A 144,179-nucleotide genomic window follows, 5' to 3' on the forward strand; every position below is an offset into this window, starting at 1 on the left:
CGGTGAATTATACGCCGGGTGGACTGGGCTGCGGTGAATTATACGCCGGGTGGACTGGGCTGTGGTGAATTATACGCCGGGTGGACTGGGCTGTGGTGAATTATACGCCGGGTGGACTGGGCTGTGGTGAATTATACGCCGGGCGGACTGGGCTGCGGTGAATTATACGCCGGGTGGACTGGGCTGCGGTGAATTATACGCCGGGTGGACTGGGCTGTGGAGAATTATACGTCGGGTGGACTGGGCTGTGGTGATTTATACGTCGGGTGGACTGGGCTGTGGTGATTTATACGTCGGGTGGACTGGGCTGCGGTGAATTATACGCCGGGTGGACTGGGCTGTGGAGAATTATACGTCGGGTGGACTGGGCTGTGGTGATTTATACGTCGGGTGGACTGGGCTGTGGTGATTTATACGTCGGGTGGACTGGGCTGTGGTGATTTATACGTCGGGTGGACTGGGCTGTGGTGACGTTTGTTCCACCGTTGGGGATGTCAGCTGGTGTTTGCGCGGTGACGTGTCTGTTTGGATGTAAAGATGGCCGCTGAGGCGGAGCAGCTGCTTCGGTTCCGGAGCCAGTTTCGGCAGCAGTCATTTCCAAAGGAAACCGTGCGGCCGGGGAAAGGAGGTGAGAGGCGGCCTGGATTTGACTCCCCCTTACCGCGCACAACCATGTCAGACACCACCGCGCGTCCTCTGCCCCCCTGCCGTCCCCTCGCCCCCCCCCCCGCCGTCCCCTCGCCCCCCCCCCGCCGTCCCCTCGCCCCCCCCCCCCGCCGTCCCCTCGCCCCCCCCCCCCGCCGTCCCCTCGCCCCCCCCCCCGCCGTCCCCTCGCCCCCCCCCCCCCGCCGTCCCCTCGCCCCCCCCCCCCCCGCCGTCCCCTCGCCCCCCCCCCCCGCCGTCCCCTCGCCCCCCCCCCCCCGCCGTCCCCTCGCCCCCCCCCCCGCCGTCCCCTCGCGCCCCCCCCCCGCCGTCCCCTCGCCCCCCCCCCCGCCGTCCCCTCGCCCCCCCCCTGCCGTCCCCTCGCCCCCCCCCCCCCGCCGTCCCCTCGCCCCCCCCCCCCGCCGTCCCCTCGCCCCCCCCCCCCGCCGTCCCCTCGCCCCCCCCCCCCGCCGTCCCCTCGCCCCCCCCCGCCGTCCCCTCGCCCCCCCCCCGCCGTCCCCTCGCCCCCCCCCCCCGCCGTCCCCTCGCCCCCCCCCCGCCGTCCCCTCGCGCCCCCCCCCGCCGTCCCCTCGCCCCCCCCCGCCGTCCCCTCGCCCCCCCCCGCCGTCCCCTCGCCCCCCCCCCGCCGTCCCCTCGCCCCCCCCCTGCCGTCCCCTCGCCCCCCCCCTGCCGTCCCCTCGCCCCCCCCCCGCCGTCCCCTCGCCCCCCCCCCGCCGTCCCCTCGCCCCCCCCCCGCCGTCCCCTCGCCCCCCCCCTGCCGTCCCCTCGCCCCCCCCCCCGCCGTCCCCTCGCCCGTCCCCTCGCCCCCCCCCTGCCGTCCCCTCGCCCCCCCCCCCCTGCCGTCCCCTCGCCCCCCCCCCCCTGCCGTCCCCTCGCCCCCCCCCCCTGCCGTCCCCTCGCCCCCCCCCCCTGCCGTCCCCTCGCCCCCCCCCCCTGCCGTCCCCTCGCCCCCCCCCCCTGCCGTCCCCTCGCCCCCCCCCCCTGCCGTCCCCTCGCCCCCCCCCCCTGCCGTCCCCTCGCCCCCCCCCCCTGCCGTCCCCTCGCCCCCCCCCCCCTGCCGTCCCCTCGCCCCCCCCCCCCTGCCGTCCCCTCGCCCCCCCCCCCTGCCGTCCCCTCGCCCCCCCCCCCCCTGCCGTCCCCTCGCCCCCCCCCCCCCTGCCGTCCCCTCGCCCCCCCCCCCTGCCGTCCCCTCGCCCCCCCCCCCTGCCGTCCCCTCGCCCCCCCCCCCTGCCGTCTCCTCGCCCCCCCCCCTGCCGTCCCCTCGCCCCCCCCCCCTGCCGTCCCCTCGCCCCCCCCCCCCTGCCGTCCCCTCGCCCCCCCCCCCTGCCGTCCCCTCGCCCCCCCCCCGCCGTCCCCTCGCCCCCCCCCGCCGTCCCCTCGCCCCCCCCCCGCCGTCCCCTCGCCCCCCCCCCGCCGTCCCCTCGCCCCCCTCCCCGCCGTCCCCTCGCCCCCCCCCCCCTGCCGTCCCCTCGCCCCCCCCCCCTGCCGTCCCCTCGCCCCCCCCCCCTGCCGTCCCCTCGCCCCCCCCCCCTGCCGTCCCCTCGCCCCCCCCCCCCTGCCGTCCCCTCGCCCCCCCCCCCTGCCGTCCCCTCGCCCCCCCCCTGCCGTCCCCTCGCCCCCCCCCCCTGCCGTCCCCTCGCCCCCCCCCCCTGCCGTCCCCTCGCCCCCCCCCCCCTGCCGTCCCCTCGCCCCCCCCCCCCTGCCGTCCCCTCGCCCCCCCCCCCTGCCGTCCCCTCGCCCCCCCCCCCTGCCGTCCCCTCGCCCCCCCCCCCTGCCGTCCCCTCGCCCCCCCCCCCTGCCGTCCCCTCGCCCCCCCCCCCTGCCGTCCCCTCGCCCCCCCCCCCTGCCGTCCCCTCGCCCCCCCCCCCTGCCGTCCCCTCGCCCCCCCCCCCTGCCGTCCCCTCGCCCCCCCCCCCTGCCGTCCCCTCGCCCCCCCCCCCTGCCGTCCCCTCGCCCCCCCCCCCTGCCGTCCCCTCGCCCCCCCCCCCTGCCGTCCCCTCGCCCCCCCCCCTGCCGTCCCCTCGCCCCCCCCCCCTGCCGTCCCCTCGCCCCCCCCCCCTGCCGTCCCCTCGCCCCCCCCCCCTGCCGTCCCCTCGCCCCCCCCCCCTGCCGTCCCCTCGCCCCCCCCCCCCTGCCGTCCCCTCGCCCCCCCCCCCTGCCGTCCCCTCGCCCCCCCCCCCTGCCGTCCCCTCGCCCCCCCCCCCTGCCGTCCCCTCGCCCCCCCCCCCGCCGTCCCCTCGCCCCCCCCCCGCCGTCCCCTCGCCCCCCCCCCCCCCCGCCGTCCCCTCGACCCCCCCCCTCCATTCGCCGGCCCTCCTCGCCCCCCGGCCCATCTGGCCCCCCCCCCCCCCCCCCCCCCCCCGGCTCTCCCCTGCCGCTCGCTCCTTCCCCCCTCCCCCATTTTGTATTGTGTGGGGATGGGACAAAAAGTGTACACTGTAAGATTAATGGTTATCTTGTTTATTTCTATGATTTAATTTATTTTACAGTTTGAACTAGTTCCATTCAGCAGGCTATCGGACTGTCTTCAGATACACGAAAGCTGCATTTAGACCTCATCAGGCTTTGCTGTATTTCGGTTGTTTGCTTATCTTCTGTGCTAGTATTGGGCGGTTTTAATAATTTCCTTTGTTTCTTGAGCAGATTTAGAAGATGAGGAAAAGGAGGAGGAAAAACCACTTCCTCGATTTAATATGCACTCTGTATTCTGGATTTTATCTTCTATCGCAGTGACGTATTACATTGAATTTTTTTCCACACTTAAAACAGACTACCGAATAGAAGGGTAAATATCTTTTACATTTGGTATCTCTTTATTTTGAAGCTTCAAAATGTAGGATTTTTCTTTTTGCCCAGTGGCATTGTAGAGGGCATTCTTGAGGTCTTCGCAGTAGGTTTGTGGCATTGTGGGTGAATGCTGGGGGCAGGTTGAGTGACATGAGATGTTGCTACAATCTGGCAATATCTGCTTGAGCAGGTCTGACACCTATGTGAGAATTTGGGCACTTTCCATACCATCAGGCCTTCACCACCCATATGTTCCCACTTCACAACTGGAAAGTCTTTGCATGAATTTATCACTTGTAAAATGATGGCGTTGAAAGTTCAAATGTTTTTCAAAGTATCTTGGAAAAGGGCAAATTCTCAAATCTTTCAACTCTGTTAGATGCACAGTTAGTAGGCCGAGAAATTCTATAACCTGCATATGGTCGGAGTACGCGTTGAAAACTCGCTGTTGTGGATAACATACTCAACAAAGCCCAACTTTTTAAGACAGGTAGAGGGCTTCAAGTAAAAACTTTGAAGGGATTAAAGAGAGAAAGGAGAATTTAATGGATTAATGTAATTGTTACTGTGTGATGTGATTTATTTTAATTTAAATCTTGGACATTTCAGTTACTGAAATAATAAATGGTAGCTACGTAAATCTTCAGAAAGTATTTTGTGATTTTTTTTTTTGCTACCTTAGTAATATACAAACTATAAAATTGTACCAATTGTGTGACATCTTTAAGACAGAAAACATTTTTTTATTCGTTCATGGGATATGGACGTCGCTGGTTAGGACAGCATTTATTGCCCATCCCTAATTGCCCTTCAGAAGGGGCATCACCACCTTACAGGAATGACATGTATGGCAGGTGCTTAAGTGTTTTTATGAAGAATATTAGGTATAGCTGCTATTTAGAACAAAGAACAGTACAGCACAGAAACAGGCCATTTGGCCCTCCAAGCCTGCGCCGATCTTGATGCCTTCTAAACTAAAACCTTCTGCACTTCCGGGGACCGTATCCCTCTATTCCCATCCCATTCATGTATTTGTCAAGATGCCTCTTAAACGTCGCTATCGTACCTGCTTCCACCACCTCCCCCGGCAGCAAGTTCCAGGCGCTCACCACCCTCTGTGTAAAGAACTTGCCTCGCACATCCCCTCTAAACTTTGCCCCTTGCACCTTAAACCTATGTCCCCTAGTAACTGACTCTTCCACCCTGGGAAAAAGCTTCTGACTATCCATATTTACTGATGAGTAAGCATACCTTTTACGCTCCCAACAGGCAGTTAATTTGTGGGAAAGTGGTTCTGAACATGGGGCAGGTGGGGAGATGCCAGGAGGTTTTCCTTGTATAGAAATTCTAATTTTCATATCCTGCTTGTTACATAAATATTTATCATATGGTATTACTAGCCATGTATTGCTCCTCTTTCCAGGATGTGTGTCTCCAACAATACTGAAACTGTGCTTATTCTATTCCGGTCTGTTTCTTGTCAGTAATCCTTTTTTCTCTCTCTAAATCAGTCGATGGTTCCTTTTAGGCACCTCGCTACTGATAATTAGCTTGCTGATTGCCATCTACTGCATATTCTACCTGGAATGGTACAAAGGGATCAGAGAATATGAACAGTATAACCCTACCCTGGTTCCTTCAGCTACAGCTTCTTTCATTGCTGCAGCAGTATGGTAAGTTTTTACAGTGACTATCCTAAAATCAGTCTGCTGATTTTTAACTTGGATTTCTGCTTGCAATAAATAAACATTTGCATAAATAAACTGAGTTGTTGCAATGTGCTGGCACTAAATGCAAATCTTAAACATGCTGTTCGGATCTAGTTTTATACTGGGAAGTAATGCAATGGAATTTTAGGAACATAGGAGCAGGAGTAGGCCATTCAGCCCATCGAGCTTCCCCTGCCATTCAATATGATCATGGCTGATCATCCACTTCAGTGCCTTTTTCCCACACTGTCCTCATATCCCTTTATGTCATTTGTTTTTAACGGAGGGGTCAATAACCAGGAGGCATAGATTTAAGGTAAGGGGTAGGGAGTTTAGAGAGGATTTGAGGAAAAATTGTTTCACCAGAGGGCGGTTGGAATCTGGAATACACTGCCTGAAGAGGTGGTGGAGGCAGGAACCATCACAACATTTAAGAAGTATTTAGATGAGCACTTGAAATGCCATAGCATACAAGGCCATGGGCCAAGTGCTGGAAAATGAGATTAGAATAGATAGGTGCTTGATAGCCAGCACAGACATGATGGGCTGAAGGGCCTGTTTCTGTGCTGTATGACTCTATGACTCTATGACTATGAAATCTGTCAATCTATGCTTTAAACATACTCAATGACTGACCTTCCACAGCCCTCTGGGGTAGAGAATTCCAAAGATTCACAACCCTCTGAGTCAAGAAATTTCTCCTAATTTCTGTCCCCCTTATTTTGAAATTGTGTCCCCTGGTTCTAGACTCCCCAACCAGGGGAAACATCGTTGATGCATCTACCCTGTCTATCCCTTTAATTATTTCGTAGGTTTCAATGAGATCACCCCTCATTTTTCAAAACTCTGGTCTGGTGAACCTTGGTTGCACTCCCTCTATGGCAATAATATCCTTCCTAAGGCAAGGGGTCCAAAACTGCACAGAGTACTCCAGGTACAGTCTAACCAAAATTCTATACAATTGAAGCAAGACTTCACTATTCCTGTACTCAAATCCTCTTGCAATAAAGGCTAACAGACTATTAGCCTTCCTAATTGCTTGCTGCATCTACATGTTAGCTTTCAGTGGCTTTTTGATGAGGACACCCAGGTCCCTTTGTGAATCTACACTTTCTAATCTATTGCCATTTAAGAAATACTCTGCACATCTGTTCCTCTTACCAAAGTGGATAACCTCACATTTTTCCACATTATATTCCATCTGCCATGTTCTTGCCCGCTCACTAAGTCTGTCCAAATCCCCTTGAAGCCAGTTTGCATCTTCCCCACAATCCACATTCCCACCTAGTTTTGTGTCATTTTGATTTAATCTTAGTGGGATAATTGAATGAATTACTGATGATTAAAGACAAATATAATAACCTTATCTATACTGTTTGATTAATATTCTCTCTCCTTAAGTGTCATTTTAGTTTAGGGGTGACAATTGCCTTCCAAGTCTTGTTGAAGCCTCGTTGCAGAACTGAAACGTGATCTAAGCAGACACTTCACTGCAATACTGAGGGAGAGCCACATTGTTGATGTCATTCAGATGTAATATTAAACTGAGGTTCCTTCAAATAGAAATAAAAGCTCGTATGCCAGAATTTGAAGAACAGCAAGTTCTCCCATTGTCCTTAATATTCCCCCCCCCCACTACCACCAACTGTGACACTAAAAATAGATTAATTGGCCATTCATCCTATTTGCTATTTGTGGAATATTGCTGTGCACAAATTCTTCTGCCTGCCTACATAATCGTGAATGCACTTGAAAGTAATTTATTGGTTGTGGAATGCCCTGAAGGTGCACTAAGGTGCAAAGTAATTGCAATTTTTTTTTACCTTAATTGTATAATATAAATTATGGACCACTGCTTTAAACTGATCACAATGTAAAAAGTTCTAATTCAGTGATCTAGAGTGAACATGTAGAATCTTCAAGTTAAAATATTAAATTGGCAATTGATCTTTGAAGCTACCATAATTGCTTTTAAATCTATATTTTGCAAAACTCTGTTTACCTTTGCTTCAGGGTTCATGGCTACCTTTTTAATTATTCTTCGAGGTAGTTTCTTGTAAAATGGGAAGGGAAATATCATTTTGCAGTTTCTAAAGTAGAATGTCAGCTATTCAAAAATTATTTTTGTAGTGTAAGACCCGACTTAGAAACTAATAGCAAAATGTGAATGAATTTAAAATCTCTTTAATTTGTATTTCCTGAAGAATTTCCGAATAATACGCATTTTATTGTGCAACTACTTTGTTTTTAATGTTTTTATTCTGTTTACTTCAGTTAATAAAGGGGGGGTGGGGGAAGGGTAGATGAGTACTTTTAACGTAAAACATCCATGCCCCATAAAAAATTGCAAAAAAATTCTATTTTTATGCTGGTTTTTGGATCGTTGGTTCTTTTCAGAGAACAACTCTACCAGAGTATTAGGGAGGAGTTCTTGAGGGAATCTGGCAGATCGGCATCTTGAAGCTGCTTGCAGAGTGTTGTCAGAGATCTTAAAAATCATCTCCATTAGGAAAAAATGAAAGAAAAATAGGAATATCTATCAAATAGATTTTTAAACCCTCTTTCATCAAAGTGCTCCAACCTTTTTGGCAAAGGGAGAAGGGAAAGAAAGGGGTTGAAAGGCATGAATGTGCTTTTTTCTTTGGAGTTCTGATCATCACACCAGTATTTTAAATGGTTTGTAGGTTGTATGTTCCTCACCCCTCCTGTGATCTCATGAGAATAATTATAGATCTACATAGAAACATAGAAAATAGGAGCAGGAGTAGGTCATTCGGCCCTTCGAGCCTGCTCCGCCATTCATTTTGATCATGGCTGTTCATCCATCTCAGTAACCTGTTCCCGCTTTCACCCCATACCCTTTGATCCCTTTAGACCCAAGAGCTATATCTAACTCCTCCTTGAAAATATACAATGTTTTGGCCTCAACTACTTTCTGTGGTAGCGAAGTCCACAGGCTCACCATTCTCTCTGGGTGAAGAAATTTCTCCTCATCTCAGTCCTGAAAGGTTTACCCCATATCCTTAGTCTATGACCCCTGGTTCTGGACTCCCCCACCATCGGGAACATCCTTCCTGCATCCACCCTGTCAAGTCCTGTTAGAATTTTATAGGTTTCTATGAGATTCTCCCCTCACTCTTCTGAACTCCAGCAAATATAATCCTAACCGACTCAATCTCTCCTCATACGTCAGTCCCACCATCCCAGGAATCAGTCTGGTAAACCTTCGCTGCACTCCCATAGCAAGAACATCCTTCCTCAGATAACGAGACCAAAACTGCACACAATATTCCCGGTGTGACCTCACCAAGGCCCTGTATAATTGCAGCAAGACATTCCTGCTGCTGGACTCTAATCCTCTCGCTATGAAGGCCAACATACCATTTGCATTTTTTACCGCCTGTTGGACCTGCATGCTTACCTTCAGCGACTGGTGTACGAGAACACCCAGGTCTTGCTGCATATTCCCCTCTTTTAGTTTAGTTTAGAGATACAGCACTGAAACAGGCCCTTCAGCCCACCGAGTCTGTGCCGACCATCAACCACCCATTTATACTAATCCTACACTAATTCCATATTCTTACCACATCCCCACCTGTCCCTATATTTCCCTACCACCTACCTATACTAGGGGCAATTGCTAATGGCCAATTTACCTATCAACCTGCAAGTCTTTGGCGTGTGGGAGGAAACCGGAGCACCCGGAGGAAACCCACGCAGACACAAGGAGAACTTACAAACTCCACACAGGCAGTACCCGGAATTGAACCCGGGTCGCTGGAGCTGTGAGGCTGCGGTGCTAACCACTGCGCCACTGTGCTCTCTCAGTTTATAGCCGTTCAGATAATCTGCCTTCCTGTTTTTGCTACCAAAGTGGATAACCTCACATTTATCCACATTATACTGCATCTGCCATGCATTAGCCCACTCACTCAACTTGTCCAAATCACCCTGAAGCCTCTCTGCATCCTCCTCACAACTCGCCCTCCCACCCAGTTTTGTGTCATCTGCAAATTTGGAGATATTACATTTAGTTCCCTCATCTAAATCATTAATGTATATTGTGAATAGCTGGGGTCCTAGCACCGATGCCTGCGGTACCCCACTAGTCACTGCTTGCCATTCAAAAAAAGACCCATTTATCCCTACTCTTTGTTTCCTGTCCGCCAACCAATTTTCTATCCATCGCAATACACTACCCCCAATCCCATACGCTTTAATTTTACACGCTGATCTCTTAAGTGGGACTTTGTCGAAAGCCTTCTGAAAGTCCAAATAAACCACATCCACTGGCTCCCCCACATCAACTCTACTAGTTACATCCTCGAAGAATTCTAGTAGATTTGTCAAGCATGATTTACCTTTCATAAATCCATGCCGACTCTGCCCGATTCTACCACTGTTCTCTAAGTGCTGTGCTATAAAATCTTTGATAATGGACTCTAGAATTTTCCCCACTACTGACGTCAAGCTAACTGGTTGATAATTCCCTGCTTTCTCTCTACCTCCCTTTTTAAATAGTGAGGTTACATTAGCTACCCTCCAATCTGTAGGAACTGTTCCAGAGTCTATAGAATCTTGGAAGATGACCACCAATGCATCCACTATTTCTAGGGTCACTTCCTTAAGTAGTCTGGGATGTAGATTATTGGGCCCTGGGGATTTACCGGCCTTCAATCCCATCAATTTCCCCAACACCATTTCTCTACTAATACTGATTTCCTTCAGTTCCTCTCTCTCTCTAAGCCCTGTGTTCCCAACATTTCTGGTATGATATTTGTGTCCTCCTTTGTGAAGACAGAACCAAAGTATGCATTTAGTTGGTCAGCCATTTCTTTGTTCCCCATAATAAATTCCCCTGTTTCTGACCGTAAGGGACCTACATTTGTCTTCACCAATCTTTTTCTCTTCACATACCTCTTGAAACTTTTACAGTCACTTTTTATGTTCCCTGCAAGCTTGCTCTCGTACTCCATTTTCCCCTTCTTAATCAATCCCTTGGTCCCCCTTTGCTGAATTCTAAACTGCTCCCAATCCTCAGGTCTGTTGTTTTTCCTGGCAAATTTATATGCCTCTTCCTTGGATCTAATGCTATCTCTGATTTACCTTGTAAGCCATAGTTTGGCTACTTTTCCTGTTTTACAGTGTATCCTAAGAGATTTTGCATATCAGATTCTTATTTTCTTATCTAATAATCATGGTACTGTCTACATCAGGTATCAATTTTGTGATTTTTGTCAATGAATGGGGTCTAAATGCTAGCGAACATTTATGTAATAGTTATTGTGTAGACTGAAGTTGGATTGTGACGTTTTCATCCAATCTGCATTTTAGAGAACAAATTTAATGAACCAGTTTCTTAAGTTATCTAAAATAACCTAATGCTCAGTTCTACATATATTTTATATGAAATGCATATAATGACTTGTCTTAAATATATCATAGTTTTTACGACCTGGATGTATCTTGGATATTTATGAAAGTTGACATATACATTATTAGTTTCATATATATTTTACCTGTACAGTTTAGATTGCTTATTGTCCTTAATTCACTCAGTAACACTGAATTATAAAATACTAAACCACCTTCTGTTCAGTCTGTCTATAACTTAGCATGTTTCCATAATCGATATTTGAGGTTAATTTTGTCAGTTAAAACTTCTAAAAGAACCAAGTGCACCTTAGATCAAAAGTTGTAAAAGAACCCAGATGATCTTGGTTCAAGCCCATGTTAATTGCAGCTGGTATATTGTAGATCAGTGAGTAGAAATTTTGTCATCCCTTGTATAAATCAGCATCTGCATAAGAGAGTGGTAAAGTTAATTTTTTGTAATTTATTTCTAAAAGGACACTGGTATTGAGACACAGCTGATTGTTATAGTAATACAGTAATCCAGTTCAATTGTTTGCTCAAAATATTAATCTAATTCAAATTAAGCAATTAAAATAAAACAATTTTTCTAAAGTTTTAATTTGAATTAACTATTTTAAATTGTTTAGACTGTAATAGTTTCAACCTTTACAATAAAATTTCTTGTTTGCCAGATATAGTGTGTCCTTCTGTTAATTTGCTCCATCTTCATTAGTCTGTTGTGTTTACCTTTCCTTCTAGTTGGTTATTTTTTCATTTGTTACTCAGCAATCCTATTGTGTAAAATCTTGGTTGCAAGTTGCAGCTTACCCCAAACACATTCCACCCAAAAATACTACCAAATCACTTTCTACTAAAATTATTCTCTAATAAAAATTACTAATGGGCGGCACAGTGGCGCAGTGGTTAGCACCGCAGCCTCACAGCTCCAGCGACCCGGGTTCAATTCTGGGTACTGCCTGTGTGGAGTTTGCAAGTTCTCCCTGTGTCTGCGTGGGTTTTCTCCGGGTGTTCCGGTTTCCTCCCACAAGCCAAAAAGACTTGCAGGTTGGTAGGTAAATTGGCCATTATAAATTGCCCCTAGTATAGGTAGGTGGTAGGGAAATACAGGGACAGGTGGGGATGTGGTAGGAATATGGGATTAGTGTAGGATTAGTATAAATGGGTGGTTGATGGTTGATGTTTGGCACAGACTCGGTGGGTCGAAGGGCCTGTTTCAGTGCTGTATCTCTAAACTAAACTAAACTAATGTTTTCCATAATAGAACCCCAAAAGTAAAATTTTTCATTTAACATACATGCAAAATAATCATGAATGTACCAATTAACTTGGCTCTAGCCATTGACTTCCCAAGTTCAAAATCTTTATTTTTATTTATTTATTTAGAGAGAAGCACTGAAACAGACCCTTCGGCCCACCGAGTCTGTGCCGACCAACAACCACCCATTTATACTAACCCTACAGTAATCCCATATTCCCTACCACCTACCTACACTAGGGGCAATTTACAATGGCCAATTTACCTATCACCTGCAAGTCTTTGGCTGTGGGAGGAAACCGGAGCACCCGGGAAAAACCCATGGGGTCAAGGGAGAACTTGCAAACTCTGCACATGCAGTACCCAGAATCGAACCCAGGTCCCTTTCTCAGGCATAAACCTGTGAATTTGCTAGACTAACCATTCAAAAGTTGAGGGTGCATAATAACTGGACATAAAATCATAGATTGGTTACAGCACAGAGGCCATTCAGCCCATCATATTTATGCTGGCCCTCTGCAAGAGCAACTGCTGGTCCGACACCCCTCCATTTCCCCATAGCCCTGCAATTTTTTTCTCTTTAGGTGCTTATCCAATCCAATTCCCATTTGAAAGCTACAATTTAATCTGCCTCCAGCATACTCTCAGACAATGCATTCCAGATCCTAACCATAAGCTGCATAATAAAAACCGTATTCTTCCTCATGTCACTGTGAAATCACAAATTGGTGTCCTCTAGTTCTCAACCCTTCTGCCAATAGGAATGGTTTCTCCCTATCTACTGTATCCAGACCCTCCTGATTTTGAACACCTCTATCAAATCTCCTCTCAACCTTCTCTGCCGTAAGGTGAATAACCCTGCTTCTCCAATCTATCCATGTCACTGAACTCCCTCATTCCTGGAACCATTTCTCCTAAATCTTTTCTGCACCCTTTCTAAATCCTTGACATCCTTCCTACGTGTGGTGACCGGATTTGGACACAATACTCCAGTTGAGGCCGAACTAGTGTTTTATAAAGGTTCATCATATCTTCCTTGCTTTTGTATTCTGTGCCTCTATTTATAAAGCCCAGGATCCCGTAAGCTTTTTTAACCACTTTCTCAACCTGTCCTGCCACCTTCAACGATTTCTGCACATATACCTGAGGTGTCTCCGTTCCTGCATCCTCTTGAGAATTGTACCCTTTATTTTATATTGCCTTTCCTCATTCTTCCTTCCAAAATGTATCACTTTGTATTTCTCTGCTTTAAAATTCATCTGCCATGTGTCATTTCACCAGCCTATGTCCTCTTGAAGTCCATCACTATCCTCACAGTTCACAATACTTCCAAGTTTTGTGTCATCTGCAAATTTTGAAATTGTCCTCTGCCATCCCAAGTCTAGGTCATTAAAATATATAAAGAAAAACAGTGATCTTAATACCCAGCCCTGGGGAACCCCCCTGTATATCTTCCTCCAGTCTGATTAACAACCACTCTGAGTAGAGCATGTGTTCTGATGAGTCAAATCCTATCTTTCTTGATTTGCAGCTGGGGTATGTGGTGCTTAGACCTACCCAGTTAGAACATAGACTGGTACAGCACAGAAGGATGCCATTCGGTCCATTGGGTCTGTGTCGGCTGTTTTGAAGAGGAATCCGGTTAGTCCCACTCCTCTGCTGTTTCCCCATATCTCTGCAATTTTTTCTCCTTCAAATATTTATCCAGCTCCCTTTGGAAAGCTATTATTGAATCTGTTTCCACCTATCAAGTGGGGTATTCCAAATCCTAACCATTCGTTGTGTTAAAAAAAAAGTTTTAGCTCACCTCGCCTCTAGTTCTTTTGCCAGTCACCTTAAATTTGTGCACCCTGGTTATTGACCCTTCAATTATTTGAAAGTTTTCTGTATTTACTCTGTCAAAACCCTTCATGATTTTAAACACCTCTCAAATCTCCTCTTTGCCTTCTCTGCTATAAGGAGAACAACCCCTGCTTCTCCAGTCTATCCACATAACTGTAGTCCCTCATCCCTGGAACCATTCTCGTAGTTTTCTTTTGTACCCCCCCCCCCCTCCCGAAAAGCGTTCACATCCTTTTGAAAGTTTGGTACCCAGAATTGAACACAATGTTCCAACTGGGGCTGAACTAGTGTTTGATATAGATTTAGCATAACTTCCTGGTTTTTGTACTCAATGCCTCTATTTATAAAGTCCAGGAGCCTATATGCTTTATTAGTTGCTTTGTTAACCTGTCCTGCCACCTTCAAAGATTTGTGCACAATATCCCCAATTCTCTCTGTTCTTGCTCCCCCTTTAAAATTGTACCATTGGCTTACATTTTGTATGAAGAATGAAAATTTAATGCATTACCTCACACATTTCTGCATTGAATTTCAAATAATTCATGATCATGTAGGCAGGCATAAGAATGTGTGCACAGCAAGATCCCAAAACAACAAATGCATTGAATGGCTTATTAATCTGTTTTTAGTGTCACTGCTGAGGGGGCTGCAGAATGTTAGATCAATGGGAGACTCGCTGTTTTTCATCAAATACTGGCATGGGATCTTTTACTGCTACCTGAGGAAGCCTCCGTTTAATAGTGCATCTGAATGACATCAATGCAGCACTCCCTTAGTATTGCACTGAAGTGTCTGCCTAGATTACGTGTTTCCGTTCTGTAGTGGGGCTTCAGCCTGACTTGAAGCAAGATGACACTTTTGTGACGGAATATTAATCAAACAGTATCGATAAGGTTATTATTGCCTTTAATCAGAAGTAATTCACCCATTCTACCAGCCCGTCAATGTCCTCAAGAAATCTATTACTATCATCCTCACTGCTTACTACACTTGCAAGTTTCATGTGATATGCAAATTTCAAAATTGTACCCTGTTCCCCTAAGTCCAAGTTGGTGTATATCAAAAAGCAGCAGTGGTCCTGGTAACGCCATTGTATGTCTCCCTCCAATACGTAAAATCAGTACAGTGCTGAAAGTAGAGCAGGCTTGGCATTCTTGATGATTTCAGGGGTAATGCCGTCCTTCGCAGGGGCTTTTCCGCTGGCTAGAGAATCAATGGCATCACTGAGTTCCGATTTTGTTGGCTGTACGTCCAGCTCATCCATGACTGGCAGAGACTGGGCTGCATTGAGGGTGGTCTCAGTGACAACATTTTCCCTGGAGTACAGTTCGAGGTAGTGTTCCACCCAGCAGTCCATTTGCTTGCATTGGTCAGTGATTGTGTCTCCTGATTTAGATTTGAGGGGGGCAATCTTCATGATGGGTGGCCCAAAAGCCCTCAATGCCATCATACATTCCTCTGATATTTCCGGTGTCAGAGGCCAGCTGAATATGACTGCATAGGTGTTGCCAGTAGTCATTTGCGCAGCGCCTGGCTGTTCTTTGTGCAGTGCTTCTGGCTGCTTTAAGCGCTACGGATGTTAACTCGCTGGGGGCTTTCTTGTAGTTCAGCAGTGCAATGCGCTTAGCGGCTATGACAGGTTCCAGCTCTTCAATGTGAGATTGAAACCAGTCTGCATTCCGCTTCACACGTTTGCCTGTGCTGGGACGAGGGAGCAGTACCACAGGACATGCGCGATGCCAATATCATCACCCTCTATAAGAACAAGGGTGACCGCAGTGACTTCAACAACTGCCGTGGAATCTCCCTGCTCAGCATAGTGGGGAAAGTCTTCGCTCGAGTCGCTTTAAACAGGCTCCAGAAGCTGGCTGAGCATGTCTACCCTGAGGCACAGTGTGGCTTTCGAGCAGAGAGATCCACCATTGACATGCTGTTCTCCCTTCGACAGCTACAGGAGAAATGCCGTGAACAGCAGATGCTCCTCTACGTTGCTTTCATTGATCTCACCAAAGCCTTTGACCTTGTCAGCAGACGTGGTCTCTTCAGACTACTAGAAAAGATTGGATGCCCACCAAAGCTGCTAAGTATCATCACCTCATTCCATGACAATATGAAAGGCACAATTCAGCGTAGCGGCACCTCATCAGACCCCTTTCCTATCCTGAGTGGCGTGAAACAGGGCTGTGTTCTCGTACCTACACTGTTTGGGATTTTCTTCTCCCTGCTGTGCGCTCATGCGTTCAAGTCTTCAGAAGAAGGAATTTTCCTCCACACAAGATCAGGTGGCAGGCTGTTCAACCTTGCCCGTCTAAGAGCGAAGACCAAATTACGGAAAGTCCTCATCAGGGAACTCCTCTTTGCTGATGCTGCATTAACATCTCACACTGAAGAGGGTCTGCAGAGTCTCATCGACAGGTTTGCGACTGCCTGCACCGAATTTGGCCTAACCATCAGCCTCAAGAAAATGAACATCATGGGACAGGACCTCAGAAATGTCCCATCCATAAATATCGATGACCACGCTCTGGAAGTGGTTCAAGAGTTCACCTACCTAGGCTCAACTATCACCAGTTACCTGTCTCTCGATGCAGAAATCAACAAGCGCATGGGAAAGGTTCCACTGCTATGTCCAGACTGGCCAAGAGAGTGTGGGAAAATGGCGCACTCACACAGAACACAAAAGTCCATGTGCATCAAGCCTGTGTCCTCAGTACCTTGCTCTACGGCAGCGAGGCCTGGACGACGTACGTCAGCCTAGAGCGACGTCTCAATTCATTCCATCTTCGCTGCCTCCGGAGAATCCTTGGCATCAGGTGGTAGGACCGTATCTCCAACACTGAAGTCCTCGAGGCGGCCAACATCCCCAGCATATACACCCTACTAAGCCAGCGGCGCTTGAGATGGCTTGGCCATGTGAGCCGCATGGAAGATGGTAGGATCCCCAAGAACACATTGTACAGCGAGCTTGTCACTGGTATCAGACCCACCGGCCGTCCTTGTCTCCGCTTTAAAGACGTCTGCAAACGCAACATGAATTCCTGTGACATTGATCTCAAGTCGTGGGAGTCAGTTGCCAGCGATCGCCAGAGCTGGCGGGCAACCATAAAGGTGGGGCTAAAGCGTGGCAAGTCGAAGAGACTTAGCAATTGGCAGGAAAAAAGTCAGAAGCGCAAGGAGAGAGCCAACTGTGTAACAGCCCTGTCAACCAATTTTATCTGCAGCACCTGTGGAAGAGTCTGTCACTCTAGAATTGCGCTTTATAGCCACTCCAGGCGCTGCTTCACAAACCACTGACTGCCTCCAGGCGCTTACCCATTGTCTCTCGAGACAAGGAGGCTAAAGAAGAGGAATACGAAAAATCGAATCTCAGTGTAGGCACATTTACCTGATTGTAAGTCTAAAGCCAGAGTTGTATGTTGTGCTAGTAAAAAGAGTTCTTCACTGCATTGGCCAAATTTAAAGTCAGCAAATTCATTCAAGTATGTGTGTGTGTACGGAGGCAATAAAACTTGCCTCAATATGGCATCAAACCAAGTGGCTCGTGGGTTGGCAGACTGCATTGCTACCAGCTAACGGGTACATGTCCCTGGCAAGAATTAAATTCATTCTACATGAGCAATTGTTTTCCACCTTTCCATTACAAGGTATTTCCAAGGAAATCATGTAGAGTGACCTTTGCACTTTTGTTAACTAGCTATGGTTAAAATGTTTGCTAGTCCTAGCAAGCCTATTGGTTCTGACTTTAAGAAGAGCTGTACTTTGTTAGAGGTTTGAATCATTGACCGTATGCTCTTAGCCAAGTGTGAAGTGAAAACTATTCAAACATTTGTATAAAATAATTTTTTTGAACTAATTTTATTTGTATTATTTGGTAATGGGCCTTGGGTCACAGCAAGTTTCTTTGTAACCCTGTTCATGTACTTGTGATTCAGGTAATACTTATTGCACTGGCTTTTCTATCACGTTATTTGAACCTAATTAGGAAAGCTCAGCTGGTATTGTCACTCAATTAAAAGTCAAATTTTTTTACGTGCATCATTATTGAGTTATATTGGTAACAGTCAGAAAATTCTAAAGATGCCATAAAGTAACCAAATATCGTTAGAGCTAGTTATTGTGTAACAGCATTTGTAGTTCACTCGTTGCAAGTTTTAGTTGTGACTGCTTTTTGCACATATAAAAGTTGACTCCTATTTATTATATGGATATGGGATCTGTTATTGAATTTGACTTATTTGCAACATTGAAATTAATTCAACCTGCTAGTACATACTGAAGTGTATGTATACTGTACAGATATTTCAAGGCCTGAAACCAGCCTGGTGTTAATCACATTTGAAATAGTGAGCACCCAGTATGTCTGTAAATAATTACTGATTTTAAACTTTCTTTTCACAGCTTTAACATTGCACTGTGGCCTGTGTGGTCTTTCTTTACTCCTTTTATCCTTTTCACTCAATTTATGGGTGTCGTAATGTTTGTATCATTGCTGGGATGATCTGCAGGTAAGTTTTGCATACTAGTTCTAACTGTTTTATCTTTAAATATATTTAATTTTTTTCCTGTGATATGGGAATTACTGCAGTTAGTGGTGCTAAACAATGTTGACAAGTAGTTGCCAGGCTCCACCCCCAATTTGTGCTGTTAACTGATCTCCGTTGGGGTGCAACACTTGTTCTCTGCACTCCTGGTCTTGGTAGCTGGGGATGGAGTGAAATCATCTAGGCTTCTTGATCCCGATTGTTATCCAGTAATCACTGCTGGAAAGTGTGTTTATGTGGATAATGCTGGCTGTGCTTTCAGATGACTTCACCGAGGGGCAGCATGTAGATGAGAAATAGGAGGGGGCCAAGGATAGATCCATGGGGGACACCAAAGGTAGTGGTGCAGGAGCTGGAAGAGAGGCCATTGCAAGTGTTTCTTTGGCTTCGATTAGATAAGAATGGAGCCAGGTGAGAGCAGTCCCACCCAGCTCGATGACAGTGGAGGGGTGTTGGAGGAGGTAGTGTGGCCAACGGTGTCAAAGGCTGCAGACAGGTTGAGAAGGATGAGGAGGGAAAGTTTACCTTTGTCACAAGTCCCATAGGATGTCATTTGTAACTTTGATAAGAGCTGTTGCGGTACTGTGGCAGGGGTGGAAACCTGATTTGGAGGGGTTTGTACATGGAGTTCTGGGAAAGATGGGAACAGGTTAGAGATGCGACAACACATTCAAGGACTTTGCAGAGGAAAGGGAAGTTGGTGAAAGGATGGCAGTTTGCAAGGACATTGGAGTCATATTTTTTTTTTGAGGAGAGGGATGATGGAAGATTTAAAAGGAGGGACAACACCTGAAAGAGAACCATTAATAATATCAGCCAACATGGGGACCAAGAAGGGAAGTTGGGTGGTCAGCAGTTTGTGGGGATAGGATCAGGGGAGCAGGAAGTGGGTATCGTGGACAAGATGAGCTCAGAGAGGGCATGAGCGGAGATAAACTGGAGAAAGTTGCGAGTTCAGGGCTAGGACGGGGGGATCTTTTAGAGGAAGTTTGGCCAAGTGCGCTAGTAGGAGGGAGGATGGAAGGGAGGGACGCAGCAGAGGCAGCTGATTGGTCTCACTCTTGGTGACACAGATTCCATGAGCTCTCCGCAATGTTGGATGACTAAACCAGTTGTCCACAATATTTATTCTAGTCTGTGTCCCATGAACTTAAGGGAATCGGTGGATACGTTGAGCGGGCGGGCAAGTGAAGTTGAATCCTAAGATCGGCCATGATCATTTTGAATGGTGGAGCAGGCTCGATGGGCCATGTGGTCATCTCCTCCTATTTCTTGTGTTCTTGTGAGTGGAGACGAGTGCCGTATCAGGGGGAAGAGCCAGGAGGAGAGAGAATAATGGCTTTATTGGGGACTAGGACTAGGCAGAGCTAAACAAAATACAACGAATAAAAGTCCTGAATTTCACAGTGTCATATACATGTTTTAAACTTAATTTTTAATTATTTAAAAGAGGAGTATACGCCTAAGTTTTCTTTTTCCTCTCCACCTCTCCCTTAGTTATGTTGATCTCCTTGAGTCAATTATTGTAACCTAGCATAAAGAGCAGGGAGGCAGACCACTTGCTCTCACTGTCGGTGTTTATATATAATCAGCTGCTTGGCAATGCAAGAGCAGGCCACCGGTCTTTTTCTCTGTGCTCTGTAAATTTTTGCTTTTCCTCCCTGGCTTCACCCATTGAGCGCCTCATCACAGCATTGGGAACTGGAAGTGTGAAGAATTTGGTCAAGGGGCAATGAGACATTTTACCAGTCTGTGGCTTAGCACTTAAGGATCCACCAGCTATACTTCTGATTGGAGTTGTTATATTTACATCTCCATTATTAACCTTTCATACAATAAACTGCAGGGTAATTTTTTGAAAATAATGATTCAATTAACTGTTTCAGATTGCCTCATTTTAAGTAGTAGATAAAATGAATTTAATTCTAACAATTGCTAGAGTTGTCCACTTGTTTCAGTGAACTTGTAGATAAGTATTTTAGATGTATACAAGTGTATTGTAGGTCACAATTATTGAGGAATTCTTTTTATTTTTCTCTCATTTCAGAGCTCAGCTTGATGGTTCCTGTAAATAAAGAACTAGTCTTTCACTGGCCTGCAATTGTCGCATAAAATATTCAAGTAAATGAAATGGAAAGCTTTGGTTCAATGTATTTCAGCAGGATATTTTTCTTGAATAAGGACTTGAGCATAATTTACCCATGATTTTATAATTTGGTTTTCAGAACAAGATTGTTTTTACATAAGGTAAAGAGAATCTCTGTTGTCTGAGATTCTGTGAATAAGACTGTAATTCAGGAATTCAATTAAATATATTTGTAATATCATGTACAACTATAAAAGTGACCTTCAAACACAACTTTAGAACTTACTGAAATTAGAACAGGGGTAAGATATTTAAGTGGTAATTTATGTGTCTGTTGCCTGGACGAGGCTCCCTGATGGCAATGCAGCCAAGGAAAATTGCCTCTTTTGTATACATGGTATAAAACAAAATCCAAATGAGCACTTACCTTCTAATTTGTTGTCCATTTTTCCACTTCTTTGGTAGCAATTCAAAACCTGGAGAATGGTAAAAGCAAAATACTAAAAAATCTCTCCACAGATGCTGCCAGACCTGCTGAGTATTTCCAGCACTTTGTTTTTATTTCCTGCAGAAAGGTAACCTGATTCCAGTCCTCTGCAAGTGGCCTTCTGAACCAGCAATTTTTTTTTCTTTCCTGTGGAGCAACACCCATTTCGTACTTTGATTTAGTGGATAGGGTGCCCCCATGACTGCTCCCTCTAGATCAATTTTAAAATGAAGAGCATGTTCCAAAAGTTGTCCCTTTAGAAATGCAGTATCAACTTGGAGGGCTCTTACACATCACTCAGTGGCTGTTATAGAATGGCAGAGACTTGTATACATGGTATACAAGTAGTTTGCTTGTTTTCTCTGCCAGAGATTGCAACTGATGTGGAAAGAGCTACAAAAAATCTTGGCGGGATTAAAGAAATGCTTGAATTTTATTGTAAGCGTGTGCATGTGTGTTGGGGGGTGCGGGTGGGAGGGCATTTGGGGTGGTAGTATCTAACTGAACAAAACAAAATATACTAAGAATTTTAATGTGCTTTAAATGGATGAAGAGGTTGCTGTTTCTTCTGGCTCAGCTGCATGAAATAGTATGCATATTTTTAAGCCTACAACATGCATATGTTTGACAAGTACTTTAGTTATCAAGTTGTAATATGCCTATTAATTTATATCGCATTTCTACAATAGATTAAAACAACTGGAACATTTGTGTACAAATGAAATGAATTATGTGTTTTTGTCTCTTGTTTAAAATGTGTATTTTGCTGGATATTCCTCATGTTTGAATAAAAACTGAAATACCTGAAGACCAAAATGTCTGCCTCAACTACCTACTTAGTGTATAATTTTCATCTGATTGTTTTTCATATTGTAAAATGACTATACAAAAACAAATTAAATGTACTGATGAATTAAATCAAATTGCTGTATGTGCTAATTGCTAAAATCATAAATCGTTGCTTCTCCATTTATCCAACAGCAGTAAATGTTCTTGGTGCAATAACTAAACAGCAAAGGCTGCGGTGCTCACCATTATTACAGGGTAAAACTGACAGCAACTGTTGGCATCCGCACATGCGTAATTAAATGCAGAAATCCAGAAGTTGCTGTTGGTGATACCCTGTTCCTCCACAGGTTGCACTTTTGTAGTTTGCCCTAATGGAATCTGCACAGAAATCAGTCATTGGGGGAATTAGGACAATTACCCACTAATCTCATACTAAAAGTTAAGGCTTGTGCAATTAGGGGTAATTGAGTTTTTAATGGCATAATAAGTGATACTTACTACCGAACAATCTCTTAGGCCTTGAAAAGAGAAAATTAATGTTGTGGATTTAAAAATATTCTGTTTTTCTCATTTGTGGTCTTTTATTCCTGTGTGAATGCTCAGTTGTTGAGTATATTCAAGACACAGATCGATAGATTTTTGGATATCGAGGATAATGATGGAAGGTGTGGCTGAGGTAGATCATCAGTCATGATCTTATTGAATGGTAGAGTAGGCTAGGGGGGGCCAAATGGCCTACTCCTCTGATTTCTTATGTTATCACAATCTTTCTTTTGTTTCCTGTACAATGACTTTATGTTTCTTGTGTTTTACTTCCTGCTTTGCAATCTGTATGTCTGAGGATTCTTCAGTCTGATGCATTGAGGGGCCTCCCTGCTGCTTGTCATAGAATCAGAGAAAGTTTAAGGCACAGAAAGAAGCCACTTGGTCTTGCTCACAAATGTCACAGATCCCCTATGGAGGGTGCCCTATTGGATTAGATGTGTGGATACTAGAAATCTCTACTGACAAGCCCACTAAAAGTATCTGGACACTACATAAGGCGAACAGCGAAAGCTGTTCTTCGCCACCCGGCAAATTCCAAGCCAGTATCATTTTAGAGACGATAAGCAATCAATTGTGACTTCTTAAATCAAAAGTAGGAGCAATTGTATTTTTTAACAAACTGCATATGGCTTTCCCAAATTAAAGTGCACATTACCTGTGCTGAATTAGCCATAAGCCCATTGAACCATTACACAGAAAATCTACTGGAGCCATTCAAGATCTTGTTTCTAATGCTTAGTGGTTACCTTTTAACACCGCCACCTTCCTCCCACTCCACCCTACCCCCCATCATAGATCACTGGAAGAACATGAATATTGCTACTTGAATAATGTGCAAGAATGAGGCATAGTTTCACTGAGAGACCTGAGTGGGCTGAACAAATCATGAAAGATTTTGAGTTCTTGATTATTGTGTGCAGAAGTTTGGTTATCTGTGGCATACTATTCTAAATTTTAAGTGCCAATGCACTTGGGGATTAAGACCAGTCTTTTGAAGTGGTTGTATACATCACTTGTAGGTTTGGGTATGAAAGCCTTTCCAGATGTTATTTGACATAAAGACTCTTGTAATTACATGCATAGAATCTACAGTGCAGAAATAGGGCATTTGCCCCAACAAGTCTGCACCATGTTAAGCTCCACATTACCTCTACTCATCCTGCCCATGTATCCCTACATTCTCTTTCATGGATACATCTATGCTATCTGATACAGCTACTCCATTTGGCAGTGAGTTCCACATTCTCATTACTCTGCAGAAATAAATTTCCTGTCCTTATGCTGTCTGACCTATATATGATTCTAGCAATGTGGTTCACTCTTAACTGCCTTTTGAAATGGCCTAGCAAGCCACTCGGTTGCGGTTGTATCAAAACTGTTACATAAACTATAATAAGAATAAAGGCAGACGAATCACTTGGCATTTACATAGGCACCGATTCGTACACAACAAAGGCACACCTACCCCAGTCGACCCTGTAAAGTCCTCCTTGACAACATCTGGGGACTAACGCCAAAAGTGAGAGCTGCCCTGCAGATTAGTCAAGCAACTGCCTGACATAGTCATACTCACCAAATCATATATTTCAGCCAACGTCCCAGACTCCATCATCATCCCTGGGTAGGTCCCCTCCCAATGGTAGGACAGACCCAGAAGAGGGTGGTGGCACAGTGATTTAACAGTCAGGAAGGAGTGTCTCTGGGAGTCCTTAACGTTGTCACCAGACCCTATGAAGTCTCATGGCATCATGGGCAAGGAAACCTCCTGTTGATCACCTATCGCTCTCCCTCAGGTGATGAATCAGTACTCCTTCATTTGATCACCACTTGGAAGAAGCACTGAAGGTAACAAGGACACAGAATATACTCAGTGAGGGCTTCAAAGTCCATCAAGATGAGTGACTCAATGGTACCACTACTGACCAAGCTGGTCAAGTCCTGAAGAATGTAGCTGCCAGACTGGGCATGTGGCAGGTGATGAGGGAACCTAAACAAGGAAAAGCCTATTTGACTTCATCCTCACTGGAGTATTCTGTACAGTTCTGGGCACCACACTTTAGAAAGGATGTGAAGGCATTAGAGAGGGTGCAAAAAAAAAGATTCATGAGGTGGTTCCAGGGATGATGAACTTCAGTTATGTGGATAGGTTGGAGAAGCTGTAACTTCTGTTTGGAGAAGAGAAGATTAAAAGGAGATTTGATAGAGGTGTTCAAAATGATGTGGGTCTGGATAGAGTAGATAGGGAGAAACTGTTCCCATTGGCAGAGGGATCCAGAACCAGAGGACACCGATTTAAGGTAATTGGCGAAAGAAGCAACAGCGACATGAGAAAAACCTTTTTATGCAGCGAGTGGTTATAATCTGGAATGCACTGTCTGAGAGTGATGGAGGTAGGTTCAATTGAGGCCTTCAAAAGAGAGTTGGATAGTTACCTGAAGAGAAAAAAATTGCAGGGCTATGGGGAAAAGGTGGGGGAGTGGGACTAGGTGAGTTGATCTTGCAGAAAGTAGGCACAGCCACAATGGGCTGAATTGCCACCTCCTGTGCTGTAACTATTCTTTGTTTCTATGATATCTCTTACTCTATCATCGCCATCAAACCAGGGGGCTCATACCACCTTCTCAAGGGAAATTACAGATGGGCAATAAATACTGGCTTTATCAGCAACACTCATATCCTCTGAATGAATTTTTAAAAAGCTGGCACAATTGTGGGAACACTACAATCGTCATTTGTGTCCCTGAGCTGGGGAAGGGGGGAAATCAGATGAAGCTAGAGCTTAACTACTGGCCTTTGCTGGAAGTCAGCATGGAAATACATAGGGTAGAAATAGGATCAGGTTTAGCTGTGATGACTCTCTTGTTGCTTAGCCTGATGTGTAATGTCCAAACTGATAATTTTACTATATGAGTGAGGTACCAGAAAACTGATGGTGCCTTGTTAGAGTTCCTCAAGCAAATGTGTAGCTGGTCCATTGCATTCTAAAATATGGTTTTCAGGTTTGAGTTACCTATAAGGAGGCTAGAAAGGGATAGAGATAGGTTAAGTGAGTGGACAAAGATCTGGCAAATGGAGTATAATATGGGGAAAAAAGTGAAATTGTCCATTTTGGCAGCAAGAATAAAAAAGAAGCATATTATCTAAATGGTGAGAGGATGCAGAGGGATCTGGGTGACTTAGTGCATGAATCACAAAAGGTATGCAGGTACAGCAAGTAATTAGGAAAGCTAATAGAATGTTATTGTTTATTGCGAGGGGAATTGAATACAAAAGTAGGGAGGTTATGCGACAGTTTATACAGGGCATTGGTGAGACCACATCTGGAGTACTGTCTATAGTATTGGTCTCCTTATTTAAGGAAGGATGTAAATGCTTTGGAAGCAGTTCAGAGAAGGTTTACTAGACTAATACCTGGAATGGGTGGGTTGTCTTAGGAAGAAAGGTTGGACTGGCTAGGCTTGTATCTGCTGGAGTTTAGAAGAGTTATAGGCGACTTGATTGAAACATATAAGATCCTGAGGGATCTTGACAGGATGGATTTGGAAAGGATGTTTCCCCTTGTGGGAGAATCTAGAACTAGGAGTCACTGTTCAAAAATAAGGGGTCGTCCATTTAAGACAGAGTTGAGGAGAATTTTTTCTCTCTGAGGGTCATGAGTCTTTGGAACTCTCTTCCTCAAAAGGCGGTGGAAGCAGAGTCTTTAAATATAGACCGCAATTGTCGACAACTCGATCGGTGGGTGGCGCTGTTTTGGCACATGCGCAAATACAGCATGTGCCACGAAAACGTCACAGCTTGCGACTGTAGCAGCTGTCAGGACTAAAGATGGCGCTGCTCAAAGTTTCACAGAGATGAAACCTAACAAACACGTGGCAGAATACAATGGCCGGAGTGAGAGAGTGGAGCGGGCCGGGGAGAGCAGCGCGGGGGCTGGGGAGAGCAGCGCGGGGGCCGGGGAGAGCAGCGCGGGGGCCAGGGAGAGCAGCGCGGGGGCCGGGGAGAGCAGCGTGGGGAGCGGGGAGAGCAGCGGGAGCGGTGCCGGGGGGGGGGGGAGAGAAAGGGGGGGGAGAAAGAGGGGGAGGGGGGGAGAAAGGGGGAGGGGTAAAGAAGGGGGAGGGGGAAGTGGGGGGGAGGGGGAGAGCTGGGGAGGGGGAGAGGGAGGGGGGGAGGGGGAGGAAGGGGAGAGAGTGGGGGATGGGAGCAGCGGAACGGAAGAGGAGTGCCTTTTTCTGTGCATGCGCCATAAACACAACAGCAAAAGACTTACCGGCCAGTCCCTGGACCCGGTGACACCAAGGTCTTCGCACGCTCGCTTCCGGCCCTCTCCATTCAGCCGTTCCCTCCAGCTGCGGATGCCCAATCCAGTTGCTTTCTCCCCTTCTCCACAGTACTTCAGGCATTGCAACTGTCTGGTCCCTGCATTTTGCATGCTCCCTCACCCCACCCCTCCCTGCTCTCCCCACCCCTCCCCCTCTTCACCCACCCCTCCCCCTCTTCACCCACCCCTCCCCCTCTTCACCCACCCCTTCCTCCACCCCCCTACCTCCACCCCTCCACCATAGTTGAATATCTGAAGTGCAGTTGCAAAGTCGGGGAAATAGCATGCAAAACAAAACCTCAACAATTCTGGGTTTAATTATTGAAAAGTTTTATTAAGTTCATTAAGTATCCGAGGAACTGCTGTGCATGGATGTGTCCAGCATTCCCGTTAGACAGACAGGCCGAGTCTCTGCTATGCATAGCTAAAGAGATTGTTCCTGGAGAGCCTTGTGGTGAATGAATGCTTGGCTCTCTATTCCACTACTGTATTGTCCATGTGAAGAAGGCAAAGTCACAAGAGTCTGAGCTCAGTCTATTCTTGGTGAATGTTCCCCAAGCGCATCCCAATGTGCATTCCCAATTCATCCATAAATGCAATGTTCCTTTCCACATCGTGATGAGCTCCGCAGCATGATCCAGTTGCCTTCGTTGCTTGAATGCTGACCGTAAGTCTCGAGGATTGTTTTCTCGACGGCATGTTTTACATGAAAAGAAGAAAAGCAAATCAGAGTCAGAGCTTGCCTCCCTCCATCCACTGAAATTACTGTTGTGCACACCTTTTTAAGTTCTGCAGTGAAGGCACCAATTGATAACGTCGCCAATGAAGCACTTATTACCCACCTCAGATGCAGGAATCATCACATCCTTGCGTCATCTCCCGCACTGCCTCCTTTGCTGGAATGCCGTCCTTAAGTGTCAAGGATTGTTTTCTCAAGGGCACATTTTACATGAAAGGAAATAATGAAAGAACATCAGTGTCAGAGCTTCCCTCCCTCCAATGAAATTACTGTTGCGCATGCTTTATGCTCTGCAATATAGGCCAATGAATCACCTCAGCTGTGGGAGTCAGGATGATGTAACTGCCCCTATCTCGTGATGGTTCAATGCTGCTCTCAGGGAAAACATGAATGATGTGAGGGTGCTGGAAAAAGAAGCACATTTCTTTTGGACTATGAACATAAAGCAGGCCATTTAGCCCAGCTGTTCCCTGCTAGTGGTTATGCTACTCGTGCGTCTTCCCATCCATTCCCATTTAATCCTGCCTACTACTATCAGCATCATCTTCCATTTCTTTCACTCTTATCTACCTTTGCCTTAAAGCAACACTGAGGATGGAGAATGGTGTGGCTGCACTCCCACCTCACCAGTTGTGTCCGCAGCAAGAGCATTCACATTTCTGCTACCACTGGACACGGCATGCTTGTTTCTTTTAGTGCTCAGTCTCTTCTTGCTGAATGTTCTCCAAGTGCTTGACCCCTTTGGACGCCTTCTCTGCTTGACAGGCAGCAGCTGGCAATTGCAGAGTCTCACAAGGCTTTGCATGGTTGTTTCAAGGGCGGATGGGGAAACAGGTGACTGTGTGTCCACGTGCACTGCTTGGATGGGTGCAGGAACAGGTGACTGTGTAACTGAACAGCAAGGAGAGGGTACCGCAGGTGGGGGAAGTGGAGCTTTGAACAGGCGGGCGTATGTATGGTCCATCAGATCATTAGGCCAGGGGGTGAAACGCTCAGGATCCATGGATTGTGGCACGCGACTGATGTCCAGCGCGTGGCCACCTCCATCCGAAGGTGCTTCCGGGCAATTGTTGGGCAAATTAATTGGCTCCATCTCATCAGCCAGTCCTTGTGTTTATGGCGCATGCACAGAAAAAGGCACTCCCCTTCCGCTCCGCTGCTTCCTCCCGACCTCCCTTCCCCCCCGTCCCTCCCTTCCCCCCCTCCCTTCCCTTCCTCCTTCCCTCCCTCCCTTCCCTTCCCTCCTTTCCCCCCCGACCTCCCTCCCTCGTTACGCGATGATGTCATCTGCGCATGCGCAACCTGGTCCTGACAATCCGGACCGCAGCGCATGCGCAGAGGGCCTGAGACCATGTGCGCATGTGCGCACTGCGGCGCATCCTGATGACGTAGCGTTGTCATCAATCACTTTGTTAAATATATTCAAGGCAGAGGTAGATAGATTCTTGATAAGCAAGGGTGGAAGGTTATCAGGGGTAGGCGGGAATGTGGAGTATAGTTGGGAATCAGATCGGGCCTGGCTTCCATGTTGCGCATCTACTTTTGTATTGATATGACAGTTTAACTGTGGCAGTATAACTGCATCCTATATAATTAAAACAGAGCTAGTTCCAAGAAATTTGGGATTCCCTTCCTCTTCCCCATTCCCTTTCCAATGGCAGCTTAGTCTGAGTAGGTCATGTAAAAAGCTTTCATTCTAAGGTTTTGTGTATTTCCCTAGTGTATTTAGGATTTCTTTTCGTTCCTAACATAGAGGCCAAGATTAGATTAGAGATACAGCACTAAAACAGGCCCTTCGGCCCACCGAGTCTGTGCCGACCATCAACCACCCATTTATACTAATCCCATATTCCTACCAAACATCCCCACCTGTCCCTATATTTCCCTACCACCTACCTATACTAGTGACAATTTTTATAATGGCCAATTTACCTACCAATCTGCAAGTCTTTTGGCTTGTGGGAGGAAACCGGAGCACCCGGAGGAAACCCACGCAGACACAGGGAGAACTTGCAAACTCCACACAGGCAGTACCCAGAATCGAACCCGGGTCCCTGGAGCTGTGAGACTGCAGTGCTAACCACTGCGCCACTGTGCCGCCCCAACTGTATTCAGAAACTCTACTTAACTCACTCATTGATCTTACAAACATTGGAATGAAACATTGCATCAAGCTTAAATAAAAGCAAAATACTGCAGATGCTGGAAATCTGAAATACTTCTGATGCAAGGTCACAGACCTGAAACGTTACCTCTGTTTCTCTCTCCACAGATGCTGCCTGACCTGCTGAGTATTTCCAGCACTTCGTTTTTATTAAATCAAGCTTATTTTTCTCTGATTAATAGATTGATCTTCATACTCTCTTCCGTGCCACTGTTACTCTTTGTTTCTTTTCTCGGAGCTGAAATTTATGTTTCTAAAAATGTGAACCAAAAAACTTGACATGCAACCGCTAAAAAGTAGTACAAGATAGGAAATTTCAGTAACACCTCCTGTCCTTGTCCTATTTGTTCTCGCACTCTCTTTTTGTGCTTTTGTTGCTCTTTGTGTTTTTCCTCTGTCCCCGAGTCTCTATCTTTTCTTGCTGTTACGCTCTAACCGTTTTTGCTGCTTTCCGTTACCTCTTTGATCCCTAACATTTCGTCTTTCTCTCCAGTCTTCTCACTGCTGCCTTTCTCTCCGGCGATCTCCAACTTTTTCACACAGCGATGTCTCAACTGTCCACCCTATTAGTAACCTTTCAGTCTAAGGCATTCTCGCTGCTCCCTTCCCAAATGTCTAACATAGCTGTAGAACTACTCTGCCTCTCCCACTCCACAACCCCTGAGCCTCCGTGACTACCGGGCACCGCAGGACGTTAAACCGCATCACGGACCGTAAGAATGTGATCTAGTTTTTGTTTTTGCAACCTTTTAGTTTAACTGGACGACCTGCAAGAGTATTTTATTAGTGGAGGGACGCTTGTGCTCTTTTCTATCCCATTCACACTGGGTTGTCCAGTGATACCTTTTTATGGTTTAATTAAAATTGACCCAATCCTTTGCCTCGCTTGGTCCCCGGAGGGCTGATCAATGGAACAATTTAGCAAGATGGCCTAAGGTTTCTTGCTTTTCAGCATTACGCCGTAAGCGAATCCTGGTACCTGAGAATAAAAAGCAAGACAGGTAAAAGGCTCTGATTTATCCTGCCCAGTTCGCCCTGTTCCAGATGAACATCAAGTAGATAAATAGGACCTAATAACAATCTTAACTCCTCCTGAAAACAAGTGTCCTCAAAGTCTAAAAGAAATTACATTAAACAAAAGAGTAAGCACTCGGGTCGCTTTGATAACACATTGACTGGAATTTAAATAATATAGATAAGCTTGGCATATGCCACCGCGAGAGTGAGCGCGTAACTTCGTGAATAGTTAGCAACTAAAAAGCAGCAAAGCAAAGTGGAAGGATGAGCTGGGTCAACGGGGTCACGTTTCCACCGAGCAGGGCCCGGGAAGTGAGAGAGAATGGGATTGGACGTTAGTCCGACTCCTGTACACTTTGCAGACACATGATATTTTCACCTATGTATAAAGAGGCACGGATTGGATCAATAAATCATACACAGACAGAGAATATTGGAACCTTGCTGCTTGATACTTCCAAACTTTTCAGATTCTATACAGAGTGTGATTTTAGGTGAAGTTTCCGGTTAAACACGTTGGCAATATAAACGCTACGTGTGAATATTGCCTGGTGGAGTGAGACTCGAAGTTTCACTCATGAATATCGGCTATAAATTGAAAACTAGCAACAGGAAAGTAGAGTGTTTGTGTGAAATATCCAACGCAGAACAGTGTTAAGTAGAATTAAATATATAGAAGTTTCTGAATTCAAAGAATTTTCAGTATCAAAATGAACTTGCCCATCGGTATCTACCTTTGTCTTCTCTGTCTTCGGCGTTGTTTGTCTGTATCAATATCTATTTATCTTTGTTAATTGAAATTGCCATTAATAGTGAAAGTAGACTTTATTTTTATCTGTCGGGAACGTATTTACAACTGGATGAGATCATAAATGAGAGCATTATTGAAAGGTTATATTCTTTTCAGATCGGGCTGTGCCTAAATATCCAAACGATAGCTGATGATGGATGAAGGATGCAGATTAGAGGATCTGTGTCACAGCAAGCGGCGCTCCAGCAAGTGCCTTACAGTGGAGAATCAAAACTTCGGAAGGCTTACTCATTCCACAGCAGAGACCTACTCCCTGAAATACGCCGTCACCCTGAGCGTTCAGTACGGCATCAACGTGTTTGTGCTGGGCTTGGTGCTGTCGGTGGCAGGGATATTTCAGAAAGCCGGAGTGGCACAGGAGCACATCTTAGCCTACCTCAGTACCCTCATGGTAATGCAACTGGCATGGATGCTTTGGTACTTCGTAAGACGGCACGGAAAGAGAGGGCTGGTCGCCGATATAGATGACCACGCCGGACCAAGGTGGCTGAGAGGTACCGTATGCAAGTATAGGATGCTAGACTACATTTCAAAGAACAAAGACTGTGGTCTGTGACAATTATTCGGATATACTCTCAAATTGCGATGCTGTATTAAAGGGGCTATTATGCAAATTTTACTGGGAATTGTCTGTAACATTTTTTTAGATATTATAATTCTTACTTTGGTAATAGCAGCGTAGTGGTCTGTGTGGCTGTATTTGAACATGATGCAATTGGAAACAAAGTGGAATATTTCTAGTAACTTGAAGAGTGTGCTAGAGAGCAGTTTGTGACAAATCCGGCTCTAGCATATATGGTTTTAATGTCACCACTGAAGTGCTTATTTGTATCTTTACACGAATAAGAATTGGTTTTAGTATTTTATGCATCAATAAACCCATCGTGTACGGGTCAGGGACAGGGGAAGGGATTGGCGCAGAACATGTTAACACGGCGTTTGTGAAACTAATGAACCACAAATAATTTACAGCATATCAACTAGGAATTTAAAGAACGGGAAACAAATTCCCAGCGCACATAGTATGAAAATGAAGATACCTTTAAAATGCCAATTAAAGTCATATGGGAGGAATGCGGTTTCTTCTTTGGTAAAAGGGGGGGGGGGGTGACATTGTTAATCAAGGAGAGTATTACAGCGGCAGAAAGGACGTTTGAGGACTCGTCTACTCGTATGGGCCGAGGTTAGAAACAGGAGAGGAGAGGTCACCCTGTTGGGAGTTTTCAATAGACCTCCGAATAGTTCCAGAGATGTAGAGGAAAGGATAGCGAAGATGATTCTCGACAGGAGCGAGAGTAACAGGGTAGTTGTAATGGGGGACTTTAACTTTCCAAATATTGACTGGAAATACTATAGTTCGAGTACTTTAGATGGGTCAGTTTTTGTCCAGTGTGTGCAGGAGGGTTTTCTGACACAGTATGTAGACAGGCCAACCAGGGGCGATGCCACATTGGATTTGGTACTGGGTAATGAACCCGGCCAGGTGTTAGATTTAGATGTAGGTGAGCACTTTGTGATAGTGATCACAATTCGGTTAGGTTTACCTTAGCGATGGGCAGGGACAGGTATATACCGCAGGGCAAGAATTATAGCTGGGGGAAAGGAAATTATGATGCGATTAGGCAAGATTTAGGATGCGTAGGATGGGGAAGGAAACTGCAGAGGATGGGCACAATCGAAATGTGGAGCTTATTCAAGGAGCAGCTACTGCGTGTCCTTGATAGGTATGTACCTGTCAGGCAGGGAGGAAGTTGTCGAGCGAGGGAGCCGTGGTTTACTAAAGAAGTTGAAGCGCTTGTCAAGAAGAAGAAGAAGGCTTATGTTAGGATGAGACGTGAAGGCTCAGCTAGGGCGCTTGAGAGTTACAAGCTAGCCAGGAAGGATCTAAAGGGAGAGCTAAGAAGAGCGAGGAGAGGACATGAGAAGTCATTGGCGGATAGGATCAAGGAAAACCCTAAGGCTTTCTATAGGTATATCAGGAATAAAAGAATGACTAGAGTTAGATTAGGGCCAATCAAGGATAGTAGTGGGAAGTTGTGTGTGGAATCAGAGGAGATAGGGGAAGTGTTAAATGAATATTTTTCGTCAGTATTTACAGAAGAGAAAGAAAAAGTCGTCGAGGAGAATACTGAGATTCAGACTACTAGACAAGATGGGATTGAGGTTCACAAGGAGGAGGTGTTAGCAATTTTGGAAAGTGTGAAAATAGATAAGTCCCCTGGGCCAGATGGGATTTATCCTAGGATTCTCTGGGAAGCCAGGGAGGAGATTACAGAGCCTTTGTCCTTGATCTTTATGTCGTCATTGTCGACAGGAATAGTGCCGGAAGACTGGAGGATAGCAAATGTTGTCCCCTTGTTCAAGAAGGGGAGTAGAGACAGCCCTGGTAATTATAGACCTGTGAGCCTTACTTCGGTTGTGGGTAAAATGTTGGAAAAGGTTATAAGAGATAGGATTTATAATCATCTTGAAAAGAATACATTCATTAGCGATATTCAGCACGGTTTTGTGAAGGGTAGGTCGTGCCTCACAAACCTTATTGAGTTTTTTGAGAAGCTGACCAAACAGGTGGATGAGGGTAAAGCAGTGGATGTGGTGTATATGGATTTCAGTAAGGCGTTTGATAAGGTTCCCCACGGTAGGCTATTGCAGAAAATATGGAAGTATGGGGTTGAAGGTAATTTAGAGCTTTGGATCAGAAATTGGCCAGCTGAAAGAAGACAGAGGGTGGTGGTTGATGGCAAATGTTCATCCTGGAGTTTAGTTACTAGTGGTGTACCGCAAGGATCTGTTTTGGGGCCACTGCTGTTTGTCATTTTTATAAATGACCTGGATGAGGGTGTAGAAGGGTGGGTTAGTAAATTTGCGGATGACACGAAGGTCGGTGGAGTTGTGGATAGTGCCGAAGGATGTTGTAGGGTACAGAGGGACATAGATAGGCTGCAGAGCTGGGCTGAGAGATGGCAAATGGAGTTTAATGCGGAAAAGTGTGAGGTGATTCACTTTGGAAGGAGTAACAGCAATGCAGAGTACTGGGCTAATGGGAAGATTCTTGGTAGTGTAGATGAGCAGAGAGATCTTGGTGTCCAGGTACATAAATCCCTGAAAGTTGCTACCCAGGTTAATAGGGCTGTTAAGAAGGCATATGGTGTGTTAGCTTTTATTAGTAGGGGGATCGAGTTTCGGAGCCACGAGGTCATGCTGCAGCTGTTCAAAACTCTGGTGAGGCCGCACCTGGAGTATTGCACGCAGTTCTGGTCAGCGCATTATAGGAAGGATGTGGAAGCTTTGGAAAGGGTGCAGAGGAGATTTACTAGGATGTTGCCTGGTATGGAGGGAAGGTCTTACGAGGAAAGGCTGAGGGACTTGAGGTTGTTTTCATTGGAGAGAAGGAGGAGGAGAAGTGACTTAATCGAGACATATAAGATAATCAGAGGGTTAGATAGGGTGGATAGTGAGAGTCTTTTTCCTCGGATGGTGATGGCAAACACGAGGGGACATAGCTTTAAGTTGAGGGGTGATAGATATAGGACAGATGTTGGAGGTAGTTTCTTTACTCAGAGAGTAGTAGGGGCGTGGAACGTCCTGCCTGCAACAGTAGTAGATTCGCCAACTTTAAGGGCATTTAAGTGGTCATTGGATAGACATATGGATGAAAATGGAATAGTGTAGGTCAGATTGTTTCACAGGTCAGCGCAACATCGAGGGCCGAAGGGCCTGTACTGTGCTGTAATGTTCTAATTCTAATTCTAATACTTTAGACTCGTTTGTGTTTCCCTCGAGCTTAAAGTTTGTTATATTTCTTTATTTGCCAGGTGGTTTAACCTTATTTGCCATCTTGAGTTTAGTTCTGGATATGTTTAAAATTGGTTACTACATTGGATATTCAAGTTGCCTCACCGCCGCCAAAGGTGTCTTTCCTGCCATTCATGCAGTGCACACATTCTCCCAGGCATGTATATGTATCTGCCGTTTAGTTGGTTATTATTGAATGGTGCCAGTGCATTCTATGTGTTTTGTAAAAATATAATTTATTTTCAGGTGTATTTCCTTTGGTTTCATGCAAAGGATGTCATTCAAACTTTTCAAATTGTAGAAAGGTAAGACCTGCAACAAATTCTAAATTTGCTTTACGTTTCTTCAGTTATACTGTTTATTAAATTATTGTGTATTTATTTCAGAAAACTTGAAGCTTAGAATCATAGAATGATCCAGCATAGAAAGAGGCCATTCGGCCCATCATGCCTGTGGCGGCTCTTTGGTAGAGCTATCCAATTAATCCCACACGCCTGCTCTTTCCCTATAAAATGTAAATCCTTTATAGTATTTATACAATTCTATTTTGAATGTTGCTATTGAATCAGGCAGTGCATTCCAAATCACAACAACTTGCAATGTAAAATAATGTTTCCTCGCAGCATTTTTTTGCCAGTCGCCTTTTTTTATATTCATCATGGGATGTGAGCATTGCTTCTCATCCCTAATTACCTTTGAGAAGGTGGTGGTGAGCCGCCTTCTTGAACCACTGATTAGCGGTTTGGTATAACTGAGTGGCTTGTTAGGCCATGTCAGAGGGCAGTTATAGGTCAATCACTAAAATAAAAATAAAATACTACAGATGCTGGAAATCTGAAATAAAACCAAAAAAGTGCTGGAAATACTCAGCAGGTCTGGCAGCATTTATGGTTTTAATGCGAGTCAATCACATTGCTGTAGATCTGGAGTGATTTATGGGCCAGACCAGGTAAGGATGGCAGATTTCCTTCTGTAAAGGACATAAGTGAACCAGATGGAATTTAAAACAATAATCCAAAGATTTTGTAGTCACCATTATTAATACTAAGTTCGTACTGCAAATTTTTTTAATCAACTGAATTTAAGTTCCCTAATGGGATTTAAACTCATGTCTCTGGATCGTTAACTCAGGCCTCAGGTAAAATAACCGCTATGCTATTGTACACATAAAGCACTAAATCTAGAAATATAAAGACAGATAGTAAGAGTTTCTATAGATATTTAAAGAAGAAAAGAGTTAACAAAGTGAACATTGGTCGTATAGAAAGTGAGTCTGGGGAGTTAATAATGGATAATAAGGAGATGGCAGATGTAACAAGTGGTGTTCCACACGGATCTGTGCTGGGGCCTCAACTTTTTACAATTTATATAAATGACTTAGATGAAGGGACCGAAGGTATGGTTGCTAAATTTGCTGATGACACAAAGATAGTTAGGAAAGTAGGTTGTGAAGAGGACATAAGGAGGCAACAAAGGGATATAGATAGGTTAAGTGAGTGGGCATAAATCTGGCAGATGGAGTATAATGTGGGAAAATGCAAAGTGGTCCATTTTGGCAGGAAGAATGAAAAAGAAGCATATTATCTAAATGGTGAGAGATTGTGGAGCTCTGAGATGCAGAGAGATCTGGGTGTCCTAGAACATTAATTAAAAAGGTTAGTATGCAGGTACAGCAAGTAATTAGGAAAGCTAATAGAATGTTATCATTTATCGTGAGGGGAACTGAATACAAAAGTAGGGAGGTTATGCTTCAGCTATACAGGGCATTGGTGAGCCCACATCTGGAGTACTGTGTACATTATTGGTCTCCTTATTTAAGGAAGGATGTAAATGCATTGGAAGCAGTTCAGAGAAGGTTTACTAGACTGATACCTGGAATGGGCAGGCTATCTTATGAGGAAAGATAAGACAGGCTCGGCTTGTATCCGCTGAAATTTAGAAGAGTAAGAGGCGACTTGATTGAAACATATAAGATCCTGTGGGGTCTTGACAGGATGGATTTGGAAAAGATGTTTCCCCTTGTGGGAGAATCTAGAACTAGGGGTCACTGTTTAAAAATAAGGAGTCGCCCATTTAAGACAGAGATGAGGAGAAATTTTTTCTCTGAGAGTCTTTGGAACTCTCTTCCTCAAAAGGTGGTGGACGCCGAGTCTTTGAATATGTTTAAGGTAGAGATAGACAGATTCTTGATAAGCAAGGGGGTGAAATGTTATCGGGGGTCAGTGGTAATGTGGAGTAATCAGTTCAGCCATGAACGTATTGAATGGCGGAGCAGGCTTGAGAAGCCGAGTGGCCTACTCCTGCTCCTAATTCGTATGTTTGTATGTTAATTCAACATCACAAAAACAGATTATCTGATCATTATCACATTGCTGTTGGTGAGAGCTTGCTGTGTGCAAACTGCTGAGTTTCCTACACTATAACAATGACTACGCTTCAAAAAAAAGTACTTCATTGGCTGTAAAGCACTTTGAGATGTCCTTGGGTTGTGGAAGGTGCTATATAAATGCAAGTCTTTCTTTTTTCCCCTCATCCTTGGTACCATTCCAGTATTCTGCACTGACTCTAAGGCCTTGACATCTTTCCTAAATTGTGGTGCCCAGAATTGAAAGTAATATTCCAGCTGAGGCCTAACAAGTGTTTTTATAAAGTTTAGCATAACTTCCTTGCGTATGTACTCTATTCCTCTATTAATAAAACCATGGATTCCATATGCATTTTTGACACCCTTCGCAACTGTCTCATCCCTTCACTGATCTTTGTACATGCACCACCAGGTCTCTTTGTTACTGCACCTCCTTTAAAACTGTACCATTTAGTTCATTATTGCCTCTCCTCATTCTTCCTATCAAAGTGTATTACTTCACACTTCTCTCAATTAAATTTCATCACCATGTGTCTGCCCATTTTACTAATCTCTCCACGTCCTCCTGAAGTCTGTTGCTATTCTGCTCCATGTATATATTACATTTCCAAGTTTTGTGCCATCCACAACCTTTGAAATTATGCCCTGTATACCCAAGTCCAGGTCATTAATACAGATCAAAAAGAGCAGTGGTCCCAGTACTGACTCCAGGGGGAGACCAATGTATAATTCTGTTCAGTCTGAAAAACAACTGTTCACCATGACTCTTTGCTTAAATAAAAGCAAAATACTGCAGATGCTGGAAATCTGAAATAAAAACATAAAGTGCTGGAAATACTTAGTGGGTCTGGCAGCATCTGTGGAGAGAGAAACAGAGTTAATGTTTCAGGTCGATGATCTTCATGAAGGGTGATCAACCTGAAACATTAACTCAGTTTCTCTCTCCACAGATGCTGCCAGACCTGCTGAGTATTTACAGGACTTTGTTTTTATTACTACTCTCTGCTTTCTGTCCCTCAGCCAATTTTGTGTCCATGCTGCCACTATCCCTTTAGTCCCATGGGCTTGAATTATGCTAACAAGTTTATTATTTGTTACTTTGTCAGCAACTTTTGAAAGTCCATATACACAAGATCAAACACACTACCATCATTAACACTCTCTGTTCCTTCATCAAAGAACTCGATCAAGTTAGTCAAGCGTGCTATGCCTTTAACAAATCTATGTTGTCTTCCATTTATTAGCCTATACTGTTCCAAATGCCATTTAATTTTGTCCCGGATTATTGTCTCTGGAAGTTTCCCCATCATCAAGCTTAGGCTGACTGGCCTCTGGATGCAGGGTTTATCCTTTCCACCTTTTTAAACAGGGATGTAACATTTGCAATCTGTCAGTCCTCTGGCACCACTCCCATATCCAAGGAAGATTGGAGGGATTGTAGTCAAGACATCTGCAAATTCCACTTTTACTTCCCTCCATAACATAGGATGCATCTCATCCAGACTGGGTGACTGTTCCACTTTGAGGATTGCCAACTTTTTAAGTACATCCTCTTTATCTATTTTTATCTTGCCCTCTATCGCTAATGTCTCTTCCTTTACTATTGCATTGGCAGCATCCTCTTCTCTAGTGAAAACACATGCTAAGTACTCATTTGGTACCTCAGCTATGCCCTCTGCCACCACAAGATCTCCTTTTTGGCCCCTAATCAGCCCCACATATGCTTTGTTTATGTTTATAAAAGACCTTTCGTTCCTTTTTTGTTAGCAATTTATCTAGTCTCATACTTTGTCTTTGGCCCTCTTTTTCAATTTTATCGTTGTCCTCTGTCCTTTCTATATTCAACTTGGGTTCTGCACTATATTATGAATCTTACAATTGCCTTAAACCTCCCTTTTCTGTCTTCTTTTTACATCTATATCGTTAGTTATCCAGAGATTTTCAGCTTTGTATGTCCCTCCTTTTCCCCCTCGTGGAAATATGTCCACTTTGTACCCAAACCAGCTCCTCATTGTTCAATTACTGTTCAAATGTTCTCCTACTGAAACATGTTCCACTTGTCCCATTTTATTCCCTAGAACTAGATGCAGAACTGCTTCCTTCTTCATTGGGCTGATCAAGAAAGTTCTCTTGTACAAAATTCAGGAATTCCTTCCCCTCTTTGCCCTTTACACTGTTACTATCCTAGTCTATGTTAGGGTAAGTGAAATCCCCATTATCACTACTCTGTAGTTCTTGCATCTTTCTGTAATTTGTCTACAAATTTACTCCTCCATCTCCTTCCCACTATTTGGTAGACTATACTGTACATCCAGTAAATAGACTCTGTCTTTGGCCCCTCAACTACATCATCCCCTTCCAGTGCTATAATAGTTTCTTTGATCAGTACTGACCCCTACTGCTCCTTTCTGCTTTCCGATCTTTCCTAAATATCTTATAATCAGAGATAGGAAGTTCCCTATCCTCCCCTCCTTTGAGCCAAGTTGTCCCATGTGACAACTTGTGCCTGCAGCTCACCAACCTTATTTATCATGCTCTGTACATTTACATACGTGTATTTCAAACCCATCTTAGATGGCTTTATGTTGCCAAGAACAATCCACCATTTAAATCCAGTATCACAAGGCAATATGAGAGTATAATAGCCCAGTTATATTCAATTTGATGTTGTATCAATCTCAACTGATTTGTCACATTGTATTGATAAAAATCTGTTGTAACTGAACAGATTTCACTCTTCAGTGCCATTATTCTGCCACTTTTACTTTGATACCAAATGGTTCCACCACTGCTTTAAAAAAAAACAAGTTACAGTTGCATGACTTTGCAGTACCCCACCATTTATGAAGTCAATTAAAGTTTTGGCTTCCACCAATCCAGTGGATTTTCTGCCTGATGAGTTAGATCAAACTTACCCCACTCCCCAAGTGTTTTCTGTTTAATTGACAGTGAGCTGCCACTTTTGTTGTTGCCACATTCTCCACCTTCCTGTATGTGGTATCCCAAAATAAACATTTCTAAAAGTAATATACCATTTCACATAATTTGACATCTGATATCAGAATCTTATTTTGTAATTTGTTTCGTCTGTGGTGAAATTCATCTCCTGATATACAAGATCATCATTGCAGTATCTTGTGAGAAATTGCCATTGGATTTTGCAGTTCACCATAAAAATAGTAAACAGAGACTTTGGTGCAGTGGTGATGGAGTCATAAATAATAACTTGCATGTTCTGTGTTATTACCTGTTATGCCTGCTTTATTTTAACAATGTTTCTTTTAACCATATTCAATATGTATAGATTGTTATTTTTAAAAAGCTATCTTTTTGATAGAGAGATAATTATCTCCTGAATCTAATACAGCAGATCTAATTCTGAAAGTTTAAAACTCTTGTCTCTAGGAGATTGTTTTCTGTGGTAAAGAAGTTCATAATGTGTTTTGATGTCTGATTTTATTTAATACATTTTTTGTGCATTACAAGATTATTGTTGGTTTTTTAAGATTTGGAATGATTCATTCGGTCTTTACGAACCTGTTGTTATGGGTGAATGGTGTAATTGCGGAGTCAAAACATCAGCTAAGTGACCACAAAAAGCGACTGGCAGCACTTGGCTTTGCCAATTTAACTGTGGGTAAGAAATTTTAATAAATGCAAAATCTTGAATGGGGAAATAGAAAATTAGAGGATATTGACAGTTATAGAGCAACTTGTTTTTCAGTTTAATGGGTACACAATCTGAAATGAAGTAATTGATCTAATCTGATTATTTCAATATATATGCACTAAGGGCCCCTTTCAATAAGCAATAATCACGCCTCGGTTAAAAATATCTGATAATGAGCAATTCTCTCAGATGCCCAAATTCTGCACATTCTAAAATGTTGATGGTGTTATCTGCTGTGTTCTAAGTTAACTGTAAATTACATCAATTACATCACTACTGAGTCAGCGGCGCTTGAGATGGCTTGGCCATGTGAGCCGCATGGAAGATGGCAGGATCCCCAAAGACACATTGTACAGCGTGCTCGCCACTGGTATCAGACCCACCGGCCGTCCATGTCTCCGTTATAAAGACGTCTGCAAACGTGACATGAAATCGTGTGACATTGATCACAAGTCGTGGGAGTCAGTTGCCAGCATTCGCCAGAGCTGGCGGGCAGCCATAAAGACAGGGCTAAATTGTGGCGAGTCGAAGAGACTTAGTAGTTGGCAGGAAAAAAGACAGAGGCGCAAGGGGAGAGCCAACTGTGCAACAGCCCCAACAAACAAATTTCTCTGCAGCACCTGTGGAAGAGCCTGTCACTCCAGAATTGGCCTTTATAGCCACTCCAGGCGCTGCTTCACAAACCACTGACCACCTCCAGGCGCGTATCCATTGTCTCTCGAGATAAGGAGGCCCAAAAGAAAGAAGGCTTGAACATAAAATCAGCTGGTTTCTATAACAGTGGCTGATCCATACAGCCAGGCTACCACTCAGACAGTGAAATTCTACCCCTATGTTTGTATTTGACAGATATGGAATCCAGAATTATTAGAAAATCAGTGAAATAGAAACTAATTCCATCAGTCAGGTAATAAAATTGTGCATTCACTGTTGGAAGCAAAAGTCAGATTGTGAGAGTGGAAGGAGAAATAACATGTTGTGGCAATTTGCTGGCCCATTAGTATACTGCAAATACATCAAAATCAACTTGAAACATAATGCACTCACTAAGTAAAGTACTGACAGAATTAAAGGTTTGAGAATGCTCTGGGCTAGATTTTCAATTGAATAAACGTCAGATGGATTCTCTAAAGAATGGGCAATCCACTCTGCCACCCCTCAGATGGTGAAAGGAAAAATCGAATCCAAAAATATTACAGTGAATACCAGAAGTAGCATCCTTCACTGTACAGTGTATACAGCCTCAATAGTAGTTACAGCTGGTTAAATAGTAACTCTAGGCTGCTTTAGCAAGGATTTTTCATATTTCTGAAATGCAGCTTGATGATTTTGTATGCTGCAAAATAATGGTAGTAAACATGCGATGAAAACAGATTTTGGCAGTAATACAGTGCTTAACATGTCCTAAGTAATGTCACAAAGTGTTTCACTGCCAATTAATTACTTTTTTTGAAGTATAGTCAAATATAGCAGCCAACTGGCACACAAAGTTCTATAAGTAGTAATGGGGTAAGTGACCACTTAATATGTTTGATGGTGTCTGACCCCATATTCCCTCTGTTACCTGCTTCTACCTCTGTAAGCAGAAACTGAACTGGAGTAGCCATATAAATACCGTGGCTACAAGAGCAGGTCAAAGGCTAGGAATCCTGTGGCGAGTAATTCACCTCCTGACACCCCAAAGCCTATCCACCATCTACGAGGCACAAGTCAGGAGTGTGTTGGAATACTCTCCACTTGCCTGGACGGGTGCAGCTCCAACAACACTCAAGAAGCTTGACACCATCCAGGACAAAGCAGCCCACTTGATTGGCACCCTATTCACAAATATTCACTCCCTCCACTATTAGCACCGCAGCCTCACAGCTCCAGCGATCCAGGTTCGATTCTGGGTACTGCCTGTGTGGAGTTTGCAAGTTCTCCCTGTGACCGCGTGGGTTTCCGCCGGATGCTCCAGTTTCCTCCTACAGCCAAAGACTTGCAGGTTGATAGGTAAATTGGCCATTGTAAATTGCCCCTAGTATAGGTAGGTGGTAGGGGAATTGAGGGAAGGTGGGGATGTGGTAGGAATATGGGATTAATGTAGGATTAGTATAAATGGGTGGTTGATGGTCGGCACAGACTCGGTGCACCGAAGGGCCTGTTTCAGTGCTGTATCTCTAAATAAATAAATAACATGCAGTGGCAGCAGTGTATACAAGATGCACTGCAGCAACACACCGAGGCTCCTGAGACAGCACTCTCCAAACCCGCGACCTCTACCACCTAGAAGGAGAAAGGCAGCAGATGCATGGGAACACCACCACCTGCAAGTTCCCCTCCAAGCCACGCACCATCCTGACTTGGAACCATATCACTATTCCTTCATTGTCGCTGGGTCAAAATCCTGGAACTCTCAGCACTGTGGGTGTACCCATCTGACATGGACAGCATGATTCAAGAAGGCAACTCACCACCACCTTTTCAAAGGCAATTGGGGATGGGTAATAAATGCTCCCTAGCCAGCAATGCCCACAACCCGGGAACAATTGCCCAACCTCAGCCAATCTGCTGCTGAAAGCCTCATCCATGCTTTTGCCACTCAAAAGCTGGCTGGCCTCCCATCCTCCACTCCCCTTAAATTTCAGCTCATCCAAAACTTTGCTGCCCATATCCTATCCAGCACCAAGTTCCACTCTCCCATCACCTGTCTTGTTGCTAACCTACATTGGCTTCCGGTCCCCAAAATCTCAAATTTGAAATCCTTATCGTTGTCTTCAAATTTCTGTATGGCCTCATCCCCTTCCTATCTCTGTAACCTCCATTACTGCTGCAACCCACCTAAAGTCGCCATTCCTCTGACTCCGGCCTCTTGTGCATTCCTGCTCCCTTTGTCCAGCACCGGGTGCAGTGCCTTCAGCTGCCTTGTTCCAAACATTGGAAATTTCCTTCCTAAACTGCTCTGCTTCTCTATTCTCCTCCTATTCTTCAAGACCCTTTTAAAACTCCAGCAGTGGCCTAATTAGTGTTTTATATAGTTCCAGCATAACCTCCCAGCTCTTATATTCTGTGCCTTGACTAATCAAGACAATTATCCCGTATGCCTTCTTGACCACCTCATCTACCTGTCCAGCTACCTTCACGGATCTGTGGACATGCACTCCAAGGTCCCTCTGTTCCACTATACTTCTCAGTATCCTACCATTTGTTGTGTATTCCCTTGCCTTGTTAACCTTCCCTAAATGAATTACCTCACACTTCTCCGGATTGAACTCCATTTGCCACTGTTTTGCCCATCTGACCAGTCCATTGATGTCTTCCTGCAGTCTGCAGCTTTCTTCTTTATCATCAACCATGTAGCAAATTTTTATATCATCTGCAAACTTCTTAATCCTACCACCTATATTCAAGTCTAAATCATTGATATATACCACAAAAAGCAGGGGATCTAGAATTGAGTCCTGCAAAACCTCACTGAAAACAATTGTTCTCTCCTCAAAAAATTCAGTCATGTTAGTCAGACACAACCTTCCCCTATATCCATGCTGACTGCTTTGATTTATCTGTGTCTATCTAAATGAAGATTTATCCTGCCATTCAGAATTTTTTATCGAATAATATTTCCACCAGAGTTAGGCTGATTGGCCAGTAATTACTTGGTGTATCCCTTTCTCCCTTTTTAAACAACGATACAACGTTAGCTATCCTCCAGTCCTTTGGCGCCACGCCTGTAGCCAGAGCATTGTAAAATGATGGTCACAGCCTCTGCTATTTCTTCTCTTGCTTCCTTTAACAGCATAGGATACATTTATCTGTGCTTGGGGATTTATCCACTTTCAAAGATGTTAAACCCCTTAATACCTCCTCTCCCGCTATGTTAATTTCATCTAATATTTCACACTTCTCCACCCTGATTGCAATGTCCGTATCGTCCCTTTCTTTTGTGAAAACAGATGCAAAGTATTCATTAAGAGCCAATACCAAAATCCTCTGCCTCCACACACAGGGTACTGTTATGGTCCCTAATAGGCCCTACTCTTTCTTTAGTTACCCTCTTGCTCTTTATGTATTTATAAAAAATCTTTGGGTTTTCCTTGATATAACTTGCCAATATTGTTTTCACTCCCTCTCTTTGCTTTTCTAATTTGCTTTCTAAATTAACCCCTACACTTTTTTCTACTCCTTTGTGTTCTCTACAGTATTGAGCCTTCAGTATCTGTCATAATATTCCCTTTTATTCTTTCTCCTCTCCTTTAAGCTCCTTGACATCCAGGGGCTCTGGATTTGTTGATCCTCCAATTTTAAGGGAACAGACTTGCTCCGAACCCTCACTATCTCTTCCTTGAATGCCTTTCACCGATCTGGCACTGATTTACTTTCTAGTAGCTGTTTCCAGTCCACTTTAGCTAAATTAAATCTCAACTTAGTAAAATAAGCTTTTCCCCAATTAAGAACTTTTATTCCTGGTCTATCTTTGTCCTTTACCATAACTCCCTTAAATCTAACTGAATTATGATCACTTCCACCAAATTGCTCCCCAACTGATACCCCTTCAACCTTCCCAGCTTCATTCCCTAAAACTAAGTCCAGAACCATCCTCTCTTATATATGTTCTGATGAAGGGTTACTGACCTGAAATGTTAACTCTGCTTCTCTCTCCACAGATGCTGCCAGACTTGCTGAGTATTTCCAGCATTTCTTGTTTTTATTTCAGATTTCCAGCATCTGCAGTATTTTGCTTTTATTACCACCCCCTCTCTTGTTGGGTTTGCTATGTCCTGGCTGAATGCTTTTTAAGAATTCAGCTCCCTCTGTGTCTTTCACACTAATTCTAACCCAGTTATTATTCGGGTAGCTGAGGTTCCCCACTATTACTGCCCTTTGTTTTTGCACTTGTCAGAGATTTGCTTACATATTTGCTGTTCTATCTCCCTCTGACTGTTTGGGGGTGGATAGTAAACTCCCAGTAGTTTGATTTCCCCTTATTTTTCAGTTCAACCCATATGGCCTCATGTGATGATCCTCCTACCATATCATCCCTCCTCACAGCTATAATTGTTTCTTTAATTAATATTGTGACCCCTCCCCACCTTTTAAATCCCCTTTGCTATCTTGTCTGAAAATCCTATAATCAGGAATGTTAACCTGCCCTCCTTTCAGCCATGTCTCAGTAATAGCTATAATATCATACTCCCACATGTCAATCTGTGCTCTCAGCTTATCTGCCTTATTCCTTAGACTTCTTGCATTCTTACCATTTAGCACTGCAAAACTCCCTTGTTATCTATTTTCCATCCTTTGTTTCCTCTGCTTTCCAGACACGCTTACTAATTTTCTGTCTTCCCATTCCCAATTTTTCTTCTTTCTCTTCTGAATCTACTCTTAGGTTCCCATGCACCTGCCAAGCTAGTTTAAGCTCTTCGCAACAACACTAGCAAACCCCCCGCGAGGACATTGGTCCCGACCCTGTTGAGGTGCACCTCCCCCAGAAGTGGTCCCAATGCCTCAGGAATCTAAATTTCTCCCTCTTGCACCATCTCTACAACCATGCATTCATTAGTTCTATACTATTTCTGTACTCACCAGCATGTGACACCAGAAGTAATCTGGAGATTATTACCTTTGAGGTCCTACTTTTCAATCTTTCTCCTCGCTCCCTAAATTCTGCCTTCAGAACCGATATGGACCAGGATCTCTGGCTATTCACATCACCGTTTGTGACATCCTAAACTCTAGTACCGGGGAGGCAAGATACCATCCTGGAGTCATGTCTGTGGCCACAGAAGCGCCTGTCTGTTCCCCTCATTATTGAATCCCCTTCCACTATTGCTGTTCCACTCATCTTCCTCCCCCCACTGTGCAGCTGAGACACGCCTGTCCTTGGCTCTGCCTGCACTCCCCAGAGGAACCATCACTCTCACCAGTATTCAGAACTGAATATGGGTTGGAATGTGAGATGATTTTCCCTGCCCTGCCTGCCAGGTCCTCCTTGTCCTTCTGGTGGTCACCCATTCCCTCTCTGCCTGCACATTTTTAAACTGCAGGGTGACCACTTCCAGAAACATGCTATCCATGAAGCTCTCAGCCTTGTGGATGCCCCGTTGTGATTCCAGCCGCGGCTCAAATTCTGAAAACCAAAACTTCAGCTGGTCTAGTTGGCGACACTTCCTGCACATGTTGTCATCCAAGCGACGAGAAGCATACAAGATTTCCCACATAGCACAGGATGTGCAGTCCATGGGGCTAAGCTTCTCTGCCATGCCTTTACTTTCTAGACTATTATCTAGAAATACTTACCAGCTACTCACCTGCTGGCTCCTTCCCTGCTTTGGATCTCACTTTTGCTGTTTTGCAGGTGTTGCTTTTGTTGTTGGAGATTTCACTGGAGGCTCTCTCCCCCACTTTAACTCCTCAGTTGCCGTGCTCAGTCTCCACGCAGGTCCACTGCCGCTGCTGCTACTGGTGAGTTTATCTGTAAGATAGATAAACACCTCCCTGCTCACCTAATTAATGCCTCTAGACTTCAGCTCCCAGATCTTACTGACTCCCACTCCTTCACTCAGACCGCTTCTTGACTTGTGAAAGACAAGAACATCACCTCTTACCTCACAGCACCGAATTCCCTCACTCAGCAAATTCCCCAAATTAAGTTCTCTGTCGAAGCAGTACTCCATGCTAGTTACTTTCAAGTGTCCTAGTGTAATAAATATGGGGCAGGCTGAACCTAGCTTCTAGTGAATGCAGGCCCAGAAGATGAACTGTGCACAAATTGGCATTGAACACTGAGCCCTGAATGGCTGGAAAAATAATGACACATTAATGGTGCTCACCATTATGAGTTTATAAATAATCCAGAATTTGCAGTGAAGAATAGATGCACCATAAGTTCCAATTCTCCACAAATTGCTGGATGATTTGCACCGCTCCACCATTAGTCTTCACAAAACCAAAAATATTACCTCTGCCATGAGCCTTCCCAATGAATTTCATTTCATACCATGATTTACATTAATGCAACTTAATCTTGCTGCAGCTATTTAGGGCTCATAATGCATTTCCTATGGACCCAGTTAATGTGATTTATGGCCAGACATGTGTTATGGCCAGGTGAGGAGAGGGTCACAGGCTCCCCTCTTGCCCTTCCTCTTATTTGACTGGAACAGGGTTTATTTCTTTTTTAAACAGTGGTTGTGCTTACCAGCTCTGTGAGTGTTTTACCTTTTACCTTTAATGTGATTGTGAAAGAACCAATTGGACAGGTTTTCTTGAGTTTAAACAAGAAAGAGGTGAGTTTATTATACTTAACAATCTAAACCCGATCTAAATAAAATAATAAAAAACACTACCTATTCACGCGTACACTCACACGAGAATTACACATATAGAATAGATTACAGAGTGAGAAGTAGATTTTGTGGTTGGATTAGAGTCCAGAATAAATAAAAATTAAATACATAGTCTGTGCAATTGGGTGATTCTGTGGTCTTCTGGCTGAAGTTGTATTCTTGAAGTCTTTGGCTAGTCACAGTGTACTTTGTGGCTGGCCGGCTTGACTCAGGGCTTTCTTGGAGGCAGACTTGTAGGTGGCTCTCTTCACCTGGTCTTTGTCTGTAGCAATCAGTAAGCTTGGAGGGTCCACATCACAGATGGTTTTCAAATTTGTGGTGGTATCTGGGGAGAGAGAAAGGAGGCACACCACCTTTCCGCTGCTGCACTGTCTGAGTTACTGGTTTGACCCTTTGCTCAAGGGAACTCCCACCTTTCACAGAGATGGACAGATGGTCACATGACTGCCTCAGTATATTCTCTGGAACCTTCTAATGAGATTCAAGGTTCGGAATTGGTGCCCCAGGATGCCAATATTTACACTTGGAGGGAGTTTGCTCTTCCAAAGTCAAGGTGGCAGGATTGCCTTGAATGCTGTGCTGTGCTGTGCTAGTAAAGCAATCTTAGATAATTCAATCACTTAGAGCAAGGCATTGTTCTGGGTCCATGCTCCTCAGACCTCTGTCTCTTGTCGGAGCCTTGGAATGTGAATAGGTGTTTCCAATGTAAATTGCGATGGTCATCTTGGTTGCCACTTATTTAAAAGCTAACTGCAGGATTTTTTCCATTAAAAGTTTAATGTAAGTTTCCAACTGATTAATTAATATTCCTTATTCGGCATACCATTTTTTTCTTGACAGATGACACACAACCTTGGAGGCCCAGAATGGGAATATTGAACCTGCGGAGTCTCACTCCAGGCAGTGGTGTATTGTTCCTGGAATTTAAAAAAAAATCTTTTTATTGTCTTGGCAGTATTTTTGTGTCAGCCTTGCCATCCACACTCCTGTTAGTCTCAGAAGGCAATCATTTTCAGGATGCAAAGCTATCTGAACACAATGAAATAGATTTCTTTCAGAAAATAACATTTTGGGTTACAGTATATGAGTAATTTGAGACATGATATGCTAAGTGTAGCATGTTTGGAAGGAAAAAGGTGACTTTATACCTACGGTTCCCAAAGCTTTTCCTCATTTCATTTCTGGATCTGTTGTAAACTAATTTGTTAGCGATTGATTGCTATCAATAGCCAACAACTCCATTTTCATTGGATCATGTAATTACCAGGATATTGGAAGGCCAAATAAATGGACACTGGTCTTTTTCTAGATATTCCAATATTGCTATCAAAGCAGTGCAATGACATAGCCATTGGGTGGTTCACTGTTCTGATCATGATGGATGTGACCACTGATTCTATACTTCATGGGTCAAGAATATTTGTACATTGTGCACACCTACACTGCCATTCACAATTCCCAAATTCAACTGGTTTACAATGAGAATATAAGAACATAAGAAATAGGAGCAGGAGTAGGCCATAGGGCCTCTCGAACCTGCTGTGGCATTCACTAAGATCATTGCTGATCTGATCTTGGTCTGAACTCCACTTTGCTGCTTGCCCCCAATAACCCTTGACTCCCCTATAGTTCAAAAATCTGTCTATCTCAGACTTGAATATATTCAATGACTTAGCCTCCACAGCTCTCTTATTCAGAATCTATGCTCCTCTCAGCATCTATCCTGTCAAGCCCCCTTAGAATCTTATATGTTTAAATAAGATCACCTCTCATTCTTCTAAACTCCAAAGAGTATAGGTCCAACCTGTTCAATCTTTCCTCATAAGAAACCCCCTTCATTCCAGGAATCAACCTGGTGAACCTTCTCTGAGCTGTCTCCAATGCAAGTATATATTTCCTTAAATAAGACCAAAGCTGTACACAGTACTCCAGGTGTGGTCTCACACCCTGGACTGATGTAGCAAGACTTCCCAGTTTTATACTCCATCCTCTACTTCTACTTGTTCTTTTTAATTTTTTTCTTACTCTTCCTTTCTGTTTCATTTCTCTCTCTCTCAATCCCCTCTCTTTCTCTATGTTTATTTCTCTTTCTGCCCCTAATTTGAGTTTAATATACCCTATTTGATCTCCATCATTCGCTCTGTTTCTTTCTCTATCCTGTTCTTTCATTGGTTGAGAGAGACCAGAGCGACAGCGACATCTCTGCGCCATGATTGTTTCCACATTTCAAGTGATTTGAGTCGCAAATATAGTGTGATGTGAACGGTGGGGTAATAAATCCAGTTAACATCGTTCACCGCCTAATGCGTCATTGCAGCAATTTCTGGCCCCTTATAAAGACTGGAATAGTTTTCAGGCGTATTAGGTTATTGGGAGCCCCAGATTTGTAATCGTGAAGTCTAAAGTCAGGTGCATACTAATGATAAATCATGAACACGCAATGGGTTTGCATAGCAGCCAAATATTTCCCCTACATTTCAAGATAATCTGTATAATGTTTTATTCTATTTCCTTGCAGAAAAGGCTGGACCAAATTGCAGCTGTACTATAAATACATGCGCTGCTTTTTATAAAGGTTTCTACTACATGTACCCTTTCAGCATTGAGTATCACGTATTTGCGTCTGCTATGCTTTATATCATGTGGAAGAATGTCGGGCGTAAGCTGGAAGACCACAAACCTCACAAACTCATGTTTAAGACACGCTACCACGTATTGCCAGGACCAGTTCTTGGGGTTGCTGTATTCGCAACTACAATAGGAATTCTTATTGTGTACAGCATACAGGTGGGGCGTTCCAAAGATCATCACCAGTCTGCTGTGACTATGTTTTACTTGTACAGTATCACAGTACTTTGCTTAATGTCTGCAACATCTACAACCGGCCTGGCTATTAATAGAATAGATAAAAGACCGGTGGATAATTCCAAAAATCCCACGCGAAAGCTGGATGTCTACCTTCTCGTCAGCACAGCGTGCGCCTCCTGGCTGCTGTCCTGGTGCTCTGTGGTGGCGGCGATTTCTGCACAAGTGCCCCCACATTACACGTGGCTGAGCTTACCGGTTTCCACATTAGTCATCATTGAGAAGTCCATCCAAAACATGTTTATCATTGAATCCCTTCACCGTAAACGTGATAACGGTAAAGAGGAAGTAGGAAGCATGCAGGGGACCTTTACCATTTCGGCTTCCAGTAACCTTCCCGTGACAGCTTTATATTGTGGCATTGCCAACAAGGCCTTGGAGAATGCGGATGAAGAGATGTGTTGCGCTGCTGCTCGGTGCATCCCTGACTCTCCAGGTGAGAGCAGCAGAAACAGCAGCAGAAACAGCGGTGTGTGCAGTGAGCAGCTGACTCTGGAACAAGCTGCTGTTCCCTTTCCTCTATCCAGCTTCAGGCAAACGGAAAAACTGGACAAAAAGAGAATTATGCTGAAGAACATCACCGCGTTTCTGTTCCTGTGCAATATTTCGGTAAGACAGATTCAGTAATATATTAAGAACCAGTTTAGAAAAATCTTCCAGCTTTCTTTCATAAATCGTGTTTTTTTTTAATAGCAGTATTTACTGGGAGATATTGCCGAAAGGTGTCTCTTTCAAGGAAAAGAGTTTAAGGCTTTTAAAACAGATCAAATATGCAAGATGATGTATTCAAAAAGAATAGGTCCAAGTGGACAATTAGATCAACTGAGTAGCAATAAATGACTTTTTTACACAAGATCTTTAGGGTGGAAAGGAGGAAACTGTCAAATGGGTGTAGTACAAAAGGATTATTTGAGATGAATGCAACTAAAGAGGTTAAGGCTAATCTTCTTTGGCCTCCTTGTCTCGAGAGACAATGGGTAAGCGCCTGGAGGTGGTCAGTGGTGTGTGGAGCAGCGCCTGGAGTGGCTATAAAGGCCAATTCTAGAGTGACAGACTCTTCCACAGGTGCTGCAGAAAAATTTGTTTGTCGGGGGTGTTACACAGTTGGCTCTCTCCTTGCGCCTCTCTTTTTTCCTGCCAACTGCTAAGTCTCTTCGATTCGCCACACTTTAGCCCCACCTTTATGTCTGCCCGCCAGCTCTGGTGAACGCTGGCAACTGACTCCCACGACTTGTGATCAATGTCACAGGACTTCATGTCGCGTTTGCAGACGTCTTTAAAGCGGAGACATGGACGGCCGGTGGGTCTGATACCAGTGGCGAGCTCACTGTACAATGTGGCTTTGGGGATCCTGCCATCTTCCATGCGGCTCACATGGCCAAGCCATCTCAAGCGCCGCTGACTCAGTAGTGTGTATAAGCTGGGGATGTTGGCTGCCTCGAGGACTTCTGTGTTGGAGATATAGTCCTGCCACCTGATGCCAAGTATTCTCCGGAGGCAGCGAAGATGGAATGAATTGAGACGTCGCTCTTGGCTGACATACGTTGTCCAGGCCTCGCTGCCATAGAGCAAAGTACTGAGGACACAGGCTTGATACACTCGGACTTTTGTGTTCCGTGTCAGTGCGCCATTTTCCCACACTCTCTTGGTCAGTCTGGACATAGCAGTAGAAGCCTTTCCCATGCGCTTGTTGATTTCTGCATCTAGGGACAGGTTACTGGTGATAGTTGAGCCTAGGTAGGTGAACTCTTGAACCACTTCCAGAGCGTGGTCGCCAATATTGATGGATGGAGCATTTCTGACGTCCTGCCCCATGATGTTCGTTTTCTTGAGGCTGATGGTTGGGCCAAATTCATTACAGGCAGCCTGTACAGGTAGCCTTCATTAAGGCTAATATTGGAAAGTTATTGCAGTATCGCAATAATGAAGAAAGCATTCGAGAGGAAGTTAGAAAAACTGTCAAATATAAAAGTGGTAGTGAAATTAAGAAACTTAGTTGAAATATTAAATGATAGGTGGATCACAATATTCTATTTCAAAAAGTGCTGAAAACTTCTGACTCTCGATAATTCCAATTGAAAGAATTCACATTTACATGCAATATCTGTTACGCCTGTGGGCGGCACTGTGACAACAGACTTCAATGTAACGCTTTGGTAACTCGTCTGCATTAACAGCAACAAAGCAGGGGAAGGAAACCTCCTTAACAGAGGATAATTGGGGCCTCTTCAAACTTTATATTTTGGAATCTCTGCACTGTTTCAAAAACACTGCCATTTAAAAAAAAAACTTAAAAATAATATTGGGACAAATGTTGGCTTTGAAGTATCAGGATCACTTCAATGAAAGAAAAACTGGGGCCTCCTCATTTATTGAAAATTGTTGACACCTCCACTGTATACTTTTCCAATTCTCCCACTGAGGTAGCTCTCCCCACCCGATGAAGTAAATATCAGACCAACTTACTGAGGTATTTGCCAACCCCCAACACTCCCACCCCACGACACTGAGGTACTTTTGTTACTCCCCACCTGCCATTAAGATAATTTTTAACCCTCCCTTTCCCTGATTCCCCTCTAACTCTTTCTGCTTTCCGCCTCCTTCCTCCTTTCTCTTGCTTTGTTGCCTCTTAATAAGAAACACCCAGTGTGGGTCTACAATTGGAAGATCCTGTCTAACAAAACTCCTTAGCTCCTTTGAGGATATTACAGATAAATTAGACACAAACACTGCCACACAGTTTTTACTATGATCAAATGTTTGACAACATTTTTGACAACACATGAAAGGTGTCTAATTGAATTAATCTAACACATGTGAAAAGATAAGTAGTTGGGTTTTAAAAAAAGGAAACAAAGTGTTGGTGAGAGATGCCATGTCAGACTGAATGTGGTTTTTAGTGGGATCAACCTTTGTAGGTTCTATTCTTTATGAATGATCTGGACATGGAAATCAACTATAAACTTATCAATTATCACGATTCACCCTTGTCTCAGTGGCACACCTGTGTCCCTGAGTTAGAAGGTTGTAGGTTCAAGTCCCACTCCAAAGACTTGAACACAAAATCTAGGCTGATACATCAATGCAGCACTGAGGGTGTGCTGCACTGTTGGAGGTGACATCTTTCAGATGACCTGTTAAACCAAGGCCTGTCTGCCCTCTCCGATGGATGTAAGAGATCCTATGGCACTGTTGCAGAAGAGCAGGGGAGTTCTTTCCAATGTCTTGGCCAATATTTATCCCTCAGTCAATATCACTAAAACAGATAATCTGGTCATTATCTCATTGCTGTTTGTGAGACCCTGCAAATTAACCACTTCAAAAATACATCATTGATTATAGGGCATTTTGGGCTGTATTATATAACTACAATTTCTTTCTTTATTAATATGTTTAGAACATAAAAATAAAGGGATAGCGAGTCAAAGGGTGCAACAAAGGATTTATAAAGATGTTAGATTGGTTACATAATTGGACAAACTTTATATTTATCATAGTTAGATGTTATTGTATTACATGAAGATCAAAAGAAGTTGGACATAGGTATGAAATAAATAGAATTGAATTAGCAGATTGAGATTTAGAAAAGGACATGAGGGTGGTTGTCGTAGACACATCGCATTCAATGTGCAGACAATGGAGCAATTCAATTGAGAAAGCTGACAACATGCTAGGATCTATAACCACAATGATCAAATATAAATCTACAGTTATATTGAGGCTTTACATTACACTAGCTAGACCACACTTAAAAATCTGTTTTTCAGCTTTGCTCACTTGGTCACCACAAATATATTTTTACATTAGAACCAACACAGAAGAACAATAAAACTGATCCCATGTGTAAATGATATTAATAATAATAATAATAATAAGGAAAAATGAGGGAAGCTGAAACTTTGTATCCCAGAGAATAGGTAGTTGAGAAGGACCTTATTGAAGTACAGAAATATTAAATGGTACAGGTAAGGTAGATATAACTGATTATGTACAAGTTTATCAAGAAATTGGAAGTTTATGAACACAAATTTGAAAGAATTTCCAGAAAACCTTTTGCTCAGAATGATAAACACTTTGAATAATCTAGCAAGTAGGGAAAGGAATCAGGACAACATATTGGGGTGTTATAATACAGTTAGATGCCATGATGGTAGAGCTGAAGTGCTAGAGGGATAAACTTTGATAGGCCAAATGGCCATTTCTTATCCCTGAATTTCCTTATATAGTTAAGCTTTTTTTATGTTAACCTTTGATCATTATGAGCACCTACAATTTGCCATAAACAAGGTAGCAATTTAATGAGTAATTGGGCTCAAAAGATTAAGGAAAATGTAATTCTGAAGATGAACACATTTAATATCTTTAAAAAATGCACTTCCTGTTCACAAGCCTTTCTTCCTGTTGCCATGATTTTGAATCAGACTTTTTCATCTCCATTCAATCGTGCTATGTCAACTGTCACAATGTAGTCACAGGCTCTGGCCACCAGGTGACCTTGTGAAGTGAGGATCTGAAGTCTCTTTCTCAAATCTGTCCCCATCTTGTATATCAAAAAAACTTCATATTCATCAACTGACGATGGGTAATGGGCCATTTAATAGTTTCATTTCATAGAGCCGTAGAAAAATTACATCACAGAAGGAGGCCCTTCAGCCCATCGTGTCTGTGCTAGCCGACAAATCTAGCCACCCAATCTAATCCCACCTTCCAGCACCTGGTCAGTAGCCTTGCAAGTTACAGCACAATAAACCAATTTGAGTTACAAAAGTAATCACTTACGACAGACAAATGGCAAGCAAAAATGTGAACTAAGGGCTATTTAACCTTTTGAATAGTCACAGCAATCATCTTTAGAAATAACAAAACCATTAATAAACTTGTTCAGTTATATTGGTAAAGGATAGGTTTTACTGCTCCTCCAATGCCTTTCCAGTGTCTTCTGGCTGGGTGGGTCTGTATTCACCTAGTTCCATTCATATCTATCTAATCATAGCCAGAAAATCACCTGCAATGGCTTCTCTTCCTGCTCCTGCAGTTAGCTTTGGTGTCCTCCAAGGATCGATCCTTGGCCCCCTCCTATTTCTCATCTGCATGCTTCCCCTCAGTGACATCTGAAAACACAATGTACGCTGGTGACACCCGCCTCTACCTCACTACCACCTCTTTTGACCTCTCCACTGTCTCTAAATTGTCAGGCTGCTTGCCTGACATTCAGTACTAGATGGGCAGAAATTTCCTCCAACTGTATATTGGGAAGACTGAAACCATTGTCTTTGGTCCCCGCCACAAACGCTGCTCCTTAGCCACCAACTCCATCCCTCTCCCTGGTAACTGTCTAAGGCTGTACTGTTCGGAATCTTGGTGTCATATTTGACCCCAAGATGGACTTCCAACCTCATATTACACTGTCAGTAAGCCTGCCTATTTCTACCTCTGTAACATCACCCAACTCTGCCCCTGCCTCAGCTATTCTGCTACTGAAACCCTCATTCGTGTCTTTGTTACCTCTAGACTTGACTATTCTACAGTACTTCTGGCCAGCCTCTCGCATTCTATCGTCCATAAACTTGAGGTCATCCAAAACTCTGCTGCCCATGTTCTAACTCACACCAAATCCTGTTCATCCATCACCCCTGTGCTCACTGACCTACATTGGCTCCCGGTTAAACAATGCTTCATTTTTTAAAGTTCTCATCCTTGTTTTAAAATCCCTCCATGGCCTTGCCCCTCCCTATCTTTGTAATCTTCTCCCGGTTCCACAATAGTCCAAGACATCTGTGCTACTCTAACTTTGGCCTCTTGAGCATCCCTGATTTTAATTGCTTCACCATTGGTGGCTGTGCCTTCAGCTGCCTGGACCCCAAGCTCTCTAGCTTGTTTTCTCCTTCAAGATATACATTAAAACCTATAGCTGGAATTTTATGGCCCCCAAACGAGTGGACTGGTGGTGGTGGGGGGGGGGGGGGAGGGGAGGTGGGGGGCCATTCCCGATGCCTTCCCACCTCCGCTGCAATTTTACGAGGGGCGGCGGCGGCGAGCAACAGCCTGCCTGCCTCAGGCCAATCAAGGCCCTTAAGTGACCAATTAACTGCCACCACTGGTATTTTACCCACAGTGGGGGTGGCGGGGGTTGGGGGTGGGGGGGGAGCAGCAAAGGCCCCAAGAAGGCCACCAGGTAAAACCTGGCGACCTTCTTGTGGGTTGGGGAGAGAGCCCTCCTGATCGGGCACCCTGTGCCCCATGGAGGGCCACCCCCGAAGCCCTAACCGCCCTCACCACACTGCACTTCCCCAACCGACCCTGCTTGCCTTGCCAAGGCCTGGCCGATTATCCCCAGAGAGACCCAAAAACATATCTGTCTTCCAGGGCCATCCTTCACCATGCTTGCGATGGCTGGGTGTAGTCCCAGCAGTGGCCAATGCTCCCGATGGCACTGCTGGGATTAAGAGCTGCCGGGCTGCTGATTGGCTGGCAACCCCATTAGACGAGACATCCTGCCTCAAGGAGATGGAAGTCCCGCCCAAGACCAATTAAGGGCCTGGGGAGCAAAAAATTCTGACGTGGCTCCCCAGGCCTGGAGGAGGTGGGCTCACCCCTGACTTTTGAGCTGATGGGCGGGGCCTCCCGCCCAACATAAAATTCCGGCCTATGTCTTTGACCAAGCTTTTTCTCATCTGCCCTAATATCCCATTATGTGGCTCAGTATCAAAATTTGTTTTATAATGTCCCTCTGAGCTGCCTTGGGATGTTTTATTATGTTAAAGGGACTATATAAGTACAATTTGTTGTGTATTATTAATGCAAATCATATATTTGATATTTACCAATGTTATGGCCCGTAGTTTTTTAAGTGGAGTTTCTCAAGAACACCTGAGATATAATGCTGTTATAAGGTATCAGCAATTCAGCTACATAATAAAGATGCAAAATATAATACAACCATTTGAAGCCCATTGGAGGCAAAAAATACTTTCACTGTAATAACAAAGTTGATCATTTTGGTATGTTGCATGTTGGCATTACTCTACATATTTTACTTGTTAATAAATAGGTAGCTTTTAATGATAATTAGTAATCAACCTGACTCAATTCTTTTTTTCCTTTTTTAAAGTTTTGGATACTTCCAGCTTTTGGAGCTTGGCCCCAGTTTGACAATGGTTTGGAAGAAAATATTTATAGCTTTGAAATGTGGATTCTAATCGTAAATCTTGCTATGCCTTTTGCTATCTTCTACCGCATGCATGCATCTGCATCACTTTTTGAGGTGTTCTGTGCAACTTAATTAATGTTTCAACTAGTTTTAATAAAATGTACATATTTGTGAGCTGATATGTAAGAAAGCCACATTAGTGGATTTTATTTTCATGTACCTGAATGTGAAATAGACGTTGCCCAACACACCATGTTTTAACTTGCTACTGTGATGTTTTTAAAGGAATGTATTTGTAGTAATCTATACTAAATTTCTGTTATATGATAACAGATATTTCTCAATATTAACTGGGTACTATTATATTGCATTTGAACACAAAATTATGACACTTCTCCATATATCAGTTCGAAATAAGATGATGCATTCTTGTAAAATTTGTATAACCTATACTGTAGCAATTTTATGATGCTACACAGCTTTACTTCAGTTAAATGCAACCCAAGGCACAGTTCTAATCCTTCTCACATGCATAACTTAATTTGTATCTAAGCTTTAACCACAGTTCTTATTTGCATTGTTTATCTAGCTCTTCATAAAGTTCATGGAAATCCCTATATCATATTGAAAATGAAAACTGACACAGTTGGCATGTTACAAGTTGATAAATATTAGTAAATGCTGTGACACACACAGCCAGTTGGTCTCTTAACAATAACCATGAAGCAATTTTTAGATATTCATAGCTTTGGAATACATTGCTCTTAGAGTCAAAATACTTTAGTTTTTTTTTTATTTGGTTGTGGGATGTGGGCATCGCTGGCTAGGCCAGCATTTATTGCCCATCCCTAATTGTCCTTGAACTGAATGGCTTGCTAGGCTATTTCAGAGTCAGCCACATTGCTGTGGGTCTGGAGTCACGCATAGGCCAGATCAGGTAAGGACAGCAGAATTCCTTTCCTAAAGGACATTAGTGAACCAGATGGGTTTTTACAACAATCGTTTCATGGTCACCATTAGACTAGTTTTAATTTCAGATTTATTAATTGAATTCAAACTTCACCACCTGCCATGCTGGGATACAAACCCATGTCCCCAGAGCATTAGCCTGGGCTCTGGATTACTTGTCCAGTGACATTACCACTACGCCACCACCTCCCCTATAATGTGCTTTCAATAAATAAAATATTGCATCTGTTGACAATGAAACTGTAGGGAGCAAACGTCTTGCCCATGTGCAGTTCTAGTTATTTTTCTGTGCCGTCATATTCAGCAACTACAACCTCTTCAGCAGCTTCCAAGCTGCCTGTGTGCCCTGCAGTAAAGATAGCAGTGGTGTGGTTGTCCTGGAAAGATTAGCAGCCAAAAGCAGAGTGACGCCAATTATGGTTCCAGTATTATGAGTTTGTTTTTAAGATGTGATGGGATTTGGAGATGGTTAATAGCAGCTTTTGTATCAAGAGTTTTTTTTAAACTTTTATCAATCTTAATAAAAGTACTTTTCCACTGAGTGCTGTCTTTGCTGCTCATATTGCTGCATTTGTAATGTACCCTTTCATTTTAGCTGAGGTTTTGCAAGGCACAGGAAGAAAGCTGGTTTCAACTGAATGCAATGTGAATGGAGTGTAGTTCGTAATCCAAGCCTAATGTTTCAGGTGGTTATAGACAAGCAAAAAGCTTTCGTGGTGAAAATGGAGCATTTATGTCTTATGATTTCTTCTTCCTTCAGCAGGGAGGCATAAACAGGACTGAAATTAGTCACTGCCACTTAATGCTGCAGATTGCAGAGAATGCACACTGCAGACTTATTGATGTGTGTGGATGAATAGCTGCCATCTGCATTGAATAGGAATCTAACAGGTTATCCAAAGTGTTTGAAAACTGATCAATGGGTTCAGCCATTCCATTTACATAAAAAATGTACAGTTCATATACATTAGGGAGCTGTACTTCTGTGGGCAAACCCTGTTTTGGACCCTGTAAATTGTTTAACCACCTCCATGTAGAGTTAAAAAAAAAATCCTTTGACTTTTGTAGAGTCAGCTGTGTCTCAGTTGGTAGCACTCTCATCTGTAAGCTCAAAGATTCAAGTCCTACTCTAGGACTTGACTGTAATAATCTCGGTTGGCACTCTCGTGCAATACTGAAGGCGTGCTGCACTGTCAGAGGTGCCATCTTTTGGATGAGTTGTTAAACCAGGGTACCATCTACCCTCTCAGGTGTTTATAAAAGATCCCATGGCATTTTTTGAAGAAGAGCAGGGAGTTACCCCGGTGTCCTGGCCAATTTTTATTGCTCAGCAATGTCATGAAAACAGATAATCTGGTGATTATAACATTGCTGTTTCTGGGAGCTTGCTGTGTGCAAATTAACTTCCACATTTCCTAAATTACAACAGTGACTACATTTCAGAAAAGTATTTCATTGGCCATAAAGCGCTTTGGCACATCCTGTGGTCATGAAAGGCGCTATATAAGTGCAAGTCTTATTTTTCTTTCTGGTCTAACTCTAGTTATTTTTCCATGACATCATATTCCGTGACTGCAACTTCTTTAACAGATTCCAAGCTGTCATGTGGCCCGCAGTATAAAGATGGCAGTGAGTGGTTGTCTCGGAAAGACTAATGGCCAGAAGCAGAGTGAGGTCATCCTGTAAGTGTTGTCGGGCCACTGATCCACCCTGTATGGTTTGGTTTGATTGACAGCACAAGTTTCAGCATTCTAACATGTGCTTCTCTCTGCAAGCATCCAGCTTCAATATGTATCTTGTGTGAGGAGGGAGACTGGGCACCAGTTCTTAAGCAGGCAGAGATCACCCATCTTCAGCAGTAGGATGATGCTTGCCCTGCACCATGAGAGGGGCATCTCCCCAGTCGCCAGGCATTCCCCCAGGATCCAGAGAGAACAGCATCCAGAGGCCCATTCCCTCTGGATCCGTGATGGAAGATCAGTCGACAGTAAGCAACTGCATACAGACTCCTACCATTTTCCTAGCGAGTAGAAGAAGGGTGAGGCGGGGTCCAAATCTTCCAGAATCTGGATCCGTGACCTTACATACATACCTGCAGGTCCCTCAGCGTGCCCATCCTCTCTTTGTACACCTGCCAAAGGGCCAAGTCCACAATGGTCTGACCGAGGCAGGATTCCAAGTCTATCACCTCCCTCTCCAGGTGCCTCCTGCTTCTTGGTCAACCCCTTCACATACTCCTGACGGAAGACACAGATGTGAGTCTTGCCCACATCCCATCATAGCCTCAAGGAGAGGAAGACCCCTGCTTCCTTCTCCAGTCAGCCCAGAATCGACAGAACAAGTCCTGGCATCGCTCATCCTCCAGCAGCCGGTTGTTAAAGTGCCAGTACATGGACCCCACATGCATGCAGAGCAGAGTGAGCTCTGCCTACACCAGGTGGTAGTCAGAGCATGACACCTGTGAAATGTAGAGGTGGTCCATTTGAGACCTTACTTCTCCAGTCCTCCAGGTAAAGGCGCTGGAGTCAGGATGGAGATTCCACCAGACGTCCATGAAGCTGAGGGAGACAATCAGTTCCTTCAACTTCTTCACTGATGCTTGGACATGCTGGTGCCCGGAGTGAACCCTTGTCTCAAAGGTACAGCTGAAATCCCCCCCGCACCCCCAAGGATCATGCACTCGCTGTTATCAATGGAGCTCAGGAGAGCAGACACTTCTTTAAAGAAGCGCACTTGCAACGCGCTGGGCCTGGGCCCATACACGTCAACAAAGTCGAGCGGTATGCCGCCCAGGTGAACAGCAAATTGGAGCAAGCGGCTCAGCACAACCTCCTTCCCCCTTAAGAGCTCCATCTGAAAAGTCAGGGCCAACAAGAAAGCTACCCCACTAGAAATAGGGGTGCGGTGACTCATGTTGACCCTACCCTGCCACTCCAGGAGCTAAGTGGCTTTGTCCCCTGGAATGTTGTGTGTTGCCTGCAGAAAACTCAGAGCATACCTCCCTTCCCTGAGGACAGAGATTGTGAAATCAGCAGACAGACCCCTCTGCCATTGATAGTGAGGCTGGTTATGGTTATCTTCATGTCAAAAGTACTTTAATCCTGTCACCAAAACACCTCATCATGAGGAGGGAGCATAATTGCCAACCACTCACTCAGCAGCCGAGTGAGGAAGGCCTTGAACCGATGCTACACAACTGGCTTCATGTCTGCGAACCCTCCCCATCTTTTTGAGAGTGGCACGGACGGACTTTGAGTGGCCCCAGTTCTGACCACCGGTCAAGGGCCAGCTAAACTTTATTGCGGCATCCCCTGCTAACAACAAGAAAATTCCGGAGTTCCGCAATTGGGATGATGGGAGACTCAGTGGGAAGCACGAAGGTGTCCACTGCCTCACTGGCGATGGATTCTATATCGTCCTCCATGCCCCAAACCGAGTCCCCATCCTCCTCCAGGTAGTCACCGCTAGTGGCCGACACACCCATTACTGTGGGGCAGATGTCCCAGCCGCAGCAGTTGGTCCCTCCTCCATCCCAATCCCACTCCCAGGATCAATGGCGGAGGTGTCCTCACTGGGCTCCTCTGGGGAAACTGGGCTTGTAGGGGCCAGCTGTTCAGGATCACCACCTCTGTCCCCAGAAATCCACCTGGAGCCGGGTCCAGAGGCGGAGAGAAGAGTCCATGTCCCTCCCTGCCAGTACCCTTAGACCCAGCAGATGGAGAACTATTCATAATATTCAAATTGCCTTTTGGATCGGGTACATCCTGGGTGGCAGTACCAGGCAGCTGGGAGGGCTGGCCTTTGTGCTCTGATCCACAATGACCTGAGGCCTCATGGCCCCCATGGCAGTTCTTTACCTTCAGCTGTCAAAATTACCGTCACTCTGAATTTCTGCAACCGGCTTGTTCCAGGGTTTAGCTACGGACCTAGGTGGCATCTCGCAGTCTCTAGATCATCAGGCAGGTCACGGATTCCATATTCTGGAGGGTGGGGGAAAACATCCACTTTGACATAGGTGGGCCGGTACAGACACAGAGGGCTGTGGGCTTCGTCACCATCGATGGATTCCCTCAGGTCCAGGGGGTCATTGATTGCACCCACATAGCCATCAAGGCACCAACAGACCAGCCAGTCAGATTCCTCAACAGAAAGGGCTACCACTCAATGAATATCCAGTTTGGTCTGTAACCACAGGAAGTGAATCTTGCAGGTCTGCGCCCAGTTCCTAGGCAGCAGTCATGACTCCTTTATCCTGTGGGAGTCCCAGGTGCCTCACCTCTTCAAGCCCACATCCAAACTCCGGGGTGGCTGCTGGAGATAAAGATTATCTCCTAATGAGGTGGCTCCCGACGCCCATCTGAAACCCAGACACTACAACCAGAGCCATTTTCCTAACACGGACCTGCATTGAACAGACCATTGGCATCTTGAAGACATGCTTCCATTGCCTTGACCAGTCGGGTGGTGCCCTCCAGTACAAGCCAGCCAGAGTCTCCCATGTCATGGTCATCTGCTATTCCCTGCAAAACATGACACTGGAGATGGCAGAGGAACTGGAACGCCACTCCACCTCAGAGGAGGACTGGGAAAAGGAGGAACAGGAGGGGGAATGGCTTGTTCTCAAGGTGGCTGGTGCCCAGGAAGTGGAGGATGCCTGGCCATGCGGTCCCAGACCTCAGGGTGAACTGCAGACTGGAATGGCACCAAGGACCACGCTGTTTCAGCAGCGCTTCACCTAAACCTTGCAGCTGAAAAGCCCACTACTCATCTTCCAACACACACCACTATTACACCACTTTGAGCCTAAACTGCGAGGTCCCATTAGCAGCCATGTACATGCAGATGGAGTTTTCCTGCATCCATATATGTCCAACAGTGAAAAGCTTGGGTACGTAGCAGTCTCAGATCTCCATGCACCCACCACCAGCGCCATTCCCGTTTGGAGAGGAGACATCAATAACACACCAGTCAGAGTGGTGACAAAAAATTATATTGTGAGGCATATGAAAAGACAGACAGATTTATATAATAACATTCAGGTGACCCAAGAGGTGAAGTCAACACCGTGGCGCCTTCCTCTCCCTAATGCTTCTACAAGGTGCTCGCCCCGTGGCAGATGTCGTAGAGGAAGCCTGCTCCCTACTCTCTGCCACCGGCTGAGTTGCCTTTGGCTTCCATCCTCATCTTGGTGGCGTCTGTGAGGGCCCCTCCACAGGCTGCTGTGTCTGCATTATGGCAGGGGCTGCCTCCATCACAGGGCCCTGGCACACAGATGGCTACAAAGTCAGAGGGGGAGAGCAGCCAAAGGGTGGCACTGCAACCCTCTGTAGAATTGCCTCATCGTCTGCCATTAGGATCGTCTCAGCCCTTTCCTGGCACTCCTGGATGCAGGAAGCAGACACTGGCTGGGACGCAGCTGGCATTCACTCCGAGCATCTCAGAGTCATCAGCGACACTGAGCAGTCTATGCTGCAGAGAGTTTCGCTCCTTTTGCGCATTTTTTATTGGGATGTGGGCATTGCTGGCAAGGCCAGCATTTATTGCCCATCCCTAATTGCCCTTAAGAAGGTGCTGGTGGTGAGCATACTGCTCCTGATCCACTCAGAGTGGTGCTGCATTTGACTCTCCAAGAGGTTGCCGAATCTCAATGGAGGAGCTCATGTGATCGGAGCTTGCGTCATGGCAGAGCACAAGCACTGTATGGACTCCTCCATTGCCTGACCATGGCTCCACAAGGCCTCAGGGAATTTATTTTCCTCTGGTTGTCCAGAAAGGCCCTCCTTGTCTGTGACACCCGAGACCCAGCATCTTCGCCCAGTGAAGCATCGCTGTGTCTGTCCTTCCTCCCAGGGGGACTGCCCACAGCTGACTCTGCCTCACCATCCTGCTGATGCGTGATTTAAGGTTCACCCAGTGCCCCCCTCTCTACACTAGTTTGTTGCCCAACCAAGGTGTCTCTGCGCTGGGTGGAGGGTGCCAAGGTATTATGTGACAGTTCAGGTTCCATGGAATCCACCCCAGCTGTGGATATTGGCGCCGATGTGGTGGGTTCCTTTGGAAGCCTCTGTGCGACAGGCCCTGTGAGAGACAGAAGACAAAGGTAATGAGAAGTGGTTCTAATCAACAAGTGCCCCAGCACATCCAGTCCCTCATATGACAGCCGTCTTAGATCCAGAGTTCACAATGGGCAGGAGTCTCCTGCATGCCCTTCACCTCAAGAAAGAGCTATCCAATGACTTTGCTCATGGCCTCCCATCTCACCATCCTCCACCGAATGAGGGCACCCTGGTGATCTCTAGTGCTATTTCCTCTACTACTGTCAGAATGTTGAGCTATGCCACTCCATCTTCTGTTCAGGCCATCTCCCTTGTATTAGGGGCTTTTTTCTCCTGCAGGTTGAGAGGAGAATGATCCATAAGTAAGCTGCCCCCACCTCGTCTCCTCCAGCATGACATTCAGTGGGCTGATGTCCCCCGCACTGATGTCCCCATTTGAATGTTGCTCATATCTGTGGGTGGCTGCGTCTCAGTGTTGTGACCGTTCACTTACTCTGACAAAGTTAGGGAGAACTACAGACATTCTGCAAGCTCAGCTCGCAGGCTTTCTGATGCATAGAGAGTTAGTGCCCAATAAACCAGCTGCCGCTGGCCACTCACACCAGAATGCAATAGGCCATTGAACCTTTTCCTGCAGTGCGCCCAGGCCCTTCTCTTGGGTCCCTGGCTGCTGAGCTCCATGGCCATCTCCATCCACACCCTCTTGGACTCACAGGGGGGAGCTCCTCCTCCCTGAGGCTGGGTAAAACAGCTCGCTCCTCTTTGAGATGGCATCAATGAGAGCCTCCAGAGAGGCATTGGAAAAATGGGGTGCCACCCGGAGACAAATGCCCATGCCAACATAGGCCCTTTGAGCTCTCTGGTGATGCATCTATATAGGCAAAGGCAAGCCCAATGATGCCTGCTGCTTTCCTTTAAAATTGTAGTCACCTGTTCCTGCCTCCAGAACATTTCTGGTGCCTCTAATTGGGTGCTGGACCAGCAACCAAGCCAATTATATTGTTTGCATTTTAAAATAGTGCCAGGACCTGGAAATGCTCCAAGCGTCAGGTTCCCATCCCCAAACTCTGGCCCAGATAAAGCTCACCCTGCACTGTCCCATCAAATACTCCCAGCACAGGTACAGTACCAGTTGGGTACAGGGTAAATCCCCACCTGCACTGTTCCAGCAAACGCTCCCAGAGCAGGTGCCATACTGGAACTGCTTGCTAAGGCGTGCACAGTTCTGGAGCACAAGTCTTCAGCATTACAGCCGGGATATTCCACAGTCCCAGATAGCTGAAGTAGTTGGTTCCGCACTGATCCCGAGGTCCAGACACCTTTCCAATCCAAGGCAAACGGAGCAGGAGAAACAGATGTTGTTCCCATTTTACCACAGCTCAGGATAGAGACATTAGTCCCAGCCCAAAGTCTCATTAACTGAGATTGAAAAGCATGGTGTCAATCTCAAAATAGTGCAGCCTTTGCTACATAAATTCAGTAAATTCAGGGATAGAACTGACACATGGTGCCTGATTCAAAGATACAGAAACTCCTGTGAGTTGCACCTCTCTGTTGTTGCCCTCTCTATGGAGCTATGGGCCTGTGTCCAGTAGCAAGCTGGTCATCAGCGAGCAGCCACACTTTGACTTTATGATAGAAAGAAAGCCATTGAGGCTGAAGGTTGTTGGGCCTAGGACACAGACTTGAAGAACCCCTGCAGTGATGTCCTGTGGCTGAGATGATTGCATCGAACAACCACAATCATTTTGCTTTGTGCCAGCCACTGGACAGTTCCCCGGTCTCCCCGATTACCATGGACTTCAGTTTTACTAAGCTCCTTTGGGCTGTGGTTGTCACATGTTTTCTTGATTTTAGGGGCAGACACTCTCAGCTCAACTGTGGAATTCAGCCTGAATCCATGGATAGACCAAGGCTGTTATGAAGTCTGGAATCAGTGGTGCTGGTAGAAACCAAATATCAGTGAGCTTTTTGTAGTGCATTGGAAATGGGTACTCAGGCTTTATTTCCTCAGTTTTTTCTCAGAATTCAAAAGTGATCAGGAAAACTGAAGGTACATATGAAGAGTGGCGAGCCCTGGGAAGTGCTGTACCGTTATTTACGTTCTGAGGGAGGTTCCAATGAAAATTCCTGAATATTTAAGCAGAACTTTGTAATAACACCAAATATTTTTTGACATTTCTTGGCCTCCAGTATAAAAGTCACAACCTAACAAGATGACTGGTAAGGAGCTGCAACCCCATATTACATGGGAATATTTAATCAGGACAATTCCGAAATTATGTAGTCATGAGATAATGGCTAAATTTGCAGAGTATTTTCTGAAAGCATAGCGGTGATCTGCAAATTGTTTCCGGTTCGCTGGCAGGACATACTCTGAAAATAAAATCTCTTGGCATTAGCATTCCGGGTTCAGCATGGATACCAGATCAAGGTATTCCAATGTATAATATTGCCATCTCAACTGTGATTTACTAGTAAAATACTCTGCTGCCCAACACTCACTGCTAATGCGACACGAACAGCTGGCTGTCCATGCACCAGATGCAACAATTTGCCCGGTAAAAGAACAGCATTTTTTTTGCAGATGAATAGCAGGCCTTTTGTGCCTTTCATTCTTTTCAAAAATGTCTTCCCATTTGTGTACATCACAACTAATTTCTGTTTTGCTTGAAGGGTTTGTATCAAAATCTTTTCCCTTCCAAAGGCTAATGCAATTTGCTTAGGGGCTCTGTGAAACTATTCTAATACCATGAGTTAGTCAGGATTAAAAACTATAAATTCCCACTGACTGTCATGATGTCAAGCTCTGGATTGGGGGACGGGGGTGGGGGGCGGGAGGAGAGTTCAGAATAAATATTCAGTGGCAGCGTAATATTTTAATCTATTTTAACACACCAGCCCCAATACCATATAACCTCTCATAAATAGCATTAAAAGTTTGGATTGCTAAATAAACACTCTAAGCAGTAGACAAGTGCTCAAGTACTCACGTTTAAAACAATTTACAGCTACTTTTCCGTTTTAAGGATGTTTTCTGTTTTCACTTTCAATGGGAACCTCATATCCCCAATCCTAAATTGCGCTATTTGCCGAGGTAACGAAAAATAGCAACATAAGCCCTGACAGAACTTTCAGAGTACCACGGCCTCTGCAATGCGTTATTTGCTTCAGCGATATTGCTGTGCTACTTATACTGCTACTTATATAGTAGTGACTTTAATTTAGGTTAGCCTTGGGATAGAAATTCAGGGAAATTGAGTGAAATTGTTGGCCATGATCATGCCCAGCTGACCCCATTTAAGTGAAGTGACATGGAATCTAAGAGGAATGGGAATTTTTGAAAAAACAATTCTGTTGTTTCTTTTAGCAGTGGATTGAAATGGGAGGCCTTAGCACCGCATGTTACATAACTTCATACTCCAACTAATCCCCCTAGGTCACTACAAGTTTAAATCATTGGTTATTTCATCAGTTGTCAGCTTCTGCTGGGAAATGATGTTGAAGGTTTTTAATCACCTATAATATTTTCAATTCTAAGACACTGAACCTTCACCCTTTGGCCTATGAATGGAATCCTCCTCAATTTGTGCCCTGTTTTTACACATCAGAAACAATCTGATAACCTTCTCAAAACAATCAGAATTTTTGAAAATCTCTCCTTCACTCCTAATATATTATCATATATATTTTTCGAGTTTTTTCATAACTATAACCTTTCCTTTCCGTTAGCATTCCAGTCAATTTCTGCTCTACCCTTTCCATATCTTTATTATTTTTCCGATGATGGGATGCCCAGGACCCAGCAGTATATCGTTGGTCACATAATCAAGTCTTAATATAAATTCGATATCACTTGCATGTTTTATGTTCAATTGCGTTAAACCCATTTCATTTACTTTTATAAATGGCCTTTTCTACCTGCACTGCCATCTTCATGGATCTATATATCAGTATCTCCTGGTCGGTGTGAATCTAAAACTTCTTAAGTTGTTGCAAAAGATCCCAACCATTTAATTCCACGATCTTCCCATTAATTCATAAGATGATATATCATCAGCCTTTTATTAATAAATGCATTTTTGCGGTCATTTTACCAACTTAAAAATCTTTGCTCTTGTCTTCGTTGCAACCGACCCTTTCCAAACCCATTTAGAAAATATTGGTGAAGGGAGGTAAAGGCAGTTCTTCCACATTAATCCCTAAAAAGTGGCAATACGGGTTTTAGAAACCCAACTATAAGACCATACAATAAGTACAAACGATTTAATGAAAACAAATGATCTTCAAATGGTTTGAACTACCACCAGCCCTTGTTAAAAGTTGGACATTAAACCTACTAACCGAAGAAATGATTTCTGCTGGTGTTACCCGAATAAAATGAAACAGGTTTTAACTGTTTTCCTAGACAGAGTGCGCTAGGTGGCGATCGCTTGCTTCCATTCAGTCAGTGGGAGTGTTGGAGAAGGGCAGCTACCACAGAACTAACACCTCCTGTAGATGGATAAATGTTTATTATCAGATTCCTTTAGTCCAGTCGGATGGTAAAACGTTTTCAACATCTATTTCGACCAGACTCAATCGGTGAGCTGCATCTAACAGCACGACACCAGCAGCCTGCTGCACAAGCGAGTTGTAAGGTTTGAAATAATGGATTACAAGTTTTGTTTAAGCAAAAAACACAATGTTTTATAATCTAGACAGTTCTGTCTGTGAGTTTTTTGTCTTTTCCAGAGTCCATGAAAGGATCAAGTTAACTGTATATGGGCTTGATGGGCTGAATTAAACTTTCTTTACCATATTTCCTTATGCTCCTCCGTCCACTTGACATAGCAAGGACTATAGGTTCTGACAAATCCTGACTGTATGCTGAAAACTTGCACACCATACCAGCTCCACTGTGCCAAACTGTTGCAGTGCAACTCTGACACTGGCATCCATTTGACAATATTAAATATACCCAGGTATGTCCTTTCCAAAAAAGCTGGATAAATATAATCTGACTAATAATATCTGTCCAAGCATGAACAAAATAATGGCATCAAGTGCCAGCTATTCACCAATAGCCTGCTTGTTGATGCTCAGTTCAGATTCCACCATATATTGTCATAGCCTTGATCCAGGCATGGCCACAAGAACTGAATGCCACAGGGAAACAGAAAGGAATTTATGCAGCATCTAACTGAGTATGAAGCCAAGGAGCCTTAGTAACACTGATGTTAATGGCAGTCTAGGAGTAATTCTCTAGTGACTGGTATCATATCTGGTTGTTATTATTGTAGGCCAATCATTCCAGCCGGGGGACAAACTGCAGCAGTTTTGGTGGGCAGCATTTGCAGCCCAATCATCTTCAATTGTTTCATCAATGAACCTTTCCTTCACCATAAGATCAGGAACAAGTCTTTCAGCTGATTCTACAGTACTCAGTTTCACTCAGAACTCCTCAGAGAGTGAAGAAGCTGAGTATCCCATAATCAATTTCCTGAGAGTGACCATTGACTAAGATCTTAACTGGATCAGCCATTTAAACAGTGTGGCTGCAAGAACAAGGTGGAGGCTGGGTACTCCAGGATGAGTCACTCACTTGCTAATCCCATCAATGCCTTTCCATCATGTAAAAGGCTCAAGGCACGAATGTTTGAAATGTGCACCACTTGCCGGATAGTGCAGCCACAATAACTCTCAAGAAACGCAACACCATTCGATCTGATCAGCATCCTGCTGTGACACATCAAGAACTAACACAGAACACCAAAGACATTTTGATGTGGGTTTTCACCCATGATAGTCCACCAGGTTGAGTTGCAGCTTTCAAACACATCATTTCAGAGATGCACCAACCAAAGACTTGGGGCTTCCCAAATGTGCAAAGGAAACTCAGTGGTAAGTCGTAAGAACATTAGAAATAGGAGCTGCAGTGGGCCATTTGGCTCTTCGAGCATGCTCCACCTTTCAACAAGATCATGACTGATCTCTCTCAGCTACACCTTCCCACACTATTCCCATATCCCTTGATTCCCTTAGTACTCAAAAATTTAATGATCTCAGCCTACAATATACTCAGTGGCTGAACATCCACAGCACTGTGGGGTAGAGAATTTCAAAGATTCATAACCCTTTGAGGGAAGAAATTTCTGCTCATCTCAGTCCTAAATGGCTGATCCCTTATTCTGAGATTCTGACTCATAGTTCTAGATTCCTTCCAGCATCTACCCTGTAGGGAACATAGGTCCAGTCTACATGCAATTTCTCCTCACAGGACAATCCCCTCATCCCAGGACTCAGTCTGGTAAGCCTTCATTGCTCTCCCCTGAACGGAAGTATATCCTTCCTTCGCCAAGGTGACCAAAACTGTCTGTACACCGTACTCTAGTTGCATTCTTACTAAGCCCTATACAATTGCAGTAAGCCTTCTTTACTCTTATACTCCAATCCCTTTGTAATAAAGATTAACATACATACCATTTGCTTTCCAAATTGCTTGGAAATTGCTAATTTCCTGTGACTCATATACAAGAACAATGAGGTCCCTCTGAATAGCATCATTTCCCAGCCTCTCACCATTTAAAAAAAGTTCTGCTTTTATAGTTTTCTTACCAAAGAGGCTGACTTCAAATTTCTCTACATTCTATTCTTTCTGCCATGTTCTTTCCCACTCACTTAACCTGAAAAAATCCTTTTGCAACCTCTTTGTGTCCTCCTTACAGCTTACTTTCCCACCTAACTTTGTAATGTCAGCAAACTTGAATACATTACACTCAGTTCCCTCATCTAAATCATTGATTTCAATTGTAAATAGCTGAAGCCCAAGCACTGATCCCTGTAATACTCCACTAGTTACAGCCTGCCAACCCAAAAATTACCTGTTTATTCCTACTCCCACTTCTGTCTGATTATCAATCCTCAATTCATGCTAATATATTACCCCCAATCCCATGAGCCCTGATAACCTCTTATGTGGCACCTTATCAAATGCATTTTGAAAATCCAAATACACTACACCCACTGGTTCCCCTTATCCACCCTGCTAGTTATAACCTCAAAAGACTTAAACAGATTTGTCAACACGCAATTTCCCTTTCATAAATCCATTTTGACTCTGCCCAATCCTATTCTGATTTTCTATGTGCCCTGTTATCATGTCCCTAATAATAAATTCTAGCATTTTCCCTGTTACTGATGTCAGGCTAACAGGCCTATAGTTCTCTGTTTTCTCGGTCCATCCTTTCTTGAATAGTGATGTTATATTTGCTACCTTCCAATCCATGGGGACCATGAGAATTCTGGAAGTTATGCCTACAGCATTTGCTTATCTCCCATTGGCCAGCACAGAGCTACTTATGCAAGAACATGTGAACAGCATAACATGAAAACCATGATAACATTCATTGTCACTCCTCCTAAAGTAGATATTTTTACTAAGAGATCCCTTTACATTAGAATCTGACAAGGTTTCTTTGTCCCACAAACCTCTGTCATTTCCTAATTTCTCAGATCAGTGCACGTTAGGCTGGGGCTCTCTCTCTAGCAAAGAGAAGACTGACGGGTGACCTGACAAAAATGCTTAAGATTATGAAAGGATTTGATACGATAGACATAGGAATGATGTTTCTACTTTTGGGGAGACCAGAACTAGGAACCATAAATATAAGATAGCAACTAATAAATCCAATAGGAAATTCAGGAGAAACTTCTTTGCCCAGCAAATGGTTTGAATGTAGAACTCGCTATGACAGGTTTATTGAGGCAATTAGCAGGGATACATTTAAGGCGAAGCTAGATAAACACATGTGGGATAAATAAGGGGAGATGCTGATGGGGTAAGATGAAGAGAGGTGGGAGGATACTTGTGTGGAGCATAAACACTGCATTGACCTGTTGGGCCGTATGAGTTGTTTCTGTGCTGTAAATACCATGTAAATACTATGTAATATATGTAAGATATTCTGATTATGTTCAATATAAATGACAAATCTGATCATTTTAAAATAACCCCCATCTGTACTTTGGAGATGACCAAATGTCACTGATTGTGTTGAGAGCTCCATGGTTCATGAGGGAATGTGATGAAGAGCAATGAATTACAGAGCATAACCTGAAACATTTCAGATATTCCATACCACACCATGGTCTCCCCATTCCTTTGCATGTATTTATATACAAATGTTGATGTATTTGGCTGCTCAGTTGTCATGTGCATAAGCATTAATTTCTTCAGGCTTCTAAAATGGCAATGCCGAAAACCACACAAACTGCAGGAGCAGTCACTACATAAAGTGACTTAATTAATGTCAGTGTTTATCACAAAGAGGGTTATCTTGACTGATTCTCACTGGAAACATACAGCCAGAGTGAAATCCTGTTTTCATTTCCTGTTCGCCATCATTTAAATCAAATACTGACAGGTTACAAGTGACAATAAATAGGGTTCATTACGTGTCAACAAAACCTGTTGAAGAGTGGAATAAAAACAGGAAATACTCAGCAAGTCCAGCAGCATCTGTGGAGAGAGAAACAAAATTAACATTTGTGGTCAATGACTTTTCATCGCAACTGGGAAAAGTTAGAGATATATCAAGTTTGCAGCAAATAGAGAGGCAGGGAAAAGGGGGAAGGCTGGAAAGAACAAAAGGTAAGGTCTGTGATAGGGTGTAAGGCAGCAGAGATTAGACGACAAAGAGGATGATGGTGCAAGGCATAAGAAGATGGTAGAAGCATAAAACATAGAATTTTTTTTGGCACAGCCTATCATGTCGTGCCAGCTGAAAAAGAACTATCGAACCTAATCCCACTTTCCAACTCTTGGTCTCTAATCCTGTAAATTACAGAACTTGCATAGGAGAGTATTTTTTCAATGTGATGAGGGTTTCTGCACCCCCCCCCCCCCCACCCCCCCCCCCGGTCCCCCCAGGCAGTGAGTTCCAGACCCCCACCACCCTCTGGGTGAAACAAAATCCCCTTGAATTCCCTCTAAACCTACCAATTATGCTAAATCTATGCCTCCTGGTTATTGACCTCTCTGCTCAGGGAAATACATTCTTCCTATCCACGCTACCGAGGCCCTTCATAATTTTATACACCTCAACCAAATCTCCCCTCAGCCTGTTCTGCTCTGAGGGAACAAACCCAGTCTATCCGGATGGTAATAGGATAAGCAAGTAAACAAAAGATGGGTCTACAGGAAGTGTAGATGCTCCGAGCAGAGCGGTGGCATAGGGTCACCAATGGTTTAGCGACTGAGATGGGGCTATTACCAAAAGATTAACGTGAGCAGGAACAAAAGATAGGCACATTTCCCTCTCCGTATTCTGTGGTGCGATGGCAGTGTGTACATATCAGAACTCGGCACACTGGTCGCAGCTACCGTAGCTCTGCAAGGTTGCAAAAATAGAAATAGTAACTTCAAGGACGATTTTGCGCTCTTCATTCGTATTACTGAAGATATCGCCTCAAGTACACGACACTTATGGGGCGATTAAAGAGCGGAACTATCCTCTATTTCATTAGTACTTCAGCTCTCATTAAACTCTACAGAAATTCTCCAACCCGCGACAACAGGCTAGATAAGATCATTCTTCCAGATTTGCAACAGGAATCCCGGTCTGTTGCGGTGCACTGTCTAAATTCCGCCACAATTGCTCATTTCCCTTCTTCCTTATTGGATACGAAAACTTACGGTAATGAAAATGTGGGGCTGGAATTATGCACGGCATTTATATATACACACACAACCATTCAAACCCAGATTTGGCTGTTTGCTTATCTGTATGTCAGCCTTGAGACTCCCTGTGGCGCTCTCTTTTTGATAAGAGAAGAGCGCTGCAGAGAACCTTAGTTAATAATAGCAACCTTTGGTAAGTAGAACATCAGTCAGCAATGACATGGGCAATAGGTGTATGTTATATTACTCTTACAGATTTGACTGGTTCCTGTAGTGAACTGTGACCCTGCCCCGTCTGAACGCGTCCAGAAATCATTGCTAAGGAATGGGATGTTAGGGAGAGTGTAAGATTGGGGAATCGATCAGTTGTTTTTCTGTAACAAAAAAACACACACACACATTGACACTTCTTCAGTTAGCCAGGGGAGGGGAGGGAGGGAGATGTAGTTATCCTTGAAGGAATCTGAATTATTTGAATTTAACAGCGATTACTTTGCTGGCGCGATGTTGGATTTGAACTCTGCGTGTAGGAAATATATTTTCAGAGACGCTCGAATCAAGTTCCAAACGGTGGGGCTCTCCCTCTCTCCCCTTTTCCTACCTATAAGGATCAAATGAAGCACCGACCGAGAGATATAGAAAATGAGTGATTTCCTTATGTTTTATTTGTTTCTACTAAAATGCCACCTATATCCCCGATTGGAAATGTCTCTGCGCCGCTGTCGATTCTCTTCGGGGACCTCGCACTAAAATCATCCCGTTTGTACATGACATGGTTTTATTGAGTATATCGGCACTCTGCCTTGTGCAGAAGCACATTTCACGTGGGCCATCTTACAGGATGTAAAAAGCAGTAGTAGGATCCCGCCTGATACGTCGATCGATGATCTGCCAGCAAGAGCACAAAGTGAAGATGTGGGCAGCATCCAGGCGAACTGCCTTTAAACTGCTTTTCCTGAAAGGCTGCTCTTCGGATTGTGCTGGGACCCTGAGTCAGGTATGGATGCTGGGATCTAAGAGCTAAGGAGGTAACCTTCTCCACCCCAAACCCCCTGCCACTTCCCTGGGAGGAATGATGCCGAACAGGACTCTCGATGAGGAGCCAACAAGTGCCAAAAAGGAGCTGGCGATTCGTGTGCTGACCGGCTCCTTACTTTCCTTATTAATCCTCTTCACCTTGTTGGGTAATGCCCTGGTCTGTGCCGCCGTGGTCAGGTTTCGCCACCTTCGGACCAAAGTCACTAACATTTTCATCGTCTCCCTGGCGGTCTCCGATCTCCTGGTGGCCGTGCTGGTGATGCCCTGGAAAGCGGTGGCAGAGGTGGCCGGTTATTGGCCTTTCGGGCCCTTCTGCAACGTCTGGGTGGCTTTCGATATAATGTGCTCGACGGCGTCCATCCTGAACCTATGTGTGATCAGTGTGGACAGGTACTGGGCAATCTCCAGCCCTTTCCGCTACGAGCGCAAGATGAGCCGCCGCCTGGCACTGCTGGTGATCGGCCTGACCTGGGCATTCTCCCTCCTCATCTCCTTCATCCCGGTACAACTGAACTGGCACAGCAGCCAGCCCCGAGAGGGGGCTCCAGCAAACAGCAGCGCTGCCACCCTGCCAGACAACTGCGACTCCAGCCTGAACAGGACTTATGCCATCTCCTCCTCACTGGTCAGCTTCTACATCCCCGTGGCCATCATGCTGGTCACCTACACCCGCATCTACAGGATCGCCCAGATCCAGATCCGGAGGATCGCTTCACTGGAGAGAGCAGCAGAACATGCCCAGAGCTGCCAGCGGAGCAAACTGGACTCTCAGCAGCAGCACATTCAGCACCACAGCATCCTGAAGAGCTCCTTCAAGAAGGAGACCAAGGTGTTAAAAACTCTCTCCATCATCATGGGGGTTTTCGTCTGTTGCTGGCTGCCTTTCTTCATCCTCAACTGCCTGGTCCCTTTCTGTGACCGCAGCTCCCCGGCCTCCGCCTCCAGCTTGTCCTGTGTCAGTGAGAGCACCTTCGATATCTTCGTGTGGTTCGGCTGGGCAAACTCCACCCTCAACCCGGTCGTCTACGCTTTCAACGCGGAGTTTCGCAAAGCTTTCTCCAGCCTCCTGGGCTGCCACATCTGGTGCTCCAGCAACCAGGTGGAGACAGTTAACATCAGCAACGAGCTGGTGTCCTATAACCAGGACACGGCCTTCCACAAGGAGATCGTTACCGCCTATGTCAACATGATCCCCAACGTCGTGGACAGTGTTGACCAGGTCTTCGATAGGGTGTCACAGATCTCCGCCGCGAACGAACTCGCCACCTATTCGGTTTCTGAGATGGACTGCGACGCAGACTTGTCTTTAGATAAAATCACCCCCTTTACTCCGAATGGTTTGCATTGATAAGAAGAGAAAAACCGAGCCGTTTTCGGCGACTCCATGCCCAGTCACACCTTGTCAAATTAATTCTGATCTATCGATTGGATTGGAAAGCAAACAGCTTCAGAGCAGAATAAATCACTCGACTTTGGACGTTTTAATGAGCAAAGTCCATCGATTCAAATGGCAAGCCAGACTGTAATTTACAGGGAAATATAAAACCATCGTGAACCCTAAAGAAGCGAGAAGTTGTCCATACTGGGAGACAAAAAAAATGTAAATTGCTTTTCACAAATCTTTTCAACCAATTAACGAAACAATTTTCAAATCCAGGTAATTTGGGTGAGCTGACACATGGGTAATTGATGCCAGGTTTTTACTGTCTGTTGTGCTTTCGTTGCCTCTACATTTTACTCATGGCCATTTCTTTACACAAAGGTTGACGGATCAAAGACTGGCGACAGTACAGGACGCTGTGTACTAGCGGCACACTGGCCAGAACCGCCGCCTACTCTCCTCCTGCAAACTCGCTGCTCAAGACAGAGAAACTTCTTCCACTCAGTTGATAATTAAACATCAAAGTCACTTCCATGTCGGAATGATGTCCCACTGGATTTCATTTTTATGCCTTAGTGATTTGCAGGTATTTTTGGACATTGTTACGATGTCGATCTGGTTTGTAACTATAATTTTTTTAATGATTTAACATCAATCCACAAATTTATTCCAATAAAGTCTTCATTATATCAAATCTGATGTAATTTGATTGATGATCTTTTACACACACACGTATTTTTTTCCCCATTCCTCCTCAAGGTTTTGACTGTTGGTATGGTTTCATGGATACTAGCAGCCTTCTAGTACCTTGTCCAAGTGGCTATTCTTCATGAGTGAGCTTGTAGAGTGGATGTTCACAGGGGGCATTCAATGAGAAGGATGAGGAGATCTGAGTCGAATCCCATCCTCACTCATCCCATGTTCACATATGCACGTTTTCCAACAAGAGTCACTGAATAGCAACTGGGAGAGGAAGCATAAGGTCTAGGTTGCTGAGACTAACGTATCATCTATTTTACCGCTCTAACTCTGTACAGATTAAGAATTGAATGCTAGATCTCCTGTTCTGTCTGGCACAGGTATATACTGCCTGAGGTCTGTAAGGCACAGTTATATTCTGCCTGTATGAATTGGTTCATCCAGAGAGCCATCCACAGGGATTATATCTAATATTTTGTAATACACTCCTGCTATACACTGCACCCTCTCCTGGTGCATGTCAAGAGTGAATATTAAAAATTGTACACTCCCAGTTCATGATTTTGCACCTATTCAAATGAATGGGCTAAAATCTGTGGGTTGGGAATGGCCTACACTTGTGTGACAGGAGTGGGTACAGTGCAACTCTTATTCCTTGTTTTCTAAGCTTTGCATACTTGCTTGGAATAATATTGATTAATATCTGTTTCATCCTTAAAGCAATACTTCAGAATGGTTAGCAATACCATAACATTCCTGTTTATTTGGCGTTGTGACTATATTAAGAACGAGTCTCTGTTTATAGAATCATAGAATGGTGCCATCGTGCATATGCCCACTCTTTGATAGAGCTATCCAGTTAGTACCATTCCCTTGCTCTTTCCCCATAATTGTAAAGTTTTCTCATATTAGTAAAACTATAGTAACACAGAGGGCTGGACTCCTCATTCAATATGCATAGATCTCCTTCAAAAGATAACTGGTTTGCTCATTTCACAATCAAGAGAGTAAATATAAGCACAATTTGTTATAATACAATAATTATTATATTATTTATATAAAACAACAAAGACCATGAAACTTGGTTAGCGACTCAGTCACTTGGCCAAACAGATTATTGTACTAGTAGAAGTAGAAAGGTCTCTTTTAAGTCTTCTCCTGAAGACTGAGAAAGGAAAAGTCAAGGTTCTGTCCCTAATGACCAACACCATAGTAAGGCTCTCCACAATATGTATTTTAAATTATAGATATTCTTCTGAAAAATAAGTGATCAAGCGTGGCAATTTCTCAGCTTGTAGAGTAAAATGGCAGCCATTCTTTTTAAAATAATGTGCTTAAAATAACACTTGAAGTGCATATAAGTCAGAAATTCTATTTTCTTTAAAATATTATTTTGACATTCTGTAAATTTACATAACTATTGAATTCCTTCACAAATGTCTTAACTTATTATCATACTTTTTTCTCATAAGCAGCTATTATAGTGCCAAACATTTTCCTCTTCAGTAATCCTTAACTCCTTAACATGCCTACATCCATCAATAACATGAATGATGTTCCTTTACTGGGTGGGAAGAGGAGGTTCTTTAAGCACCTCTCACAGAATACGAGTAAAGGCTAGGTGATCCCTCTCTTATTTCTAGCCTCCAACCTCTCTCTGTTCACTTCAATCATTCTTGTCTCTTTTATGTTATTGAGACTACTTCCTGTGCTTTTCTAAACATTCTCCTTTTGTTTCTTTCAAGCTGCAGATACACCATCTGACATGTTCTTCCTGTTCCCAGCACCCCCATTATATTGAAACCAAAACTCATTGCAGTTTCCTACTCCAACAAGTTTTTTTTTTCTCAGGACTTCAAAACTGTGGAACTCCTTACTTTCTTCAGTCTTCCCTTCCACCTACACTCCACAGGCTTTTGAAATGCAAGCTTGGCATCACCTAATCACTAATTCCTAATTACTCTAACTGCTTTTTTACCCTCTTCAAACTTGATGCTATCTCATACTGTGTCCCATAGCCCGTCACTTTGGGATTTTAATAAAATAATTCTTTCTTGAGTCTTTTATTCATATTGATTGAACCCACATTTCTGTTTCAGATGTATTTGTAATGTCTCAAACAAACTAGTGAAACAGCTAAGATGTCCTCCACATCAGTAATAAATGAACAGGTACCAATACTGTCATATACCCACAAAAGAGAAAGAGCAATTGAAGAGTAATAAGATCTATCTTATATGGAACCTTTTCAAACACAGAGCTTACCACATTTATGTGCAGCAAATTTATCTGACATCTAACAGCAGTTGCAAAGTTTACAAATCCTGTCATTACCAATTTTTGATTTCTCCCTTCCCCTTTCTCTAATTGGGAAATATAGCTGTTAAACCTCGAAATTATGCTGAGCCTTATTAGTGTAAAAATGCTTAATTCATTCATGAAAAAGACTTTGCCATTTTAACAGAAGGATTAATCAATTCCCTTTAAATAGGCTAACATCTCACAAAGTAAGTTCATACAAATGTGTTAAGTGTTTTTACACCAATATCACTCAACATAATTTATGGGCATTAATGTGTAATAGTCTAGATATCATAAATATTAAGTTGAACATAAGATTAAAATTGTAAAAATAGTGGTGTAACTGATATTATCATTCAACATTATTGTATGTGTGCATTAATACAATTCGGCAATTACATTTTTTGGTGTACAAAGAATAATAAAAGAAATAATAATCTGTGACACTGAATTTTGAATACTATTGTATCTGGGCTTGGACGTGCTTCTGAATCGACTTCCTTTCTTACATAGGTAAAAATTTTAAGTGAAAATATTTAAATAGTGTCAGGCTCATTTTAAATCAATGCATAACAGTAATGTACAATAATCATAATACAATAAAATAATTCACATTAGTCACTTAGTTTCAGTATCCTACGATTCTGGTCTCTTGAGCATTCCTGATTTTAATTGCTCCACCGTTAGCAGCAGTGACTTCAGCTGCTAAAGCCCTAAGCTCTGGAATTCTCTCCCTAAATCTCTCTACTTCTCTCCCTTTCAGCCCTCCTTTAAGACACTCCTTAAAACCTACCTCTTTGAATAAACTTCTGGTCATCTGGCCGAATATCTCCATTTGTGGCTCGGTGTCAGATTTATCTTTGATATTGCTGTCCTAAAAGGCCTTGGGACCTTTTATTAATGGCGCTATATAAATGCAAGTTGTTGTTGATTATAAAACCACAGGGACATAGGAACAGAAGTAGGCCATTCAGCTCCTTGAGATCATAGTTGATCTGTACCTCAACTCCATTTACCTAACTTTGCTCCATATCCCTTGGTAAACTTACTGAATAAAATTCTATGGACCTCAGTTTTGACAAAATCCAGCATCTACAGCCTTTTGGGAAGCAGATTCTAGAGTTCCACTAGCCTTTGTGTGAAAAATTGTTACCTGATTCACTCCTAAATGACACAGCTTTTATTTGAAGCTCATGTCCCCTTGGTCTGTAATCCCCACCAGAGGAAAGAGTTACATTGTATCTACCCTATCAAATCTTTTTATTATTTTAAACACCTTGATTACACGATCATTTAACCCGCTAAACTCAAGGAAATATAAACTAAGTTTATAGAACCTTTCTTCATAATTTAATGTAAGTCTAAGAAAAGGAATGAAACTGGCCGGCCACCCTGCATCAACCTAGGCACCAGAAACAAGAACGGCACACCCAGCCCTGTCGACCCTACAAAGTCCTCCTTACTAACATCCAGGAGCTTGTGCCAAAATGTGGAGAGCGGTCCCACAGACTAGTCAAGAAACAGCCTGACATGGTCATACTCATGGAATCATACCTTGCAAACAATGTCCCAGACACCACCATCACCATTTCTAGGTATGTCCTGTCCCACTGGCAGGACAGACCCACCAGAGGTAATGGCACAGTGGTATATAGTCAGGAGGGAGTTGTTCTGGGAGTTCTCAACGTTGACTCTGGACCCCAAGAAGTCTCATGGCATCAGGTCAAATAAGGGCAAGGAAACCCCCTGCTGATTATCAACGACTGCTACCCCTCAGCTGATGAATCAGTGCTCCTCCATGTTGAACACCAATTGGAAGAAGCACTGAGGGTAGCAAGGCCACAAAATGTACTCTGGGTGGGGGACTTCAATGTCCAGCACCAAGAGTTGCTTAGCAGCAACACTGCTAACCGAGCTGGCCGAGTCCTAAAGGACATAGCTGCTAGACTGGGTCTGCTGCAGGTGGTGAGGGAACCAACAAAAAGGAAAAAACCTCATCCTCACCAATCTACTTTATTTTTCCAAAAATATACTTTATTCATAAAAATCTGTAAAAAAAAAATGCATTACAAAACAGTTCAAAACAGCACCAAGTTGACATTCCAAAAAGTGCAAAGGAAATCAGTTTTCTTCGATACAGGAGTGAGTTGCCTCACAACCCTTCCATTCCATTTTACATGCCATGTACATTTTACAGCAAACCCGTATCTGGTGTATACAGCCCGAAGGGTTTCCCATGGGTCCAGCCCCTCAGTTCACTATGGCGGGAGGACCTTACACAGTAGTCTTTCCCCATTGAGCCTTTGCAGTGGCTTCCCCAAGCTTTAGTGCGTCCTTCAGCACATAGTCCTGGACCTTGGAATGTGCCAGTCTGCAACACTCGGTCGTGGACAACTCTGCGCTGGAAGACCAGCAAGTTTCGGGCAGACCAAAGAGCGTCTGTCCTCCAGCAGCAGTTGATGTTTATCTCGCTGTGCGTCCCTGGGAACAGCCCGTAGAGCACAGACTCCTGCGTTACAGAGCTGCTTGGGATGAACCTCGACAAAAACCACTGCATTTCTTTCCACACCTGCTTTGCAAACACACATTCCAGAAGGAGGTGGGCAACTGTCTCTTCCCCACCCCAGCCACCTCGAGAGTAGCGTGTGGAGGGGGCGAGACTCCGGGCATGCAGGTAGGATCTGACGGGGAGGGCCCTTCTCACCAGCCGCCAAGCTACGTCTTGGTGCTTGTTTGAAAGTTCTGGTGATGAGGAATTCTGCCAAATGATTTTGGCAGTCTGCTTGGGGAACCATCCGACAGGATCCACCATCTCCTTTTCCCGTAGGGCCTTGAGGACATTCCGTGCAGACCACTGCCTGATGGATTTGTGGTCAAAGGCGTTTTCCTGCAGAAACTTTCCCAAGAAGGATAGGTGGTATGGCACAGTCCAACGGGATGCAGCGTTCCGCGGCAATGTGACCAGACCCATCTTTTGCAACACCGGGGACAGATAGAATCTCAGGATGTAATGACACTTGGTGTTTGCGTACTCGGGCTCTACGCACAGCTTGATGCAGCCGCACACAAAACTGGTCATCAGGATGAGAGCGACATTGGGTACATTTTTCCCGCCCTTATCCAGAGGTTTGAACATCATGACCCTCCGGACCCGGTGCATTTTAGGTCTCCAGATAAAGCGGAAAATGGCTCGGGTGACTGCCACGAGGCAGGAGTGGGGAATGGGCCAGACCAGCACCACATACAGCAACAATGTGAGCGTCTCGCACCTGATGACCAGGTTCTTACCCACAATGGGGAAAGAATGCTGCTCCCACATGCTCGGCTTATGGTGTACCCTGGCTATTCACTCCTTCCAGGTTTTGGCGTATGCCCCCGCCCTTCCAAACCATATCCCCAGCACCTTCAGGTAGTCTGACCTGATGGTGAAGGGGACAAAGGATCAGTCAGCCCAGTTCCCAAAGAACATGACCTCACTCTTGCCGTGGTTGACATTGGCTCCCAAGGCTAGTTCGAACTGGTCGCAGATACTCATCAGTCTGCGAACATACAGCAGGTCCGAGCAGACGATGGCGACGTCGTCCATATATCGGGAGGTTTTTACCTGAGTGCCTCCGCTGCCTGGGATTGTCACCCCTCTTATGCCCACATCCTTCCAAATGGACACAGCAAAAGGTCTGATACAAAAAACAAACAAGACAGGGGCGAAAGGACAGCCCTGTTTGACTCCAGATTGGATCGGGAAACTTTCTGATTCCCACCCATTGATTGAGACTGCGCTACTGATGTTTGTGTAGAGCAGTTTGATCCAATTGCAGATTCCCTCCCCAAACCCCATTTTGGAAAGCACGTCCATCATGTAGGTGTGCAATATCCTGTCAAAAGCCTTCTCCTGGTCCAAGCTGATGAGGCAGGTGTCCACCCTCCTGTCCCGTACATAGGCAATCGTATCCCTGAGTAGCGCGAGACTATCAGAGATCTTCCTGCCGGGTACAGTGCAGGTCTGGTCAGGATGAATCACCAACTCCAGAGCACACTTGACCCGACTGGCGATGACTTTGGACAGAATCTTGTAGTCAACGTTAAGTAGTGAGATGGACCTGCAATTTCTGATTTCCGCCCTCTTCCCCTTCCGCTTGTAGATGAGGGTGATGATGCCTTTCCTCACGGAATCTGACATGCTGTCAGCCAGAAGCAACTCTCATATACTTCCAGCAGGTCTGCGCCAACCCAGTCCCACAGGGCCGAATACAACTCAACCAGTAAGCCGTCGCTTCCGGGAGTTTTACTCGTCTCGAAGGACCTGACGGCATTTGTCAGCTCGTTCAAAGTTAGCGGCTTGTCCAGTCTCTCCCTCATGCTGTCATCTAAGACCTCCGTGATAAATAACAGGAAGGACTGGGAAGCTGTGTTGTCCGTGGGCTTCACGTCGTAGAGCCCAGCATAAAAAGATTTGCTGATCCTTAGTATGTTGGACTGCGAAGACGTTACCGAGCCATCCTCTTCCTTCAGGCCGCTGATCACAGAGCTCTGTGTGTGTACCTTTTGGAAGAAGTAATGCGAGCATGTCTCATCCTGTTCAATGGAGCGGACTCTGGACCGGAAGATGATCTTGGAGGCCTCCGTGGCTTAGAGCGAGGCCTGCTGGCTCTTCGCCTCTTGGAGATCCTCCTTGACTTCGACCCCCATCGACTGCAGCTAGAACAGATTTTGCATTCTTTTCTGGAGTTGGGACATTTCCCTCTGTCTCTCTCTCACCCTCTGAACACCTTTGAAGAAAGAGAACCGCTTGATGTTCTCCTTGATCGCCTCCCACCAGTGAACTGGAAACTCAAAGAGGGATTTCACGGTTCTCTAACCTTTGTTATCCTTTTTGAGTTCCTCAATGTTCTCTGGGGTTAGCAATGTAGCATTGAGCTTCCATGTCCCCCTGCCAACCCATTGGTCGTCCTGCAAGTGACAGTCGACCAGTAGGAAGCAATGGTCGGAGAAGGACACCGGCTTGATCTGACCGTGAAAGCACGGGACACAAAGAGGAAGTCAATCCTGGAACGGGCAGACCCATCCGCTCTTGACCAGGTCTATCTACGCTGCGCTCCATCTGCAGGTTTGCTGAAGACGTCGTGTAGCTTGGCAACTTTTACTGTCTCCATTAGGAATCTGGACATAGCGTCCAGTTTGCTGTCGTCACTGCCAGATCGTCCAGCTGCATCAAGGATACAGTTGAAGTCACCGCCTAGAATGACCGGCCTGGACGTCACCAGCAGCAGTGGGAGCTGCTGGAAGATAGTCAGCCACTTGCTGCATTGAACCGGGGCGTACACGTTGATCAACCGGAGCGGAGCATTGTTGTACATTACATCTGATACGAGGAGGTGACCGCCCACCACCTCCTTAACTTCGGAGATGCTCCCCACAGCAGAATACCCAGGCCGGAGGAACGGGAATCATTATCCCCTGACCAGATCGATGGCCCGTGGGACCACCATCACAACCATTGCCTGTAGGTGCTGAGGTGTGGTATTCCACACTCCTGCAGAAACAGCAGGTCAGCTTTGACCTTGGCGAGGTAGTCCAAGGTTGAAACACATCGCATAGTGGATTTAATGTTACGCACGTTAATTGAAGCAATATTTATACCCATTTTTAAGTTAGTTGTTGCTTCCCACACCAGTTGTCCTTGCTAGTCCCAGTCCTTCTGTATGTTCCTGCATACCCATAGTGTGCGCAAGCTGTTTCACGTTCGTTGGGCTCAGAAACCCCTCCTGGTTTCTCATAGAGGGTTTGATCCGCTGGGGTGACATCGGGGGGCAGGGGGTCTTGTAGGCAGCAAGGCTTGGGCTATCCTCTGCTGTTGGTATCTTTCCCCTCTGTTCCTCCTCAAAAACATCACTACTCCCGGCTTCCTGGAGCTGAAGTGCACCTGACGCTTCTTTGTTCTTAGTGTCCCGGAGCTGGGATGCGCTGGGCATGTCGCTAGGTTCAGCGCTTTGGGTTTGGGACGCACTGGGCCCATCACAGCTTCCAAAGCCCCTGAGCTGGGGGGCTTTATCTTCCAGCTCCTTTGAGTTCTGTTGCTTCTTTTGCAGGTGCCACCGTTCCGGCCCTTCCTTGTCCAGTGAGGAGGAGCTGCCGTAGTCTGTCTCAGACGGTAGCCTCCATTTGCCATTGGTTTGGGTGGTGGCCTGTTCCTTTTCTGGAGGTTTTTTCTCTGTGGTTTTCCTTTGTACCGCCTGCCACTGACCAGTTTGTTCATCTGCTGCCTCCTCTTCCATTGATTCTGTCGGTAGAGGAGGGGTTTCCGGGCACAGGGTAGGTGTTGGATCGCTGCTTGCAGTTGCCTCCCCTTTCTTCTCCTTCTCAGGTAGACTTTCCTCTCTGCGGAGAGGGTTGCTTGTCTCCTTCCCAGCAGCAGACGCATTCACCGTTCCTTCTCCCGGCCTTTCCTTGGACCTTGCCGCCTGAGCATTACAGAGGCGGCGTTTGGGGCAGATTTTGTAGAGGTGACCTGCCGCACTGCACAGGTTGCAGCACTTACTCTGCTTACACTCCTTGGTCTGATGGCCTTCCTTCTTGCAGTTCTTGCAGACGACTGTGCTGCAGTTAGCTGCCACGTGACCAGATTTGCCACAGGTGCGACAAGCTCTGAGCTGCCCTGCGTAGACCAACAAGCCTCGACTTCCCCTGATAGTGAAGCTGGAAGGAGGATGGATGATGGCTCCGTTGACATCCACCTTCAAGGTTACCTTGACCTGCCGCTTGCTAGTCTAAATCCCAAATGGGTCCTTGACATCAGTGCTGCTGCCGGCCACCTCGACGTACCTGGTGAGGAAGGTGAGTACATCCACGACAGGAACATGGGGGTTATAGAGATGAATTGTCACCACCTGGTCACGCTGCGAGTGCAGCGTGAAGAGTGGTTCCACAGTGAGGATCGACAGCGGCACCTAGTTTCCCTTCTCCTTGAACACCTTCAGGAACTTGATGCATCCCGCCACGTTCTTGAAATATCCACTGCTGGGGAAGTTCTACAGCCAGAAGATGTCCGGAGCTTGGAATCCACAGCAATCAATAAGGATTTTGTTAATGAAGAAGGTACGGTCAACTGGTGCACCTCCTTCCTTATCCTTCACCACCACCTGAATGGTGTTACACACTCCCTGGCCTGAAGCTCTAGAATTGGTTACAGCCATTTTACTCAAAACCTACCTGGAACAGGATCAAAGGCCACTGGTCATGGTTTCTCCCCTGCCAGGTAAGTATATTAGCGTTTAAGTTTAATAAAGTTCAACCTTTTTTCTTTAAACCTAAGAAAACTTGTTTGGCTAGTTTCTTTGCCTTATAATTGGAAGGTCATGAACAAGGATTCACTAAGGGGAGCTAAAAAAAAAAGGTGTTTAAAATTAAACCCCTACTACAGTAAGACCAGGTGAAGGCTGCGAGGGAACCCGAGACCCCATTCTTACCTGGTCATAACAGAAATTTGGGGGCAACCATCCTGGATTTTACCCACAGACAAACACGAGAAATTGGAAATGGGGAGTCAAATTGTTCCCAATCAAAAAAGAGCAAGATTTCATTACAGGTTTTCTTGTGGTTGTGTGTGCTAGAATACTAAAGTGTCTGCAACTGAAGCTAGTAGCTCCCCAAGCCAGGGTGAAGTAACCTGGGACAAGTTAAAAGCACTGTCTATGGAGGAGTTGAGGAAAATGGCTAAGCAATGTGGGATCACTGTACTTGGTGAGGCTAGGAAGTCTGAACTCCTAAGGCTAGTCGCCAACCATTTTTCCCTTGAATCTGAGGAAACAGAAACAGGGTTAGAAGCAGAATCCAACAGGGTATTGTTAGCAAAGATACAACTGGAACAGAGGAAACTTGAATTAAAAGTCAGAGAAAGAGAGAGACAGGAGAGAGAGAGAAAAAAAGAACCTTCCGGGAAGAATGCGAAGGAAGAGAGCTGAAGTGTCTTGAGTTAACTAGGGGGTGATAGAGTAACGTCAATGAAAGCATGGCCAATATGGATGAGCATAATTCAGGACTGGGTACAAAATTGTTAAAACTATCTCAACTAATCCCAAAATTCAATGAGGAAGATGTGGATGAATTTTTTGTGTCTTTTGAAAAAACTGACAAGGCAGCTAAAATGGCCAACTGAGACCTGGCCTCTTTTATTACATAGTAAGCTAACCGGAAAAGCCGATGAGGTTTATTCCCTGTTGCCAGATGAGAGTTCATCAAATTATGAACTGCCAAAAAATGCTATCCTTGGGGCATATGAATTAGTACCCGAAGCCTATCGCCAAAGTTTAGAACACTCAAGAAGCAAGCTAATCAAACTTATCTGGAGTTTGAAAGAAGTAAGCAGCTGACTTTTGACCAGTGGCTGAGGGCTCTTAAAGTACAGTTCAGCTAAGAAAATCTCAGAGAAGTAATTCTGTTAGAGGAATTTAAATATTCTCTCCCACTCTCCATAAAGGCCCATGTAGAGGAGCAGTGGGTCCAGAGAGCCCGACAAGCAGCTGTTCTGGCTGGTGAGTTTGCTTTAATTTATAAGTTGGTTTCCCAGGGGCGAACCTTTCCTAATCACCCCACAAATCCAAAAAGGACAAAGGGTGTGAAATTGATAGGAACCCAAACAGTCCTGGGAGAGAAAGAAAAGCAGGAGACACAGGGGGCCCTCCTCTAGCAAAAAAGCAAGGTGCTGGGAGCAGGAGTGAGACCCAGAGATCTGTGTGCTTCCATTGTAATAAGGCAGGTCATCTAAAGGCTGACTGTTGGAAACTAAAGGGAAAACCTGTAGGGTTAATCAGGGCACATCCGCTCAGTGAAGAAGGAATCCTGGAGGAGAGCACAACAGAGTAAGCTGTAGCTTTAACTGCAGTAAGAATGCAACCCAGGAAGTTTACTACTGCAAGTGCAGGAAAAGTTAAAGGATTCCTGAAGGCTATCAGGGTTTTGTGTTTGAAGGGAAAGTAACCTCATACCCCTCGAGTGGGGCAAGCAAGCCCATAGTAATTCTCAGGGACACAGGGGTCACTAGATCCCTATTACTGGGAAAAGGCCTGAACTTTCCCCCAGTAAACACCAAAATGGTGGTGAATGGTATTGGAGGGCAGTGTATGCCTGTACATGTACACCGGGTGCATCTGGAGTGCAGTCTAGTTTCGGGACTGGTGACTGTAGGGATTGTTCCTAGTTTGCCTGTGGACAGCGTTGACCTGCTCCTAGGTAATGATCTGGTGGGGGCGAAGGTGGTAGCGCCCCCAGTAGTGAAAGAAAGACCGCAGGAGGTCAGAGAGACAGGGCCGTGGCAGGAGACGGTCCCCTGCAGTTTTCCTGAATGTGTAGTGAATCAGACCATGATCAAACAAGCTCCCCCAGAGGAGATTGAATTGGCACTGCAGGCAGATGATCATGAGGTCTGTCTATCTGAGACTTTCTTTGGAAAGTTAGGAGACCCAGGGAGTGAATTAAATAAATTTTCCTTAGCTGAGGCTTAGCGAGCCGACCCAGTGTTGCAAGAGTTAGCACAGGCTGCCCAGTCTGACAATGGAGCAGAGGGAGTCCCTGATTGCTACTATTTAAAGAATGAGGTACTGATTAGGAAATGGAGTTCTCCTCACAGACCTGAGAACAAGGAGTGGACAGTAGTTCACCAGTTAGTGGTGCCGCAGAGGTACCAGAGAGAACTACTAAGAACGGCCCACGAGACTACAGTGACTGTACATGCCGGTATACGAAAGACCAAAGCCCTCATAAGACAGCAGTTTGCCTGGCCAAAACTCCACAAGGATGTGGTGGAGTACTGCAGGAGTTGCCACATGTACCAGGTTGAAGGGAAACCTCAACCTACAGTGAAACCTGCACCCCTAAGTCATGTACCGGTGTTAGAAGAACCCTCCCGCAAAGGGCTGGTGAACTGTAAGAGACCCCCGCCAAGAACAAAAGGGGACAGGCAGGCACAAGGCTGACAAAAGGTTAGAAAGGGAAGGGGAAAAAGCAACCAAGATGGCAGGTTAACGGAAGTCTGTGAGTAATCTCAGATGAAAACCCTTACTGTCCGGTCAGCCAACCTCAAAAATTTTGAAAAGTTAGACCCCACATCCTCCTATGTAAATGCAGATACTGGAAGCCTGCCACCAGAGTTGCTAACAGCATTTACAGGAAGCTGCAGAGACAAAGAAAGACAGAGAAACTGTGAGGGTGACGCCTCCCCTAGTCGAAGTTCCACAGGGAGTACAGTAGAACATGCACAAATACCTGCAGGCAGGAGTGTCCCAGAGGACAAAGGGGAGATTCACAAAGAATTCTCCCCCACAGTCAGAAAAAAGATAACCACCTAATCCTAAAGTAAAAAGCCTTGGCAGGACTCAGCAATGCACTGAAAGAGAGTTCAGGATAGACCCACCCACTTCTGACTCTCCTGAGAAAAAAATTCCAACTTAGGGCTAATTTAATCTAACCCCCCAACCCCGACATCTTTGCAGACCTCAATAGGAACAAAGACCCGAGGCAGTCATGGAAATGGACAAATGGACAAACGGAAGGAAAACCTCTCCGAAGAACCACTGGTTTATAAGGATGCCAAAAAAAAGGGCAGTTTAAAGCAACACTACTACCAAGAAAAGACAGGCTGTAATAAGTCTTAGGGTTCTTTGCTAATTATAAGGCAAAGAAACTAGCCAAACTGGTTTTCTTAGGTTTAAAGAAAAAAGGTTGAACTTTATTAAACATAAACTCTAACGCCTATGGATAAGCGATGTGCCCACGCTAGCATGCATGGGCGATACACACATGCAGATAGAGACAGAAAAGAGCAGAAGAAATGAAGTGGAATAGTTTGAGGCAATATCAGAAGATAGTTTTGGTTACTGTTCTTCGCACTCGCTGTAAAGTCCTGATTGTAGGTAAGTCTTGTTTTTCGTTGGGGCCCAGTATTCTTCTTAAACCTTGTTCGATGTAGGAGACTTTTCTCTCTTGAAGTTGATGTGTCCTCAGTGGGCCCAGAGGCTTGTGAGAAAGAGATGGGAGCAGACAGGAGAAGTCTTCACACTCCAGGAGCAAACAGTCTTTCTTAATTCAAACTCTTTGTACAATTCAGAAAAAACCCAGGTTGCCAAGCTAGTTAGTCATGTGACTAACTGGTCTGACCAAGTCTGTTTGTGGATTCTCTTGTCTTAGCGACCTTGGAATATCTCTTCTTACACACAATACTTGGTGCTGAAAGTCCTTTGTGGGTTAAATTGGAGCAGGGAATAGCCCCTTTGTCCGTCCAAATGATTTTTTCCAACCACGGCTGATCTGTTTAATAAGTCATTTCCTCGCTCCAGCAATAGTTTAAAATCAATGTTCAAATGACAAAATTAATATGCCTCATTCTTGGCCAGGTTTTGGGGGGGAGGGTTGGGGGGTCTGCATGACAGGCATCAACCTGGTGAAGCTACAACACAAGACTACTTTCATGCCAAACAGCAGAAGCAGCATGCAATAGACAGGACTAAGCAATCCCACAACCATCGGATCAGATCTAAGCTATGCAGTCCTGCCAGAGCCAGTCGTGAATGGTGGTTGAGAATTAAACAACTGACATGAGTAGGAGGCTCCACAAACATCCCCATTCTCAATGATGGGAGAGCCCAGCACATCATTGCGAAAGACAAGGCTCAAGTATTTGCCTCCATCTTCAACCAGAAGTGCCAAGTGGATGATCCATCTCAGCCTCCTCCTGATGACTTCAGCATCACAGATGACAGTCTTCAACCAATCTGATTCACTCCATGTGTTATCAAGTAATGGCTAAAGGCACTGGATACTGCAAAGGCTATGGGCCCTGATAACATTCCGGCAACAGTACTGAAGACTTGTGCTCCAGAACTAGCTGCACCCCTAGCCAAGCTGTTCCAGTACAACTACGACACTGGCATCTACCCGGCAAAGCAGAAAATTGCCCAAGGATGTCCTGTGCACAGAAAGCAGCACAAATCCGAGCCGGCCAATTACCGCCCTATCAGTGTACTCTCAATCATCAGCAAAGTGATGGATGGGGTCGTTGACAGTGCTATCAAGCGGCACTTGCTCAGCAATAGCCTGCTCACTGACACTCAGTTTGGGTTCCGCCAGGGCCACTCAGTCCTGACCTCATCCCAGCCTTTGTCCAAATATGGACAGAAGAGCTGAACTCAAGAGGTGAGGTAAGAGTGATTGCCCTTGACATCATGGCAGCATTTAACCGAGCATCAAGGAGCCAGCAAAACTGGAGTCAATGGGAATCAGGGAAAAAAACTCTCCACTGATTGGAGTCATACCTAGCACAAAGGAAGATGGTTGTGGTTGTTGAAGATCACTCATCTCAGTCCCAGGACATCACTGCAGGAGTTCCTCAGGGTAGTGTCCCAGGCCCAACCATCTTCAGCTGCTTCATCAATGACCTTCCCTCCATCATAAGGTCAGAGTGGAGATGTTTGCTGATGATTGCACAATGTTCAGTACCATTTACGACTCCTCAGTTACTGAAGCAGCCCAAGTACATATGCAGCAAGACCTGGACAACATCCCAGGCTTGGACTGATAAGTGGCAAGTAACATTCGCGTCACACAAGTGCCAGGAAATAACCATCTCAAACAAGAGAGAATCTAACCATCTCCCCTTGACGTTCAATGGCATTACCATTGTTGAGTCCCCAACTGCCAACATCCTGGTGGTTACCATTGACCAGAAACTGAACTGGAACAGCCACATAAATGTGTGGCTACAAGAGCAGGTCAGAAGCTGGGATTTCTTAAGTGAGTAACTCACCCCCTGACTCCCCAAAGCCTGTCCACCATCTACAAGGCACAAGTCAGGAGTGTGATGGAATACTTTCCACTTGCTTGGATGGGTGCAGCTCCATCAACACTCAAGGACAAAGCAGCCCCCTTGATTTGCACCCCATCCACCACCCTCAACACTCACTCCCTCCATCACCGACACACAGTGGCAGCAGTGTGTACCGTCTACAAGATGCACTGCAGAAACTCACCAAGGCTCCTTCAACAGCATCTTCCAAACCTGCGATCTTTACGACCTAGAAGGACAACGTCAGCAGATGCATGGGAACACCACCATCAGCAAGTTCCCCTCCAAGCCACACACCATCCTGACTTGGTGCAAAATCACCATTCCTACACTGTGGCTGGGTCTAAATAGGGTAGAATTGCAAAGGAATCTATGGGTACAGATTCACAAATCATTAAAAGTTGCAACACAGGTTAACAAAGACATAAAAAAAAAGCACTGGGGTTCATTTCCAGAGGAATAGAATTGAAAAGGCAAGAAGTTATGTTAAACTTAAATGAACCCTGATTAAACCACACTTAGAGTACTGTGCACAGTTCTGGCTACCATATTACAAAAAGGATATAGAAGCTCAGGGAAAAGTGCAAAAAAGATATATCAGAATCATACTAGAACTGAGAGGAGACAACTATCAGGAAAAATTGAACAAGTTAGAGCTCTTTTCTCTAGAAGGAAAGGCTGTGAGAGGGCTTTATAGAGGTCTATAAAATTGTGAATGGGTTCAGTCGGGTCGAATTGTTTCCATTTGTGAAGGAGTCCAAAACTAGGGGCCATAAATATAAGATCATTACTAATAAATCTAATAAGGAATTCAGGAGAAACCGTTTTGTTCAGAGTGGTGATAATATAGAACATGCTATCACATGGAGTAGTTGAAGCAATAGCATAATGCATTTAAAGGGAAGTTCAATTAGGACCTGAAGGAGAAAGGATCAGAATGATATATTAATAGTGAGATGGAGGCTTATGTGGAGGATAAACACTGGCATAGACCTGTTGGGGTGTTTTACAGTCATCGACTGTAAAATTCTATATAATTCTAAGTAGCCTTGTCACACTCCATCTGGAGTACTGTGTTCAGTTTTAGGCACCAAACTCAGAAAGGATACATTGGGGTGAGAAGGGATGCAGTGCAGATTCACCAGAATGATACCAGGAATTGAAGGATTTTTTGTTTATTCGTTCAGGGGGTGTGGACGTCACTGGCTATGTCAGCATTTATTGCCCTTGAGAGGGTGGTGGTGAGCTGACTTCTTGAACCGCTGCAGTCCTTGGGGTGTAGGTACACCAATAGTGCTGTTAGGAAGGAAGTTCCAGGATTTTGACCCAGCCACAGTGTAGGAATGGTGATTTTGCACCAAGTCAGGATGGTGTGTGGCTTGGAGGGGAACTTGCTGATGGTGGTGTTCCCATGCATCTGCTGACGTTGTCCTTCTAGGTCATAAAGATCGCAAGTTTGGAAGATGCTGTTGAAGGAGCCTTGGTGAGTTTCTGCAGTGCATCTTGTAGACGGTACACACTGCTGCCACTGTGTGTCGGTGATGGAGGGAGTGAGTGTTGAGGGTGGTGGATGGGGTTTCCTTATTCTTCCTACCTAAATGCACCAGCTCATCTATATACATATCGGTACTGAAACCTATTTACCAATACCTGCCCATTTTACAAGTTTATTGCTGTCTTCTATAGTAACTATATCCCTCAATTTGGTGTCACTGAAGAGTTAGTTGCATCCTTTTTTTTTCTATTGCCATTATGCTATCTCTAAGTTTGTACAGCTGCCCCACCCTCTGTTCTTCCCTCCCTATCATAGAATGAGAAAGGATAGAAGGAGGTCATTCAGCCCATTATACCTATGCTGGCTTTTTGAAAGAACCATCCAATTAATCCCACAGCCCTGCTCTTCCCCCATAGTGCTGTAGTTTTTTTTTCTTCGAGTATTTATCCAATTCTCTTTTGAATATTACTACTGAACTTGCTTCCATCACCCTTTCAGGCAGTGCATTCCAGATTGCAACAACTTGCTGTGTAAAAAATATTTCCTCATGTCGTCTCTGGCTCTTCTGCCAATCATCTTAAATCTGTGTCCTCGGGCTGCTGACTCTTCTGCCATTGCAATATACTAATAAGTCAACAAATATACAAAAATTGAGATATTTATTGACCTCTGGGACTCACCACAATCTGCTTGTGGATTCCTTAACGTCCAGGAATCCCAGTTATGCCCAGTTTGAAAACCTTTGAGATGAGGAAATGCTCTTCCCTTTAGTTCTTCTTGTTTATCAGCTGGGTTAGTCTGTTGGATGTACAGTGTTCATGCTGGATGATTCAGTGTGTGAATGTATGTGTCTATGATTCAGGATGGTGAGTATGGGATCCTTTTTAAGTACATCATATCTAGCAATATGTAACTCCAATGCTATTGTTTATACAGCCATGTTTCAGTTCTCCGTGCTGGGACCAGTGTTCTGGCGAGTTATATAAATAAGGCAGTAGAGAGAACTTTAATCTAAATAACTGGGGAAAGGGATCAAGTGAGGGAACATGTGATAATTTAAAGAGAGAGAAGACAAGAGCGCAAGATAGCAACAAGAGTAATGATAATCAGAGTGTGGCAGGAAGCAATAGAGAGTACAAACTTAAGAGTGCGCTAGCAGATAAGGCTAGAGGTTGTGACCTAACAGAAGGTGGGGGGGGGGGGGGGGGGTGGGGGGGGGGGGAGGGCTTGGATGAAGGGAGATTTAGAAATCCAAAGAGAAAGATCGAGGCATTGGAACAGTATAGCATTATGGGTAAAGACAAACAGAATGGGACAGGAAGGGACAGAGAGTTTAACAAAAATTTACATCAGCAAATAAGGTCTTTGCAGGGAATAGAAGTAACAAAATGAAATTAAAGGTTCCTTATCTGAATGCGTGAAGCATCTGTAAAAATAGAGGTAAATGATTTAGATCTAATCACCATTACAGAGACATGGTTACAAGGTGATCAACGTTGGGAAATAAATATTCCAGGGTACACAATATCTCTGAAAGACAGGGAGAATAGCAAAGGAGGAGGGGTAGCCTTGATAATAAAGGATGACATAAGGACATTAATGAGAAAGGATCTGGGCTCAGAAGAACATGAACTAGAATCAGTATGGATGGAAATTAGGAATAGCAAGAATCAGAAAATACCGGTGGGAGTAGTTTATAGGCGCCTAACAATCTGCTGGACAGAGCATTAAACAAGAAATCATTTGCAATTTGCAATTTGTAACAAAGGCAATGTAATAATAGTAGGGGACTTTAATCTTCAGATAGGCTGAGACAATGAAATTGGCAAGAGTGGTCTAGAAGATGAGTTTGTAGAATAAGAGCAGGGAGGTTATGATGGAGCTGTATAAAATGCTAGTTAGGCCACAGCTGGAGTACTGTGCACAGTTTTGGTCACTGCACTATAGGAAGGATGTAATTGCACTGGAGAGAGTGCAGAGAAGGTTCAACAGGACGTTGCCTGGGCTGGAGCATTTCAGCTATGATGAGAGACTGGATAGGCTAGGGTTGTTTTCTTTAGGAAGAAACATTTTCCCTTAGCGGAGCTGTCAATAACCAGGGGGCATAGATTTAAGGTAAGGGGCAGGAGGATTAGAGGGGATTTGAGGAAAAAAAGTTTCACCCGGGGGTTGTTGGAATCTGGAATATACTGCCTGAAGGGGTGGTAGAGGCAGGAACCCTCACAACATTTAAGAAGTATCTCGATGAGCACTTGAAATGCCATAGCATACAAGGCTACAGGCCAAGTGCTGGAAAGTGGGATTAGAATAGATAGGTGCTTGATGGCTGGCAGGGACGATGGGCTGAAGGGCCTGTTTCTGTGCTTTATAACTCTGTGACTCTAATGTTTTTAGAACAGTTTCTTGGAGTAATACATTGTGGAACTGACTAGGGATAAAGCTATCTTAGATCTAGTTTTGTGTAATGAAGCAGGGTTAATTAGTAATGTCATAATAAAAGATCCAGTGGGAAATAGTGATCATAATACCACTGAATTTCATGTTTTAATTAATTTTAAGTTTGAAAGTGACATACTCCAATCACAAACAAGAATCTTAAACTTAAAGTCAATTACATAGGTAAGAGGGAGAAATGGCTATAGTAAATTGGATAAATAGACTGAAAGGTATGGTGGTAAATAAACAGTGGGAAACCTGAAATTGAACAATTCAAAATGTTCAACAAAATACATTCCATTGAAAAACACTCAGCAAGAAAGACTCATCTGTGGCTCACTCAGGAAGTTAAGGATAGTATTAGATTAAAAGAAGAGGCTTACAATTTTGCAAAAAAATGGGTAGCAAGTCTGATGATTGGGAGTGTTTTAGAAACCAGCAAGGCCACCAAAAAATTGATAAAAAAGGAAAAAATAGAATGAGAGTTAACTAGCCAGTAATATAAAACCAGATTGTAAAAGCTTTTATAGGCATAATAAACGGAGGAGAGTAGCTAAGGTAAACCTTGGTCCCTTAGAAGCAGAGACAGGAGAAATTATCATGGGGAATGAGGAAATGGCAGAGACACTGAGCAAATATTTTGTGTCTGTCTTCACAGTAGAAGACACAAGTTTCGTCTCAGAAATAGACAGTAACCTAGGGGCTAAAAAGAGTAAGGAAATTAAGGAAATTAATATCAGTAGAGAAGAGGTATTGGAGAAACTTAAGGGATTAAAATCCAACAAATTCCTGGGACCTGATGGCCTACACCTTAAGATTCTAAAAGAGATAGCTACATAGATAGTGAATGTGCTAGCTATGATTTTCCAAAATTCCTTAGATTCGGGAATGGTCCCATCAGATTGGAAGTTGGCAAATGTTACACCACTTTTCAAGAAAGGAGGGAGATAGAAAACAATGAACTACAGGCTGGTTAACCTTACATCAGTTGTCGGGAAAATGCTGGAATCTATTATTAAGGAAGTCTTAACAATATACTTAGACAAGCACAGTATGATTGGAACCAATCAACATGGTTTTACTAAAGCTAAATCCTGTTTGACAAATCTATTAGATTTTTTTGAAGATATAACTCTTCTCTTCTCCTTCTTCTTCTTTGGCCTCCTTGTCTCAAGAGACAATGGGTAAGCGCCTGGAGGTGGTCAGTGGTTTGTGAAGCAGCACCTGGAGTGGCTATAAAGGCCAATTCTAGAGTGACAGACTCTTCCACAGGTGCTGCTGATAAAATTGGTTGTTGGGGCTGTTACACAGTTGGCTCTCTCCTTGCGCTTCTGTCTTTTTTCCTGCCAACTGCTAAGTCTCTTCGACTCGCCACACTTTAGCCCCGCCTTTATAGCTGTCCGTCAGCTCTAGCAATCACTGGCAACTGACTCCCACGACTTGTGATCAATGTCACAGGACTTCATGTCGTGTTTGCAGACGTCTTTAAAGCGGAGACATGGGCGGCTGGTGGGTCTGCTACCAGTGGCGAGTTCGCTGTACAGTGTCTCCTTGGGGATCTTGCCATCTTCCATGCGGCTCACATGGCCAAGCCATCTCAAGCGCCGCTGGCTCAGTAGGGTGTATTTGCTGGGGATATTGGCCGCCTTGAGGACTTCTGTGTTGGAGATATGGTCCTGCCACCTGATTGCAAGGATTCTCCGGAGGCAGCGAAGATGGAATGAATTGAGACGTCGCTCTTGGCTGACATACATTGTCCAGGCCTCGCTGCCGTAGAGCAAGGTACTAAGGACACAGGCTTGATACACTCGGACTTTTGTGTTCCGTGTCAGTGCGCCATTTTCCCACACTCTCTTGGCCAGTCTGGACATAGCAGTGAAAGCCTTCCCCATGCGCTTGTTGATTTCTGCATCAAGAGACAGGTTACTATAACTAATATAACTAGTAGGGTAGATAAAGGGGAACAAATAGATGTAGTATACCTGGGTTTCCAAACGGCATTCGATAAGGTGCTACACAAAAGGTTAATTGATAAGATAAGGGCTCAAGGAGTTAGGGTAATATATTAGCATTGATAGAGGATTGGTTAACAGACAGGAAGCAAAGAGTGGGCATAAATGGGGCATTTTTAAGTTGGCAGGCAGTGAATAGTGGAGTGCTGCAAGGATCAGTGCTGGGGCCTCAGCTATTTACACTCTATATTAATGACTTAGTTGAAGAGACAGAGAGTAATGTATCTAAGTTTGCTGATGATACAAAGGTAGGTGGAAATGTAAGCTGTGGGGAGGACACAGAGAGGCTGTAAAGAGATATAGACAGGCTAAGTGAGTGGGCAACAAGATGGTGGATGGAATATAATGTAGGGAAGCATGAAGTTATTCACTTTGTAAGAATAGAAAAGCAGAATATTTTTAAAATTGTGTGAAACTTGTAAGTGTTGATGTTCAAAGAGACTTAGATGTGCTTGTACAAGGAATGCAGAACACTAGCATGCGGGTACAGCAAGCAATTAGGAAGGCAAATGGCCTGTTGGCCTTTATTGCAAGGGGATTGGAGTACAGGAATAAATAAGTCTTGCTACAATGATACAGGGTTTTGGTGAGACCACATCTTGAGTACTGTGTGCAGTTTTGGTCTCCACATTTAAGAAAGAATATACTTGCATTGGAGGCGGTACAGCGAAGGTTCACTAAATGGTCTCTGGGATGAGGGGGTTGTCCTATGCTGAGAGGCTGAGTAAATTGGGCCTGTATTCTCTGGATTTTAGAAGAATGAGAGGTGATCTCATTGAAACATACAAGATTCTGAAGGGACTGGATAGGGTAGACACTGAGAGATTGCTTTTGCTAGTCGGGAAATCAAAAACACAGGGTTATAGTCTCAGGATAAGGGGCCAATCATTTAGGACTGAGATGAGGAGAAATTACTTCACTCAAAAGATTGTGAATCTTTGAAATTCTCTGCTGCAGAGGGCTGTGGATGCTCCATCGTTGAATACATTTAAGGCTGGGATAGACAGATTCTTGCTCTCAGGGAATCAAGGAATATGGTGAGTGGTCGGGAAAGTGGAGTTGAATTCTAAGATTAGCCATGATCATATTGAATGGTGAAGTAGGCTCGATGGTTTACTCTTGCTCCTATTTCTTGTGTTCTCCCTCGTACATCTTGTCCGCCTCCACAAATTATTGCCTCTACTTCCCTCATTTTGTTTCAAATGCTGTGTATATTGCTGTACAGACAATCTAATTTGTTTTTATTAATCTTTCACCGCTTTATTTTGAACAGTCTAACAGTTCTATACAATTGAAGCATTACTTCGTCACTTTTGAATTCCAATCCCCTTTAGATAAAGATAACATTACATTGGCCTTCTTGATTACTTTTGTGTGAGCCATCAGTGATTAGTGTACATTTACACTTAAATCCCTTTGATCCTGCACAGCTCCTAGTCTGTCAACACAAAGAAAATATTCCAATTTGTCTTTTTTGGTTCCAAAATGGATGATCTAACTTCCCTAGGTTGAACTCCATCTGTCATTGTTTTGCCCACATACTGGGGGGACTTGTAATCTTAAAAAATGGTAGGTTTGAGTCGGGCGGGGGCTAAGGTCTTAAAAAGCAGATTCCCGACCCAAACCTGCTTCTAACCCACTCACTTCTGGACTTAACTGAGGCAGGAAGGATGTGGGTTTCATTGTCATTCAGCTTTTCAAATTTAACTGTGGTCCACAGCTTGGTGGATCCAGGAGGAGAGTGTATTTGTACCTATCCCTTGGGTCCAGAATGCCTGCCTGAGCAATCCCTGTGATCGGACACACCACCCAACCCTCTCCACGAGGCCTCCAACTTACCCACTACTCGATTCCCTTGGCCTCCGATACCCTTCCTCAGGACTCCAACCGCCCCTCAAGGTCTCTCATCTCCTCTGAGGTCTTTGACACCCCGAGTCACCTGACGCCTGCCACCTCCCCCTCCAGGCTCCCAATCCCTTTTGCAGGTGCTTGACCTCTCCCAAACAGGCTTCTGACAGCCCCCAGGTTTCCAATGTCACTGTCCCCAGGACTTTGATCACCTTTCCAGGCCCCCCATCTACACCCACCTCCCCCAGCCCGCTAATGCTGTTCCAAAGTTCATGACTTTCCCTCCCAGGCCTCCAATCCCCTTTCTAGGCATCTAAAGGCCTAGAAATGTCCTGGAGGCCTCTGATATCCCCTATGGTAAGGCCACTAACCTCCCAGACCACATGCCTCCAATCCTCTTCTCAGTTCCCTGATCTGCCCACCTGCAGCCCTCCAATCCTTTTCCTAAGACCCCAACCTCCTCCCACCCTCGGCTTCTGACTCCCTGCCTCTTATCAAGGCCCCAAAGCTTTGCCTCCCAGGCCTCTGATCCCCAACCCCTTCCTCCCCCCACTTAGGCGTCCGACCTCCCCCTCCCGGGACTGTGGGATCAGGAGCTCCTCCGGTATCTCCCCTTCCCTCCTCCGAATGCTACCCAGGCCTACACCATGATCACAATTTTGTCTTTTTTTATGGGAAGTGAGCTTAGCTGGCAAGGCCAGCTTTTATTGCCCATCTTTAATTGCTCTTGAGAAGATGGTGGTGAGCTACCATCTTGTACCGCTGCAGTTCATCTGGTATAGGTACACCTACAATGCTGTTAGGGAGGGAGTTCCAGGATTTTGACCGAGTGGAAGTGAAGGGACGATGATATAGTTCCAATCAGGGTACTGCTGCTGGTATTTTACCAGTAGATGGTGCGAGCCTTGCTGCGTGGGCAGACCGCCCTGTAGAACCAGGCAACTTCCTGTGGGTTGGGTGGGGTGGGAGGGAGGGTATTGGGGGGAGAGAGAACCCTTCTGCTTGGGCAACCTGTGGCCCATGGAGTGCTCATGGTGGCAAAGGTCACCCCTGTGCCAACTACCCCTCCACCCTTTGCTGGGGCTGCCTGACTGGCCCCCGTGAGCCCACCCCACTTATCTGCACTCCATGGCTTTCACAACATTACTCCTGGTCCCAGGTGTACTGCAGTTCTGGCAGTGGCCACTGCTCCCAGTGGAGGTGTTGGGACTGCTAAGCTGCCGGCCCTCTGATTGGCTGGTAGCTCTTGGAGGTGGGACTCCCATCCTAAAAGGGACAGGGACCCCAGCACCCGAAAGTTAACTGCCTGAGTGCCATAAAATGCAGCTGGGGGTCTCCAAAACGGCCGAGGCAAGGTTCCTCTCACTTCTCTGACCTGATGTCAGTACATGGGCTGGCTGGATAAAATTCAGTCCTTTACTTGTGACAGGTAATCTACACCAGGCCTTGGGCTGCCAACTCGAATTTAACATATTCCTGGAGATTTAATCATGTGACATTCGATCACCTGGCACCACATGACATCATGTGATATTCAACCACTGTTTGCAAATTTTATTGGTTGAATTTCTCAGTATAAATATTTGACTTCTCATTTTATAGTGAGATAAATAACATAACTCATAAATCAAAGAAGGCACACAAAGATTTAAAGGTAAATAATGTTTAAATAAAATCTATTCCTGAGATGTTTGTACAGTAGCGATCAAGGAGAAATATCAAATATGTTCCATTGATTCAAAAAATTTCATCACTATAAGTAACTTCTAACAATTTTATGGCTTTTTACAATATACAATAATTTATAAAAATAATAAATCAAACCAAATCAAATTTAATTCAGTTTATTGATGCCCACGCTCCACCCAGAATCGCAACTTCAGGGAGGGCAAGCTCAGCTCTCAGGGAAAAGCACCAAAGCTACCTGACTTCCGGAACAAAACACAACAGCACATATCACAAGACAGCATGAACTTCCCCTCACTGTAGTCTGTGTTACTCTCTCTCTCTCTTTTCTTCTCCAATTTGTGAATAGAGACATATTTTACCGTATTATGGCCGTAATTTTACAACCCCTAACCTGTGCGTCACAGAGGGCCACCCCAGAAGCCCCAACGCACAACACTCCCCCCCAACTGACCCCCTTGTCTCGCCGGGGCACGGCCAATTGTCCCCAGCAAGGCCCTAAAAACTTATCTGTCTTCTGGGGCCATCCTTCACCTTGACTGCGATGGCTGGGTGTAGTTCCAGCAGTGGCCACCGCTCCTTGGACTACACCCGGCACTGCTGGGACTAAGAGCCCGTTGATTGGCCGGTAGCTCCATTAGGTGGGACTTCCTGCCTCAAGGAGGTGGAAGTCCCGCCCAAGACCAATTACGGGCCCGGCAGAGGTGGGCTCGCCACCGACCTTTTGGCCAATGGGCGGGGTCTCCCTGAAAAATTCAGGCCAAAAAGTATAAAAGCAGGGAAGTTATGCTGAACCTTTACAAAGCTCTGGTTAGGCCCCAACTTGATTATTATGTTCAGTGCTGGTCACCACACATTAAGAGGGTGCAGGAGACTTACCAGAATGGTTCTAGGGATGGGGCATTTTAGTTATAAGGTTAGGTGGAAAAGCTGGAGATGTTGCGATTGAGGGGAGATTTGATAGAGGTGTACAAGATTATAACAGGCTTAGATAAGTTAGATAAGTAAAAACTGTTCCCATTAATTGATGGTATGAGGACTCGGGGACACAGATTGAAGATTTTGGGCAAGAGATGCAGGGGGAATGTGAGAACGAATTTTTTTTAAGCAGAGGGTGGTAATGACCTGGAACTCACTGCCCACAAGGGTGGTGGAAGCAGAGATAATCAATGATTTCAAAAGGAAATTGGATGGGTACTTGAAGGAATTAAACCGCAGGGCTATGGGGATCGAGCAGGGGAGTGGGACTGACTGGATGGCTCTGTGGAGAGTTGGCATGGACTCAGGCTGAATGGCCTTCTCCTATTCCATGAATGATTCTATGACTCCTCCAATTTGTGTTGCTCTCTCTCTCTCTCTCTCTCACTCCCTCATTTTCTGTCAGGACTCATGGAGTTTCCAGGCGATTTTTGTTGCCCTAGATGCCATCATCGTCACAACCAGCAATGAAACAGTGCATTCCTGCAGGGCGGATAGATTGCAATTCATGAAAGCCTGGGTGCTGCGTATACATGAACCATGGATATACAAGGACCGTTCCTCCCGAGTTGTCAGCAGCAACTGTAATATCTCCAAATTTGCAGATGCCACAAAACAACGTGGGAGGGTGAGTGTGAGGAGGATGCAGAGAGACTTCAGGGTGATTTGAACAAGTTGAGTGAGTGGGCTAATGCATGGCAGATGCAGTATAATGTGGATAAATGTGAGGTTATCCACTTTGGAGGCAAAAACAAGAAGGCAGATTATTATCTGAACGGCTATAAACTGAGAGAGGGGAATATGCAGCAAGACCTGGGTGTTCTCGTACACCAGTCGCTGAAGGTAAGCATGCAGGTGCAACAGGCGGTAAAAAAGGCAAATGGTATGTTGGCCCTCATAGTGAGAAGATTCGAGTACAAGAGCAGGGATGTCTTGCTGCAATTATACAGGGCATTGGTGAGGCCACACCTGGAATATTGTGTGTAGTTTTGATCTCCTTATCTGAGGAAGGATGTTCTTGCTATAGAGGGAGTGCAGTGAAGGTTTACCAAACTGATTCCTGGGATGGCGGGACTGACATATGAGGAGAGATTGAGTCGGTTAGGATTATATTTGCTGAAGTTCAGAAGAGCGAGGGGGTGAATCTCATAGAAACCTATAAAATTCTAACAGGACTTGACAGGATACTTGCAAGAAGGATGTTCCCGATGGTGGGGGAGTCCAGAACCAGGGGTCATAGTCTAAGGATACAGGGTAAACCTTTCAGGACTGAGATGAGGAGAAATTTCCTCACCCAGAGAGTGGTGAGCCTGTGGAATTCAGTACTACAGAAAGCAGTTGAGGCCAAAATATTGTATGTTTTCAAGAAGGAGTTAGATCTCTCTTTGGCCTCCTTATCTCGAGAGACAATGGGTAAGCTCATGGAGGTGGTCAGTGCTGTGTGGAGCAGCGCCTGGAGTGGCTATAAAGGCCAATTCTAGAGTGACAGGCTCTTCCACAGGTGCTGCAGAAAAATTTGTTTGTCGGGGCTGTTACACAGTTGGCTCTCCCCTTGCGCCTCTGTCTTTTTTCCTGCCAACTACTAAGTCTCTTCGACTCGCCACACTTTAGCCCCGCCTTTATGGCTGCCCACCAGCTCTGGCGAACGCCAGAAAGCAGTTGAGGCCAAAACATTGTATGTTTTCAAGAAGGAGTTAGATATAGCTAAAATAAAAGCAAAATACTGCGGATGCAGGAAATCTGAAATAAAAACAAGAAATGCTGGTCCCACTCAGCAGGTCTGGCAGCATCTGTGGAAAGAGAAGCAGAGTTAACGTTTCGAGTCCCGAAACGTTAACTCTGCTTCTCTTTCCACAGATGCTGCCAGGCCTGCTGAGTGGTTCTCGCATTGCTTGTTTTTATTTGAGTTAGATATAGCTCTTGGGTCTAAAGGGATCAAAGGGTATGGTGAGAAAGCAGGAACAGGCTACTGAGCTGGATGATCAGCCACGATCATAATGAATGGTGAAGCAGGCTCGAAGGGCCGAATGGCCTACTCCTGCTCCTATTTTCTATGTTTCTATGTTCCAGAGACCAATCGCCCATTCCGGTAGACTTCTGCCCAAAGTAGTGGGTTGGGAACACTAATAAAGACCAGGGCAGAGTTTGTGCTTGGTTGTGCTTTTTATTCTGAGTGCAATTTACCCAATCTTGGCATAACCACTGTAAAAGATCATGGACTTTTAACTGCAAATTGCTTTCAGTGCAATTCGAGTCTCCGTGATCTTTTGCGCTAGTTTTAAAACATTGTGCTAGAAGCAAGTCCCACTCACAAAGCTGGCTTTGGCTCCAGGGTGAATGACTCACCAGTAGCAGCTTCTGCTAATTGCTCACATTTGCAGGCATTTAGTTTAGTTTAGTTTAGTTTAGAGATACAGCACTGAAACAGGCCCTTCGGCCCACCGAGTCTGTGCCGACCATCAACCACCCATTTTATACTAATCCTACACTAATCCCATATTCCTACCACATCCCCACCTGTCCCTATATTTCCCTACCACCTACCTATACTAGGGGCAATTTATAATGGCCAATTAACCTATCAACCTGCAAGTCTTTGGCATGTGGGAGGAAACCGGAGCACCCGGAGAAAACCCACGCAGACACAGGGAGAACTTGCAAACTCCACACAGGCAGTACCCAGAATTGAACCCGGGTTGCTGGAGCTGTGAGGCTGCGGTGCTAACCACTGCGCCACTGGCTTCAAAAATTAAACTAGAACTTTGGGGCGAAAGGACACTAGCAGGTACATTTTGAAAGGTTCCGAATGACTTTTTTTAAAATCAAAGCAAGATTTCCTAGATCCCAATCTAACTAGAAGTAGCTTTATATATTTGTTTTAAAATTCATTTTCAGTAATATAAAATTGGATTACTCAGTGAATTAACACTGATCAAAATGCTTACTTTTTGTGATCAACTCATTTTTAGCTGTATTAATCAGACTTTATTGACTTACCACTCAAATATATCAAGGATCTTTTTTAAATTATGTTTTAAAATGTGGATTCTAGCCTCAACAGTGCTTTGTGCAATCTCTATTGTCACTGATTCTCCTGAATTTTAGCTACAAAAAATCTACTTTTGTGAAAAACATAAGGTCAGAATGACAAAAGTCTATTCAATCACCCATTTTGCTTCATCCCACTCCTCTAATGGTTGCTATTTTTGGTCTGGTGGGGGAAAAAAAACAGCTTGTATTTACATAGTAAAAGCAAAATATTGCGGATGCTGGAAATCTGAAATAAAAACAAGAAATGCTGGAAATACTCAGCAGGTCTGGCAGCATCTGTGCAGAGAGAAGCAGAGTTAATGTTTCAGGTCAGTGACCCTTCTTTAGAACTAGCAAATATTAGAAATGTAAAAGGTTTTAAGCAAGTAAAGCGGGGGTGAGGCAAGAGATAACAAAGGAGAAGGTGTAAATTGGACAAGGTCACAGAATAGCAGACCAGAAGGTCGAGGAGCAAAGGCAAACAATATGTTAATAGTAATCTATAATCTGTACTAATGCTTTGTCTTTCAACACACAATTAACATACTGTTTGCCTTTGCTCCACGACCTTCTGGTCAACTATTCTGTAACCTTGTCCAATTTACACCTTCTCCTTTGTTATCTCTTGCCTCACCCCCCCTTTACTTGCTTAAAACCTTTTTCATTTCTAATATTTGCTAGTTCTAAAGAAGGGTTACTGACCTGAAACGTTAACTCTGCTTCTCTTTCCACAGATGCTGCCAGACCTGCTGAGTATTTCCAGCATTTCTTGTTTTTATTTTGCATTTACATAGTGCCTTTCATGATCTCTTGATGTCCCAATGTACTTCACAGTCAATGAAGTGTAGTCACTGTTGTAGTGTAGGTTATAATAGTTGACAGTGCTGGTGGCATCCTATATAAGCTGAACCTTCCAGAAGCATTGCAATTAGATTCACAACAAAGGCAGAAATAATATCACAATGTATTAAAGTAATATAAATTCATTTTATGCACATATGAGTATTTGAATTTTTAAAATTCCCTTTATTTATTAATCATGACAATACAAGGCTGATTTCTCCCTGGCTGCCAAACGATGAAGTAAATGATGTTATTATAGCATGCCCCTTGCAGCTCAAAAAGGTTTGTGTCATAGCCAGCAGCAATCTCGCAGGGAGTCAGATGTTGTTGAAGCAGCACAGCCAGTGCAATCAAAAAGACAGTTAACATCAAGGTATGTGACATATGTTATTTATTTCTCTTTGACCATGAGAAAAACAACTTCAGGTACCATTTGTGTACTTACTTCCATTGTAATTTTTTAAAAAAGTAATTCAAGCATAATTACTTGATGTTGGAAGAGCAGTGGTAGGAGGATTAATCTGGTCATGATGTGCACAGCAACATTGTAAATTCATTCAGGAAAGATTTCCTTGGCATTTCTAGTAAAATTGTAAGTGCTTTCAGAAAGAGCATGTTGGAACTACTAACCAAAGGAAATCCTCATGATTGTACTTATAATGCTATTATACATGGCAAGCAGAGCAATTCTCAAAGCATTGTATATATTGACACAATTGGTTGACATATTTGTTAAATAGCACATAGTGCACATTGCTGGCTTCCCCTGAGTTACGTTCCATAGCGTTAGTTGTAGTAGTATGGGAATTGGACTGTTTTGTTTACAGTAGATTTCTGCCAAACACACCAGTTAGCTTCCTCAGTCCCTCAGACAGTTATCTCAAAGCAGGAAGAGGTAGAATAAATAGTAATTGATTATTTCCATTGATCAGCAAAGCAGTATCAAGAGGGCACAAGTTTAAGATAATTATAAAAAGGATTTACAGAGTGGTTAGGAAAAATTCCTTACCGAGCGTGATTAAAACCATAAATTCTCCTGTGAGGGAAATAGTAGCTTGAAAATGAGGAATATTAAAGGCAATGAGGAGCGAGCAGGAAAGTTGGTTTAGACACATGGTGTAGGTTTTGACTTATGGAGACCAGCCAGTGGAGCGCGCCGGCTGGTTGTTGCGGTGCTGAAGAGGCCTTCTTGATTTTGAGGTCTGGGGCACATTTGAATCTGACCAGCAAGCTATGGATGCCAAATGGACGTCCCAAGGCAGTGCGCCTCTTTGGATCACAAGCAATGTTCGTCGGCTAGACGGTGGTAGCAGCTGCAGATGGGTCCTGGGAGGGGAAGAGGCATGGCTAAGTGGGTGGACATGGGGCTGGGGTGGGAAGAAACCAGCCAGGGCCAATAGTGGTCTGCTGCATTTTTGAGGAGCCTGGAGCAGCACTCCTTCTCTTGTCCCACAAAAGGAAACAAAGAATTACCTGTGCGACTGAAAATTGATACTGGACGGAGCATGTGCAGTACGTGCTCCATCCAATACTCTCCTAAAATGGCAATCAGTATCTGAAATACGTCATAGCACACTGATTTGTATTTTAAATTGATCTACTGCCTTACAAAGTAGGTCGCATCGGCTGCTCGGTGGCAAGGCCAAGGGAACATTGCTGTGGCTGATAGAGAGAACAGGTTGGTATGTCTTACCCTGTGATTTTCGGAGTGCTATGCCCCTTTATGTTGGGCAGACAGCCTCAAAATTTAGCCTGAAGGTTCATATCAAGAAAATAGCAGCGAGGAATTTATGGATAAAATGGGCTGTTCCTGTGCTGTAACATTTTATCATTCAACACAAGGACCAGAACAATACTCAGCCGGTCCGGCAGCATCTGAGAAGGGCAAAACAGAGTTAACGTTTCAGGTTAATGACCTTTCATCAGAACTGGAGAACTGTAACAGGTTTTAAGCAAATACAGAGGCAGGGAAAAGGGGGAGGGCTGGAAAGAACAAAAGGGAATGTCTGTTATATGGTGGAAGGCAGGAGAGATTAGATGACAAAAGAGATGGTGGTGGTACAAGAAACAAATGATGGATCTGCAGGAGGTGTAAGTGGGACTGCAGAACTGTTATCAACAGCTGTTGTCTGAAAAAATGGGGGCTGTGGTTATCATTTTCAGAACCACAGCAACATGGTTAACTCTTAACTGCTCTAGCAAGCCACTCAGTCAAGAAGGTGGCTCACCACCACCTTCACAAGGACAATAAATACTGGCCTTCCCAGCGACGTCCACGTCTCATGAATTAATTTTTAAAAAGCTGAAATTGTTGAACTCAACATTGAATCCAGAAGGTTGTAATCGAATGATGAGATGCTGTTCCATGAGCATCATTTGAACATTGTAAGAAGCCGAAGAGAGGTCAGAGTGGGAGTGGGAGAAAGAATTAAAATGGCAAGCAACTAGAAACTTGGGGTCATGCTTGTGTGCTGAACAGAAGCACTCCACAAAGCAGTCACCCAATCTATATTTGGTCTCCCCAATGTACAGTAGACCACATCGTGAGCAGTGAATACAGTACACTGAAAGAAGTACAAACAAATCTCTGTTTCACCTGGAAGGAGTGCTTGGGAACCTGGACAGTGGGTAAAGAGAAGGTGAAAGGGAAGAGTTGCATTTTCTGTGCTTGCAAAAGCAGGAAGGGGAGAGGATGTTGAGGGTGATTGAAGAGTGGACTAGGGTGTCATGGAGGGAATGGTCCTTTCAAAATGCTGAAAGGGGAGGTGTTTCATGGTGGCATCGCATTGGAGGTGGAAATGCTGGACAATAATAGATGAATATATGGAAGCTGGTGGGTTAGAAGGTGAGGATAAGGAGAACCTTATCATGGTTCTGGGATACAGGAGAAGGGATGATGGTAAAAGTGCGAAAAATGGGATGGACAAGATGGGAGCCTTATCCACCACAGCTTAGCACAAGATACCACCTTGGTAAAGGAATTGAAGTCAACACCAAGAAGAGCCACACAGAGGATTGTTAAACAGCTGCTTGCCACTCAAAATACCTGCTGGCGCCCATTAAAGAGGCTGTGTAGCATTTTGGAAGCTACTGCTTCAAATAACATCTTATCCTATCAGTGACCAGTTGTTTGGCAGTAAACATGGTGTTAATGTCAATTTTAAGTGTAACTTAAACAAATACTCACCACTTAAAGGGATACTCACTTTCTAATGTTCACATGCTGCTGGAGTTTAGATTTAGATTTAGATTTAGAGATACAGCACCGAAACAGGCCCTTCGGCCCACCGAGTCTGTGCCGACCATTAACCACTCATTTATACTAATCCTACACTAATCCCATATTGCTACCACATCCGCACCGGTCCCTATATTCCCCTACCACCTACCTATACTAGGGGCAATTTATAATGGCCAATTTACCTATCAAACTGCAAGTCTTTTGGCTGTGGGAGGAAACCGGAGCACCCGGAGGAAACCCACGCAGACACAGGGAGAACTTGCAAACTCCACACAGGCAGTACCCAGAATTGAACCCGGGTCGCTGGAGCTGTGAGGCTGCGGTGCTAACCACTGCGCCACTGTGCCGCCCTAAGTTGTGAAGAGGACATCTGAAACACATCAGGTAACTTTGCAGAACACTTTGTTAAGATTTCATCAACACTCGAGCAACATTTATTCCAGAAATTCTCTAAGGATTTCACCTGAAAAGAGTAAGTGCTGGGATAATCTACCTTAAATGAGACAACATGAGAAAGGGAGTTATATGAGAAAGGGAGTGCTTGGTCATTGGCATCTTGCTAACTGTCCTGCTTTGGTCTGGACAACGAATGGGAGGAGGGGAGGAGGGCATGAGGCCAGGCAGAACAGCACCTGCTGCTGCAGCAAAGAGAGTTTGGAGGGCGAGGAGGGCAAGGTGGCGTGCTTCCCCACTGCAGCTACAGGACATCACTCCTCCTCTGAACCTCCACCACCAAAACCTCCAGTGTTGCATCCAATAACCTGTCTGACCTCTTCCTTGGTCACCAAACCATCCTGAAAATGCCAGTGTGCCAACCAGGGGCGCACCACACCTTCAGTGGAAGTGGGTGTGAGGAGCTCACATATACTGCTCCATGAAAATTGTATCTAATCAACACTGGAGTACTAAACATGTAGGTTCTGCTAGCAACTGCAGGCAAGTTCAAATGATGGTAATCATCAATTAGCCCCAAAATTGCATGCTAATTCCAGATGTTCAAATAGGCATCTACATAAGAGCATAAGAAATATGAGCAGGAGTACATCATACGGCCCCTTCAGCCTGCTCCACCATAAAATCATAGCTGATCTCTGCTTCAACTCCAGTATCCTGGCTACTACCCATATCCCTTGATTCCCTGAGAGATCAAAAATCTGTCTATCTCAGCCTGAAATATCTTCTATGATGGAGCATCCACAACCCATTGGAGGTAGAGAATTCCAAATATTCACAAGGACAGAATCCATTTGGTTAGAGTGGAGAAGCAAAAAGGGTATGATCATGCTATTGGGTATATTCTATAGGCCTCCAAATAGTGAGAATGAGAGAAGAAAATCTGCCGGGAAGTCACAGAGATGTGCAAGAACTAAAGAACTATAGAGTGGTGATACTGGCTGACTTTAATTACCAAAATATTGATTGGAATAATGTTAGAATAAAGGGAAAGGAGGGGAAGGAATTTCTAAAATGTGTTCAGGAGAACTTCCTTGATCAGTATGTGCTCGGTCTGACTAGAAAGGAGGCATTGCTCGATCTGGTGCTGGGAAATGAGGTGGGCCAAGTGGACCAAGTGTCTGTGGGGAACACTTGGATAAGAGTGACCATCATATAGTAAGGTTCAGATTAAGAATGGAGAAGAGCAAGGAATAATCTAAAGTAGGACTTCTAAATTGGAAGAGGGCTAATTTCAATGGGATGAGAGGTGATCTAGCCAGGGTAAAATGAAACAAAAGATTGAGAAGAAAAATTGTAACAGAGCCATGGGTGCTCATTAAGGAGGAAATGTTTCAGGTACAGGCTAAGTATATTCCAACAAGGGTGAAAGATAAGGGAACCAAAGCTATGGCTCCTTGGATGACGAGGGAGATAAAGAATATGATGAAACAAAAAAAAAGTGTATGATGCATGTCAAGTGAATTCTTCAAGCAAGAGTTAGGCCAAATACAATAAGTTGAGAGGGGAAGTGAAGAGGAAACTATGACAGGCAAAGAAAGAATAGAATCGCAGCTAAAATAAAAGGGAACCCAAAAATATTCTATCGGCATGTAAATAGTAAGTGGGTAGTAAGAGGCGGGGTGGGGCCTATCAGGGACAAAGAGGGTAATATATGCTTAGAGGTGCAGGGCAAGGCTAGTATACTTAATAAATACTTTGTATCAGTGTTTACTAAGGAAAAGAATGCTGACAAAATGTCAGTAGAAGCGGAGAATTGATAGCCAGGATGCAGCAAAAAGGCTGGCTATGCTTACATTGGATACGTTGCCTGGTCCGGATGGCTTGCATCTCAGGTTGATCAAGGAAGTGGGGTTGGAGATAGAAGAAGGACTTGCCATAATCTTCCAATCTTCTTTAGATATGGGGGAGGAGAGTGGAGAGTGGCAAATGTGACATCCTTATTCGAGAAAGGGTGTAAGGACATTCCTAGTAACTATAGGCTGATCAGTTTAAAATCGGTGGTGGGTAAGGTTGAAAAACAATAATCAGGAATTTAAAAAAATCAACAGCCACTTGGAGAGGTTCGAGTTAATTAAGGATAGCCAGTAAGGATTTGTAAAAGGCAGATCATGCTTGACTAATCTAATTGATTTTTTTGATGAAGTAACAGAGAAGGTTGATGAAGGGAAAGTAATGGATGTTGCCTATATGGATTTTAAGAATGTCTTTGATCAAGTAACACATGAAAAGCTGGTTAACAAAATTGAGGCTCATGGAATAGGAGGGTCAGTGTCAGCTTGGATAAAAATTTGGCTGAAGGACAACAACAAGCAGCAAGTCGTGGTAAATGGTTGTTTTTTAGACTGCAGGACGGTAGACAGTGGTATTCCTCAAGGTTCATGGCTGATCTGATTGTGGCCTCAACTCTATTTGGATATTGGAATAACAGTAACATTTCAAAATTTGCCAATGATATCAAACTTGGAGGTTGTGGCATACCATGAGGATGATACCAATTAACTGCAACAGGACATAGATAGGCTAGCAGAATGGGCAGACAAGTGGCAGATGGAATTTAGTACAGAGAAGTGTGAGGTGATGGATTTTGGCAAAAAGGACAGGGAGAGACAATATTGACTAAATGGTACAGTTCTAAAGAGAGTACAGGGACAGTGGGGCCTGGCGGTTCATGTGCATATAACTTTGAAGGTGGCAGGAGATATCGAGAGAGTAGTTAGCAAAGCATATGGGATCCTTGGCTCCATAAATAGGAGGTATTGAGTACAAAAGCAGGGAGGTTATGCTGAACCTTTATAAAGATCTGGTTAGGCCACAACTAGAGTATTGCATTCAGTTCTGGTCACCACACTTTAGGAAGGATGTGAGGGCCCTTGATAGGGTGCAGAGAAGATTTACCAGAATGGTTCCAGAGATGAGGGATCTTAGCTACAAGGTTTGATTGGAGAAGCTGGGGTTGTTCTCCTTGGAGCAAAGGACATTGGCAGGAGGGTTGATAGAGGTGTACAAGATTCTGACAGTTTTGGATAGGGTAGACAAAGAAAAACTATTCCCATTAGTTGATGGTACAAGGACTAGGGGACATGGTTTTAAGGTTTTGGTCAAGAGATGCAGGGGAGATGTGAGGAAGAACTTTTTTTGTGCAGTGAGTGGTAATGATCTGGAACTCACTGCCCACAAGGGTGGTGGAAGCAGAGACGATGAATGACTTCAAAAAGAAATCGGATGGTACTTGAGGAAAATAAACTTACAGGGCTACGGAGATAGAGCCAGGGAAAGGGACTGACTGGATTGCTCTAGAGAGACCAGACAAGGGCTCGATTGGCTGATTGGCCTCCTTCTGTGCTGTTATGAGTCTATGATACCCAAGTCTCTCTGAACATCAACATTTAGAAGTTTCACACATTTTAAAAAAGTTTCTGCTTTTCTATTCCTACTACCAAATTGAATAAACTCTTACTTTCACATATTATATTTTGTTGTCCATGAACTTAACCTTTCTATATCTCTTTGCAGCCTGTTTGTGTCCTCGTCACAGCTTACATTCCCACCTAGCTTAGCATTATCAGCAAACCTGGATACATTACGCTCGGTCCCTTCGTCTAAGTCATTAATATAGATTGTAAATAAATGAAGCCCCAGCACTGATCCTTGTGGCACTCCACTAGTTAAAGCCTGATAACTTGGAAATGCCCCATTTATCCCTTGTCTCGGTTTCCTGTCTGTTAACCAATTACTTCTAACTGCATGAGTCTTTATCTTGCCTATCAACCTTTTGTGTGGCACCTCATTGAATGCCTTTTGGAAATCCAAGTATATTACATCTACTGGCTTTCCTTTATCTATCCTACTAGCTACATCCTCAAAAAAACTAATAAATTTGTCAAATATCTCTTAGTAGCACAGCACCCATTTAGTGCCCGTTTACACCCTTTGGCCAAAAAAATTCCCAGGTTTTTGTTTAGCACTTCCAGCCAAGTTCAAATTATAGTGAACAGCAATTCAGACCAAAATTGTGCTAAATCTGGAATTTCAAACAGACCAGACTTACTGGCACTGAAACCATTTAGTGCTTGCTTTCATCTTTGGACCAAAATAAGGTCAAAGTGTTTTCCGTCAGAAAAAACACTTTGTGAGCGAGATCATTTTTTTCAGATTGAAATGAAAGCTTGCAATATTTACAAATATAAGGCTAAAAACTTGTCTGCCTGTTTTTTGGGCGCAGGGGTGACCTCATGACCTAACCTCACCGATTCCTTTGGAGGTGGACAGCACACAAATTTGGTCCTCCCACCTCATTATCATGATTGTAGCGTGGACCGAGCATCTTCCTCACTTCTAGCTTCATCTTCACACAGTCGGCTGCCTCTGCGCACAGCACGGGGCCGATCAGCATTGGGCAACCAGCCTGCTCTTCTTAAAGACAGCCTGTCCCTCCTAAAGAGAAGCTGCACTGAATAATGTTGCTGAAATTTAAAACCTGGAAAATGCAACACGAGGGTATAGAGAGGGTTCCAGGGTGACAGATGAGGTGCTAGAGGTATTAGTGGTAGAGATGGATAGGAGGAGAGATGCCATGGTCTGGGAGGGAGGGGGGTTGGCGGGGGTCAGGAGGCCCTCAAGGACCATCCTCAGAAGGGAGTGGGAGCAATATGTAGATAGTCCAACGAGGGATGGGGCTGTACTGGACCTTGTATTGGGGAATGAGCCCGGCCAGGTGGTCGAGGTTTCAGTAGGGGAGCATTTCAGGAACAGTGACCATAATTCCATAAGTTTTAAGGTACTTGTGGATAAGGATAAGAGTAGTCCTCGGGTGAAGGTGCTAAATTGGGGGAAGGCTAATTATAATAATATTAGGCAGGAACTGAAGAATTTAGATTGGGGGCGGCTGTTTGAGGGTAAATCAACATCTGACATGTGGGAGTCTTTCAAATGTCAGTTGATTAGAATCCAGGACCAGCATGTTCCTGTGAGGAAGAAGGATAAGTTTGGCAAGTTTCGGGAACCTTGGATAATGCAGGATATTGTGAGCCTAGTCAAAAAGAAAAAGGAAGCATTCGTAAGGGCTGGAAGGCTAGGAATAGATGAATCCCTTGAGGAATATAAAGACAGTAGGAAGGAACTTAAGCAAGGAGTCAGGAGGGTTAAAGGGGGTCATGAAAAGTCATTGGCAAACAGGATTAAGGAAAATCCCAAGGCTTTTTATACGTATATAAAGAGCAAGAGGGTAACTAGGGAAAGGGTTGGCCCACTCAAGGACAGAGGAGGGAATCTATGTGTGGAGCCAGAGGAAATGGGCAAGGTACTAAATGAGTACTTTGCATCAGTATTCACCAAAGAGAAGGACTTGGTGGATGATGAGCCTAGGGAAGGGAGTGTAGATAGTCTCAGTCATCTCATTATCAAAAAGGAGGAGGTGTTGGGTGTCTTGCAAAGCATTAAGGTAGATAAGTCCCCAGGGCCTGATGGGATCTACCCCAGAATACTGAGGGAGGCAAGGGAAGAAATTGCTGGGGCCTTGACAGAAATCTTTGCATCCTCATTGGCTACAGGTGAGGTCCCAGAGGACTGGAGAATAGCCAATGTTGTTCCTTTGTTTAAGAAGGGTGGCAAGGATAATCCAGGAAATTATAGGCCGGTGAGCCTTACGTCAGTGGTAGGGAAATTATCAGAGAGGATTCTTCAGGACAGGATTTACTACCAATTGGAAACAATTGAACTTATTAGCGAGAGGCAGCATGGTTTTGTGAAGGGGAGGTCGTGTCTCACTAATTTGATTGAGTTTTTTGAGGAAGTGACGAAGATGATTGATGAAGGAAGGGCAGTGGATGTTATCTATATGGATTTCAGTAAAGCCTTTGAACAAGGTCCCTCATGGCAGACTGGTACAAAAGGTGAAGTCACACAGGATCAGAGGTGAGCTGGCAAGATGGATACAGAACTGGCTCGGTCATAGAAGACAGAGGGTAGCAGTGGAAGGGTGCTTTTCTGAATGGAGGGATGTGACTAGTGGTGTTCCACAGGGATCAGTGCTGGGACTTTTGCTCTTTGTAGTATATATAAATGATTTCGAGGAAAATGTAGCTGGTCTGATTAGTAAGTTTGCGGACGACACAAAGGTTGGTGGAGTTGCGGATAGTGATGAGGATTGTCAGAGGATACAGCAGGATATAAATTGGTTGCAGACTTGGGCGGAGAAATGGCAGATGGAGTTTAATCTGGACAAATGTGAGGAAATGCATTTTGGAAGGTCTAATGCAGGTGGGAAGTATACAGTAAATGGCAGAACCCTTAGGAGTATTGACAGGCAGAGAGATCTGGGTGTACAGGTCCACAGGACACTGAAAGTGCAACGCAGGTGGATAAAGTAGTCAAGAAGGCATACGGCATGCTTGCCTTCATTGGTCGGGGCATAGAGTATAAAAATTGGCAAGTCATGATGCAGCTGTACAGAACTTTAGTTAGGCCACACTTAGAATATTGCGTGCAATTCTGGTCGCCACACTATCAGAAGTACGTGGAGGCTTTGGAGAGGGTACAGAAGAGGTTTACCAGGATGTTGCCTGGTCTGGAGGGCATTAGCTATGAGAAGAGGTTGGATAAACTCAGATTGTTTTCACTGGAACGACGGAGGTGGAGGGGCGACATGATAGAGGTTTACAAAGTTATGAGCGGCATGGACAGAGTGGATAGTCAGAAGCTTTTTCCCAGGATGGAAGAGTCAGTTACTAGGGGACATAAGTTTAAGGTGAGAGGGACAAAGTTTAGAGGGGATGTGCGAGGCAAGTTCTTTACACAGAGGGTGGTGAGTGCCTGGAACTTGCTGCCGGGGGAGGTGGTGGAAGCAGGTACAATAGCGACATTTAAGAGGCATCTTGACAAATACATGAATAGGATGGGAATAGAGGGATACGGTCCCCGGAAGTGCAGAAGGTTTTAGTTTAGGCAGGCATCAAGATCGGCGCAGGCTTGGAAGGTCGAATGGCCTGTTCCTGTGCTGTACTGTTCTTTGTTCAATTCCTGGCATCCGGACCCGAGGACCTGGCAGCAGCGTGACACAGGACACCAAGGTCAGTGAATGCGTCTTCGCATGATACCTATGACACCTCCTACCACATCACCAGTCTCTCATGCTGATCAATGCACCACACCCCCATCACTCACTCAGCAACACTCCCTTGCACTCAGGACTCACCTAACATTGAGATACTCCACTTCAGCCTCACACACCTACCAATGCTGCCAACCTCACACCCACCTCTCGCTGTCTTCATGTTGTGGAATTAAACTGACCACTCTCGAGTCTGTGGGATTTAAGCAAGCAAAGACATTTATTCGAGCATATACGAGGGAGAAGCCCCTGGTAACCCAAATAACCTCTCAGTGATACAGAGTTTGCAGCATATATTTATAGTTCTTAACTTCCTAGTTTTACTATACATTCTATGACAGCCATCAATTATTAATGGCTTTTGTTCATTACATGCATCACGTGGTTAGTAACCTGATCAATGAACAATACAGGCCTAGCAGATGTTTCCTGCTATCTTAGGCTCTAGCTTTGGGCCTTAGTTCCTTTGTAACTTAATTGCCTATCTGGCCTTCACTTCCCCTTATCTCCCTCCACAGAATAACATGTTTACACAGACTGCTAAGGCTTTTATTATCACTACCACTGAGTTTGCAGTCACAGGACTGACATTGGTCAAGTATCCCATCATGCCTATCTTCATTACAGTACTTGTTTTAAGATTATTATGGGGCGGCACAGTGGCGCAGTGGTTAGCACTGCAGCCTCACAGCTCCAGCGACCCGGGTTCAATTCTGGGTACTGCCTGTGCGGAATTTGCAAGTTCTCCCTGTGTCTGTGTGGGTTTCCTCCGGGTGCTCCGGTTTCCTCCCACAAGCCAAAAGACTTGCAGGTTGGTAGGTAAGTTGGCCATTATCAATTGCCCCTAGTATAGGTAGGTGGTAGGGAAATATAGGGACAGGTGGGGATGTGGTAGGAATATGGGATTAATGTAGGATTAGTATAAATGGGTGGCTGATGGTCGGCACAGACTCGGTGGGCCAAAGGGCCTGTTTCAGTGCTGTATCACTAAACTAAACTATTAGCACACTCTGCTGCTAGCCCTATTTAGCCCTATTCAAGACTAATCCCTTTTGGTCCACTTCATTCACATAGCTCCAGCTATTCAGTTAGGCATGCTCAACCCTGGTAATGTTTTAGTTAATCTACATTGCCCCTTTTCCATTGCTTTTTATATTATTCCTGCAATGTACGCAGTAAACCGTGTGTCCCTCTGCAATAGCCAATATGGGCAGGAGCTGATTACAGTATCTTTCCCAATGGTTTCCCTCATTCCCAATGGAGAAATTTATGGTTTGTACTCAGTTACTCCCCAGCAGCCTCACAGTTGGCATTAGGAATGTAAAACTGTGGGGTGATGTTGGCACATGTCCTACCACTTCTTTGCTGCACCAACATTTTGCTCTCTTTCCCAAAGATGGTCTCGCTGGGGTACAGTTCTATGGGTGGCAGCTTTACTTTAATACCTAGTGAAATGGCCAGACAGTACACATTGATAGGCTGTTTTAACATCAGAGCATCACAGGGCCCAAATCTGCTGTTTTTTTCCAGGGAGGAGTCACTCACTGGCTCAGTACCACACTGCCCGAGAATCTCTGGGCTGTCACTAAAGAGGCTCTTATTTCAGATTTTCTCATGTTTATCAGTTTCTGCAGCCATTATGCTTGTCCCTGGCTCAGGATCTGTTCGGCTTTTCAAACTGAAAGTGGGATCCTTCATTCAAGGAGCTTCAATTGTCTTTTATATTTTCATAACTGATTACATGAGGTAGAATGTATCAAGCAGTTATACAGAGTCTGTAGAAGGAAGGAGCTCGATGCACTGGGCCTTTCCTTGTTCCAATCTCTTCCAAATGATTAAATGTCAGGAGAAATCTAATATCACCTGGCTGATTTCTTTTGATAATTTAGATTTTATTTATGATTGTAATATTCTTCTATTGCTAGACAGAGACCACAAATCACCAATTCTGCACCATGTATAATAGGTACAGTGTTACAGGCTAGAAAATCAATTCTTTGCAGTGTAATAGAGGTACAGTGTTACAGGCTACAACGTTACCAATTCTGCACAGTGTATAATGTACAGTGATACAGAGCAGAGCTAATAAGCTGTATATTCGGAAAGTTTCAGTACAGCACTGGGGAGCTCTGTACTTATGTATAGACACACCAGCAGGACAATAAAACACTCAGTGGACATGATTAAAATGCCGCTCTATCGGATTTTGTGACACAGAGGTTGTAGGAACAAGTGAGCAATCCAAGATGTCTATACCATGCTGGAAGGTGGAATTAGAATAAGCAGCTAGTTTTTCAGCCAGCGCAGACACAATGGGCTGAATGGCCTCTTTGTGCTGTAACATTTCTATGGTTCTATGACCCAAACACAGGACAAGGTGGCACACAAGGGAGCAGAGCAGGGGACATGGACATCTGAATCCCTTGTGCCCTATGGAGGAGATGGCTCTCAGCATCACGGTGCTGGCTGCGATGGAGCCCATGGCATCTGACATCGCTGAGAACATTGAGGATTTTGATATGTTTCTGTCTTATGCCCCTTCTCAACTCCCAGCTCACCCTCATCCTGTGTCTGGCATGATGAACAGGATGATGTGACTGTGGGCTTATTACTTTCCACGCCATAACCCGCCCCTCATACCAACCTTCCCCATCTGACTTCCTGCTTTCAGACACCCAAGAATTGCTGCCTGCTGAGCCACAGAAGTCCAAGGAGAAAGAGACCGATCAGCAGCACAGAATGTAATGAAGAGGCCCCATCACTTGATCTGACACTTGCTGCTCCAAGGCACTGCATGTATCTTGAAGACAAGTATAGAGTTTGGATTAGTACATGGTGAATCATCTGGGCAGAAGTGGACTGCAGTCAGGCCAGGGTGAAAGGATAGTTTGTTTGCCAGCTCACCAGAGGTTGAGGTCACAGAAAACTCAGATGAGGATCTCGATGGGGCGTGATATAGGTGAATGCTGATGCACATCAAGATGTTGGGTGCATTGGCTGGCCTGCCAGAGAGCCTCCTGTCACCATCATGGAGTATGGAAATGTCTGGCTCCAAGTTGGCAGAAGGCATCGCACAGACTTTGTCCTTTCCACAACTTCTGTACCATCTCTGTCATTCTGCAGACCCAGAGGGACTGCCACTGCTGCCCACATACCTGCTGCAGCCTTTGTGTGGATAGGTCACCTAATGCTCTGCCATTCCTGTGAGGGTGCAGCAAAAGTCTTTGCCAAATCCAGGAACTCACTGCAATACCTCCAAAACACTCCAGAGTACTTCCAGACACTTTTCAATAGCAGAAGTTCTTAGACTTGCATGAACCAAATTTGGTATCCTAGCTTCACGTCAACTGGTTGGGCTGTATGATGTCAGGCTAGCACTCCTTCATAGGCTTCCAGTGCACACAGGGGTAGCCTGTTTGGGCGTTTCATGAGGGGGCGTGTGCAGGCCACACTGGAAGAGGCTGGTGGTGCAGTGCACCTGAGCAAAAAGCACTTGACCTGAAAATGAAATTTGTGCCCATGGTGTTTGTGTTAGAAAAATAACTTTCTTCAGAGTTTCCTGTGTCTTATTAAGAAGGTGAATGATTGATTATGCACCATTTATATAATCCAGAATTTTTTTGTGAAAATAGCATGCTGCTGCAGACTGTAGCAATTTGCCTTCTGCACCTTCCCGAGATATAGGTTATGACTCATTCTACCTGCAAGGAAAAGCTTATTAAATTGTTGCTGGCTGTTCTCAAAGGGGAAATGTTACACCTGCTTGCCTAGTTAGGATGCAAATCATCTCCCATCCAAGATTATAATTTCTGTTAAATTTTGCACAGATAGTGCAATGGCTGATATCATCCTTCTTCTAATTGCTTACATTGATGCATATTATCAATAAAGGATATGAAACCATAGACATGTGTATTGCTAACTTCTGGATAATTTTAGAACTAAAAAATGGAATTATATGCAACGCACAGAATGCTCTGCGGTATGGTGTAAGTCAATGGTTTATCAAACCTTATCAAATCTACGATTCAATTATGTAAATAGGTATCAGTTATGAAGATCATCTTAATCCGTGAGTTGTAGAATAGATTTTTTTCTTCTCAACCAAAATCTCATGTGATATTAATGTGTATAATTTGTTACGGCCAGGTGAGGAGGGGGGAGGAGGGGCCCTTTTGTCCTTCCTCTTTGAGCACAACAGGGTTAATTCCTTTTTTTATATAAGAAAACAATGGATGTGCTTACCACTTCAGTGTTTTACCTTTGTTGTGATGGTGAAAGACTCAATCAGACAGGTTTTCATGAGTTTAAACAAGAGGTGAATTTATTATACTTAACGATCTAAACCCAATTTAAATAAAAATAATAAAAGCTACAGTACACATTCACATACACTCTCACACGAGAATCACACACAAAGACATAGGTTACAGAGTGAGAAGTAAATTTGTGGTGGGATTGGGCGTTTCAGATGCAAATTGCGGTGGCCATCTTGGCTGCCATTTTTAAGGCTGCGTTTGCTGACAACGCAGCCACTAGGTTGCGCTGCACTGACACATACGCAAATGCAGCCTGTTCAGCTAAAACGTCACAGTCAACGATGTTCAGGCAGCTGCCAGGACTAAAGATGGCACTGCTCAAATAATCACACAAAGGCAACGTAAACACATGGCAGCACACAATGGTCGGAGAGATCAGCTGGCTGGGGAATGGCCGGAGAGATCGGCTGGCTGGGGAATGGCTGGAGAGGGAGGGTGGGGGCGGGTGGGGGGGCATGGCCGGAGAGGGCGGGTGGGCGGGGGGAATGGCCGGAGAGAGCGGGAGATCTGGGGGGGGGGAGGGAATTGCTGGAGAGAGCGGGCGGGGAGGCAGGAGGAGAGGTCTTCAGCCGCTCTCTCCCCGCTACCCCCCCCGTTGTCCCCCCAGCTGTTTTCCCGGTTCCCGCTCCCCCTCCCCCCGCTGTCTCCCCGCTTCCCCCCGTCTCCCCACTCCCCCAATCTCCCTGCTTTCCCTCCCGTCTCCCCACTTCCCCCCCCCACCTCCCCACTTCTCACCACCCCCACCCCCCGCTCTCTCCCCGCTTCTCCTCCTGCTCTCTCTCCCGTGTACCAGTCCTGTCAATTTAGGTGATTGCGCCGGCCGGTCCTGGCAATGCGGAACGCAGCGCATGCGCAGACAGCAGGAGTCTGTTTGCGCATGTGTGCAGGTTGACGCAGGCGGCTGATGTCCCCGCTGGCTGCGTTGTCAAGAATCACTTTGTTTTTTTAAAGTAACCTGTAGGTTTCCAGCCTTCTTTTTTATTAGAAGTTTAATGTAAGTTTCCAACTGATGGATTAAAATTCCTCATTTGGCATATCATGTTTTCTTGACAAATTACTACTTTTTCAGTGAGGTTATTGATTAATATTTGTATTTTTATTCTGCTAAAATACTCACATCTCTAACAATAAATTAAATCTGTCCTTTAAACTGTCTTTGCTCTCAGTTGTTATCTGCAATATTGTAAAACATATTCTATCCATACACCATAATGTGTTTAATTAAATATATTTGTGGAAAGTTAATTTCTTACATTTTGATTAAATGCTCAACATGTTCGGTTTGCAACAGAACATTTAGCCAATTCTTAAAATATATAAAAAGTAATTTTAAAAATCGTAAAACTATTGGCGGATAAAATTATTTTCGGTAGTATGCCAATTAAGCACATCAGTGCATTTATCTGAAATTTATGTGGACTGTTTTGGCATATTTGTTAACTTTGAGCTTTAAACATTGCTTTAAATTAGTTAAGGAATACGCTAAATTCGTACACAGAGGAGTTCCATTTGAATATGTTAGTGCATTTGTTATTAATACCATACAGAACAACTTTAATCTATTGTGCAATGCAAAATGTTTGTTTCCTATTCTTTCAGTTCTTTTGGGCTCTCTGTCAGACTGTAAGTGCTAAGAAGGCAATAAGCTTTGACATCAGCAATTTTAGTGAAAAAGTCAGGGTGAGTATAAGCTTGGAAATAAGCCACTGGCTGCACTGAGAAATACGAACTTACCCTGTTGCCTGCAAACAGAACTTCTACTTCTTGTTGCAACATGGTCCAATGCCAAAGTGATTTGCAAGGTGAAGCCACGCCCCCTAATGGCAACCCTTGAGGCCAGGTTTCAGCTCAAAGGCAGCTGAAGAGTTTTAGAAGAATGGGTTAGTTGAGCTGGCTAGGTGGCTAGCGTACGATTATAGAAAAACACTAACAGCAAGGGTTCAATCCTCGGATTGGCAGGTCATGGAGACCCGCTTTCTCACCTTACTACACGCTGGGGGCCAAAGTGTACCTTCAAGCTGTACGTCACCAACTGTCTTTCCGATGGGGAGAGATGGCTAGAGCAAATTCTTTTGAACACTTAAAAACAACTTTTATTATATTTTAAATACTTTTGAACACTTTTTCAATAACCCGGGGAAGGGTGATATATGTAACGATACAATATGATGCATTACAGAAAACGCTCTTCGAACTTGCTGCAGAATCTTGTTTTGCCATTACGCAGGGCTTTTTTTGAGAAGTTTAACATGTTGATTTATAGATACATGAAGAAAGATGTGTAAATTGATTATGCTATGGCACTAGCAATGGGTGGGGGGGGGGGATTTAGTTTAGTTTAGAGATACAGCACTGAAACAGGCCCTTCGGCCCACCGAGTCTGTGCTGACCATTAACCACCCATTTTTACTAATCCTACACTAATCCCATATTCCTACCACATCCCCACCTGTCCCTATATTTCCCTACCACCTACCTATACTAGTGACAATTTATAATGGCCAATTTACCTATCAACCTGCAAGTCTTTTGGCTTGTGGGAGGAAACCGGAGCACCCGGCGAAAACCCACGCAGACATAGGGAGAACTTGCAAACTCCACACAGGCAGTACCCAGAATTGGACCTGGGTCGCTGGAGCTGTGAGGTTGCGGTGCTAACCACTGCGCCACTGTGCTTTGAAAAGAAACACATCTGCAATTATAACTGGCAGATTGTAACACCTCATGAAGTATTTATTTATACACTGGGCCCTGGTGATGTGGTTGGCATTTTCTCCTTTTTCAGCAGAACAGTAATTGCATCCTTAAGGCTCTACGGCAGCGAGGCCTGGACAACGTATGCCAGCCAAGAGCGACGTCTCAATTCATTCCATCTTCGCTGCCTTCGGAGAATACTTGGCATCAGGTGGCAGGACTATATCTCCAACACAGAAGTCCTTGAAGCGGCCAACACCCCCAGCTTATACACACTACTGAGTCAGCGGCGCTTGAGATGGCTTGGCCATGTGAGCCGCATGGAAGATGGCAGGATCCCCAAAGACACATTGTACAGCGAGCTCGCCACTGGTATCAGACCCACCGGCCGTCCATGTCTCCGTTATAAAGACGTCTGCAAACGCGACATGAAATCGTGTGACATTGATCACAAGTCGTGGGAGTCAGTTGCCAGCATTCGCCAGAGCTGGCGGGCAGCCATAAAGACAGGGCTAAATTGTGGCGAGTCGAAGAGACTTAGTAGTTGGCAGGAAAAAAGACAGAGGCGCAAGGGGAGAGCCAACTGTGCAACAGCCCCAACAAACAAATTTCTCTGCAGCACCTGTGGAAGAGCCTGTCACTCCAGAATTGGCCTTTATAGCCACTCCAGGCGCTGCTTCACAAACCACTGACCACCTCCAGGCGCGTATCCATTGTCTCTCGAGATAAGGAGGCCCAAAAGAAAAAAGAAAGAAAAGGCTGGAATAGAATGTCTTCCGACGTGGTTTAAGGCAAAGTTGTGAAAGAGTGCAGAAACAGAATCCAATAATATTACCAGAGAAAACAGGGAGTGTACCAGTCCGCAGAGTAAGAGAAGTAAACTAAAGTAAAAGAGAAACGCTTCAACATCCCCATTGTGGTGACTCAGGTTTACTAATTTATAAAACGACAATACACGGATTTGTGAAGTTAAAAAATGATCTCTGCTCCAATCATTACTGTTGTGATCTACACAACCTGTTCACAGTTGCCCGAAAAACAAATATCGAATGTAACATTAGGACACAGTACGATTTTGCGGGGACCATTCACGCAGCTTTGTGTTCTATCTGTGATCTGATGTTGTCATTTGAACGTGATATGCTGCTAAGGTTAACATGTGAACCTAAATGAGACGTATGTCACAGTGTAGGAATTGAACAGATTAATAATTGTAATTTAATGCAAGAATCTTAACAAATGACTGCAGACTAGAGCAGATTCAATCAAAATGAACAACTTCTTCAAAAATAGGTCAGATATCACTGAATTATCTATTACCACCTTTATGGCTGCCATAAAGGTGGGGCTAAAGTGTGGCGAGTCGAAGGGACTTAGTAGTTGGCAGGAAAAAAGACAGAGGCGCAAGGGGAGAGCCAACTGTGTAACAGCCCCGACAAACAAATTTCCCTGTGGAAGAGTCTGTCATTCTAGAATTGGCCTTTATAGCCACTCCAGGCGCTACCTCACAAACCACTGACCACCTCCAGGCGCTTATCCATTGTCTCTCGAGATAAGGAGGCCAAAGAAGAAGAATCCATTACCACTAAAATTCTCTCCCTTGGACACGGGAATCAAGCAAAGACGTCAACTAACAGTTAAACAGAAGTTGTATATTAATATAAAAGCAAAATACTGCGGATGCTGGAAATCTGAAATAAAAACAAGAAATGCTGGAACCACTCAGCAGGTCTGGCAGCATCTGTGGAAAGAGAAGCAGAGTTAACGTTTCAGGGCAGTGACCCTTCTGCAGAACTGTATATTAATGGTGTTTACACTTGTGGATATACTCCCGAGCAGGCTCGGCGCCTGCTGAAACCAGCTCGAAATAAATCCAAAATAAAGCCTTAAATCCAGAACTAGTTGTCGGCAATCAGCCCAAATTGATGAATTACAAAGGTGGCCCGGCGGGACCAACACAGCACGTTCCTCTGGAGGCCATTGAGGTGCAAGTGCGATTGGCAGAAGTTGCTGTGCAGGTCCGACTCTCAGTAGTGGCGAATGTCTCAGCAAAATCTGGGCCATCAATTTTTTAATTAATATATCGAAAGGTGGAATTTCAATTTATTACTAATATGACTATGAAAAACTGGGGCCGGAATTTACCTTCCCCAAACGAACGGGCTGTTGGGGAGGGGGGGCACAGTTCCGACACCCCCCCCTTCTGCCCCCATTGCCAATTTAAGCAAGGCAGCGTCAAGAATTGGCCTGCCTGCTCCAGGCCAATCAAGGCCCTTAAGTGGCTGATTAATTGGCACTTAAGGGCCTCCGCCCATCGCCACAGGTATTTTACCCTTGGCTGGCAGGTGGCTGAGGCCTCAAAAAGCCCACTGATGAAACCAGGCGGCCTTCTTGCGGGCTGGTAGGGGCCCCTCCGATCGGGCACACTGTGCTCCATAGAGGCTGCCCCCGAAATCCCAATGTACAACACTCCCCCGCCCCCTAACAGATCCCCCCCCCCCCCACCTTGCTTCACTGGGGCCTGACCGATTGTCCCCGGCAAGGTTCTAAAAACTTATCTATTTTCCAGGGCTGCCCTTCATCTTCTTCTATAGTTCTTCTTGTTCAGTTTGCTTATGCACTTTTTTTTTCATGTTTGTACTTGCGGCTGTTCAATTTTCAGTCCGTTAACACCCTATCTGCACTAAGGCTTTGTCTTTCAACACACCATTAACATGTTGTTTGCCTATGCTCCATGACCTTCTGGTCAGCTATTCTGTGACCTTATCCTATCTACACCTTCTCCTTTGTTCTCTCTTTCCTCACCCCCAATTTACTTGCTTATAACCTTTCACATTTCTAATATTTGCTAGTTCTGAAGAAGGGTCACTGACCTGAAATGTTAACTTTGCTTCTCTCTCCACCGATGCTGCCAGACCTGCTGAGCATTTCCAGCATCTCTTGTTTTTATTTCAGATTTCCAGCATCCGCAGTATTTTGCTTTTATTTTAGTGTTTAATTTACTGTCACTTCTTTTCCAGGAATGCCTACCTTGAAGAAGCTCTGCTCTTCTCTCTGACAGGATTTTCATTTGTCTCTTTTACCTTGTTCACCTTCATTGCTTTCTATTTCCCTCCTGGTGTTTGATAAAGTGTCTACCAAAACTCGTTTTCACAGCCATATCTCCTTCCTCAGTGACTGTCTCCAGCTCCGACTTATTCTGCGTGGATTCCAATTGCAGTTTCACCCATCATGTTTTGAATCCACCCAGGATTACAGGTATCTCCGAGAAATACACCGTTCCGCGGACTGCTGTCTTGCCGCATCCTGAGATCCACACTCAGTGCCATGTGCCGCCACATGTACACACTGGACCTCTCCAGAAGCACCACCGCACCTTATCTCAAAGCTGTTCTACTCCACAGTTTCATTTCATCCTTCGTCTCATCAGATGCATTAACAAAAAACTTTTTTTCTTTCTTTCAGGTGTTAAGGAACGCAAGCTCCAGCAGCTGATGGGGACGAATGCCCCTCCAGATCCTTCTTCCCCTTCACTTCCCTCTGACCCCACCCCTTCTGATCTGACCCCTTGCCGTGTATTTACGTACCCTCTGATCTCCCCCTCTCTGACGCCAAACGTTCTGTACTCAGCAAAGGTTTATCCCCTTATGCCCCCACCTCAATAAATTTTGTGCTCAGCATGATGTTGAGTTCTTCTTCCGTCGCCTCTGCCTCCAGGCTCACTTCTTTGACCAGGAGTTCTCCCCCCAATCAGTAGACCTATTCATCCGCCTCCAGCATTCTCCCTCTACCTGGACCCCTCCCCCTGGCCTCTTACCCGCTCTTGATATTTTCATTGAAAACTGTCGGCGAGACATTGGTCATCTCAATTTCTCTGCCCCCCTCACTCTAACCTGTCCCCCTCTGAACTTGAGGCACTCCGTTCTCTCAGGTCTAACCTCGACATGGTCATCAAACCTGCAGACAAGGGTGGTGCTGTTGTTATATGGCGTACTGACCTTTACCTTGCAGAGGCTCAGCGCCAACTCTCAGACACTTATTCCTACCTCCCTCTGGACCATGACCCCACCACTGAACATCAAGCTACTGTCCACAGGACTGTCTCTGACTCATCTCCGCTGGAGAGCTTCCCTCTACAGCTTCCAACCTCATAGTCCCACAATCCTGGACAGCCCGCTTCTACCTCCTTCCCAAAATCCACAAAGCAGACCCATTGTGTCAGCCTGTTCCTGCCCCACTGAACTTATTTCTTCCTATCTTGACTCTATCTTTTCTCCCCTGGTCCAGTCTCTTCCCACCTACATCCATGACTCTTCTGACGCCCTATGTTATTTTGACAATTTCCAGTTTCCTGGCCCCAACCGCCTCCTCTTCACTATGGATGTCCAATCTCTCTACACCTCCATCCTCCACCAGGATGGTTTGAGGGCTCTCTACTTCTTCCTTGAACAGAGGCCCAACCAGTCCCCATCCACCACCACCCTCCTCTGCCTGGCTGAACTTGTTCTCACATTGAACAACTTCTCCTTCAACTCCACTCACTTCCTTCAAGTAAAAGGTGTTGCTATGGGTACCCGCATGGGTCCTTGTTATGCCTGTCTTTCTGTGGGATATGTCGAACATTCCTTGTTCCAGTCCTACTCAGGACCCCTCCCCCAACTCTTTTTCCGGTACATTGATGACTGTATCGGTGCCGTTTCCTGCTCCCACCCCGAACTGGGAAACTTTATCAACTTTGCTTCTAATTTTGACCCTTCTCTCACCTTTACATGGTCTATCTCCGACACTTCCCTTCCCTTCTTCGACTTCTCTATCTCCATCTCTGGGGATAGGCTGTCTACTAATATCCATTATAAGCCCACTGACTCCCACAGCTACCTTGACTACACTTCTTCACACCCTGCCTCCTGTAAGGACTCCATTCCATTCTCCCAGTTTCTCCGTCTCCGATGCATCTACTCTGATGATGCTACCTTCCATGACAGTGCTTCTGATATGTCTTCCTTTCTCCTCAATCGAGGATTCCCCCCCCACTGTGGTTAACAGGGCCCTCAACTGTGTCCGACCCATTTCCCACACCTCTACCCTCACCCCTTCTCCTCCCTCCCAGAACTGCGATGGGGTTCCCCTTGTCCTCACTTTCCACCCCATCAGCCTCCATATCCAAAGGATCATCCTCCGCCATTTCCGCCACCTCCAGCGTGATGCCACTACCAAATGCATCTTCCCCTTCCTTCCCCTGTCAGCATTCTGAAGGGAGCGCTCCTTCTGTGACACCCTGTTCCTCTCATCCATTACCCCCACCACCTCGTCCCCTTCCCATGGCACCTTCCCCTGCAATCGCAGGAGGTGTAATACCTGCCCATTTACCTCCTCTCTCCTCACTATCCCAGGCCCCAAACACTCCTTTCAGGTGAAGCAGCGATTTACCTGTACTTCTTTCAATGTAGAATACTGTATTCGCTGCTCGCAATGTGGTTTCCTCTACAATGGGGAGACCAAACGCAGACTGGGTGACCGCTTTGCGGAACACCTCTGCTCAGTACGCAAGCAGGGCCCCAAGCTTCCGGTTGCTTGCCATTTCAACACTCCCCCCTGCTCTCATGCTCACATCTCTGTCCTGGGATTGCTGCAGTGTTCCAGTGAACATCAACGCAAGCTCGAGGAACAGCATCTCATTTACCGATTAGGCACACTACAGCCTGCCGGACTGAATATTGAGTTCAATAATTTCAGAGCATGACGGGTCCCCCATTTTACTTTTAAATTTCTTTTTTTTTCTTTTTTCTTTTTTTATATTTTTAAAATTTTTTTTGTGTTTATTTTATTTTATTTCATCTTAGTTTGTTCCGTTTGCTTACCCACTGTTTTTTTTCATGTTTGTACTTGCGGCTGTTCAATTTTCAGTCCGTTAACATGCTGTCTGTACTAATGCTTTGTCTTTCAACACATCATTAACATATTGTTTGCCTTGCTCCATGACCTTCTGGTCAGCTATTCTGTGACCTTGTCGTATCTACACCTTCTCCTTTGTTATCTCTTGCCCCACCCCCGCTTTACTTGCTTATAACCTTTCACATTTCTAATATTTGCCAGTTCTGATGAAGGGTCACTGACCTGAAACATTAACTCTGCTTCTCTGTCCACAGATGCTGCCAGACCTGCTGAGTATTTCCAGCATTTCTTGTTTTTATTTCAGATTTCCAGCATCCGCAGTATTTTGCTTTTACATCATCTTCTTCTGATGGCTGGGTGTAGTGCCTTCAGTGGCCACCACTGCCAGTGGGGCTGCTGGGATTAAGAGCTGCCAGTCCGCTGATTGGCTGGCAGCTCCATTAGGTGGGACTTCCTGCCCATAAAATCCGGTCTGGCTCCCAAGGCCCGGCGTGCTCACCACTGACTTTTCAGCCGGTGGATGGGCAACCCCCCACCCCGGCCCAATGAAAAGTTCTGGCCTAGTTTTGGATTGTTAACTAATTGTTAGCTTGGCTCAGTTGGTACTATTTTGGCCTGTGAGACAGAAGCTAATGGGTTCAAGCTCCATTTCAGGAGCATGTAGACTAGATTGACACTGTAGTGTAATGCTGGAGGAGTGCTCTGGTAAGCCAATTGTTAAATTGATTGGATGTTAAAAATCTATTTGACTACTTTGTCAATGCCAACAAAAAAACATTAACTGATCAGTCATCTTATTTTTAAGTATCTGCAGGTTGTACGCAACACTGGCAAAGCAACATTTATTGCCCATCCCTAATTGCTTTGAGGGCATTAATGGACTACATTCAGTTCTGGAATCAGTTGTAGGCTAGATAGAGGTAAACTGTTTAATCGCTGAAGCAGTTGGATTTTTTACAGTAATGCAGCAGCTTTCAGAGTCATTTTTGTGGTGTTAGTCGATGCATTACGAGATCTATTGAATTTCATTTTATAGTAAACTATAGTGGAATTTGAACATATGACTTCTGAGTTGTTAGTTGAAGAGATGTAATAATGTTCTATATAAAATATAAGGTATTACGTGTAAATTCACATGAATAAATTACAGAATTGAAATTATGATAATTTGGGGAGAGGTGTTTTAAATTAGATAATGCAGTAAAGTCTTACGACTGATCATAGAACAAAACTGCTCCAAATATTGGTATAAAATTCCAATTCCCACTCTCAGCTCAGTAGTTACAGAATGGCACAGTTCATAAAGAAAGCCAACATTGTTAGTTTCAGCTATAAAATATGAGCTTTTCCAGCATCTATACTTCTACTTCCTCAGACTCTAAAGAAAAAATATGCCAGCACGCCATCATTTTCCATTTCAATTTTTCCACTTTGTTTCATTGCATTTCTGTTATTTCTTCAGATATTATTGTCACCCTCTCCCCACCACCAAATGTTGCTACTCATTATTTTTGAGTTGTAACAATGGCTAATGTTCCCTCTAAGCTGTGCACCCATGCATGAATCTTAAAAGGAATATGTAGCGCAACAAGCTGACAAGAACAGCAAATGGAAGCGAGAGGAAAATTGCCAATGGCTGTTTTACTGAGACAGCTAATTTTGAGGCCTCTTACTAATTTTTATGAAAGTCTCCTATAGTCTCTTTTTGACAGAAGACAGTCTTCTATCAAAAAGTCTATTTTCAGTCATGCTAACACCACTTCCATTCGTATTGGCCTATCATCTAGAAAAGTCCTAAACATCAAAATCCGAACTAAAAGTTGACTTCTATATCACAAATGTTAATTGACATGGACAAAGGTAATTCGCAAGCAAACACATTCATATAAAACCTGCAGTTTCCCATCCAACAAGACGAGAGCAAAATGGTGAGGGTGACAAGGGTTAGGATAAAAACAAAAACAACAAATTGCTTTTATATAGAACCTTTAATATAATGAAATGTCCCAAAATGCTTCACAGGAGTGAAATTAGGCAAAAATTGACATCTTGTTAAACAAGGACTGATGACCAAGAGCTTGGTCAAATAGATTGATTCTAAGGAGTGTCTTGAAGGAAGAGAAAGAGGTGGAGAGGGAGAGAAGTTTAGGAAGAGAATTCCTGAGCTAAGGGTTTAGTTAGCTGAAGGCATGGCCATCACTGGTGGGGTGAAGGAAGTAGGGGATACACAAGAGGTCAGCATTGGTGGCACCCAGAGATCTTGGAGGGTTGTGGGGTTGGAGGAGATTACAGAGATAGGGAGTGGTGAGGTCATGGAGGGATGTAAAAATGAGGATGAGAATTTTAAATTCCAGGTCTTGGTGGACCGGGAACCAGTGTAGGTCAGCCAATACAGTGGTGATGGGTGAACTTGAGTCAAGCTAGAGGCAGCTGAGCTATGGATGAGCTTAAGTTTATGGAGGGTGGAAGATGGAAGACCAGCCTGGAGACCATTGGAATTGTTGAGTCTGGAGGTAACGAAAGCATGAATGGGGTTTTCAGCAGCAGGGGCAGGCATGGGCTATCGTATGGAAGTGGAAGTAAGTGGTCTTGATGATGGAGAGGATATGGAATCAGAAGTTCAGCTCAGGGTCAAAAAAGATGCAGACATTGTGAATAGTCTGATTCTGGATGAAGTGTTACTCCTATTAGTCGTGTCAGTGGTTACTTGGCATAGGGAGGCAATCCTGACATTAATAATGGAAGTGGTGGAATCAGAAATGCAGTTTTCCTTTCTCTCTGCCTTTATTTCTTCATTTCATTTTCCAGTTCAAGTGACAACTTCTGAAGCAAACAGTTCCAGTGCTCAACACATTGTCATTCGCTAGCTTTGATTTTGCAAAAATTGTGGAGTTGACTGAAAAAAATCTCTTGATATGTTCAAATCCTATTTGATTATAGAATAATTTAGAATAACGGAGATTAATTTCTTAGTTATAGCTCTGCGATTTTATCCCTTCCAGATTTAGCTGTTCAGACAAATGCAGATATTGTAGTTAAGGAGGAGGAGTGTGAAGTATTGGATGTCATAAACATAGGGAGAGAGGAAGTATTAATGGGATTAGCACCAGGGCCAGATGAAATGCACCCTAGGCTATTAAAAGAACCAAGAGAGGAAAAAGCAGAAGGTCTGACCATCATTTTTCAGTCCTCACTGGGTACATGTGTGGTGCTGGAGAATTGGAGAACTGCTAACGTTGTACCTCTGTTTAAAAAGGGAGCGAAGGATTGACCGAATAATTACAAGTCAGTCAGTCTAACCTCAGTCGTGGGCAAATTATTGGAATCTATTCTGAGAGACAGGATAAACTATCACTTAGAAGGGCACAGATTAATCACGGATAGTCAGCATGAATTTGTTAAGGGAAGATCTTGCTTGACCAACCTGATAGAATATTTTGAAGAAGTAACAAGGAAGATAGATGAGGGTGGTGCAGTTGATGTGGTCTACATGGATTTTAGCAAGGCTTTTGACAAGGTCCCACATGGCAGACTGGTTAAAAAATACAATCCCATGGGATCCAGGGAAATGCAGCAAGGTGGATACAAAATTGGCTCCGTGGCAGGAAACAAAGGGTAATTGTTGACGGATGTTTTATTGACTGGAGGGCTGTTTCCAGTGGCGTTCCGTAGGACTCAATACTGGGTCCCTTGCTTTTTGTGGCATATATTAACGATTTGGACGTAAATATAGGGGGCATGATCAAAAGATTTGCAGATGACACAAAGATTGGCCATGTGGTAGATAGCGAGGAGGATAGCTGTAGGCTGCAGGAAGATATTGATGGTCTGGTCAGATAGGCAGAAAATTGGCAAATGGAATTCAACCTGGAGAAGTGTGAGGTGATGCATTTGGGGAGGTCAAGCAAGGCAAAGGAATACACAATTAATGGGAAAATACTGAGAAGTGTAGAGCAAGTGAGGGACCTTGGAGTGAATGTCCACAGATCCCTGAAGGTAGCAGGACAGGTCGATAAGGTGGTTAAGAAGGCATATGGAATCCTTTGCTTTATTAGCCGAGGTATAGAATACAAGATCAGGGAGGTTATGCTGTAACTGTATAACTCATTGGTTAGGCCACAGCTTGAGTACTGTGTGCAGTACAGAAAGGATATAATTGCACGAGAGAGGGTACAGAGGAGATTTACGAGGATGTTGCCAGGACTGGAAAAATGAAGCTATGAGGAAAGTTTGGATCGGCTGGGGTTGTTCTTCTTGGAACAGAGAAGGCTGAGGGGAGATCTGATTGAAATGCACAAAATTTTGAGTGGCCTGGACAGAGTCGAGGTGAAGGGTCTATTCACCTTAGCAGACAGGTCAGTGATGAGGGGGCATAGATTTAAAGTGTTTGGTAGAAAAATTAGAGGGGAGATGAGGAAAAACTTTTTCACCCAGAGGGTGGTGGGGATCTGGAATTCACTGTCTGAAAGGGTAGTTGAGGCAGAAACCCGCAACTCATTCAAAGGGAGTCTGGATATGCACCTCAAGTGCTGTAATCTACAGGGCTACGGACCTAATGCTGGAAGATGGGATTAGAATAGGTGGATCGTTTTTCGGCTGGCACGGACACGATGGGCCAGGTGGCCTCTTTCTGTGCCTTAAACTTTCCATGATTCTATGATTCTATTAAACTCCAAAAACACACAGGCTGTTAAATGCAGTGTTTTTCCAGAAAAGAGGTAAAGGAGGTGTTATTTATTCTATCATTGACAAATGGAGTGGCTGTGTGCCTAAAGCATATTTGTCCTTTAACTGGGTCACCTTCAAGCCATTTGTCCAGCAGGTATTCTGGGAATAAGTATGATGAATGAGTATTGTTGAATGCCATCCTGTATGGAGAGAAAGAACAACCAGTGACATCTTTGAAATTAATAGTCTCTGCTGATGAGCAGATCCATGACAGTAAGAATTTATATTTCAGATTCTGAGACTAATAATCTATGTGCAATAATGATCACAATGATATAACAAATCTTGTGCATTATAATCTGGAGCAGGAATAAGTAACTAATATCAATGCTATTCTGGGTATCTTGTTGCTTTGAAAACCACAAAGCAGGAAACATGGTTCCACAGCACTATCTGAACCACAATAAACAAATTGATAAAGCTGCCCATTTTTCATGCTGCCATACCAAACAGCAACAACATGTACCCAAGGCACTTTATAGGGAAAATAGATGCCAAGTCAAAGGAGAGATTAGGAAGAAGTGGGTTTTAAAGATGGTTTTAAAGCAAAGGAGGAAGTTTAATAGGTGGAAAGGATTAAGGAGGGAATTCTAGGGAGTGGAAGCTTCGCAGCTCAAGTCATGGCATCCAATGGTGGGACAATGGGAGGGGGCATGTACAATGTAGAGTTTTGTGGGTGATGTTATCGTGTTTGATGTAGTCATTGCTGGAGAGTGAAACAATGGTGAGATTTTAAATTTGAGGCATTAGGACATTAGTAGCTAATGTAGTTCAATAAAGACACCATATTGGGCAATTGGGTGTGGGATAGAAAACAGGAAACAAAGTTTTGAATGAGCTGGAATTTGTGTAATGTTGGAGAGTGAGAGGCCAGCAAGGAGAGCATTTTAGTTATTTAGTGTGAATGTAACAAAGGCATGAATAAAGGTTTCAGAAACACACGGGCTGAGATGGGGCAGAGGCTGGTGATATCATAAAGATGGAAGCAGGCAGTCCTTGAATGGGGTCAGAAACTGAGGGTCGAATTTTCTGGACTTAGTCCCTGCCGAAATGACAGGACCATTAGCAGATTGGGAACCCAACTACCAATCTGGGAGGGAGGAACGGGATGACACACTGGAGTGTGGTTCCTTACAGCTGGATACAGTGCCACAAGAGGTTTATGACCTAATAATGGCACGAAAGGTGAGTAACAAATCTCACACCCATGCCTCATGTCACCCTCCACAAATGTTGTCATTCCCTCCTATCCACACAAGCCTTTTCTACATTGATTACTCTCTGCTTTCTCTCCTTGTAGGAGAGGAGAGCATGGAATCTCTGGGCGAGGCAGAGATCATGGGGAGGTGGGGGTAGGGTGGTAGGGGGTGGCCTCCATTGACAGGCATCTTGTCGGCCACTGGCAATGTATGCTTATCTGGCCCACTGGGAAGGAGGTCTTACTCTAGGAGGCTGCAGATGTAAACAATGACCTGCCATGAGAGCCTGAGCCTCCTGAGGCACTGGCGCTTACACATGTTGCGAGAGCTGATCTTCTGCCTGTAGACCCTGTGTTGGGGGGTCTTGCCTCCTTGGAGCTGGATTTCTGTGACCAACCCCTCTGTCCTGCAGAGCAGCATGTGGCTGAGGAGAAGGCAGCTGCTGCTGGTGTTGCTCCTGCTGCTGCACTTGGCGTTGTTTGCTGCTCTTGTTCTTCAGCAAAGGTGGAAGGTGGAGCTGTATAAGCTGCTACCATGCTGTAGTGAAGGCTGGCAGCAGGCAAGTGCTGCTGAAGGTGATTGAAGTGCAAGTGACTTCCAAGAAGCTGGCAATGACCTGTCAAGCAGTGAAAGCACTCTGTGAGAAGCAGTGCTATGAGCAGCAGCCTCTCACCTGGCCATGGCTGAAGCTCTTCAGTTTCACTGATCAAAGGCTTCCCAGCCTGTCAGTTTCACCTGAAGAAGCTCTCCCCGCTGTGCACACACCTCCGTGACCCTGCCGGGTTTCTGACAGCTTGGGAAATAGGCACCCTGGCTGTTAATGCCCGAATCCTCAATTAAAACACAACTTAATTATCTATTTGAATATTTAAATGCCTTACCCAACAAGTGCACAGGGATTGCCAAGCTCGCCTTCAATCCTGCCCAGGTGAAACCTGGAAGAGGATGTGATGATGTCGGTTTCCCAACTTGACATCACTTTTGGGGATTTAACTCCCTGCATCCACCCAAATGTGCATCTTCCTGCCTGGGAAATTTCTCCTCTAGTCCTTACTTGCATGGGCTGCTGAGTTGTAAATAGTCTGGTTCACTGAGGAGAAGGATCAATCCAATGGTGAGAGAGAGGAATTTGTCATGTGAACTGAAGATGATATCTTCAGCCTTTGCAGTGTTTAGCTACAGGATGGGGTTAATGTTTATCTAAGGCTGGTGGCTTGCCAATCCTTGACCTTTATTTTAATTCTTTCATGGGATGTGGACATCGTTGGCAAGGCCAGCATTTGTTGCCCATTCCTAATTGCCCTTGACAACGGAGTGACTTGCTGGGCCACTTCAGAAGGCAGTTAAGAGTCAACCACATTGCCGTGGGTCTGGAGTCACATGTAGGCCAGACCGGGTAAGGACAGCAGATCTCCTTCCCTAAAGGACATTAGTGAACCAGATGTGCTTTTACAACAATCAACAATAGTTTCATGGTCACCATTAGATTTATTAATTGAATCTAAATTTCACCATCTTCCGTGGTGGGATTCAAACCCATGTCCCCACAGCATTAGCCTAGGCATCTGAATTACTAGTCCAGTGACATTACCACTATGCCACTGCCTCCCCTGGCACATTTAAGGTTGAGGAAGCAAGGATCAGACAGGGCTCTAGAGTGTTACAAGGTAGCCAGGAAGGAACTGAAGAATGGACTTAGAAGAGCTAGAAGGGGACATGAAAATGTCTTGGCGGGTAGGATTAAGGAAAATCCCAAGGCGTTCTACACTTATGTGAGGAACAAGAGGATGGCCAGAGTGAGGGTAGGGCCGATCAGGGATAGTGGAGAGAACTTGTGCCTGGAGTCGGAGGAGGTAGGGGAGGTCCTAAATGAATACTTTGCTTCAGTATTCACTAGTGAGAGGGACCTGGTTGTTTGTGAGGACAGCGTGGAACAGGCTGATATGCTCGAACAGGTTGAGGTTAAGAGGGAGGATGTGCTGGAAATTTTGAATGATATGAGGACAGATAAGTCCCCGGGGCCAGACGGGATAGACCCAAGGATATTACGGGAAGCGAGGGAAGAGATTGCTGCGCCTTTGGTGATGATCTTTGCGTCTTCACTGTCCACTGGAGTAGTGCCGGATGATTGGAGGGTGGCAAATGTTGTTCCCTTGTTCAAGAAAGGGAACAGGGATAACCCTGGGAATTATAGACCAGTCAGTCTTACGTTGGTAGTGGGCAAATTATTGGAGAGGATTCTGAGAGACAGGATTTATGATTATTTGGAAAAGCATAGTTTGATTAGAGACAGTCAGCATGGCTTTGTGAGGGGCTGGTCATGCCTCACAAGACTTATTGAATTTTTTGAAGATGTGACAAAACACATTGATGAAGGAAGAGCAGTGGATGTGGTGTATATGGATTTTAGCAAGGCGTTTGATAAGGTTCCCCATGGTAGGCTCATTCAGAAAGTAAGGAGGCATGGGATACAGGGAAAGTTGGCTATCTGGATACAGAATTGGCTGGCCCATAGAAGACAGAGGGTGGTAGTAGATGGAAAGTATTCAGCCTGGAGCTCGGTGAGCAGTGGTGATCCGCAGGGATCTGTTCTGGGACCTCTGCTCTTTGTGATTTTTATAAATGACTTGGATGAGGAAGTGGAAGGCTGGGTTAGCAAGTTTGCCGATGACACGACAGTTGCTGGAGTTGTGGATAGTGTGGAAGGCTGTTGTAGGTTGCAACGGGACATTGACAGGATGCAGAGCTGGGCTGAGAAGTGGCAGATGGAGTTCAACCTGGAAAAGTGTGAAGTGATTCATTTTGGAAGGTCGAATTTGAATGCGGAATACAGGCTTAAAGACAGGATTCTTGGTAGTGTGGAGGAACAGAGGGATCTTGGGGTCCATGTCCATAGATCGCTCAAAGTTGCCACCCAAGTTGATAGGGTTGTTAAGAAGGCGTATGGTGTGTTGGCTTTCATTAACAGGGGGATTGAGTTTAAGAGCCGCGAGGTTATGCTGCAGCTCTATAAGGTCCTGGTTCGACCACACTTGGAATATTGTGTTCAGTTCTGGTCGCCTCATTATAGGAAGGATGTGGAAGCTTTAGAGAGGGTGCAGAGGAGATTTACCAGGATGCTGCCTGGACTGGAGGGCATGTCCTACGAAGAAAGATTGACGGAGCTGGGGCTTTTCTCATTGGAGCGAAGAAGGATGAGAGGTGACTTGATAGAGGGGTACAAGATGATGAGAGGCATAGATAGAGTGGATAGCCAGAGACTTTTTCCCAGGGTGGAAAGGGCTATCACCAGGGGGCATAATTTTAAGGTGATTGGAGGAAGGTTTCGGGGAGATGTCAGAGGTAGGTTCTTTACACAGAGAGTGGTGGGTGCGTGGAATGCGCTGCCAGCGGTGGTAGTAGAAGCAGATACATTAGGGGCATTTAAGCGACTCTTGGATAGGTACATGGATGATAGTAAAATGAAGGGTAGGTAGTTAGTTTGATCTTAGAGTAGGTTAAAGGTTCGGCACAACATCGTGGGCCGAAGGGCCTGTACTGTGCTGTACTGTTCTATGTTCTATGTTCTATTCCTATGGCAATTCCTTTGGGAGTATGAGGGAAGGACTAGAAATTAGGTTGCAGGCCAGATATGCTGGCTCCTGACCTTACAAGGCCAGAGGCATCAGAAGGAGCAGGTTTGGACTGGAGACCCCAATATCAGGAGTTCCTACATGTCCAGCCATCAGATACGGCTGGCAGTGGATGCTGGCCCACTAAAGGCTGCATGTAAGACCATCGTGGGGATCCAGGTTAAGATTGTGTCCTGGACCTTAAATTGTGGCCCTTTTACAAAGAGCAGCACTGGATAGAGGCCACAGGGAGAGTTTTACATGTCTTTCTCGGGATACATGGCACTCCCAACTAAGAACCATCAAGTTGTGCTGATGGTTCCCAGTCTCCCCGCCCTGGTGAATCCTTGACATATGCACCAGAAAGCCAAGGGAAATGGTAGGGGTTTACAGCAAGTGCGATCCTGGCATAATCAGTGTGATTGTATAACCTGTGTATTTTCAAGGCCTGGATGTTGGACAAGCACTCTAACAGCACAGATGCAGGGGAAAGGTAGAGCTGGTCGTTGTTAGCATACATCTGGAATCTGACCCCATAATCCTATGACGTTAGGTCACAGATCAGCCATGATTCAATTGAATGGTGGAACAGGCTCAAGGAGCTAAATGGCCTACTGCTGTTCCTATGCTCCTATGTCTGTGGATGATGTTGCCAAAAGGCAGCATGTGGATGAGAAAGAGGAAGGGGGCAGGGATTGATTCTTGGGGGAATTATTGAAGTAGCAATGTGAGAGTGGGAAGAGAGCCATCGGTAGAGATGCCCTGGCAATTATTGGATATATAGAAGTAGAATGAAGTGAGCACAGTGGCACTGAGCTGTTTGATAGAAGGCAGGTATTAGAAGACTACATTGAAGGACACAGAATAGTCGATGATCACAGTCACAAAAATTTTTGTTTGTGACCTTGATTATGGCCATTTGAGTGGTGTAGGGAGGACAGAAATTTAATTTGAGGGATTTATAAAAGAAGTTGTGGAAAAGATAGGCACAGATCTTGGACCCTGGAGAGGAAATGGAGGTTGGTGACTGGACAATAGCTAACAAGAACAAAGGGGCCAAGGTTGGGTTTTTGAAAGACTAGGATGGCAGTAGATTTGAAAGGGTGTGGGCAGTGCTTTGGGAGAAGGAACCATTTACAATGCCAGTTACAATAAGGGCCAGGAATGGAAGTTGAGCGCTTAAGAGTTTACTGGAAATCATGTTGAGGGAGAAGGAGGAAGGCCTCATCGACAATATGATCTTTAAGAAGGCAATGGGGGAGATGGAAGGGGAACTAGAGGGAAAGGGGGGTTTAGGACTAAAGTGGGAGGAGGCATGGGTGAACTGGAAGGGGAAAATGGCGGAGGTAGCTGCATGGATAATTTCTATCTTGTTGATAAATAAATCCATGAGGTCCTCATGTTCGTTGTTTGAGGCGAAGATCAAGGGAACAGGGAGTGAGGTTGAAGGAAACAGTTGGCAGTAGAGAAAAAGAACCTGGGGTTATATTTTCTGTCCAAGATGATGCTAGAGTAGAGGGTGGTTTTGGCAGGGGAGTGCAAGTCCTGGTAGTGTTTAACCTGGTCTTCAGAGACAGTAAAAGATGGCCAAGCTAGTTGTGTACTAGATACAGACTTGAGGGAGTGAAGATGGCTGTACTGAAAGGATTGACAAGGATGAGATTCATCGTATGTCTTCCTGGAGTCAAGAGCATCAAAAATAGAAATGAGTGAATGGTTGCAGAATAAGCTCAATGGGCTGAATGGCCTACTCTTGTTTCTTTGCTACTAAGCAGCAGGAAGAAGTGGTTGATCTTGAGTCCAGCAAGATGCATAGTGGCCTCAGGTGTTAGCAGTCATGCCAGTGGATTCAGTACCAGGCATGGAGTAATGGCAATCAAGGTATCAAAAGCAGCAATGACTGGGGAGTCAGGGGAGGGTGTAGAGTAAATCCAGGAGGTCAACTTGGATGAGGAAGATGGCCTGAAGAACAGCTGTAGAATAGAAAGGAACACACAAGGCCAGGAGCAGCAGCAGGAGATAGTCCAAGTTAATCCAGTGAAAGGTGATAGAGAAGTTCTGAAGGGAGAGTCAGTGGCCATGGGGTGTATGCAGATAGTGATAGGGCAGAGATCATTCAGCAGCAGGGGAGCAGCCTTTGGAACAGAATGGGCACTAGTAGGAGCAGATCAAAATCAGCCCAGAGGTGAGTTGGAAGTCAAGGATGAGTCAAAATTTCCTCCAACTGAACATTGGAATGACTGAAACCATTGTTTTTGTCCCTGCCATAATATCAATTCCCTCACCACTGACTCCATTCTCCTCCCAGCTCACTCACTGTGACCGAACCAGTCCATGTGAAAACTTGGAGTGCTGTTCAAAACCCACATCCCATCCATCACTAAGACTGCTTCTTTCTGTCTTCATCACCTATAACCGTAGAGGTTTGCAGCAGAGGAGGAGGCTATTTGCCTCATCTTGTCCTGGTTATCTTTTCCCTATAGCAATCCAAAACTGCTCTTGCTGCCTTCTTTCTCTCCATAGCCTTGTATCTTGCTCTGCTTCAGATATTTAATAGAATTATAGAAGTTCTTCATGTCAATTGCATCTATCTCATGGAGCAGGCAGTCATGTCTGTCAGTCCTGCAGCCAACACAGAAGGGGGTCACTTGGCTCATCACCCACCTCTCTCTACATTACCTACATCACTGTTGAAAGCTTTATCCATGCTCCAGACTCAATTTATTCCAATGTCCTCCTTGCTGCCCTCCAATCTTCCACCTTCCATAAGCTCTAATTTGTCCAAAATATGGCCCATCCTACACTATGTTCTCCATACCCTTTAATCTCACATCTGCTGACCTACATTGGTTCCCAACACATTGAGGGCAATTTTCAACTTCGCCACCTGGGGAGCAATGCAACCGAAGTAAGGCGGCTCTACAACAGGTTGGCAATCCAGTCCACCAGGTTATTGCTGAAGCAACAAAGTTGAAAATGACCTCCATTAAATTAAAACTTCTCAGTCCTCATCATCAAATCCCTCAATGGCCTTATCCCATCCAACCACTGCTAACTCCTCCAGCCTTACACCACGCCTCCCACCCCACATCATTCAGTTCCCAAACTCTAGCATTTTATGCATCCCATTGGTAGCAGAGTCTTCAGCAGCCTCACCCTATTCTCTGGAATTCCTCTCTAAACCCTCCATCTCTCCAATTCTCTCTCTACCTTTAAAAACCATCTCAAAATCCCAACTCTTTGCCCACCTTTTATCACCTGTCCTAATGCTCACACTGTGGCTTCCCAACCGTTCTTTTATTTCTCTTTCTTTATTTTCTCTCCTCTGCAAAATGTATGGCACATTTTCTACATTAAAGG

The 144,179-nt window shown here is 44.7% G+C and overlaps 3 protein-coding genes across 5 annotated transcripts; all 3 read left to right on the plus strand.

Annotated features, from left to right (window-relative positions):
* The first annotated feature begins 493 nt into the window (after positions 1-493).
* tmem128 (transmembrane protein 128) lies at positions 494-21,652 on the plus strand. Of its 3 annotated transcripts, none has more exons than XR_010975794.1 (5): positions 494-628; positions 3,307-3,448; positions 4,962-5,123; positions 13,322-13,431; positions 18,031-18,107. XR_010975794.1 is itself a non-coding variant. In XM_068040322.1 (5 exons), exons 1-4 carry the CDS (start codon positions 538-540, stop codon positions 18,128-18,130), a joined length of 495 nt encoding a protein of 164 aa, XP_067896423.1. In that variant the 5' UTR covers positions 496-537; the 3' UTR covers positions 18,131-18,137; positions 20,221-21,652. The 3 variants fall into 3 exon arrangements, 2 of the variants coding, with proteins under 2 accessions (XP_067896429.1, XP_067896423.1); XM_068040322.1 differs by lacking the exon at positions 13,322-13,431 and adding an exon at positions 20,221-21,652 and having other exon boundaries at positions 496-628; positions 18,031-18,137; XM_068040328.1 differs by lacking the exons at positions 13,322-13,431; positions 18,031-18,107 and adding an exon at positions 6,561-7,226 and having other exon boundaries at positions 495-628.
* Positions 21,653-31,263: 9,611 nt separating this feature from the next.
* otop1 (otopetrin 1) lies at positions 31,264-61,300 on the plus strand. The gene is made up of 10 exons (XM_068032708.1): positions 31,264-31,624; positions 34,946-35,082; positions 35,172-35,230; positions 40,797-40,927; positions 50,804-51,759; positions 58,262-58,421; positions 58,890-58,974; positions 59,574-59,694; positions 60,860-60,951; positions 61,045-61,300. The coding sequence occupies exons 1-10, from the start codon at positions 31,264-31,266 to the stop codon at positions 61,298-61,300; spliced, it is 2,358 nt and encodes a 785-aa protein (XP_067888809.1).
* A 14,761-nt stretch (positions 61,301-76,061) lies between these two features.
* Positions 76,062-77,372, plus strand: drd5a (dopamine receptor D5a). Its single transcript, XM_068020097.1, has one exon. It carries the CDS (start codon positions 76,062-76,064, stop codon positions 77,370-77,372), a length of 1,311 nt encoding a protein of 436 aa, XP_067876198.1.
* The last annotated feature ends 66,807 nt before the right edge of the window (positions 77,373-144,179 follow it).

Source organism: Heterodontus francisci, chromosome 1 (genome assembly GCF_036365525.1).
Source record: "Heterodontus francisci isolate sHetFra1 chromosome 1, sHetFra1.hap1, whole genome shotgun sequence".
NCBI classification, from domain to species: domain Eukaryota; kingdom Metazoa; phylum Chordata; class Chondrichthyes; order Heterodontiformes; family Heterodontidae; genus Heterodontus; species Heterodontus francisci.

What these genes read in the sequence shown, in the direction of transcription:
- otop1 (XM_068032708.1), top strand. Translation starts at nt 31,264, where the DNA reads ATGGATGAAGGATGCAGATTAGAGGATCTGTGTCACAGCAAGCGGCGC. An exon ending in CGGACCAAGGTGGCTGAGAG is followed by an intron (nt 31,625 to 34,945) that starts GTACCGTATGCA and finishes TTTATTTGCCAG; the next exon opens with GTGGTTTAACCTTATTTGCC. An exon ending in AAGCAGAGTGAGGTCATCCT is followed by an intron (nt 60,952 to 61,044) that starts GTAAGTGTTGTC and finishes TCTCTCTGCAAG; the next exon opens with CATCCAGCTTCAATATGTAT.
- tmem128 (XM_068040322.1), top strand. Translation starts at nt 538, where the DNA reads ATGGCCGCTGAGGCGGAGCAGCTGCTTCGGTTCCGGAGCCAGTTTCGG. An exon ending in CGTGCGGCCGGGGAAAGGAG is followed by an intron (nt 629 to 3,306) that starts GTGAGAGGCGGC and finishes TTTCTTGAGCAG; the next exon opens with ATTTAGAAGATGAGGAAAAG. An exon ending in ACAGACTACCGAATAGAAGG is followed by an intron (nt 3,449 to 4,961) that starts GTAAATATCTTT and finishes TCTCTAAATCAG; the next exon opens with TCGATGGTTCCTTTTAGGCA.
- drd5a (XM_068020097.1), top strand. Translation starts at nt 76,062, where the DNA reads ATGCCGAACAGGACTCTCGATGAGGAGCCAACAAGTGCCAAAAAGGAG.